General features: G+C 39.3%; 1 protein-coding gene across 8 annotated transcripts; it reads right to left on the reverse strand.

Moving 5' to 3' along the window:
- Positions 1-7,337: 7,337 nt before the first annotated feature.
- On the reverse strand, positions 7,338-91,897 carry mef2cb (myocyte enhancer factor 2cb). Of its 8 annotated transcripts, none has more exons than XM_088008939.1 (11): positions 91,490-91,896; positions 82,512-82,632; positions 54,269-54,518; positions 40,501-40,704; positions 24,889-25,032; positions 22,193-22,373; positions 21,371-21,418; positions 14,750-14,922; positions 12,895-13,024; positions 11,533-11,668; positions 7,338-11,239 (listed from the first exon to the last, which is right to left on the reverse strand). In XM_088008939.1, the coding sequence occupies exons 3-11, from the start codon at positions 54,320-54,322 to the stop codon at positions 10,891-10,893; spliced, it is 1,419 nt and encodes a 472-aa protein (XP_087865065.1). In that variant the 5' UTR covers positions 54,323-54,518; positions 82,512-82,632; positions 91,490-91,896; the 3' UTR covers positions 7,338-10,890. The 8 variants fall into 8 exon arrangements, with proteins under 8 accessions (XP_087865065.1, XP_087865071.1, XP_087865066.1 ...); XM_088008945.1 differs by lacking the exons at positions 82,512-82,632; positions 91,490-91,896 and adding exons at positions 24,564-24,701; positions 79,385-80,326; XM_088008940.1 differs by lacking the exon at positions 82,512-82,632 and having other exon boundaries at positions 91,490-91,897.
- Positions 91,898-144,179: the final 52,282 nt, after the last annotated feature.

Here is a 144,179-nt window from a genome sequence, read left to right on the forward strand (position 1 = left end):
ACTTGTTCACACATTCTTGTACGTTTTAACTTTTTGCGCACCAGAGTGTGCAAGCGCATCCCTCAAACCAGCCACTAAAAGTTCAACTTACTTCCTCACGGTCCAGCCAGATGACTGCCAGGGAATCAGAAAGTGTCCAAGGCGGCAGAAGCAGAAGAACAACGAGGTCCGTGTGTATCGTGGTATGATGTGTAGGTAAATGTTCCTCTTGGAGGTGGGAGGGGGGCGGGGGGAGCGACTAAAAATCCCAGGCGTTTAAACATGCTGGGTTGGTGGGTAGTTGGTCGGTTTGTTGGTTGCTTAAGGGGGTTGAGACTTTAAAACTGGTGCTGCCACTTTGTAACCCGCATTAGGCAGCGCGCTACGGCCGCTCTGTGCCAAAAGCATGAGCACATCCCAGGCACATGACAGACGCAGAGACGGGCAGGGGAAAAAAAAAAAAAAAGAGGGGAGGGATGAGGAGAGGGAGAGACACAACTTTCCCATAAAGCAGCAAATAGAAAAGTGTATGCACAGTTGAGCTCCCAGAGAGTGTGCAAGTTTTTTTTTTTTTTTTTTGGTCTTGTTCTCTCTCACCCTCTTACCAATCCCCCCACCACCACCCCTGTTGATAATGGGGTTCGGATGAGGAGGGAAGAGGAGGGGGGAGGGGGGGCGGTGGGTGGTGATGATGAAGGTGATGATGAGGAGGGGTGGGTGTAAAGTCCATCCTTCTCTGTGAGTAGAGGACGTGCTCTGAAATCCAAAACAAGTTCCCTCGGTTCTTTTGTTGCACGCACGAACTGAGGGAGCATTGTTCGGACCCCACTCCCCTATCCTCTCCCCCCCCGCCCCCCTCTGACCAGGTTGCGATCTGAGCCTCGCAGTCGGGGCGGTAATGAATTTGCTGCTGGCGCTCCTCTAACACGCTTTGACAAACGGAACGCATTTATTGCGGTTTTTGCAGACAAAATATGGGGGAATAATTTTGCAACGTGCAATTCCCCCTCTCCCCCCACCCTCCCATAAAAAAAAAAGAAAAATCTAAGTCTGTGACTAAAGTCAAAAGTAGAAAAGAAAGAAAATTGGGAAAGACACACTTTGACTTAAGTGTACCAGAAGTCACACTGCTGCAAGTGTCCTAATAGGAAGGATAACCAGAGTCCAGAAATTGGACACACACTCATACACACAGTTTGAGGAAAGAGTCGAATTTTTAAAAGCAATTTTTACTCAACAAAAGTTCAAATGAGGTCAGTACAATACATTGTCTTTCTGTCGATGTTTATCTTTATAGAAAAATACATGTTTACTTTTATTTATTTTTTTATTTCTAATACAACTTATCCCGACCTTCCTTGCAAAATATAATTTGTTAAATCCTCACATTTTATCCTGGAAAATAACCATGTAAATAATAATAATAATAATAATAATAATAATAATAATAATAATAAATACCAAAACAAAGAGCAAATATTCTCTCATTTTTCCTCCTCCCCCCTCTTTTTTTTTGCCTAATTGCAGGCGTATCCATTAGCATCCGCCGCGTGGATTCACGTTTTAGTTAAACTGCGAGGGCACGTTCAGTGACGTAGACGAGCATATCAGCTGCGTGCAGCCATATTTAAATACATCAAGGCAATTAGCCCATCAAAATATGCAAATCCCCCTCCTTACTACATTGCCAGTGCAGCCCGGCTGCAGTCGGAGGATAATTTGTACACCCACTGCAGCGTGCGTGTGTTTTTCAATGACTGCCGTTTTGAAAGAGCGACCACTGCGTTTGTTTTGTTCCAACAAGAAGGCATATAACGCGAGCGGGACGGAAAGAGGAAGGCATGAAGAAGAGGAGAAGAAGTGGAACCGGGAGATTGCTCCTGCTGCTGCGTGGGAAAAAACGCCCATGAGTAATGAGACCATCCGCGCCGACTATTCTATCTAAATTCCTCGACGCCGTTGGCTCTGGTGTGCGTATTGTTTTTCATATTGATGCATATTCAGTGCTTAGATTTGCATTGTATATAAATATATATATATAAATGGCTGACCTCTTTTGCATGAATATGACTATTCAATATTATGCAATGTGGCGGCGATTAGTTTAGTTTTAACCTTATTTCTGTTATTTATCCTGAAAAAGATGGTACAAATAGTGATGTGTGGTCTTCCAATCTAAAAAAAACTAAAATAAAAAAAAATAAAAAACGTCTCCGTGCAAATTGACGATGCATATGCAGCATGCATGAACAAAGAGCTCCCCGGTGGCTGGATAAACAATAGAAGGGGAGAAGAGGCAGCTCTGCTTTTTCTTTAGACAGACGCAGAAAACTGCACACTCTGTGCAAAAACTAATAACCCACAAAAAGTCCCGTGGTCAGACTGTAAAAAAAAAAAAAAAACAGCAGTGACGCAGCGTTGACATTTACGATCCAATTGCTCGGGCTGTCTAAAGCGTTGCCATGCACGCGCACACGGGCGTCAGGGGAAGAGCGCGCAAATGCAAGTGCGGCAATCTATGAGAGAGAAGATCCAAAATAATAACTGTGTGATCTTAACATTTAGTATAACTGTTATTATTATTATTATTATTATTATTATTATTATTATTATTATTATTATTATTATTATTATTATTATTATTATTATTATTAACTTTTAATTTTTGTTCTTCCCTCTTTAGTTTTTTTTCCCCCTTATCCAAATCGTATCTCATTTTGCATGTTTCCAGTCTTGTCTAAATTTACAAAACGCTCCAACTTACCTCCAGTTAACAAAAATCCGACGCTTCTTTAGCTCTGACTTGTCTGCTTTTAGCGACACCATAGATCAACTTGATATAGGCCGCTTTTGATGGATGGAGTGCAAACTTTTCCTCTTTCTGCCATAGGCAGAAGCAGTCCCCCTATAGGCTACTCCCCTTCGTCACTGAACCTTGCTCTTCAAATGCTCGAAAGCTCAGCACCAGTGGTCAGACAGACTGGCTCACGTAAACACCTCCAGAGCCACAGGAATCTGGATAACCCCACATGTGCAAGGAAAAATAAAGGCTTGTTTCTTGTTCTCAAATATTGTAGTAGCGGGCGATTCGAATGTCGCTCTATGGGAGTTCAAATTGAGAATATGCTGTTTAAAAACACAAATATTCCCAACTTCAGAGTTAGGCTCGAGGCGTTGTATTTTTTGTTCTCTTTCAAATTTTCTCCAATCGCCTAAATAAGTGGAAGAAAAAAAGCGTGAGAAAACCAATGATGGTGACAAATATAGGCAATTCAGAAAACCGAACAAAAGCAACAATGTCAATTTCATTCAGTTGTCTAGCATTGGCTTGATCATGTGAATCAGTTCAGGTGATTCAAACTTGACTATTTTGTTGTAACGAGTCATTATTTTCCCACTAAACCTCAAAAATTAGCGCTAACTTACATTTAAAGAAAATAAATGCGGATGTGAGCCTCCAATCTCTGCAATATGTGCTGACGTAAAGAGGCAGACGGTAGAAGGAACTAAATTCAAATATTTGTTGCGTTTTTGTTGCAAAGTTATTAGCACACCTATTGTTCGAACCGAGTTATTCCTTAAAGATGAGAGGGTGAATTTGAAAAAAAGAAAGAAAGATAAAATGACGCACTGCTTTACAGATGCTCTTCTGAGTTTGAGAGAAAGAAACAAGACGCTATAATTTGACATCTATATAAGGGCTCCTTTATAAATAATAATAGAAAAAGATAACAATTCGTGTGCGCACATTGAAGACGTTTTTTATGTCTCAGTACATGAGCCTTCGGAGCAATATGTGACACTGGGGAGAGCGTATAGGGCTCAGGATGTTGTTTTTCATTAAAATAAATGTTGTAGTAAAATAGTCTAACTTCTCAAATACAGTCAGCAGACTATATTTGAGAGGAATATCTGAGATTGAGGAAACAATGTACACGAATAACCTTCACTACCACCACAACACAACCACACACACCTTTAGGATAACAGTCCATGAGGAATTCCAAAAATCACATTATAATTATTATTATTATTATTATTATTATTATTATTATTATTATTATTATTATTATTATTATTATTATTATTTAGTAGAATGGAAAGTTGGCTTACAAATGTCTTTCAAATTATGTGGGACTCTTGCTCATATTTTGCTCTCACCTTCCTCTCTAAGCATGTCTTGCTTTTACGTCTACCGTATGAAGCGCCATAAAGGATTTTTTTTTCTTTTTTTTTTTTTTAAGTTGTTGGGAACATGCAACGCCTCCGGAGGATGAAGATGACGACCATGACGATTATTAAACAGGGTCGGCGTCGATGAAAATGACTTAATGGTGAATGGTGACATCTAGTGGTAAACTTGGAGAATGCGCACGGTGGAGGAAGAATAGTGGTTACCAGCTTCCACGACTCGTGCAGCTTGAATAATCCTGTCTGTTGATAGAAAAAAGAAGACATATTTAATACATTCGTGCATGCGTCGTCTTAGCTCCAATTAGTTCGTGATTTTTAGCTTTAAAAAGTTCACTCTGCTCTACCAATGAAGCAAGTAGGCGGATGGCTGTGCAAATTAATGCGATCTGGATCGAGATGGACTTTTTTTTAGGTGTGCGCACTTTGTTCTTTGTAACAGTTCATTTTTAATTTTCGTAGTCTTATTAGTCGATAGATGTTTTTTTGCTTGTTTGTTTTGTTTTTCCCTTTGCATGAGTGTTCTTCTTTGAAAGACCTCTAACTATTCAATCGAATCCACCTGGTCCACGAACGACTCGATTTCGTTAATCGCAGCAGCGAATTATACACAGCTCTGTGTATAATTAAATTAAGAGACCACTTAAAATGATCAGTTTATCTGATTTTACTTTTTATATGTGTTTGAGTAAAATGGACATTATTTTATTCTACAAACTACTGACAACGTGACTCCGAAATTCCAAGCAAAGAAATGTATTATTTATTTGCAGAAAATGAGAAATGGTCAAAATAACGAAAAAGATGCAGCGCTTTCATACATCAAATAATGCAAAGGAAACAAGTTTATATTCAATTAGAAACAACAACACTTGTGTTTTAACTCAGGAAGAGTTCAGAAATCAATATTTGGTGGAATAACCAGGAGGTTTTCAATGGGGTTCAGACTGTTGAGATTATTTCACATTGCATTCCATATTTACATGCAAATATGACGTAGAACAATAAACTATCCGTTAAAACTGCACTTGAAATTAATTAATGCAATCATTTTGTCAGTAATATTTGTTGTGATTACAATATTTAGCTTAGTGGATTTTTAGCGACTTACTTTTTGTTCATGTTTACATTATTTAGAGATTTTATTTTTTTTCTGTTTCTCATTTTGTTGCTTACATAATTTTAAGAGAAACTCAAATAGGCCACCAGCTAAATCTTTGCTGCGTTACATGCACTATGTAGGTCGATTTGAAGTTCGAACTATAATGCAAAGACTCGAAAAATCAAAATAAAACGCGCCACGACGTTATTTTTGAGAGCATTCCAGCGGTGTAATGTGACCAATGGAAACCGAGAAGGATTCACCAGCGATCAACACATAAAGTCAATGTGTAACGTTATGTATTATTATATTTACCTTTAAAAAAACAGATTCATAAGAGAATGTTAACGTTCTGCGCACCATTGAGCATTTAATAACACAACTGAGATAATTCCGATGAATTGCAATTTATTAGTTCACTTGACATCAAATAGGATGAATAGAAACTGAAACATTTTGTACTTTGCGTTTTGCCTTTATATGCAAAGAATGAAAAAAAAAAGACTTCGATAATGTTCAAAGCAAGTGTCGTGTTTCCTTGTAGCGTAGACGGAATTGAAGGTAAGGGATGAACAAACAGAGACAGGATCTAACATATCTTTGTCCTGTTTTTTGTCTTTATTCCTAATGTTTCACGTTTTCCCCTTTTTTTTTGGTCACTGATGTAGTTGTAAGGTCGTCACATCAATCTAATCAGTTGTCCTGATTGGCCCAAATGCATTGTAAGATCACAAATACGGCATGCAGTGACGTCAACATTGCAGGTTTCTCATAACGAAGCTACTTTTCAGCTAGGCTCATTATTTTTTTATTTACCTATTACGAAAAGATGACTATCGATTTAGCACGGGTCCTCCTTTGATGATTTATTTTTTTTTGTTCATCAAAAGAAAAGACACGTCTTTTCTTGTCTTTCGTTTGTTCTTTCATCGTCATCACAGCAGTTCTCTTTATTAGGCCTATTATAATGTAAGCTCAAAAAGCGCCATGCAATGACGTCAAAATGGCAAATTTTTCACAATAAAGCCGCAGCGCAGCGAAACCTGTGAATTTATTTAATTTGTACAAGTCAAAAAAAGAAAGAAAAAGAATAAACGTTTAAAAGAATACTGGCATTTTTATTTTTTCCCTATACTGTCTTATGACTATATTGAAGATCAAATGAGCTCTACCAGCTTGCTGTGAGTTTCCATGTGGTGATGAAGATTGAAATAAAATGTGCATTTTGCGTTTTACCACTATTTAATATTAACCATCCAAAGGTTCACCTAAAATATATTATATTATAGATTTTAGGGAATTGAGAGAAAAGTGAGAGCTGAAGGCTCAATGGCATCTTGTTTCCATTTGGTTTTCTTTCTTTAAACTTTATTTCTTGAAGGACTTCTTTGTAACGTCATCACATTATTATGAAGCAACTCTCCGGATTATGCCTACCATATTTCAAGCTCACAAATGAGCAATGCAGTGATGTGAAAATTATAGATATCCACAATAAGAACCCATTTGAGCTAACCTCATTGATTGCTTTATTTTCAACTATGTGTTAAAGCTGTGTTAATCATTTGCATGACCAAAAAACAATGGCAACAGATATTGAGATGACATATATTTTCCCTGTATAATTGGTTATCTTTTATGTTTTATTATTTTCAATATTTTTATTTAGAATCCAATGAGCCAATCGTGGCTTGAGCCAGCACAAACGTTTTTTTTTTTTTTTTTTCATGTACTGTTTCTTCTGCCTGATGAGGAACACGTGTATGTTCTCTGATTTGCAAGAAACCTTTTTCACTAATAAAATATATCACCGCTGTAATTACAAGTGTGAGAAAAAAATAAGATTTTCATTAAATTGTTTAATGTATGTTTAAATTTAAAAAAAGTGCAGTCTCTCTTTCCATTGTTGAGTGTTAAGCAGTCGACATTGTTATTCAGAAAATCCCAGAGAATACTATCATATTGATGTGGGTTTTTTTTTTTCTAAATGGAATGCATAACTGTTTAGACAAGCATGTATAGAAACAAATCCAACACAATAAAATCACACTGAGTCACATCAAGATAACTAAGAAAGCCAGTAACTTTACTGAAATCTCTGCAAAATACAAATAGCCTTTCCCTCAAGCAGAGGAGACTTGGACTCCATCCCCACACGTTTTTTTATTTTTTATTTTATTTTATTTTACTACATACAGCTGAAACAAGTCCCTTGAGTTACAGAGATGTGATTTAATTTAAAACCATCTTAGTCTCAAGTGGCGACAAAGGCCAGCTTATGCCGCTGAAAGCCGCTCTCTTGCGTTCCAGGAAAAAAAAAACGAAAACAAAACAAAACAAAACAAAAAAAACATTACTTCCAAACTTTCTCCCATTTTCTTCAGGTTTATACAAGCTACATTGATACTAAAGACTGACTTTGAAGTATTTTTTATTTTTATTTTTTTTATACCATATTACACTTTTTAAAAAATCTTCTTTTCATTTTTTTTTTTTTTTTTTACTTTTTGAGCACAACTTAAATAAACCACAAACACAGTGGAGCAACAAAGAGTCCTGTGTAAATGCCAGGACATTTAGCATTTGTAAGTTAATACACATGACTGTACAGCTGAATGGTCTCCCCTTTGCACTGCAGGTTACTTTATCAAAAATCAGCTGAGGTACTGCTTAGGTCAATTTTGAGGTACCAACACTTACACCAGACGTGTTTAAATAAAAAGGCAACACTACAAATTTTCTCTGTCTTTGGTAAAAAATCATTAAAACTAGAGCAGGGAGCGGTGACAGGTCTGGATGAATTTCTTGATTCTGAGCAAAAACCCAATTTTTTATTTTTTTTTTTGCTACTATGAACCTTTTGCAATGCAATACACAGGGAGATGAAAGAAAAGAAGAGCGATCAAACAGAGAAACTGTTCAAGCAGATTAAAAAAAAAAAAAAAAAAACCTGAAGCTACACCCGACTAACTGTTTGAAATGTGAAAAAAGCAATTGTACATTTGAGCAAATTCTTTTATTATCTTTTTTTCAATGCTTGCAAAAAAAAAAAAAAACATAATGGATGTGAAAATAAAAGTTGATTTTACAATACAGAAATGCCACTGGCTTTGGTTTCTCCACACTTTATGCTGCCTGAAACATCATATTTATTTATTTTTCCAACTGTATTTTTTTTTGTTTGCTTTTTATTTTTTTTTTGTATTGAAGTTTTGAAAAATAAAAGAAAGAACACCGTTACAGGGGCTCTGCCCCGTTTGACTACACAGACTGTATACAGTAACAACATTGTGAACCTGCATGAAATATGCACACAGAAATAGTATAACACTTAAGTGACAGCAGATACGGGAGTGGGAGGCAGAGAGAGATATGTGGCTAGTTTCATTGTTTAAAAACAAATGAAGAAAAAAAAAGTCCAAAACAACTATTTATCTAAAATTAACAAATTGTGCTTTTCCCATATACCAGCATGATCAGTTTCTTCCTTTTTTGCTGAACTGTCAGTGGCCTCAAGTGGAAATGCGTTTTGAAGACTGGAGCGGAGACCGCAAGGGGACGAATCAGCTTAGGTTGGTAAATAATAATGATGGTCAATGGGAATTCATCATGATGCATTTGCAAAGTTGCATTAGGTAAATATGATTCGAAAGGAAACAGTACAGTTCGGGTGAGCTTTGTCAAACATCTAGAAAACACATTAAAGATTGGAGAAGACCTGAGATTTTAGTATAATGTCAAAAAAAAACAAAAAAACAACTGCTTTATGAGATTATTGGGATTAAATTTGATCGTTTTTAAATCCCAGTGATTCATCTAAATTTATACAAATGCAACTATATTCCCATCATATTTCTTGGTGTGTGAGATGAGCAGAATACATCGAGCCTTTTATTTCTCTTCATCTCCAGTTTCAGTCTGCGGACGTTTTCCACAAGCACACTGTTTTTGTGATTTTTTTTTGTTTTGTTTTGTTTTGTCAGCATTCAGACCCCATCTCCTCTCTGTTGCACAAATCCAGCTGGCTTCTAAAGTTAGTCTAAATACAACCCCCTCCAACAGCACTGTTCAGAGTTCAAATGAAACAAAAACCAGACAACATGTGCAACTGCACATAGAAACTTCACTAAGAAACCAAAAAAAAAAAAAAAATCATTATATATATTCATATATTAGAAAGCTATACACAAGCATGTTAATTTCACAGATTTTTTTTTAAAGATTCTTAATATTACCGTTATTATATATAATAATTAGAAATACACGTTTAAAAACAAACCTCTACAAAGATAAAACAGTTCAGCAAAGCATTGGATCTCAATCTGTTTTTCATGGCTTAGGGCGTGAAAGCCCAGTCATCCCCCCGCTTCCCCCATCCCTCTCTGTTTCTCTGGGTGAACTATCCCTCTTTCATTAGCAAAGCTATCAAAAACACATTCTGGCTTATAGAAACTACAAAAAGCCACAAAATGCTTTGCATTGTATTCCTTTCATATGAAAATATAAGCAAGTGTATCGTACAATTGTTTTTTTTTTTTTTTTGTCATTTCTTTTTCTTTTTGTTCATCAATACTGAGAAGTTAATACTAGAACCCGAGTTTTCATGATTACACCAATGCAGCTCTTAGATCGAAGGATGGTCCTCACTCCGTCCTCTAACCGGAGACCAAAACAAAAAAAATCAACACCTAGCATTGGGTTCCTGCATGTTTACCTGTACAATCCTTCAAATGTTGCATAATAGCTTTTTCATTTATTGAGTTCATAAATCTTGAAATGTCTGGCAACTTTTTAACCCCTTGCCTGCAACAACCCCCCCTCACCCCCACACCTGTTAATCCACTATTTACATAAATACGTTGAACCTGCAACATGACATCATCTAATGTTAACACGTTTTTGCAAGGGAGGACTGCGGAGAAGGAATATAAGCAATGAAACTGATACTGTACAGACGTACTTTTTGTCCAACTCAAGTGCAAGGTGTTTTTTTGTTTTTTTTACCCCCCCCCTCCCTCTGGACACACTCACTGTCATGTTATTGTTTTTTTTTTTTTTTTTTTTTTTTTTAATTAATTTTTTTGTTTCTAGTTAATGATACATCACTGAGGCAAATTGTAAGTACGTTGTTTTATGAGACGGAGTACCTGACTACTTCTTTTTATATGATGATATGCATATATGTACACATAAATACGTGTAGAGATATATGCATGTGATTCTTTTATCCACACTCAATACATTTTATGCATAGTTCCCCAGCAAAAATCCCCCATCCAAACCAACGTCCGCCCCCCCAACCCCCCAAAAGCCCATTACAACACCCTCACTGGTTTATATAATGTCAATAAGTAAAGCACACACACACACACATACGCACACACTCAACAAAAAGAAGTAAATAATAATAATTAAAAAGAAAAAGGAAATTACAAAACATTTTTTGAAAAGGGTTGTCCCTTTTCTTTCCTTCATCTTTAAAGAGATAAAAGGAGAGAGGCTGTGGGATCGGGTGGTGCGTGACAAGGAGATGGGAGCTGACTTTGGGGGCATCAAAATGCTGCATTGTCAGGGTCTCCGGGCAACTTGGGGCACAGCCAGGAGTGTCGGCAGAGCTATCATGTCGCCCATCCCTCTGACAACCGCACCCGTTTGATGGAGGGGCTCTCTCGCTCGTCCAGGGCAGGCCGGGCCAGTCCTAGGGGCGAGTGGAACTCGTTCCTGTGCTCGTCGCGGTCACTGCCCTCGTGGGAGCTGCTACAACTGCTCAGGCTATCGACGGGGGAGCGTCCCGAGTCCTGGCGGGACTGGGGGTTCTGACTGGGTGGCACCCCGCCGCCGTAGCCCCCTGGTGTGCTGCTGGTGCGATCTCTAGGAGGAGAAACAGGTTCGGACTTGATGTGCAGGCTTTGAGCAGAGGGCAGGGATAGATTTGAACCCTGACATAAGTGAGAGCTAGAGCAATTTCTGTTGGAAGGAAAAAGGAAAGGCAAAGGGGTTACAGAATTACAGAGCAAGAGACGAGGTGATTGTAAAGTCAACTCTGTACACACAAGCATGCCGTCAGCTCTCCCGCGCGCGCACACACATGTGAAAACAGTGAGGTGTCATTTAGTGTTTGACCTAACAAGTGAAGATGTAGAACAGTGAAGAAGTCTTAGCGTGGCAACTCAACCAAACATCTCTGTTAATTATCTATGTGTTATCATGCATTTTCCCCAACAACACAAACACCTAAAGAGTAAGTCTCCTGTACTCACCCGAGCTGGCTGAGGGCCGAATGCTGCATGTTCTGAAGATGTTGCTGCTGCCAGCCACTCATGGAGCCGAGGTGCAGGGAGCTGCCACTGTTGAAGCCAGACAACGAGGACAGGTCTGCGCTGTTCAGGGAATACTCTGGACACAAACATACGAGGGAGAAAAGAAAGAGTAGGATGAAGACTACAAAAGCTTAAAGTTGTAAAAAGTGAATAGCTCCGGTACAATGCGTGAATCCTATTCCATGATGGTTAGTAGTGCTATAGCACCCTCTGCTGTTAAAAGGTTATATTACAACTGAACATTTGGAGAGCTTCGAAAGTGCAACTTAGTTCTGAAAATGCAAATATATTTTTTTTATTATGCAATTCTAAAAATAGGAATCACATGCCATATACATATACACATTAAACACATTGGTGCATTTCAGAATATTATTTCTGGTTATATTGGTAAATGTGGCTCATAACTTATGAAAACTTGCTTCCCAGAAAATGATAATATTACATAAAATGAACGAAAAATGCTTTTTTATTTTTAAAAGGTTATGTCTGCACAATCCTACTGACTGACAGCTGTCCAACAGGATTTCACTTATGCCATCCAGATGGAAGGTAAACTACAAACGGTCATTACTAATGAAGCTGGCTGTTCAAATAGTGTATCCAGGCATATGAAGAGGAGGTAGAATAGAAGGAATACGGCCAGAAAAAAGGTACACAAGCAACATACTGGACCAAAGTCCTTTCAAATTTGGGGGAGATTAACAAAGTGTGGACACAGGTGTATACATGGGCAACAGCACTCCTTAGCAAAGTTGTCAGAATCATTTTACTAGGGAGAAGAAGTGCTGGACTTTTGCTCAGTGGCTCTTTTCAGATGCAAGAAAATTCTTAATTTTATTTGGAAAATCACAGCAATGCACTCTGAAGGAACAGTGAAGAGACATACTGCTGCATGTCGGAGGTCAAAGGTTAAGTAATAATGATTTATAGAGATGTCAAATACTGCTATTGGTTCAGTGAGAACTTTATTGAGTTCTGTTGAGAATTGTTTAAGAGATGCTGATTTGACTTTCCGACACATGCCCACACTTCCTTGCTCTAATGATCATGGTACGACTGTACCCGATTCAGCACCAGATTCTGGACAGAAATTACACTTCATACATAAATACATATACACACTCCTGAGTTGTCCATTCTCAGGAGTTTTATATAAAACTTCTGTTGTTAAATTTGAGTCGTTTGACTAAAGTGTAAAGTAACTTAAGTTATGTTAATAATGTAAAATAAACATCATTAAATAATGTTAGTGGAAAAAAAAAAAACAGAAGAGGAGAAGGAACACGCTGAAGTACGTACCGGTACCATAAGAGGTAGAGATGGCAGATGGGTAGCCGCCCATGCCTTGTCCTGGTAGAGTGGGAGTTGCTACTGAAACCACAGGAGTGGCCAGCGACTGAGCAGACTGCGAGTTGTTAATTCTCTGGTTCTGTGAAAGAAAGAGAAAAAGAAACAAGACATAAGAGAAGCTTGAGAACATGAACCAAACTTCTGCGGGAAACAAAGGAGAAAAAAAGAAAAAAAGGTAGCCAACATTGTATCATGTGTAATTTCTTTCTTTATGCCAGCAGATGCTGAGAGATCAGATGTGGTACCAACTTCAGGGGAAATTAATCACTTGACAAGAGGCTCGGTTGAACTCTGCCAACCCCATCATTTACCTCTCTTTTTTTGATTTTACAAGGGGCTGCTGTCGCTATAGTAACACCATGGGTTTCCATAGCAACGTATGGTGCCAACTGCAAGGGAAAGCCTTTCATGGAGGGAGATGGAGAAAACAATAGAGGTTTGATGAAAAAAAAAAAAAACAGAAAGTGTCTGGTGTTTTTTGTGTGGACATTTAGAGGTTTAAGATCTGCATGGAAGGTGTTTTTAACCCTCTGGAAGCTAGAAAAAGAAACGCATGAAGAGTGAAGGGAGGAGGAGATGCAGCTGGGCTTGTGGCAGTCAAGTGGTTGGGTTGTTTTTACTTAGACACGCCACTGGATGGCACTATGCACCCTCGCAATATGTCATCAGCAGAAACAGGGGGGGAAAAGTTGGCCATTATAAGTTAGGAGTTGCTCTTCTTAAACAAAGAAAAGAAAAACATATCCCACAATAAAAAGGTACAGCTGTTGGGATTCTAAGGCACAATGTGCCCACTCAAACTACAGAGGTGGTTTGTTATAATAAAACAAAGGTTTTGACTACATTGAGGTTGTCTCGTTTTCTAAATTTGAGTGGCAGTCTGACTTACCAACAGCAGGTCAACATCCTCAGACTGATGGCATTGAAAGGGGAGGGTAATACATTAAAATTAGTGCATATGACTGAGCACATTAAGGGAGCTCGTAGGGATGTAACTAATTGAGGACTGAACCAATGAAACCAAAACTAATTGGAAAAAAATATATATATGTAAAAGCTAGTGAACCTGTACTAACTAAAACTAAAAACAGATTGAAAGTGGATGAGGCAAAACTGCCAGATCACACAGTTTAAATGCCAGCGCAGAGAGACACAGCAGAATCTATGGTGGGTCTCTGACAAAATATCAGCCTTGGGCCAAGACAAAGTTTTTGAAAAGATTTATCAAAAAGGAAAAGATATTGTTTTGAACAGGATTTCTGCAAACTTCAGGAGGTAAATTCCTTTTGAGACATTTTCTAGAGACTCATTATTTAAAATGAAGGTATATGAAAAACAAATTAAATTAATTATTTACTTTGTAAGAACAGATTCAACGAACTATGCAGACAGCAGTAATTTTCTGTGAAAAAGCACAAAAATAAAAAAAAGACAAATAAAAACAAGAAAAATACAAAAATCAATGGAAGAGACAAAAGAAAATACAAGCGTATATATAATTTTTTACAGATTTCCAAACGTATTTTAAGATTTTGTTCAGAAAATCTGGATGTATTTAGGACAGTTTAGGTCCTGAAGTGGTTTAAGACTTGTTTAGGACTTTTTTTTAGCTCTTTGCAGAAACCCTGTTCCCATAACAATGAATCAATCAACCCAAGTCTGATACAAAGAGATAAAAGCAGCAGTGAGAGAAAGAAAAAGAAAATAAACAATAAGAGACCCAGATACAGGTCATATCACATACAATGGGGAAAGCAGATGAGGAGAAAAAGGATGTCAAATGAAGGATGCAGAGATTACTCACAATGGAGGGCATGTTGTTCTTGGCCCCAGGGGGGATGAGCACGCGTAGGTCAGGTTTGCGGTTGTTCATGCCCAGGTTCATGGGTGGGGGGGACTTTGCCTGCATGTTCTTGTTCATTCCACCTGAGGAAACTAGCAGGCCAGGAGAGTTGCGGTGGTTCCCGTAGCCATTTCCTGACAGAACAAAACACACATGGAAAAACATTAAAAATGCTCCTTTTCTGACTTGATATGTAACAAAAACAATTGAGGTGTTGTTGTATTTTTTTTTATTTTTTTTTTTTAAAAACCTTTTTAGAAAAGTTTAGCTAAACTCTGTCCCCTGCTGACTCCAATATGCCTAATCAGGGAATAGATGAGATTATTTTCTCCCTTTGGACACTTGTAGGTGTTTGTGTCTCCTTTCCCCAACCCTGTGGTAGGAATTTTATTGGGACACTTATAGTAGATGGGGACTCATAGAAAAGCACACCCACAGACCCGCAGTCAAACAGATTATCACAACAGTAACAGTCATTTGTTAGGAAGTCATATGATGAACACACCCTTTACCTCAGTCACTGTCAACAAAGACTTTATGTCTCAGCCACAGTGAATTAACCTCGTAAAAACATCTAATTATGGGTCACAAGACCACAGAAGAATGAGGTCAATAAATAAATCAAAATAAAGCAGAACTAAGCCATCGTTCCACACAAAAAAATCTACTCTGTTGCTGGTCAAGATCCACTTTCCCCTACACAAGAAAAATGGTGGGGTGAAATCCTACCAACATCATTAAAAAAAGTCTGAGCGAAGACAAGACTGCCAGGCAACAAAGTCTTTGTTTCTAACTCCGTACCGTGGGCTGTTTTTCCCCTTACTTCCCCATCCGATCTTCCAAAGGGGTAGAACGCAGGGCGCAGTGTGGACGTTCCCACTTGAAAGACGGGCAGGAATTATACGTTAGACATAAATGAATTTCCTAATCATATACTCCAGGGGAAAAATGAGACGCAGATGTCTTCCTGGGCAATTTCCCTCGCTGATCTTTGTTTAATTTGAGAGCGAGGTTTTTTTTTTTTGTTGTTGTTGTTGTTGTTTGGAAATGAAAAGTCTCAAAAGCTCAATTTGAACAATTTGAAGAGTAAACGACCGCTGGCGGTGAGAGAAAATGAGGCCGGCAAGAAAACGAGAAAAACAGCATGTCGCGCTGTCATTGCTGAAAAGTGTGATTTATAAGCATGTTTAAGCTTTTGTTAGAATTGAGTTAGTATGTCATTTTGTGTATGTTTTATAATATATATATATTTTTTGTAGGCAGTTCGGCCTGTGTGTAAATCCGGAGATTTTCTTATAAGTGACACATGAAGTGTCTTGTAAAAGTTTTCACCCTCCTTGAATCTTTCCACATTTTGTCATGTTACACAACAAGATGAAATATTTTCTTGTGATTTTTCACAAATGCTTTAACAATGAAAAGTCTATAAATTATGGCATGAATTAATAATAAGCTCCAGTGAGTCACAACTAGAGCATAGAACCACCAAGTTTTTGGCTGTATTTCTCGACCAGCTTTGCACATACACACATTATTGCCCATTCCTAACAGCAGAATAGCTCTCAAGCTTAGTCGCATTGAATAGAGAGCATCTGTGAGCATCTTTAGTCTTGCCACAGATTAGATTTAGATCTGTGCTTCCAACGGGCAAGCATACAAATATGCTTTCATCTAAAGTATTCCCTTGCAGCACCTGCATTGATGTTTAGCGCTGTTGTCTTGCTGGAAAGAGAACATCCTCATCATCCTAAGGTTTTCTTGCAGGTTTGCCCTGTATTTAGTTCCATCCGTCTTCCAGTAACTTTTGCAAACTCTTCTGTTCCTACTGAATAAAAGCATTCCCACAATATGAGTTTGCCACCATCGCTTTCCTTAGCAGCGATGTTGTGTTCAGGCTGACGTGCAAAGATAGTTTTCCACCACAAAGTGGTTTGCATGAAGGTCACGAAGGTTACTATTTAGCTCTGATCTGAAGAGTGCACCGTCTTTTACATGTCAGCTGTATTCCACAAATGACCTGTGGAAAACTACAAGCAAGACGTCTTTTTGTCTTTCTGCTTTAGAATGACTACATGTGAGGACTGCATGACAAATACTTGCCCTGTTGACAGATTCTTCCACCTGAGGTGTGGCTCTCTGCAGCTCCACAAGGGGTAACAAAGGTCTCTTGGCTCCTTCTCTGAATAATGCTTTTCTCATCTGGCTCGCCAGTTGACGTGGACAGTAGTTGTGCCATAATCCTTTCATTTTCAGATGATGGATTGAACACTGCACTGTGAGATGTTGAAAGCTTGGAACATTTATAATCTAAAACTGCTTGAAAAACTCTCCACAAGGTCACCTCTGACCTGCTGTGTGCCTTAGTCTTTGTGATGCTGTCCGTTCATAGAATAGCTGGTTTCATGCTGACATTAAATTACAGACAGGTAGACTCACTTTACTAAATAGGTTACTTGTGGGACTTTATTTTGGCCAATTACTAAGGGCCTCACAGATACTACACACATCCGATAAAACAAATTGAAATTTGTGGGTAGAATGTGACAAATTGCGAAAAAAGTTCACGGGGGAATGAATACTTTTGCTTTACAAAGCGCTATAAGCACAGGTTGCCCAGCATGGCATATGGGTGCTTCCAAGCCTTGCATATGATTGCACATGTGTTTTTGTGTCGGACCCCTCTTAGCTCCAGTGTCTTTCTCACACTTGTAAAGAGGCAGCTGCCTCTTCAGCACTGCCGCTTTCTCATTCTCATGGCGGGTCCTTTATGAGACTGAGTGGGTGCATGTGGAGATGGATGAATGAGACCTCACTCACACACAAAGCACACCGCACAACACATGCACATATACTTTGGTAAATAACCCAGCAGGAAGTACATCAGTGTTTCTCTACAGATGAGTAAAATAGACGCCGCACTACAGAGAGACGTTAATACACACTTTGGTCAAGAAGACATGGATTTCATCACGGTGCCAGTTAATCAGACATCTGTGTGTTCCCGCCCTGTAGAGATGGCTCCCGTCCAGTCAATTATATGCTGGATGACTGTAATCATGAGTGGCAGAGGCCAGTCCTTAAGCACTTCAAAAGTAAAATCACCGACCAATTACACTAATGAAGCGAGAACTGCGACTCAAATCTCTCTATTCTGCAGCTGATTTGAGGGTGGTAGCATTCAACATGGACTGAATCCCCACATCAGCTGAAGACATGATACCCAGAGTTCATTTCTATCCTCCTCCTCCTACTCCTTTTATGCTGCTTTGCAAACCGGAGCTGCACGCAGGCTGGCGTCACCTATTTAGAGGAAGTACCAAAATTAAATACAGCTTATCAAGTAGCCCCTTTTTTTTTCTGTTGCTATGTTAGACATTCAGACTGCGAACAAAATCTGATCTGAGATTGAGATAAACAGCTTCATGCTATTTCTGCTATTTATAAGTGTGCATGTGTGGGGGGTCAACGTTAATTTAGCTCCATGGCTACATAGGACATGTGTTTGACAAGGCCCCTCCAGTGTCTTCATTCACCCTTTTCTTTCCCTCTTACACACGTCGCTCACGCTCACACACACACAGAAAAAGAGAGGTGTGGTTAAACTCTTGTACATTTAACTGTTACTGAACAAATTTCTGATGTCCTGTTGTGGTCTAACAGGCGTGCTCCATTCTATTCCCCATGCTCACACACTCTTCCGTTGCGGTTTGGCCAAATGTGCATTCAACCCCGAATTCTCCAACTGAACCAAGGTGTCACGTTCGAGCTCGCAATTTGCACAGTTGGTGCAGTTGGTGCTGCTCAGACCGAGGAAAGACATTGTTTAAGCAGTTGAAGGCCACTTTTTGCCAGTTACCATGCGCAGTCTACTACTCGTCCAGCTCCACGTGTAACAGACTTAAGGGAGTGAACGGTGTATGATAAAGCTGGGAGGTAAGAAGAGAGATTCTTGCAGAACTTTAGTGAGGCGGGTGCTGATTGGAATGTGGATCATGGGTAATTAGTTTTGCTCATGGCAGTCGCTAGGATCTCACAAGCTGGGGCCTTAAGCCGGAGTTCTGCTCGACGGGCCTCTTACTCTCCTGTTCTGTCCCTTTCACCACCTCGTACTCTCTCCCAGCCGGCTAAGGGAATGACAGATTGAAAATATACTGCATAAATAAGCAAACATGCACATGTGCACACACACCGCCTGCAATATTTCCATAGAAAAGACATGATGACTAAGCCTTTCAGTGACATGCCCCATTTACACTAGACTAGAATTATCTGGGGACCTTTAGTGATTTTGAATACACCCCCACATCTGGGTTTCATGTACCATATTTGCACAAGATGAGAAAAAAGGGTGTTTTGGTTAACATTGCAAGTCAATTCTCCAAAGAATTGGTCCCAGATATGATTGAAACACAGTGTTTTACAACTAGTCTCGCAAAGAAACTGAACTCTTGCAGAAAGTGCCACAAAATGGGTGTTTACATGCATATCTGAAAGACATCCATCCAAAAGGTTTTGGTTTCTTAGATCTGTCATAGACATATAGACATATCTAAGACAGGGCCACAAAGTGTGGATTTTGTTTATTTAAACACAGTGAAAAGATCATGGGCATCAGAAGGCTCTTTATGGAGCAACAGTATTTGAAACACCTTGACTGCCCTGCAAAAGTATTCATGCTCCCACGAAAGTGTTGACATTTTTCAACCACATGCAATTTTATTGGGATTTTTATGTGATAAACCAACACAGTTGCAAGTCTTTTGGGGTATGTCTCTACCAGCTTTAAGCAGCTAAAGATGGAAGACTTTGTCAGTTTTCTTGGTAAAATAGCTCAAACCCATGTAGGCTGGAAAGCTGGCATATGTGGTCATACATTTTCTTACCATATTCTCAAAAAAAAATTAGGTCTGGACTTTAACTGGTCCATTCTAACACACACTTTCTTCTAAATCACATAAGCTGTGGATCTCTGTAGACCCTCTGGAGTTAGCATGGGCCTCGTGTCTGCTTCTCTGAATAATTCTCTCCATGCCATTTTGCCAGGTTAGATGGAAAGTCACAACACAGTAATTTTGCAGCTGACCCATATTTTTTTTGTTTTTGAATAATCATTGGAACAGTGGTCTGTGAAATGTTTAAAACTTGGGATTTAGTTTACTAACCTAACACTGCTTTAAGCATTTTCATGACTTTATTCCTGGCCCGTCTCCCTTGATCTTCATGAAATTGTTTGTTCACTCATATTCTCTAGAAAAGTCGTATTTTTGCTGAGAATAAATTAAACAACCAGGCATTCCTTGTACAATTTTCTTATAGGCATACAAGTAAAGGAGTTAATTTTAATTGGAAACAATAAATTGTACAATCATTCTTCTGCTTCACAATCATGCACAAGTTTGTGTTGGTCTATCAAATAAAATCCCAATAAAAATACATTAAAGCTTCCGGTTGTAAGGTGACAAAAGGAGACAAAGATCAAGCGGCACGAAAACTTAAGAAAGGGACTGTAACTCTAATGAAGTTCGTAGCAACATCATTAAAACGGCTGACCAAGTTAGTAGAACACTTCCATCTGTGTTCCCCCACTGTTTTTCATTTGCACACATGCTTCCACCATCCGTGGATATTTATCACCGGGGTCTCCCCCCTACAACCCCACCAAGACACTCTTTCTACCCCCTTCACCCCCACTCAAATGAGATTTAAGAGAGTACTGAATGGAATCTTTCAGCTTCCACATGACCCTCTCTCTCCACGTTGTGTTTTTCACGGCTGCTGAGCGACGCAGAGCCCTTCACAGAGTGCCTCTGTTCCCCCCCAGTGAAGGGAACACAAAGGCTGCGTTTGAGGCACGCACTACGGAACGCCGTCAATGGAACGTACGCCACAACAAATGGCCCTGTTGTTGCACGCAGTCGTGTTTGTTGTGTGCGACGGGTGACCAGACAGAGAGCCAGGCGTTGACCCCTCATGTCAGGGCCTTGGGAGTGTGTGTGTGTGCGGGTGTGTGTTAGACAAGGCTACCCAGCTGTGCCCGACCAACGCCCCCAATTCCCCATTTTTACACTCCGCACTGCATGCCGTAAAATTTAACCATTAAAATGGGAGTCCCTTTGCTATAAACTCGAGCTGAACATGTCCTTGTGGGTACACTGGTGGACAAACAAAAGCTATCTCATAAGATTTCATCAACATGCTTCTCCACCAGCACCGCTTAATAAAAGAAGATGTTTTACAGAAATAATAAACTTCCCTCTTTTGAATATGTAAAACGTAGCCAGAGATTCAGAGCCTAGCTTCTGCATACGGTGCAATTTTTTAGCTTCTTCTGTTTCCCCCCCACTTGTTTTACCATTTTATAGCTGAAAGCGGGCAGGATGTGTCACAGCCGAGGCACTGAGCAAACATTCCCATATGAACTCCATGACCACTAACTTCAACACATCATGGACCAAATCTTCACTTGGGTTTGGGTTAGTGTTAGTCATGCGTTTTATGGCCCCAAGTGGGTGAGTGGGTGACATAGATGTGTGTTTGTGTGTCTGCAAGCAGACATGTGTGAGAAGACGAGGCCATTCTTACCAGCACTGGTGCCTGCACCAGTGGTGAGGTCAGCACCCATGAGGCCACCTGTAAGATGAAATAACGAGCAAAGCAGAGGAGAAAAAACCATTAGAGGATAGACACCCACACAGCATCCATTCCGCCTCCCTGTCTCTCCCACTTTAATCACAACGTGTGTCGGTGCGACGCGAGAAGCAAAGCTTCCTCCCACTTAAACCCTTAGCACACTGAGCAACTGGACGACACTGCGGATGCACGAAGGTGCTGTCCAAGAAAAATGACACATTATTATTTTTAAAACATGCGAGGTGGAAGAGTGGGAGGGTTGAGAATGTTTTTTGCCCTGGATGCGGTGAGCGCCAAAGCTCATATTTAGTTTGTGCTCTGCGTTTCAGACATCCAGTCGTAATGACAGGGTTGAGGGTGTGGGCAACAGCCTTTTGGGCTACAGGGACAGAAAAAGGACTTTGGACAACAATAACAAACCAACAGGCTCAACTGCTTATAAGTAGCACCAGAGTCTCACAATAAATAACTGTGGGCTGGGATTTAATATTGTTTTACATCATTTTGCTGTTACCTTTGACAAAACAGTGAAGCAGGGAATATGTGATTATATGTGGGAGGAAAAAAAAAAAAAAACTCCAGCTTCATTCACCGCCTTTAGGTGGAACATTGTGGGTAGCTGTCATGAATTAAATTACACGTTTTGATGTGTCTGGCTCTATTAGCATGACAGACAGGTTCACACGCTTGCTCGAAAAGACAGACAGATGGGATAACCGCATGCTTTGGGGCTGGGGGGGTGCATGGGGGCACATGGGGCACTACCTGCGTTACCTGCACTGGGGGGTCTATGTGTCACGCCTGGAGACATGCTGTTTCTCTGTAGACCATGGTGCGCTAGTGGCAACAGATTGTGGTTGCCTAGGGACCCACCGGGATGGCTGTAGATTAAATTGTTCTGGTTGCTTGTGGGGATAGAGACGGGCATGTCGTAGTTCGATGGGGGCACAGCCTGCTGGGAAAGAGATGAGAAATATATATAAATATATAAAAGACAAAGATTAGACTAAAGATAACAACCATTCAGGTGAGTAAATGAAAGATTAGGGCTTTTAGTAAAGGTGGATAAAAAGTGACAAAATGATGATTCAGAAACACTCCAGGAGTGCAGAATAAAGACAGAATTGCTGAAGAGTACAGATGAAAAGTGGATGAATGAATGTGAAAAAAAAACATGGACTGGACATGTACAGGAAATTTTAAAAATCCAAACAAGACAGTGGTAAAGAAAGAATAAGTAGGACAAGGAAAGATTGTCAACAAAAAACAAGGAATTATCTTGTTAGTAACTCTGGCCATGGCAACCCTTTAGCATTAGAGTTTGATTTAGCATGACTTAGCATGGAAACAAATAATTCCTAAGAATGGCATGACTGACAACTTTTTGTTTTACTTTCCTACATCTTGAGATCAGAAACAGACTCATGTCTGATCTGAGCTTTTTCTGGACTATTACAAAATAGCCAAAAATAAATTCTATGGGTTACTTGGATAAGGATTTGGCATTGTGTTTTCCTAAGAAGGCCAAAGTAAAATATAATAGATTTACCTTCTAAACAGTGTTTCCTGAATAAGTTTTTTCTAGATGAAATAAAGAATTATTTCCCCTTGTGCGTCACTAAGCCGACACCAGGTGTTTAAATGGTTGGCGCAGATCAGCCAGCAGCTCAATCAGGAACACGAGTCAAGCTAACCCGACAGCCCTGAGGCATCCAGTTTGTCATATTTATTGTGTCATTTGGCAGAAGGATTTAACCTTGGGAGTGCCCTGGAAGTGGTTGATCCTTTATGTTAGCTTTAGGAAGTAGAAAATAGGCCTCTAAATTACTGCCATGTGTCTTCAAGTTGCGGAGGGAGTGTATCGTGAGAGCATCGGCCTGCTGTACATGGAAACCAGCTTGGTGCCTTAGCATTGCCTCAACTTCTATGATTTTTTTTCCCTCTACATTGCTAAGGACAAATATTATTTCAACATACAAAAATGGTTGTTTCTACCATTTTTCATTGTGAGCTTTTGTACGCTTCACTGTAACTGCCAATCCAGTCACTCACCCAGTCCGCCATTTCTTCCATTTTAGATTCCTCACTGGACTTTCAGAGCTTATGATTGCCTTCTTTGTAGTGGGAGCTGTCTACGTCCCTCATTACTGGGAGCAAAGGGCCCCGTTTGTGAACTGTCTTCTAGCTGGTGCCATCCTTCCTGTTTTCACTCATCTTCCTCCCTTGCCTTTCCCCACAGCCCCCCCATCCCCTGCCAACAGTCCCCTGCAATCCAGAGGCCCAGTGTTTGGCAGGCGCCCTGACCACACGCTGAACTGCCACTTGTTGTGTACAGAGTCCACCCCTCAACTCAGCAACCCCTGCCTTTTTTCTAACCACATCGCCTCCTGCTCCACGTGGGCTAGATACTACTGTTCTCCTCTTACTAATATACTGTGGAATTATGTCTCTCTATGCAAGTGCCAGAGAGCTAACCATTCCAATATGGCACATTCTGGATGAGGAGCAGGGGTCAGTTTAAATGGAAAAGAAGTCCCTATTTTGTGGTTTGTGTCAGCTTACTTTGCAAAATTAACATCATAACTCTTGCAGACGCTACCTTGACATGTGTCCACTAAGAAGCCTTCAATAATTTCAGGTTTGCGAAGAACTTGGAACATCTGCTACAGTTTCTCTGCCATGCTGCCTGCCACCTCCCCCCCACCTCCCCTTTAGCCCCAAACCCCTGATGTTGCAGGTGACTGAGCGCTGTTTTGGTGCAGGCAGCAAAAGGACAAACACATGCACACCACACTCCCCCCGGGACACAGGCAACAGTAAAGCGGGCGGAATGAGTTCAAGGTGGGAAAGTCAGATATTTTTTTTTTTTTTTTCTTGAGAGAAAGTCTGCAATTAATAGAGGAAAACGCCTGTGAGCTGCGGTCACACTTCTGTCAGATTAGAGGGCTGTTCTTCAAATGTAAGCAAGCAAGTTTAAAGAACTGTAATTTCTTCATTGTAAATAAACACTGTAATCGCACTTTGAGCTTACTCTCACTCTCTTTGTGCAATTAGTCCAGTTAAAAACAACTGTGGTTAGCTGGGTTAGCTCAACAGTTGCCATTGAGAAGCTGCTGAGCGAAGGGGTTGCTCCCTCAGTACTTACAGGGATCTTATGAGTTTTTATCATGTGATCAAACTCCTCATTAATCTGTTTGTATTTCTCCTCAGTGCGTGGGGTGAGGATGAGAGCAGACTCGAGCTCCGGGCTCTCACTGCCCTTGTTCTCCTTCTTGTTCAATGCCTGGCCAGGTTCCACAACCACAGAAAAAGGAGGTGGGGGAAACGTGAAGACATGAAGGTAAGGAGTGATGGCAGGGACATGGAGATGAAGAGACAGACACAGGGGGAGTGGGGAGAAAAAAAAAAACAGGGACAGGGGAAGAGAGGAAAAGAAAGGTGAGAGCAAGGCTCTGGGGTTAAGTACTTACACACAGTCTCTGTCTGCTGATCATCAGATCAATGTCCTCGTTTATTTTCCTGTACTTGTCCTCGGACTCGGGGCTGTGGCCCACCGAGTCGTCTGCGTCTGGGTCTGGGCTGTCACAGCCGTTTAGGCCCTTCTTTCTCAACGTCTGAAAACAGAACAGTTGCACAACATAGTCGAAGGTGATTTTGGGTAGGTAGCCAAGAATCCCAATTAAAATACCTTAGTCTTTATTTTATTTTATTTTTTTAAATGAACTGTTAAAGTACATTTGTTGTTCCATGACAAGTGTATTCTTTTTTTTTTATCTTTTTGGCATTTTGGAAATCTCTAACCTGTTAACATTGAGTAAATGAGCATTAGTTGTTTTTTTTTTTAAACACGCTTACATTCAACTTATCATTTAGAATGGCACAGACATTTTAATCACAACCAACAGCACAATGCCACATGATCATAGACTTGAAGAATTAAAAATAGTACAAGACTTTGAAAAAAACAATAAAAGAGGAGGTGTGGTATTCAATGCCTTGTAAATGCAGAGCTCTTTTACTGCAATTACAGCTGCAACTACTTTATGGTATGTCTCTTTGAACTTGACACTAACATTTTTGTCCTTTCTTCTTCACAGCACAGCTCAGTCATAACTTTGATTTATTTCCCCTAGGATTATCCTGTATTTATCTACATACATGGAAACCGGCTTGGTGCCTTAGGATTGCCTCAACTTCTTTTTTTCCTTCTACATTCTCTTTCCTTTGTGAAGACAAAAATCCACATAGCATAATGCTGCCACCACCATGTATCACCGATGGGGATGTTGTGGAAACCCGACTGCCTAGAGCTTTCTTTCAGCAGTAATAGATCAATAGCTTGTACTTCTATAACACTTTATCAAGTGCAGAGGACCCCAAAGTGTTTTACACGCAATCAGTCATTCAGCCATTCACGCACACATGGGTGAATTACAAGCGGATGGTGGAAAGACACATTGAGGCCCCAGCTGTGCTGGGGCCAGTCTGACATGACAGGTTGTCATGCACCGGTGCCACCAGGCCCACCAGCAAACTCAAGAACACGAGTGAGACAGACAGCGCCGGGATTGAACCAGCAACCCACCGGTTATAGGACCGACTCCACCACCGGCCCATCAAACAACAACAATAGCCTTATTCTCATAATTTTCCATAAAGAACAGATTTGTGGAATGCACAACTATAATAATTGCATGATTAATGTACACTGGGGTATGGGTGCTGCAATAAATATTACAATTAAGCACTTCACTTTATTAGACTGTTACAAAAATAAAAATGTAACGTCACAAAAATGCTACTTCAAGGCACTATATATGTGCTACAAGGAAGGCAGTTTCTTGTTTTGGCCACCTGATGGCCACCTGCCCCTATTAGAGTGGGCAGCAAAACAGCAGAAAACCACTGACTGGCTTACCACTCCCTCTAACTGGAGGAGCGACTAAGACAAAGAAAGCTTTAAGGGGGGCGAGGGAGAGCCACATCTGTCCTTTTTTTTTTTCTTTTAAAGAAATTGTTGACATCCTTAACAACAAGGATGAGTTTCACAGTACATTACTTTGCGTGATAGCATGAGAGCCTGCCTGCCTTGCAACGATAGGTGCTGTGTTCATTTGCCTCGCAAAGTGGGGAGACAAAGACAGAGCAGGAGAGCAGAAAAGTACAGTAGCTGACAGTTACAGATCTCATCAAAGACACCCCCCTCCTTCCACTCTTCTCCATCCACCCCTCCACCCCTTTCCATTCCCTCTCTCCTTCTGGCTTTAATAAAGGGAGATTAGTCTACAGGAGGAATATCATGGGCCTGCTCCTGTCTGTGCAGTCGTTGCTTCGCACCGCGCTCTCCTACTTTCATCTGAAGCTCCATATCAGACAGACGTAATTAAATTTACTTTAGCACACCCTGTATTTGATGCTGATCAAGTGTGTGTATGTATGTGGGAGGGGAAAGAAGGGGAATGAATCTGTGTTTGCGTGTGCACGTGTGGGTGTGTGAGAGTAGGTGTTCGAGCCAAGCACAAAAAAAAAGAAAGAAAGACAGAAAGAAAGAAAGCAGGAGAGAGGAAAGGAGATGGATGCTAAGATAAGTTAATCCCTGTGAACTTCTTCCTCTCATTTGTTTCTCTCCGCCAGTTCTCACTCACAGAAGCGATACAAGTGCGAGCAACTCCATCACAAGCAGCTGCAGAAATGACAGGAGCGATCTGCCTGCTTAGAAAACAAATAACAATCCAGTTATCTCTTATGTCAGCACAACAAAGGCCTGTTTAGAGTGTGGTTTTAGTGAACTTAGAGGGCCGCTTTTGTGTGTGTGTGTGTGTGTGAGAGATAACTGTTTGATTCTTGAAGCGTCTCGTGGCTGAGGCATCTACTGTAAGTGTGTCAACATTTGCTGGCTCTCCGAATCCTCCCTCGGCCCCTAGAGTGGAAATCTGGAATTCTGAATTTAAAAGCGTCTCTCATATCTTTTGACAGTCTTCAGGAAATCGCACCAAACAAATCAGCTGAGGCGTTACAGAAAACCTGCAGTGAATCAGGCCCTCTTGCTCTATTAGAGCACTCTACGCGGAAAGAACAAAGGGGTGAAAGAGGTTCAGCACGCTGCATTCTTGTTTATAAGAAAAGGCGTCAGATGTAAAAAAGTTTCGATTTCTCCTGCCGAGCTTCCTCCATGATCTTGGCGATGCATCACATCATGCTGACAAGAGCTGAACCGCCGGCCTTTCCTTGGTTCACACGAGAACACACGCAAGAACCAGTAACTTTTCTTCCCACCAGCACAGATTTCCACCTACTGCCACCAGCGAGGAGAGCACTAGGGATTCAATTCCATTCTCGGAGAAACAGCAGTGTAGCTATGCGGGAGGACGAGAGCAAAGGCTGGGCCAAAAGTGTCACCCATATGGGGTAACTGAGCTGGCTGTCCTGCAGGGGGTTGGGCAATGGTTGCGCTGGGCGTCGATGAAGTGCAGGCAGTCAGGACAGGAGTGACTATGAAGCATGTGGCCTAGGCTTAGCTCTCCAGCAGGACTCGACATATTTAGGGTCGGGTTCAAGGATGCTATGTCACCTACCCCAGTTATGCCCACCTGTTCAGTGACATCACATCTGTTGCCAAAGACTGACAATCAGCCCAGCAACCAATAGGATCATCTGTAGCCATAAATGGACCCCTCACTCTTGTAGTCTACTTTTGCCACCCTATGCTTCTTAATGTTGTTTTATAACTTGTTGATATGTTTTTTATTTATTTATTTTTATTTTAAGGAAACATCAATTCTTGCTAGGGGGTAGGAGATGCTTATTAATTTTACAAGGCAACAAAGAAAAATAACTTATTAGGTATAAGTGTAAGGTCGGACAACCTCTCACTAAAATGGAGTCCTTGGGGAATGTTGGGCCAGTATTAGATTTTACAAGTGATAACAATTTTATGATACTATAGTTGCGTAGTATCAAATAATTTACCCACTTCATTTTTATTCCAAACAGAAATGCAGCAATAGTTCCAATTGCTGCTACAGCAATATAAAGAAAGTATTCTTATAATTACAATAGTTAAGGAAGTCACTATCAACTGGATGTTTTGCTTTGCCTCTGTTAGGATTGACTGGTTAAATAATGACACATCAGATTTTTTTTTTCCCCCCGGTCATTAAACGCTTGAAAACTGGAAACTTCCAACCAAAAGAAAGCTCTCTTATTGGCTATCCAGTAAACCAAAGTCAAGAAGTGAACCAATGAGAGAGGCAACATGTTGAACTTATTGTTTTCCAAATACATTTGTGTCACTAAGTATTCCTCCTATCTGCCCTCTTTTCACACCTTCTCTGCTACGTTCTCAAAAGGACAGAACGATAAGACCAAATTTGACCAAAGTGTGAAATGAGAAGTAGGTGAGTAAGAAGTGAGTAGGAGAGGATGATGACTTCAGACACCAAACAAAAACCACAGAATGTGTCTAAGAATACACTGATCATGCACATTGCTGTGTATTATATGGACAAAGTCCAGTAAATGTGCAAGATAGGGGACTGGAAATGAGGGTGGTATGGTTAAAAAAATGGCAGAAAAGCTGTTTCCTCTTGCTTCGCTCAGTGTCTTTCTCTATGGCCCCTTTGGAGGCTTGCTCCTAATTAAACTCCTTCTTCATGACGCTCCCTTATGACTCCACTCACAGGGCTTGTGTGAAGCAGGCACAGCATAGACAAGGTGTCCTACATACTTGAGACGCAGCGTCTCAGTGGTATCCCGTAGCTTTGCACCTTCAGCCAAGCTGGCCTAGACTGTGATGGTAGAAGAGGAACCATCGGACAGCACTGAGAAAACTGAGTGAGGTGACCAGAGCTAGAAAGAATCAGAAGCATTCTTGTTCAGTAAACACACATATTCGCAACGTCATGTGCTTTGAGTTCTGTAATGTTTTAATAACAGGAAAAGGAGCTAAATTTCATAGTTTGGGTTGTGGGTGCCAACTTAGAGTCGCTCTCAAGCAAAACAGCGTAGGGTATTTGGGTGTGAATTCTGAGTGGCCCCAGGGGGTCTGCTAGGGACAGATGACGCCTGCCCAGAGCTCCCGCCATACCAGGATCCGTCTGCTCGGCAGTCTGCCACCCTGCTCACCCTCTCTGTCCCCCTATCCGTCTTTCTGCCCCCATGTCTCAGTCTCAGTCTGCTCCTCAGTCTGTCTTGGTCTCGCCTTCGCTGTCCTGCTCCTCATATTTTCTGCACTTCAACCATATCTCGAACAGAGTCAAAACACTGATGGCTCAATGGGTACGTCTTTATTTCTGATCTACTCTGGCTAGTTGATGGGCTGTTTGGAAAGAGCTCCAGTACTGACCATTTCCCCTCTGCAGTTATCTTGGCAGTGGCTGAAGGGTCTGACATGCTCAATATTGTGTTTATGGCTATTGGTGACAGCCAGGCCAGTGAATGTTTTTCAATGTCCTCAACCCATTGACTGACATTACCAGTGCAAAAACATGTTAGAAAAAACAACCCATTGATAGAAACTCTTTTCACATGTGGTAAATGGTACGATAGTTCCTGGAGACACTTTTGAAAAGAAACCAAGACAGAGGATAAGAACTAATTACCCATGTAATGGAGTTATTGAAAGTTTTAATGGCAGGTTCAATTTAAAACCATTAAACCTGGGCAAATTTTCACAGAACAGATGTAGGAAAGACAAGAATGGCTCTGTCTGTAGTTGGTTGTGGTCCAATTAGCCAACAACCAATGACTGAAATTCATCATTATTAAGGTTGAGTTGGGAAGCTGTTGTTTTGAGAAATACAGTAATTAATTCTTTAGCAAATGTGTGATGACCTAGAGGTATTTAAATAACATGAACAATGTAGTCACGTTGTTTATGTCAAATTGCTAGTCAGTTAACAACTTACTCTCTTTTGAAACAGTGAAATTCAAGCAGTAACAAAAAGGTAATGAAGAGCTTCAGGGTAAAAAAAATAATTTATACTTATTTTCTTTACAACAAAAAAAACATAGGGAGCGTACAGTAAAGTTCAGCTGAAATATATTATAAACTCAAGATTAAATTTTGATTAAAATCAAGGGAAAAGTTTTGAAAGACCACACGGACCATGCTTTATTTAACCATCTGACAAACTTCATTGAGTAAGGGCATGCTGGTAAGGTGTAATGTGGTTTAATGTTTGTAAGGTTGAGGCAAGTAAAAGAAACACTGTCTCTTCCCATTACAAATGCAATGGAGGTGAGTCTGAAGTGGAAAAACTGTGGATTAAGAGCTTCCAGCACCGGCGTACCATAAGCACAATCAGGGTGGCCTTACCGTCAGCAGGGAAGAAGTAATAATATGTTTGAGATGTGCTTTTATTCCCTATATTTCTATTTCATTTTGGGCTTGTTTGGTCTTATTCTTACTTGCTCTATTTTTTTGTGTCTCTCTCTCTCGCTGTCTCACACTCTTTCTCTCTCTGGCTCACTCTTTCGGTTCTGCGCTTTTCAAAGCAAAGGGAACATCAGAGGAATCAGGCTGGCTTAGTTTATTGGAAGCAGATGGCAGACCAAAGGGAAGAGGGCCACAGTTTCATGAAGCGTAGTTTGAACATGCCAGGACCATGTCGAGGGGCATGCCCATGGATGGCGGCGGCATGGTGTGTGTATCTGCATGAGCGATTTCGGGCTAGATAGCTGATTTAGTAGGTTACCAGTCTGAGAAGTGGGACCCCTAATCACAGTGTGTCCCTGTGTGTGGGTGTGTGTGTTTTATTTTTATTATTCATCAGTGCACCCAGTAGTCACTGGTTAAGGCCACTATTGGTTTATCTACTTTTGAGAGATTCTGTGCCTTTGAAGTTCCTATTTATTGTGTCTTGCTGTATTTTAATCAGAAATCTAAGGCTATTTTCTGAGTTTCCTCATGCTTGAGCAAATTTTTGATATTTCTAGTAATTAACAACTGAGTGTATGTTCTTTCTGTCTGTAGAGAGGACTCTTAGACTGTCCTAAAAATGGAGTGAAGAAAGTAATAAATAAAATGTTTGTAGAGGTGGGAGAAGTGGAAGGTTATTCACATTTCCTCAAACTATGTCTATGCTAAAACTGCTACTAAGATGAGCACACTCAAACACACAGACACACACAGTTTTAGCTAGCCAGTACACAGCAGAATACCAGATGGTGCAGTGTTTCCCATATGGAAGACACACACACTTAGCACATGTCAGAATCCAACACTGTTTGCTGCAGCAGCATCCCGGCCTCAGGAACAAAGTGGTCATTCAGACTTGTCACTACACTGTATAATTAGCCAGATAGACATTATGACACACAATGCCAGCTCAGTGGAACTGCATAAAGAGGGCACTTGTGTGTTCACCCTTAGCCTGGCCATCTTTCATCCCCATCTACACTCCAGCTGTAAAATACTTCTCTATTCAAATGAGAATGAATCTATATGAGCTTCTGATGAGAAGCAGAAAATCGATGGGCCAAGGCTAAAACTGTGTGTTTTCCTCCCAAGTGTAGATTTACACACTTTGTATAGGTAGTAATGGGATATGAGGAGTTTAAGTCAGAGATGCTACTCCAGATGTGATACAATCATATCAATACAGCTCTAAATGACAGACTCAAAAGTGATATGTAGTGACAGTGTAGCCAAGTAACTCCAGCTGACTTCGGATGAAGAGTCACGTTCGAGCCGCTCTTTGTTCCTACTTTGTGGTTCCCTCCAGCATCACTAATCTTCACTTAGCGTCTTTTGTCTCTCCGTCTCTTATCGCGTGGCAACATAGCAGGAAAAGGGAGCTGGAGGGGGGCCTCGAGTAACAATGACCGGCCTGCTGACCTCTATACCGTGACCTTGAGTTTCCACACTCAAGAGGGGAGGAAAAAAGGGGGAGGGGTGGGAGGGTACTCCAGGCAGGGCAGGGAATGCCATCTTTAAAAATAGATCTTCATTATTCTAAAAAGATTTTCCATAAATAGTTTCAAAGCACAGGGCATCATTTCATCTTAATGACTGGCGTGAATTGTTTTAGGCTGTGCAGTGGAAAAGCCTTGCCTTTTTGGCAGCGTGGCCTCAGAAGTGGCCTGCCTTTTGCGCTGCTGCCTCACCACAGGGACCACATATTGGCACATTTCAAACAGTCTATTTTTAAAACCTCCTTTTTGTTGTTGTGTGAGTACCTCAGACTTCCGCTTTGGTATTGACCCTAAAAAACACCTCTCACAGAGATCCAAGTGGTATAATTTCTTGACTGAGGTTCTGCTTTTCTGGTCAGCGGGCATCTGATGTGGAAAAAAGTGCTGAGGCTGTATGTCTTATATATTATCTAACATCTTGTTTAACTTTTCTGAAGGCATACAGGCAATAAAACAGGAACTCAGTAAACGTCTGACGCCAACGCCTCCGTTTTTGTCACTTTTTATCTTAACGAATGCTTGAACGTACTGACAAAGATGAAATAACATTCTACAAATGAATCTTCTCTGTAACAAGAAGACTTTGGAAAATAACTAGTCAGGGACAGTCTGTTTGGTGAAGTATGGGAGAGAGAGACCACGAGAGGGAGAGAGAGAGAGAGAAGGAGAAAGAGAGAGAGAGGGCAACATTGGAGACAAATAATAGACTTATTTATTCAGGGGATCAAATGTTTCAAGGCACCACAAGGTCTCACACCAACGGCCTTCTGGATGCGGTCGCCGAGGGGCAAATCTTCTCTGTTGATCTTTGAAAAGTGAAGGGGGGAGTGAGAGGGAGAAAGGCGCTGAGACAGAGGGCTGTATGAATACCCTCACAATTTGCTTACTCACTCCTCTGCCTAAACACCCCCAACCTACCCAGCCTAAAACACAGGGAGGGGGCAATTAAAGAGAAAGAAAGAGAGAGAGCGACAGAGAGAGAGAGGGAGAGAATGAAAGCAACCCAAGTTCTATTCTTCTATCCCTTCCTGACAAAACACAGACAGCTATATTTAGCTTCATCACATTCTATTTTTAGGCTGCTTCCACTTTTTTAACGTTTATTAGAAGGAGAACGCTTCAAATGAGATGGCGCTGTTCTGGGGGTGGTAAGTTTTGTGGTCATATCAATTTGCGTTGTCAGTTCTGTGACCGTGAAGCACACATATAGGGGAGCAAACACATCTGCATTTAAAGGATCTAATTTAAAAGTTGAAATGAGCTGGAACAGAGAGGGTTGTACAACTCAATACCTGCACATTGTGTTCTTAAAAGTGAAATCTCATAACGTTTAGTTTGTGGTGTATTTTAGCTTTGGGGTGACTTGGATAAATGTCAGTACCTTAGAGAGTCTTGAAAAAGTATTTGTACACCTTGAACTTCATCACATTTTGTCATGTTCCAACCACAAACACTTCTGTTTGCAGAAACTTCAAGAAAGGGTAGAGTGTAGTGCATTATTCCAGGTGTTGTTCAATTTCTCATTTGAAAAATGAAATATGGAACAACTTTAACTCCCCCCACCAATAGCGAACCTGTGGCAGAACTTGAAATGTTATGTTTACAGATGCTCTCCATTCAACCTTATTAACTCTGAGTTATTTTGCAAAAGTGAATGGAAAATGTTGCTCTTCAGATGTGCATGGCACTGGTTTACCTCAGAAAATGTGCACATACTTAAAGCGAAAGGTGGTTTAACAAACTACTGACTCAGGATGGCTGACTGCAAATCCACAACACACATCAAATTTTAATTTGTAAACAAAAGTTGAAGAGCTATTTTCTTAGTTGCAGTGTGTTTAGAATTGTAATGACAATGCATTCAACCTGATACAGCAGTTAGTGACTATCTACCCCCTTCTTTTAATCACTCTGTGATGCCATGTGCAAAATCTGCCGTCCAAATCTTTGTTTTAGCGAACTGCGATACTCTTAGCTTGCCAATGCCACAAGGTTAATTTACTTAGTCCGTCAAAGCAGCTTCAGCTCTTAATCCTCGTCTCACCAGCAAAAACAAGCCGTGTTGTCGATTGCTAGTAAACACTGAGGCACTGTGAATGCTGGGACAACCCCACCCCTCACCTCCACCCCATTTTACGCCACATGTGCCCTATTCTGAAACCGCAGAATGGCTGCACACAAAATTACAGTGGACAACTGAAAAGGACTGAAGATATGATACGACCCCCGCTGTTTCTCTTGGATGCTGACACATGTAAAAGTAATGGAGGATAAATTACATTCAAGTCCAAGTAATTATACAGTCTTTGAGAGCCATGAGAAGCAGCCATTCAGTGAAGCCGATCAACACAGAAAACTCCCCAAGGCTAATGTTCTCCACGCTGTTTAGAAACTAAATAAGCACACAGAATAGCATACACGCTGGAAAATATTTTCACAAGAGTGCGGCAGAACACGAGCACACTGGCAGCTCAGATGAGGAGATCACATGTCGTGTTGACTTGCAGGAATTTTATGAGAAAATAGAGAAAAGGGGACAGAATTAACAAAAAAGACATTTTTGAGGTTACCAAGTCGATCCAAATGAGACTTTGTGCTATTTTGAAAGCGTTAAAAAACCACCGCCTGTTGCAAAGCGAACTGAGCTGGTGTAGATGCGCTGTCTCCTAGAAATACCTGGCTTGATGGGCTTTCTCTTTATGTTTCTTCATTTGCACTCCCCCACAGCACCGCCCCCTTCCTCACACTCTTCCCCCTTCTCCGGTGGACTGTCACTGGGATGAAATCACACCTGTGCTTCTCACACGTCTTGGTACACGGGTGAAACATACGCAGGGTGAAACATGGTGAGGGAGCTTTGCTGAATCTCATTAGCCAAGCAGGTAGTCATTAACAGAATGACCTTTGGAAATAATTACCAGCCTTTCTCCCTCCATCCCTCTTTCCCTCCCTCCCTCCTTCTCTTCTAGCACTCATCTATCCCTCTGTCCCTTTCCGTTTCCATCCCTCATTCAGTAGTTCCTTCTGAGAGAAAATGTAGGCAGAAGAAATGTGGGGGGAAAAAAGCTGAGGTTAGGGTGCAGGAGTCAAATTCGTGCTGCTGCTGCTGTTTAAGATTACAGGGTGATCTGAACTTTCAGATTAGGTTAATCTGCTGGGAATGGGATTGGCCAGTGGCCCTCCTCTGGCAGGCAGGTCGCCTAAGTTCCAAGCTCCATGTGCTGCTCCATGTGATACTTCAGCAATGACAGGAGTGTGCAGGTTCTGCTGGAGGTCACCACAGCACCCAGCGCAAGGTATCCATGTAGCAGACATGCAGTCAAATGCACGATCTCCAACACACTAAGAGGACAATGGCTCACACTGTACAGCTGAATACAACTGATACCAGCATTACATCCATTGAGGTTGTTTTCGCAGCATAGAGGACACATGGCCCCATTTACCACAACAGGAACTAACCCTTCAGTTGCGTCACAAACCTGCATTCTTTGTTTCAGCAGTAGGAAGGACAAGCACATTGTGGTGCAGGGATTTGGCAAAGCCCATCAGAGTTGTTGGATTTGGGGGTCTTTCAATCTCAGCATGAACCAGCCAACTCTGCTTTGGTTTGGGCTATGGCAGCTATCATCAGTAGAGGAAACAGAAAGGACTCTTTCAATGTGCTATGGCAATTACTCCCAAACATCCTCTTCTACCCCAGAAAAATAAATCACCAACAACGATGGGAAGAGTGATTGTTCTTAAGTGTGAATTACATAAGACTAAAAAAAAAGAGAAATGGCATTTTTACCTCATCTTTTCCAAGTACAGCTCTAATGCTCTTCACATGTCCAGGAAGCCAGTCTGGCGAACAGTGAGTATGGGAAATCTATCTATGTGTATATCTGTTTTATCTGCAGCCAGACTCAGAGTGAGGCGTGGACCTGCCAGCAGGACACACTTGAACCCTCCGCCGACATCCAGAGATGATGGATCAGTGTCTGTGTTTGCTTTTATCAAGCTGTGAGAGCCGAGATGAGCTCAGATGTCTCTTTGAACACTTATCGTTAATTAAGAAGGCCTCCCCTCTTGTTTAGCCAAGGTGTGATAGCTGTGCATTGCAAAGTTTAGTACCGTCACGAGAGGAGTATCAGGGAGTTAGAATATCATGGTGAAAAAATGTAAGCAAACAGAGTTATTAAAATATAGATCTCAGTTTGTTTAAAATTGCAGCAAAACCTTTCAAACTGTTTTTTTTTTTTTTGTGACCTGCTTTCCAATTTCCAAGGAGAATCAGCAATGCCAGAGTTGCACCCAAGGTGCGCCCCTCTTTCTCCAAACAACCATATTCTAAAGGGAGGGTTTTATGTAAAATCAATATTTTTGAGTTTTGCATCATGTTATAATGTTATTCTCTCACCAAAAACATGCCTTAGGTATTGTTTTGATTCTTTAATTTATGCTTGAGAAATCCTTGAATTTCCCATGACATCTATTTTGGGGTGCCTAAGCACTTGATCATACAAAGTGCCACCTATTTCCACAGAAATAGGTGCAGTTTCCAGCTGGGGGGGGGGGGGGGGCTTAAAGATCGCCCCTCCCCCACTCTGCTCCTCCAGACTAGTGTCAGTAGCAATTAGCAAGCACCTCTTGGAACTGTGCAACTGCTGAGCTTATCATACAAACTACTTCTCAGTAGTTTCTACTTTGCAACCATTCCTAGGAATGGTATTGGAAAAGAGTGTTGGAAAGGACAGGAGCTTCTTAAAGAGACAGGTCAATTTCAAGGTGTCAAATTTCTTTTAAGTTAAGTTTGATATATATACAACCTTTTTTATGACATCTGAAAGTAACATACTTACTTGATTGTGCGATAAAATTGCCCTGTGGCTAGAACATAAACAATAATGCCCCTTTAAGCTTTGAGAAAACTAACACATGCATTTTTTTTACTGAGTTTGCAAACAGCGTATCATAATATCATTGTAATATGTACTTTTTTTGTCTGTTTAAATATGAAAGACACTCCCATCAAAAATATAACCTGTGTGGTGAGCAATATGTCCAATTTTAAAACTCACAACTGTTCTATGGTTAGTTAGTTGTTGCTTCCACATGCAGCTATAGAAGTGTTCTTCAAGGTGAAAATGTTTTCAAAAAGAGTCAGCAAGACAGTTTGTCCTGTTTCTTTTTTTTCTTCCATTCTAAACCCGCCATTGGTTTCAAACATATATATATATATATATATATATATATATATATATATATATATATATATATATATATATATATATATGTGTGTGTGTGTGTGCTGACCCTTAGAATAAAGTAATAAAAAACACACCTAGAGAAGATGTATGGTCAATAGAAAACTGAACTCAAAAGAAAAAGAATAAAAGGAGGAAGAGAGATCAGCCCTCGAGCCTCTTGTAAACATGCTGTTGCTAGAGAGGCAGTGCAACGTTCTTAGTGCCACTCTCTCAACAACGCTAATTATCAACCAAAGACATGCTAATTACATAGAGCTTTATTGCTAATGTAGCAGGTCTCTATGCCAGCCGCCCACACTGTGAGCTCCGTTCCCCTACCTCTGCCTCTCCTCCCACTACAACTTCAGGCACAGCAGTAATACAGGGAGAATGATGCATGCAGTTCAGCATGCTGCTGAAGACAAGAGCTTGTGCAGTTCCACGTAAGAAATGACACACATTCTTATGAGGGAACGTTAGTTAATCTACAGCTCTGAATCCAGCTTTCCAGTTTGTTCTTGAACTCCTCCTCATCGTCCATTCATCTCAACAGGAAGTCTGCTTTGCTCTTTCCTCCCTGCAAACTCAACAAGCCTCCCACGTTCCCACATCTGTGACGTTGCTAAACAGCATCACAAACAGCTTCCAGGGAAAAATCTTGACCCTTGCTCAGACACCCCCCCCCACCCCCAACCCCCGCCTTCCTCCTAACCACAATAAACGTGCTAGTGTCTGCCCTGTGGCCAATCCCTTTAGCTCACCGCAGCTCAGGCTGGAGGCCTCTTCAGATCGATTTCTCCCGCAGTGAGTTGCTCAAAAAGCACACAGTCCTCTGGGGATCAAATTGTAGGTAGTGCTCCGTAGCGCTCTCCCCCACTAGGCTCTTTAGCGTCTTTCCCCTGACACGGCTGTTTACACGTTAGCCATCCTGTGCTCCCTAATGGAGACACAGTTGAGGAAAGAGCTACAAAGAACTCTCGTCACAGGCACTTGCTGAAACATGTGACAGCTCTGTTCATGGGTTCAGCAGGGGCAGCTTTATACACCGACTACACCGGCAGCGAAGAGCTGGGTGCATTAAAAACACTGCTGCTCAAATGGACTCTAGCTTTTTAAAAGTATATCCTAAATTGATTAGTGTGATTTATAGAATCCATAAGGCCCTAAGCAGATTAAAATTTCAAAAGAGCTTGCTAGCATGAATTATAGGCAGGTAATAAAGCATGTCCTGCAAAAGCAAATAAATTGTCATGCTTTTCAGTACAGTCCATGATAATGCACCGCGTTCATTCCCTTTGTTTTCATCATTGAGGTTAGTCATATGTTGAGTGCTTAATGTAGGAACTGCATCAACACTCTTCACATTTGACTCTACCAAATGGAAATGGCTATGAAACAATGCACTACTGAAATCAGTAACCGTTTTTGAAGTTTCAGTGTATTGCGACATGTTTGTTTATGCTGGTTTTAGACTTTAAACATGACAACGCCTGATCACACGAAGAATGGTATTAGCATAAGACAAAAATCTTCAGTGCCAAAGTACTTTTGTACACATATGTAAGCTGATTAATTTTTGTAGCTGGAGTGCTATCTGTAACAGCAAACAACTAGTCTGTCACTTACTAACTGGGCAATAAGCCTAGCAGCAGCTATATGGGAAGAAAAATATGTCCCATGCTTTTTGATCACATAGCCATCTGGATTGAGGCACTGGACCATGTGTGATATTCATTCATTACAAATCACGAATATCTATGTTCCCTCTGATGTGTTCTGTGTTTTTTAAGTGCTTGTCTTAAAAAAAAAAAAAAAAAACAGATTTAGATAAGTATGCATGTGCTGCACATGAATTATGAACATAGCATTATGCTGCTATATATTATTAATTAAAAACAGCCACACAGCTTCCAAAATTCCTCCACCACAAGGGAAAAATCGGGATTCATAAAATTAATTTAACAAAAGTCAAAATTTAGCTTGAATAACAAAAAATAAATAAATAAATAGAACAAAATTGTCCGTGTGTATAACTGTCTTTAACTTTGCATTGAAAAGGATATTTTGAAACTAACAGAATCTAGATGTGCTTACATAAAAAAATAAATAAAAATCATTAGTCATTATCGCTTTAAGGACTGCCTTGTATAGGAGACGTTCATAAGAAAAAGAACTTACTTTACATGACTTTATATGCCTACTCCATTAGATCAAGACACTGCAAGGGCAAATTAGCAGACAGGGCAAAGGGCAGAAGGAGATGAACTCTGTGTGTATTCATTCAGGTCTTTTGCCCACCAGGTCTGATGGCGCTCCAGAAGCAGTTGTTGCATAACAGGTTCACGTTGGGAGCTTAAAGCTTCAGGAGCCTGACAATGTAATTTCCTGCTTGATCCACCTGCGTTGTGGTGCCTGGGCCAACAGCTCTGTTTAACGTTGCTTTGAGCCACTTTGGTGACAAGTGTCCAGAGGAAGTCAGATCAACATCCTCCTCTTAGAGGCACATCAATGCTGACAAGACACCAAGGGCAGGGTGCAGTGATTATACACCACAGGGGACAGGCTGAGAAGTCCAGATCAATAACAGACAACCTCTTGTTTGCAGGGAAGCTTAAACAGTAAGAGGAGGCCATTTAAAGAAAAATATTTTCTTGAAATTAATGACATATTGCAGAGCTTAAAGTGCCTTTTCTGAAAAAAAAAAAACATGATTGATATTGCTACCGAGCCCCTTGGGGAAGACCAACAAGCTATGGGAGCAATTATTTCTTGCACTCTGTTAGGTGTGAAGTCTAAAAGAGAGAAGTAAGGGTTGCTGAATGAGTCACAAGCGCAGTTACCATCTGTCTGCTTGTGCGTTTGCGTGAGCTTGCATGTCAGGGAATGTGTTTACGTGTGCGCGCGTGTGTGTGTGTATGTGTTTTTCTTGTAACATACCTCCACAATATCAGAGTTGGTTCTGCTCTCGTGGGGCTCGTTGTACTCAGTGTATTTAAGGAGGACCTTGTCCATGTCTGTGCTGGCATACTGGAACAGCTTGTTAGTGCTGTTGAAGATGATCAGGGCAATCTCGCAGTCACACAGCACGCTCAGCTCATATGCCTTCTTCATCAGGCCAAACTTTCGCTTTGTAAATGTCACCTGGGTGAGAGAGAAGAGGGAAAACAAAATTAGCAAGATTAAAAGAAAGCCGAGAAGATGCAAAGACTTAAAGAAATGCAGACAGAAAAAATAAAAAAAATCTTGCAATGAAAAAAATAACGATCAAATGTATTGAGCTTCTTTTTTTTTTTTTACATAGAAAAAAAAATCACAGATTATGTACCAATCCTGCTGTAAAAAGGAAGTGACCCTGAAAAATGTCATTAGAACATCTCTTCTTCAAAAACTATCACTCTAAGGGAAACATCACTAAAGTCAAAGTGAAGTCTGCTGAGAGTTCAACATACCCTGACTGTAACAGTCCATCCACCATACCAGGAAAAAAAGAAAAAAAAAAAAGGAGGAACTGAAAATACTCTGTCTCAGTCAGATAACGGTAAAGAGGATCAGTTATTGCTTGTACATCAAAGATCACAGAGGTTTATTGTGGAACATATGGCGAGTTAAAGTTTCCACTGCCAACAAATTAAGCGTCTGGTAGAAAGAAAAAAAAAAAAGCTTTTCTAACTATTTTACTCAATGCGTTATTGATGCATCACAGTGAACTAAGTTTTATAAATGTCTGGCCAAAGTATTAATTCCATTGTTTCACATTGTCATATGTTTAATTCTTTTGTGACAGACCAAAGCAAAGTGGAAGAAAAATGAAACAGAAGCTAGAGTTTTTCTTTTCTTTTTTCTTTTCACAAATACAAATCTGAAAATGTATTTCGCAAGAGTTCTATTACAATTTCAGCTACAGTTGTGTCGGGATAGATTTCTGCAACTTTCTCCAACTTTCTCCAATTTACAAACTAAATTGTATTACTCAATCATCCTTTGCAAATTACATACACAGAGAGATCAGAATGTTGGTTTTCCACCAAGCATTTTTCAAGATGAAGTTTGGTCTTCTCTGACCAGAGCACCTACTCTCACATGTTGCCTCACCTACAGGACTTATGGCAAATTGTGTTCTTCTGTTGACATTGACTTTTTTTGTCACTCTCAAGTCTCACTTTCTTTATTTGAATGATGGATGAAGCATTGCATTAAATAGATTTTATTTTATAACGGTAAGGACATGCAGTCAGGTAAGGCAGTGCCTCCACCTGTCACCATGACCAGTAAGAAGGATTTTGGTTTTTTTTATATCTTGGATTTATACACCTGATAACTCTGTCGGTTTGTAGAACATTTGTAAAACATATTTTTATATGTAAAAAGTTTTAAAACTACATATTTTTTTCCCTTCACAGTGCCTTGTATTCATCTTTCAGGTACAATTCTAATAAAGAAAATTGAAGTGTGTGGTTGAAACATGATGTTAAACTCTTCAGTGGCAAACACTTGTGCAAGTTGCTGTATGAGAAAACTAGCTAGACGGATAGAATGAGCTTGCTACTGAGAAAATTATTGTCTGCTTAAAGACGTTTGCGTATGCTGCAAAAGTGGTAATCTACTCAAGACAAACAACAAGGATTGTCTCATGCAACACAACCTCCCCCTCCTCCTGTCTCTGTCTCTTTATGTGGGTATGCAGCCACATCTGTGTATGTCTGTGTAAGCCCTTAAGATTAGTAGCCTTTGCTACAAAGGCATACAAAGTGGCCACATTGTGAAAATAGAACAGCCTCTATTCCTCCTATTGTTTGGATCAAAACTAGAGCAGTGAAAGTGAGTTAATTCCAGTGAGCTGCACCTGCTTTCTTTTCCAAACCATGTGTGCAAGCTCTTTAGTGGTACGGGGAAGAGGAAAAAAAAAATGCCACTGCCAGCTTCCCTGAGCAACACTGCTTGTTGTTATTGGAATTTCTTTTTTATTTTCCTATGCGACCGTGTGTGTATTAATTACACTGGAGATCTGTCTTGACAAAGCTTTTTTACAGCGAGGAAAATGCTGCCAGAGCCGTGCCCAGCTGGTAACTAACCATCTGAGTTTGTTGATTAACTGCGTGTTTGTCTATTCTCTTCTGACGTTTAAGTGGGCCAAAAAATACAAAATATACAGCGAATGAATACATGCTCTGAATACAATAAAGAGCCTATCACTGTGAGCATAAAGACCCTTTCAAGCCTTTAAAGAAAAGGTCTCTGTTTGTGGTGAATATGCGCCATGAATGGCTTTCTGAAGTTTATCTGTAAGGCACCGCCGTTTACAGTTTGTCTTTATAACTGTAAAATGAGACAGGCTTGAAAAGATATTGACAATTTTGAATTTCCTGAAATCATATCTCCCAAGAAGCACAACGGAAACTCAATATCAAAATCTTCCTCTCGCTCCATCCTGTTTTCCTTTCCTTCCCTCCTTCTTTCTCTCTCTCTCTCTCTTTCCATTAAGAGTGGGTATAATGCTGATATTTCTGGACCCCCCTTTGCCTCTAAGGTTCTCCCCGAGATGCCAAAGCATCATGCTGAGAAAGCTGTCAGGCAACAGGTTGAAGCCGCAGACTCGGAGAGCGTTCCAGCTCCTGACAAACTTGTGTGAGCAGCATCAGGTCACGTACCTCGGAAAACTCGCCTGATTCAGTGACGACAGGAGGAGAAAATGCTCCCCTGTGCTCTAAATACCATGCTGACATTTACAGTCAGAAAGAAATGTGAAAAACACAAACCTTATCCTCATGGCTTTAGATTAACTCACAAGTTCAGACAATGTGATTAATTGTCATATCCACTATAACTTGTATCATCCACAGCTGAAACCTAAACTCCCCCAGAGGGGCCTGGGAGCCTTGCAGGGACTGAATTGCACTGCAAACTGTGCATGAGCGTGTTAGTAAGATGACAAGTCTTGCAGAACATAAGGTCAAAACAGGCTGTTGGGGTACATGGCATGTAGAGTGTTGTCTTCCTCTGGTGTTTTAATACAAGGGGCAGATGTAGGACACGACTATCTGCTATCACAGCTCCATTATCAACTGTTCACTCTGTCACTTACTCTACTGGCGCCATAAAGCTTCAAAAGTTGGCATGTCGCACAATCCGAAAGGCCATGAGGACCTAGTCTCAAAACAAAACCGACATGCTCGTTCTGTGGCTGGCAACTAATTCATCGACATAATTCTGGAGACGCAGGTTTAAAAAGTAATCTGAGCAACATTTACGCAAGTGATTCTTCAAGTCTGAAACTGGATCCATGTCCATGCGCAATCCAGACACAGTCTTCACTTTAATTTTGGAGCATGTTTAGCTGAGATTCAACCTATAGCGCTATGGGATGCTGCTTTAAATCTTGTGATTAATCTTTACAAAGTTCACGGCAAACTACTTATATTAAACAGAACATCCCTCTATCTTTTTTTTTTTGCACATGATTAAACTGAACTGCAAAGAGAACATGCTATGTGATGAATGATCAACATGGCATATCAAAACCGAGAGGAAGAAAGCTAGGATTATTGTAATTTCTCAGCAAAAATCTACCTGGGCAAACATCCTCAAAGATGTATTTTTATTGAAAGATTTTGTACCCAGTTGAGTCAAGCTAAAGCTAGTTTTTAATTAAAGTGGGATTTTTTTAGAACCTTTGGTGGGTATACAAACATTAATTAGGTATTACAAAAATACAAAAAATACATAGGTATATTCTAGAAGCATTAAAGAAATAAAATATTTCCATTAAAGTTAGGTTTGTTTTTTTTGTGACTGAATGCTTAAACTTCATATACTACATTTACACTTTCACATTAAAGAATGTCTTTACTTTGCACATTGCAAAAAAGAAAAATATAATTAAAAAAGGTAATATTGAAAGAGATAAAACAAATTTTATTGAGCTCTAGGCAGCTAACTTAATGCAGGTAGTATCATTTTTAACTTTAGATTGTTGGACAGTTTTTTTCTTTTCATTTTTTTCATTTTTTTAAAGTTTACTTGCTTAATTAGTACAGTGTCCTGTTGCAGTTTAAGTTGGGTTCATTTAATTTGCTTATACTTCAGTGCCTTGTTATCTGTTGAAGTGTCAAAAGTCATTAAATTGATGAAAAATAGTTTAAAATGTCTTGTAAATCTCATTAAGTTTAACGTTTACAAATCAGACGAACTTAGCTTCATAAACAAGTGTAGGTATAAAGTGACATTTTGTTTCTTGTAGGCAGAGAGCAAATTTTTAAATGCCACCTGGCTTTTCTCATCAGTACAAAACTTTTGTGGGAAACATATTTTAAACCTCTGACTTTATCATCATGCCATTTTTACAGCTAAAAGAAGGAAAGAATCAAATCAAAATTGTTTTGAGTCTTGAATCTTGAATGCGGAACTGCATGCATGCTTTTCCCACATATCATAATTCACACGTACGCTGACTTTAACAGCGCCGCGCGAAGAGAATGAGTGCGATAATGAAAAGCCTAAACTGACCAAACAATAACAGCCGCATAAATATCACACCACACCCACATATCTCAACCTGACACATACAACCTGCTACCTCCAACACACGTATGTAACAAAAAAAAAACCCATATCCGCAAACACACACGGTGCACGGTGGTCTGATTACACAATTTAAAAATAAAGCTACTTGGCATGTATATGAATGTTGGCGAGATGACAAGTGGTCGGTTAAATACTCAATGTGGGATGTGCTAATTTGTGATGAATCTCATCAACAGAGGTTTTCTGTTCTGATCTTTGCTGTCATGGCTTGAGGACACTTTCCAACATGTGTGGCCTCATGTGACCTTTTTGTTTTCCATGGCTATCTGAGAAATCCTTTATTTGCAATTTCAAGAACACATCAGTACCCCAAGCAGCTGCTGTAAGCTGTTGCTCTGACCTGTTTTTTTCAGCAGCTGGTAGAGACATGCAGACGTAGGTGCACTTTAAATTTGCTGTTTTTTGACACGTTTTCAGTGGTAGAAATAATAATAAACCAAGATGATAGAATTAAAAAAAAAAAAAAAAAAAAAGACATTCCCAGATGGAAACCACCCGTATGTGGTCACAACCTTTTCCTCCTCGGCTCATCAATACTATTAGACACAACACTTTATTATCATCAGATGACATGACAGTGTTTTGGGTGGTGAGAAAATGGACGGGTTTAAGTGTGAGTGTAAACATAATTGTTTCTGTTCACAGCACTCTGGCAACTGGGGTGTGGTGCTTGTCGTCACATAGTACACAAAACATTACAAGTTATCAAAGCTTTTTACATCCCCATGAGCAAACGTTTTGAGCTAATGGCTCATAAAACGAAAGGTTTTAGTGGGATATTTAAATATGTATTTTTGTATGTACAACAAGCACTAATCAGAGATTGTTGTAGGCTAAACATCAAATACTCTTATTTAGTGTATTCTTATATCTAAATCCTCTCACATTCCAAAACTGATCAGTAATATACGGTGGAGATTATTTAGCACAACCTTAAAGAAGTACACATCTATTTGTTCACCCATATCCTCCTCCTCAGCCATCTTCCCAGGGGAGATTGCGACATATGCAGTTTAACACACATGCCCACGCAAATTCATTCACACACACAGACACACAAACACGACTTGGTAATCACTGAACCATGTTACCTTTACCTGCTGTCACCTCCCGCTTATGCTATTTTTTTTTTCCAATTATTTTTTTATTATATCTATAATTATTAAGAGATATTGTCAGAAGAGACATGGACCAACATATCTAATAATATTTAGTGATGAAAAATGCCCTGTTTTACCTTACTGACCGGGTCACTTTTTCCAGGAAGTCTTAAGAGAATCAAAGAAAAGGAGGGATATATTCTGATTCTGCACCACAAAAAGAGTGAGAAAAAGACAGGAGGGACAAGGAGAGAGAGAGAAAAAGTGGGGGTGGATGCACAGGAAGCACATTTGTATGCATTTCCTCTCATAACAGGAAGAGGCCAGTGGCTTCCCCTTCACAATGGCTTCGCTTCTGCTTCCCGCCTCCTGCCTTCTTCCCTGGGGGAGGAGGAGGTGAAGGGAGAGGAGGAGTGGATAGACAGGCACCCGAAAACTGCTGGTTAATAAACCAAACAGACACACAAAACAAACTCACACACACACACAAACACAGAAATGTCAGTCACCTATGAAGAATTTGTCTCAAGACAAACACTTATCCTATTGTCACAGTAGAGCAGGAAGCCAGGGGCTTACGCAAAAGGAATAAGAGGAGTCGGGGACCTTGGCCTGAACTCTGCATCACAGCCAGAGAAGCTGCTAAGAGAGGCATTATGACAAAAGAGGCTTTGTCCCACCTCTAATATATTCTATGCTCCTTTTTCTCTTCAAAACCACACTTATCATCCTCGTGTGTGCTTTCGTTGTACCATATGAACTGAGGGCAGTAGCCTCCTAAGAGTTTTTGATTCGGTTTCTAAAATGGAAAGACGAGTTCACCTTAATGACTACCTGTTAACCAGAGAAAATGATCAAAATTTAATTTAGCCAGTTTAAGCTGGAGGTCCCAAATTGCACACCAGTTCAAATTGTTTTAACCGGTAATTTGGTTTCGTTGAAGATGTGACTTGGCTATGTCCGTCTGCATGTTCCTGTTTGTGCTGGAAAACTACAGCTAGAGAAGAATGATTAAAAATAAGTGGAAGCTGCATCTCTGGGTCCAAGTTAGTGGTTGGAATGACAGAAATAACTTTGCTGCTGTTTGTCTGAGGTAGGCCAACTTTCAGAGCAGAAGGAGAGCTGACACTTCTGCATGGCACGGTGCATTTTATTCACTTTATTTCAATTAGTTCAAGCTAATAAAAATTAATCCTAAAGTTGACTTTCACACATTAGACATTAGTCGCTTTATTGCTCCAACAAAGTTACATTTTTAATATTTAAGCAACAACAACAAAAAAAAAGAATTAAACTGATTGAGAAAAGAAAATTATTTAATTTGTAGTTTCTACATAAATGGAGTGACTGTTTTTTATTCAAACTTTTAGACAACATATATGAGAATCTTTTCATTGTTAAATTATCTTTAAAACATCTCCAATGAAAATCCCACAATGAACATGTGCTCTGAAGGTCTAATGAATCTGCTTTTTTGATCAGAAAAGCAAAGGGGAAAAAGGATGCAAACTTGATATTTTTTCTAATGTGAACATGGAAACAACCTAAGTGCAAAATGTACAAAATTGCTGTTTTCACCGATTTACAGCAACTTCACATCAAACCAACAGCTTTAAATTACTTTATAGTTCATGAATGTCCTGCCAATTTTACTGTTTATCACTGTTAAATATACAGATTTTATTTGATTTTTTACAGTGTGGGTCAGACCGCTCTTTAGGTTCACAAAACCGAGGATAAGACAATGAAGGATTTGAACAACAGTTTTGAACTAAGACGTTGTTTGTTTCTTCCAGTTAGGGGTAGCAATTCCAAGCTGGTAACAAATGTTTAAAATGTTCTCAAAATAATACTGAAGTTTTATGTTTGACTCAATTTTCAGTTTACTTTAAAAAATATATATATAATTTTTTTATGATTTGGAAAATAAAACTAGGATTCTTACGTCTTAAGTTACGTTTTAAATAATTTCTGTTTAGCACAAAATTATTCTGGTTTCACAAGTCAAGGTATTTTGGACAATAAAATAGAGCTGATCAAACACAGTGAGGATTTAACGTAGCACAGATAATCAGATGCTACTTTCAGCTGCGTTGTATGTCCATATTTTCTTATGATGCTTACATTGTAACCCAGAAGCAATTCCAAACTCCCTATTAATTGTAAACGACAACGAGAAACAACATGGGGCTGCCTTGGACACAATGGCGCCCGAGGTGGAGAGCCGTATTGTCCAGATCAAAATCCCCCAATAATGGTGGATAATGTAATTAATGTGCAGGAATGAAACAAACAAAAATGATTTGCAGACATACAATTTAAAAGAGATTGTGCGATCTTTGTGGGCCTCTCTCAGGTGAGATCCTGTAGTGGCGAGCAGATGACAGCGAAGGAGTGCCACTCGCCGTGGTAGGAGAGGGAGACGACTGAAGGTGGGAAACAGGGAATTAGAGGAGGAGGAGTTCAGGGGTGAGGAGTTACCCTGTGGGCCTCATTATTTTCCTGCTGTTAATTTTTCTCACACGTTTTCTCGCCCCAGCGCTGTTGATTGGGAGGGAAGAATGCATTGCTGGCTGAAACAAAAAGACCCCTTCTTTTGTCTTTGCTGCTGCAGTTCACATAGCGAGAAGTAGATAAGAGGAAAACAGACACAGAAGGACATGAAAACATTTTTTTTTTAATTCTCCTCCCCAACTAAGTGTGAGCGACTTATTTTGAGGGAGCTGAGAAACCCAGTTGTTTTACTTCCTGTTGCTGATGACCTGATCCATGTTTAACCTTTGGCCCCTGGGTCCCTTCCCTTTGGAGACCACATGTCCCACACAAGGACAAACAGAGACATACACACATACACACACACACACACACACACCCACACACACACACACACGTTCACGCAAACAAGTCATCCTAAATTAAGCCCACTGAGTGTACTGGCTGGAGAGGTAACACTAATTAGGGCCAATTGCAGTAAATTAGTTGATCCCCATGACGGGCTAGACAGAGAAAGATGTGTTGTAGATGTTTGCATATAAATGAAAGCGTGTGTTTGTGAATTCAGCGTACACAAAGCCAGTAAATGTAGCATGTAAAATATGCATGTGATAGAATAATCAGCTACCTCTATGTGTATGCGCACCCACACCTGTACTTGTATCTTCTACCATAGGAGCATTTGCCTGCCTATGTGTGTGCAGATCAAGAGAGTCTGCTCTCTGTTTGCAGCCCATGAGTTTATGACACAGGGGCCTCTTTCATGTGCCCGAGGCTGGGAGAGGGTATGAGTGGTCGGGCGGCTTGGAGCCAGGGTTCACACACTGCTGCCCACTGTCCGGAGCTCCGGGCAGCCAGTCAACACCAGGGAGGCCTAGCCCTTCTGCCACCGCTCTCGGGAAGTGTTTCAGGGCCCGGGGGTGGCAGTCCAAAGTGGCCGCCCAGAGAGAGCCAGGCGCCGTGCCCACTGTGATCCTGCCGCTGTGAGGAGTGCAGGAGGGGAAGGAAAGGGAGGCAGCACCGCTCTGTAGGTGGCAAGGTAGCGCTGACAGCTCCACAGAGTGGTGCCACTCCAAAGACGGTAGCGTTATGGAGTGTGTAAGAATCCAGGATGAACTGCAGTAAATTTCAAAATAAGGCATGACGCACACTTTTGCAGCTTTTTTAAAACTTAAAGCTCATATTTTTTTCTCCCCTATAGCTGAAGTTGTATTTTTCTTTTTTTTGTATTGCAGGTAAAATAAGCTTTGATATGTTTGGAGGGATAGCTAAGGATGTTTTTTAAATGATGCTCTGTTAAAAGGTTACGTAGAGTTAATAACTTAACTGGGCCAAATAACCCTAGTGTTATTGTTATCTAAGGTAAATCCACATTAGTTGGTTCAATGTCATGGCAACCTGTAAATCCTGTAAATTTGTGTTGGAGGATTATTTCGCTACCAGATCATTTATTTTCAGTAGTGTTAGCATCCATTGCTATGGTACAATGATAGCCAGGGCAGTGAGACACTGACTTTAAGCTGAGAAGGTTGTTGATTCTTTTGGGTTCTCATCAGAGTTTCTAAGAAAAGTGTAATGCATTGTTAAATGTTTTACATTTAATCACAATTATGTTTTTTTTTCATAATTAGAGTTCTTTTAAATTGGTAAATGTCCACTTTGGTCTTGGCCACTCTTGCACTAGCCATTAGCTTCAGCCAATGGGATCAACTTATCTGGATTTATGCTAAATGAAGACGTCAAGAGAGTCACCGACTGAATGTTAGATATTTTGGATTGTAACCTTTTAACATAATCTCACTTCACAATTCTGAACTATCCTTTTAAGTAGACAGGCAAGGTTTCAGGGATACAAAAACTGAAATATGTTATGAATGTGAGGTAGAGAGCAGTCATCTGGTGTTTATTTGGCTTAGACGTGGGACATTTCCTCAAAAAGGAAGTGAAAATATGCAAAAGCAAGGCTTCTGTTTTTTTTTTTTGTTGTTTTTTTTTTCGCAAAGGAAGAAAATTTTAGTTTCTGTGTCTGTCTCAGTCTTGTGATGTCCTCCTCCCCTAAACAAAATGACATCACCTATTTAAGCTCATGGTTCAATAAGAGAGCGGTGCTTTCCAAATAACTTGGTGTGGTCATGTCAGGAGGAGTTATTATTTCCATAAAACAGCAGGTATTAATGATTATTATCACTTTAAAGATCAAAACAAGAAAAATGCAGCGATTTATTGATTTTCCTTTCCGTGAACCCTTTTCTCTCCGCTCAGTTTCCTTCTCCTTCCTCCTCTCCCTGTAAATAAAGCCAAGATATCTGAGGCATCGATTCCCCTCAGGTGTCCTTCCTGTCTCTCTCTTTCCCTCCTTATTCTCAGGAGTCAGAGAGCTTGGTGCAGCTTGCAGGCATAGGCTAAGGCGGAGGTGAGGGAGAGGGCCTGAGATAACACTGAGGGAGAGTGGGTGCTGCAACACGATAGTTATAGTCCTCATGTAACATTCCTGTGACCTCCCCCTTGCTCTTGCTCTGTCTCTTGGTCCGCCTGCCTGTCTCTTTCAGTAACAGAAAACTGGCATAAGAGCAAATGCTTTTACATATTTTTCCCAGTCAAACTTCATTTACCTAGATTTTTTTTGTTTGTTTTTTCTTAAAGGGACATTTTTATTTATTTATTTATTTATTAAAACACAATTTTGTAAAGTTTTTATCAGTACTGTAATGGATGTCATAATATGATAAGCTTTTAGAAAACAAAATGGACTGACTTATTTCTGCCACCAATTTATTAAGATATAATATGTCAAAAATGCTTAAAAATGCTAATAGTTGCTACTATAAATATGTTTAACCTGTATGACAGCTATGATGGACCCTTAACTTCTCCCAGTCAGTCTTCTAACCTAACGGGGTGTTCTTGCTGTTTTTCTAACTGGGAACGCTAAAATGGTCACCATCCAACTGCAAATAAAACACGCCATACATCCCGAGAAGGCTTAACAGCTAACCAGACAAGTTTTAGCTTATTTTAGCGATTTTTAAACAGCTAAAATGAAAATGATCTGTATAAGTAACAGCATATTAACCGTCTTTATTTTCACAAAAGACCATTGTTAGTTTTTTGCTGTTTTCTAAGCTTGAAATCTGTGTTACAACAATGCTAAACTTCCCATGTGTGAAGCTGCAGGCTGTCACTGTATGTCAAGTCTGTCTGATAAACTGGTTCTGAGTCATTCAGCATAATTTCCAAATAGCTACTAGATCTGAAAAATGTTAATATTTACTCCACTCTTGACAAACTTAGAGCAGAGATTCAGCTTGAAGTTGGTCAGGCGTATTGACATGGAGATTTCTTAGCTTAAACTACATTGACAACATTAACATTGGTCTCTTGTGAAAGAATAGGCAGTGAGTACTGAGTTTTTCCACACAGATATAAATAAACTCAATTTGAGATGTTTTAGAATTGAACAGGAAACTAAAATGATGACTAATTGTGAGATAGTGCTCTGGCACACTCATTGCAAAATAACATATTTTTACTTCAGGTAAAGGAACTAATCCTGATAAAAACTTAAAACTTAAAACAATCCAAACTATCCCTTGAGATATCCTTGACTGTCCTCAAATTATGTCCTCAAGATCACTAATTCTGGCCTGAAGCAACATGGGAGCATGCCTGTATAAACCCAAGAATAAAGATGCCTCAGCAGCGACAGAAATGGGTCTGTGTATGTGTTTGACCTGTGATCCAGAGGCCACCTTAGCAGCGTATGGATCCAATTGGAGCTGCCAGGAAGCTGACAAAGTGTCAGTGGTCAGCCATGCCACAGGAAGTGATCGATTGTGGGCCTCAAGGGCAGAGAGAGAGCTCTGTCTCTGTCTATTTCCTGCCACAGACTATAGTGTCTACTTCTAACTCTCTGTCCACTATTAGCTCATTTTATATATATCTCTCAAGTGATGCCAGCTGTTGTCGCAAAGTGTTTTGTACATCAATATGTCCCTTATTAGGACTGTTGTTTAGCTTAAACTGGTTGATTTTAAATGCTCTGCGACTTGGTACCGATTCTAATCAAAACAAAAATGGAGCTGCAGCATTTGTTTTCCAGCGTGTCACTTTAACTATTCCATCTCTGTTTGGTTGTTTATTTGTGTTTTACTCCACCCAGACACTCGTGAGCTGCTGCCCTCTTCCCGGTAATATTCCACTGGCAGTGAGCTAAAATGTGCATTGTGACAGGTTGGTTGGGTAAAGGACACTTCAGCTGCAGCTGTGTGGTAGTGATGTGGAATTAATTTTAAAATGTACAAATGTAAAGCCCCAATTATTTTTTTTTACACTTAAGAGAAATATACAGCAACTCCTCCACCAAAAATGTAAAGCCCCAGACATCATGTCACAGCCATCAGTATATTGTTTTAGATTTTTTTTTTTTTGCACAAGTCAGCACAACACTATGAAATGGAAGGCAAAGATTTCTTTCAAAGTTTTTCATTAATGAAAATCTGAAAAGTATAGTGTGCTTTTATACGTCTGTATAAGCTTTACACTGCTAAGGACTAAAACATTTTGATATACACCCCAAGCTCAATCAGATGGGATGATGAATGTCTGTCTACATGAATTTCTAAGTTCAAGTCAATGATTCTCAATTGGACCTAGGTCTCGACTTTCATTGGGGCATTCGATCAAATCAATATGTTTTGAGCTAAACTCTTCCATTGCAGCTTTGACTGTATTTTGAACACAATTGTTCTGTAGAAGTAAGTTGAACCTCTTCCTCTAAGATGTGTTATTAAAAGATTGCTCTGTGTTTATCTGTCAATCGTCCCATCACCTCTGAACAGCTACCTATTTCCTGCTTAAGCATCCCCACAGAATTATGTTGCCATGGACATGTCTTCAAAGAAGACAATATGTTCTGCTTAATGTCAAACGTTCATTTTTCTGCCACACGTAGCTTTTGTATGCAAACTAAAAAAAAAAAAAAGTCGCTCTTTTTTCAAATGTTTTGTTCAGTCCTGCACATTACTTTCTACAATGCCTTTCCAAATGTTTGAAATTCACATTTGCAATTCTGCATTATATTTTCTTCTTGCAGAACTTCCTTGAGCAGTCTATAGTGTATTTCTTGGTCTTAATGATGGTATGTGTTCACTAATGTTTAAAGGCTTTTCACGAAATAACTTAAAAAAAAAAACAATCAGTTGAGATCGCTTCCATCACCTTCACAATTACATTCCAGTTTGTGGTGGTCTAGCACATACATTCCTAATGAAATAAACTAAAGTTTTTGGTTTGCGATCTAAGAAAAGGTAAAAGTTTAAGATATATGGATACTTCTGAAAGGCATTAAATAAGTAGATTTCCTGCATACACCTTTCCTTTCCCCAGTTCACATATTGCCCAGACTCCCAGAAGACCTTCATTGTTGAGGGCTACTGGGGGTGTAGGGTGTTTCTCCTTTCTTCCTCCCTCCTCCAGCCTCTTCTCTCCCCCATTCTCGTACTCATCCATCCTCCCACCCCCTCGGGACTTACCTGTCTGTTGCGTTCATCCATAATCCGCGTGATCTGAATCTTTTTCCTCCCCATCGTCCCCGTCTCTTTCTTTTTCTTCTCTTTCTGAATAACTCAAAGCTTTCTTCTTTCTTTTCTCTCACTCTCTGTCTCTCCTCTATTCTTCTTTTTGCTCCTCTTTCTCTTCACTCTTGCACTCCTGCTATCTCTTATCTAGCTTTTTTCTTCTTTCTATTTGTTCCAATCACCTCAAAGATTCCAGCATCTGTACCTGCAAGACAGAGAGGGAGGGATAAGCAGAGAATAAGCATTAAATGAAATGAAATATGGCAAAATAGTGAGAGGGGAAAAAATATATAAAAGTAGCATCACGGCAGCCACAAGGGAGGGTGAAGAAAGACAAAGAATCTGTCAACAATGTTGTGAGAAATGCTGTGTTTTTCTCTGTCGATATCATGCAAATCAGTTTTTGCATTTTTTTTTTTTTTTTTTTACCGAGGCACCCACTATGAGAGAAGACAGCGCTGTCAGGATCTCGCCTCGTTCTTTGACAGTGTTTTGGATGTGCCACTAACTTAAATGCTCTAATCACCAACACTATTACATTACCTCGGCTCTGAGAAACACGTTTTATGTCTCTCCCTTGAAACAGCACTGTATATTGACAGTAGAACTTGCCAGCCATGTACTTTTACTACTCTATCTGCAGTCCATATCACATCTGCCGGCGAGGCAGATGTGAGCTACAGGATAAGTGGCAGACGTAAAAGCGGAGCCCGGGTCTCGCCACGTTCTGGCAAAACAAAGCCACAAGGAGAACACGAAAACATGCTCCCTTTCTCTGAAAGTCGCACTAGGATCGAACGCAGCTCCTGCTTGCACTTAATCCAGCTGGAGAAACTGCAAGTCAGTGACACCACTAGTGATTAATAGTAAAAAACTGTACTTTTGTGTGAACAGCTGAGGGTGTAGAAACCCTCACTCAGGTGGAGCGCTGCAGCTTTATGTGCAGGACTGCACCCACGAGGAAAAGAGAACCGCGCTCCAAAAACTTTGAACGGCTGTCCGTGTGCATGCGTGTGCATAGGTGTGCATGCACGCACACACACACACACACACACACACACACACACACACACACGTGTACGTGTGTGTGTGTGTGTGCACTCTTGTATGAGCCTGGCTAAGCCCGAGCTCCAGAGCATCTCTCTGGAGTGCTAAAGTAGGCCAACCCAATCTATCTCGGGGAGGAGCAGAAGAACTGTTGTTGTGTTTTCTTTTGACAGTAGAGGTGATAACGTCCCTCGTTATGCAAATGAGCATCCCATTATTTAAGCTCAGTGCAATGCAGGGGAGCTGTCAGCGCCGTCACATAAGAAAAAAAAAAATCTTCCATCTACCCTGCCTTTTTTTCTCTACTTTCCCCTTCTTCTCTCTTCTCTCCTTTCTGAACCACATTTCCGGCACCTGGCAGCACAAGCATCAGACATTGATGTGGAAGACGACACCACTTCACCAAAAGACATGTCAGTCTCAGTCTCTCTCTCTATCACTCTCTGTCTCTCTTTTCTCAAACACCCTTGCTCTTTTTCCTCACTCTCTCATATTCTCTCCTTTTGCATACTCCCATACATATATTCGAACATTGTAATGTGCTCTTCTTCCTTTTTTTTTTTTTTTTTTTACTCTTCCCTAACCCGAATCCATGTATTTATTGAGTAACATGCCCAAAGGAGTACAAGGAAGATCCAAACCCCTTAGATGTAGTGCAGGACACTGCTATGCACTTGACCTTTTGGTGCTTGTGAGTAGGACGTTGATAATGAAAGCTTGTAATGGAGACAACCAGCGATACTTTGGCTCTTAGTGACAGACCAAGGCCTTTGGCAACAGCACACAACTTTGTTCCATGTTCAACAGAAAATGAAGACGATAAAAGGACACTACGAAAACTCTAATAAACTAATATTTGCCATTTTGCATTTTTAAAGTTATTTTTTTTATAAATATTCATGTAATATAAAATTGTTTTATTTAATCGTGAATGTTTTTTGATAGGAAAAGAGGCAACCATCTATCAAAAGACAATAAACTATTCTCAAATGCGTCTGTTACGTTTATATTTTTATTTAAATTGGCACATCAAAAATTATTTATCTACTTCTCAGTAATCAGAGGAAAAACTATCAAACATTTCTTATACTTGCTGATCAGCTCTTTGAATGTTTCCACTGGGATTTAACTTTTTATCTTTGGTGATATGATTCATGTCCACTGAAAACCTTCCTTGCCATTATCATTTAAATACATATTTTCATTTTTTTTAACTATACCTAGTCAAAATAAATGAATGTATGCTTAAAACACAAAAGCAATTATTATTTACCTTCTGTTTTAAATAAGTCAGATCATGGCAATCATTTTTGCTTCTAAAGAAACACCATCACCATAATTGTTCTATATTTTACAGATCAGTCAACCAAAAACTGCCATTACATGAAAAACGAATACAATGTGGGACAATGGAGTCTAAAGAATAAAGAAATGATAGACAAAAAAAAAACTTTTAGAGATTTGGAATACACCCACCCATGGAAGTATTGAAATGCTGCGTTCGTCAGCTAACACAACGATCAGACTGAACCATTATAACAATAAAACGAAGATCCTAAATAATACTGTGGCAGCTCTAAAGAGGCTATCCAAAACATCTTAGCATTGCTCTGCGCAAACACACCCATCCATAGACAGGAAAACAAAGAGCTGCCCTCTGGTACTCAACAAAAAAGGATGTTGTCAGACAAACTAGGATTACAAGCCAGCACTAAGGCGCTTGGCACAAGACAGCCAGACAAGGATATCAATCAAGCCGGAGTACCTCAATCACAGGCTGACAGCATCATCCCCTCCCAAGTCTTTGTACTCAACATTACCCAGCCTGGGCATCACTCCAAACAAGGGAGGCATTACCTCCGTGATCCCTGCCTCCTGGCCTCCACCTCCTCCCTCTAGTTCCTCGTGCAGCTCGCTAAGCAGAGCTGAAACTCTCAATGTCAACACCCGCTGGGGCAACACCTTAGGCCTTACGTAACGTTAACACTAAGATTAAGCCTGTGTCCTGAACATTTAATCCCCGATTCTGGCTCTCGGCACCAACTAGCACTCCCCTGAGGTGAGGTTCTGCTGCCACTTAGCCCCGTATTGATGCCTCCTCGGCTCAGCCAGCTTCCCCTATGCCTTTTCATCTGTGCTTCGTCTACCTCCTCCTACACAACAGGGCAACTTGCCTCCCCCCTCCCCCCCACACCACCCCATCTCTCTTGCCACCAAACCCCCCACTTTTCCTCACACCCGCCCCCGTCCCATATGAGAGCCAGACAGCTTCTGGTTAAGAAGTGAGTGCCCACCTCCTCATCGGGCTCCTTTCCCTTTTTCTTCCCTTGTGGTGGATGGAGCATCATTTAACTTAACAGATTACCACTGACTCACTAAATCCAATTTAGCCTCATAACGCCAAGATAAAAAAAAAAAAAAACTAAAGGGAATTACAGCAAACAAGCAGTTCTTTTTGAACTTGCTCAAGAGGAACAACACTTTAGTCCCCAGCTAGATTGTTGTTGCAGGCCCCTGACACTGATACCTGACCAAAAGTGGGCCAATAAGATGAGAAAGTAACAAATGAAATATAAACCTAAATGGTCTAACACTTTAAGCCAATTTACTAATCCCAAAGTAGAGAAAAAGGGAACATGAAGAAGACACAAAAGAGACCGTGCACTATGTAGAGTCTAGTCTCTTTCACAACATACTTAAAGCCACAAATTAGACGTCTTGTCGTCACTGTAGCCTCTTTCACAAAACAGTTCTGTCATAAACCCATAAAGATAAGCCCCACTTTGAGCTGCCTCTGGCTGGTCCTATATGACAAATCAAGCCAGTGAATTTTTTTTGCATGTCAGATAAAATCAACCTGACATTCCAAGACCAAAGAGGAATAAAGTTTAACTCATCAAGGTCAAACATATCCCATTGTTCCAAGAAAACAAATGGGTGGTGTCTCCCACCTGCACTGAAGAAACCGAACTTTACGGATCTGTTTTGTTTTTGGTGCACCTCAATGCACCTCACAGTGTTTGTTAATGTCTAGAATTTATTTGCATTATTCACCAATCTGCTCTGGCCCTACCATTAAATATCCTGGTCAGGTTATAGCTATGTCACCGTTTGGAGCAAGGAAGCAGGTTCACCACTAAAGAGGTCAGCTGACTTTGGGTGGTGACTACCTGGCTTGGTGTCTGAGACATTATATTCAGAAAGCACACCAAGGGGATGAAATAGGTGTCTAAATCCATCCAAAACCATAAAATAATCCCAAACCTAGGCGGAGTGTTGCATTACACCAATATTTTATTTTATTTTGGGTTTTTTTTTGCCATTAACACACAGATAAATAGACAGATAAACAGACTTCTGTCAAGGGTTGAATCTTCAGTAGCAGTTTTGCTAAAAAGTAGAATAAAACATGAAACGTTATCACAAGCCACTTGTGCGACATCTCCCACTCTTTAGAATGGGAGACGTCTGACACAATTTATGTGCACCGCTCTATATCGATCCTGCTGAGATCCACTTCAGTCCTGGGTTATGGGCAGAGTTGTTGGTTTGATTTTTACAAACTCACTTATTTGTAAGATGTCAGTGATTTGATCAGTGATTTATGAACGGCCAAAGGCAGCAAGGCAGAGGGAGGTCCGGAGGCTTCCAACTAATGGTATTCCTCTATTAACACAAGCCAGAAGTAGACAATCGGAGGGAGGCCGGTGCAGCCAGTTGCTGAGGTCAGAGAGCGCAGTGGCATCAAGCAGACAGAAGGACAACAGTTGCTCCTCTGCTTGTTTAACATCTTTGTTCTTTGAGTTGGAGGGGTGACAATGAAAAGCTAGAAGAGTGGTGAGAGGAAAACATAGAAATTGAGTGAAGAAAGGAAAATGGAGAGAAGCATAAAGAGGGATCTTTTGAACAGGCACCATGTCTCTCCAGGGGGAGGGGAAGAGCTGTGCCCACGACCCTCCCATCTGTTAAGCAGACGGATGGAGAGATAGAGAGAGAGATGACTGGGGGAGGATAGGAGAGATAGAGAGAGAGCGGAGATTCAGCACGTAGATCTAATGAGCATTTTCTCTCTGTGTCTCAGAAGTGAAGCTGAGAGGACAATGAGAACATACATACTCAGAGCACCACAAGGCTTGATTCTAGGTCGCCTCTCTCCCAAGTGTTTAGTCACTAAAAACTAATATACAGCACATGGCGCTTTTTCACTATCTAATAGACGTGTGTAGACTGGTTTTTAATGTGGCTCCGTCATTTAGGACGTACAGTAAGAACGTCTCCTTTAAATTTTATGGACAGCGAGAAGAGAAAGAGGAACTCTTAGCTTGACTCATCCGGAAGACTAATTCATCATTTTGAAAGACAGCTGTTTTGTTTGTGAATGAGGAGAGTGGGCATGACAAGAAATGTTCAAGAGCCCCAGTTTCAAGAAAAAAAAAAAAAAAACAAAAACAAAAAAAAAAAGCTAAAGAGATAATCTCAGCATTTAGAGAATCACGAAGCAAAATGTTGAGAACGAAACCAGCGCTCTACACTTAGACATGCACTCTGTGCCCATTTCTGCTTAGGCTGCTGTTCTTAGACTCTAATTCCACATGTTATAGCAAATTGGGGAAGGTCATTTATCATGACAGAATTGGAGATGTTGTTCCAAGAAGCTACCTCTCTATGCCAGGTACATCTGCAACACATTTGGTTATGTAGTGCGGCGCACAAATCTGGTTCATGCGTCTAGAAAAAGAGAAATAAAGCACTTAACAGTGTTGCAAAATATTCACAGTGTTTGGCTGTGTTATGCACAGATTGCTGGTATGGTTTCAGTCAACGTACACCTCTCCAAATAATAACTAAAAATAATAATATATATAAATGTTCTGATGACAATAGAATAGATTGGCTAAAGTTCTTATCTGCTATAATTTAAGTTGCTCTAAAATTTGAAATTACACCTCTGACTGAAGATATGGGCAAATTAAGGAACATAACTATATCCTTGAAGTCATTTCCAAACTCCTAAAGGTCAATATACGTTGGCCCAGGCATCTTTCAGTTATTGAAGAGCATATATATAAATAGTGTTAAATATAAACTGGAGTTTCCGCAAAAATAAGCATTTCTGAGTAAGCTGGAGGTGTATGGGAGAGCCCCTTCCTTGAAATAAACTCCTTTTGTTATCTTAAGGAGGAGAATGAAAGAAAGTGTGGAACAGTTTCCCAATACGGCCTGACTTTCTGTAGATGCGCCGCACAACAGCCTTTACATTTTCGCATTTTAAACATTCGTGTTTGACACGCATTTTCCTCAAGAACCCTTTTTTATCGGTGGCACAGCTTTTTTTTAGAGTTTTGTTCTTTGTTTTTTCGTGTAAGAGCATACTTGTTTTGCTTTTCTTTTTTTTATTTATTTCTTTTTAGAAGCGTGGATGTGTTTGCAAGTGCATTGACGTGCTTATGCTTTCAAGCTGTTACACAGCAGGGCTTTATCTCCAGTAAGGTTGGATGGACATGTACTGTAACAGCACAAACGAGAGGAAGGGAAGAATCAGGCAGAGGAGCGAGTCAATGGTCGGGCCATATGAACAGAAAAACGTGTGCTGGGTCTCATTGTGTCTCTAATGTCATTACAGGCAGTGACTCCTCTATGTGGCACGCTATACTCCCCATCTGTCAGAGCGAGATAGGCAGGGTGACGAATGGCTATCACTGTTACTTCTCTCAACCTCCTCCACCCCCATCCCACTTCAGTGTCTGTATCTTTTTTGAAACACAAGGGGTGGGGGGGGGGGCAGAGTGACCTGAACCTGGGCGGTTGCCCAAACGTAGGTGGACATCTATGAATCTGAATCTCAGCAGATATTAGGGCTAATTTAACATGTTAGCAGCTAAAGAGATTAGCAACATGTACATCTGGGGATTAGAGCGTTTGTGGTGGATCATCTTATAATGTGTTCATTCTCTTCCTTTTTTTAACCAGTGTGTTTCTAGCACCACTTGAATTTCAGATGCTGCCGCTCGTGTGCATCTGTGTCTATGTGTGTGTGTATTTGAGGATATGTCTTCACCTGTCTCTCTCTATTAGATCACGGTTTAGTTGGATCATTAGTGAGACAGAGAAGGTTTCACATATATTCTATTTTCAATCTCCATGTGACAGAACTGAGACACCTGTCTATTGATAAGGAGAAAAGTGAGCCAATAGCCTATGGTTGGCACACGTTTCAAACATTCTGTCAAGGCCTCGTAAATGTGACTGACGTTATGGTAGGAAATTTACTGCTACAGGCAGCATCTCGAGCAACACTCAAATTCTCATTAATGCCTGATTGTCTTGTTTCTAAAGTCAACTTTAAATTTAGGTGGATTTTATCCTGATGTAGTTTTAGTAGCATAGCTTCCCTATTAGTTCTACGGTCTAATCACTCCTTTCCATGATCTTGGAGGACAGGACAGGAAACACACACACAAACAGCTCAGTGGAAGGATGTGACAGGCAGCCAAATACAATCAGAGGTGCTAAAGGTGTTTCCTTCCTTGAATTAGTCTGATCGCAAAATAGGGAATATCTCCAGTAGCAGAAAAAAGAAATAAACAAAAAGAAACGCACTTCCAGAATATGAAATACTTTAAGCTGTAAACATTTCTTATCAGGTGTGTGAGTTACATGATAGCTTTACTCAAACTCGATTCCAAATCATTCAAATTTTAACATTGTCTGAAGATATATTTTTATTATTATACCAAGAACAAGACAAGAACTACCAAGTTTGTCGGCCGAACCTCAATAATCCCTTTATCAAACTTCTGATTTTGTTTGAATTTTTCAGAGAATGGCTAAAATATATGTGCATGATCACAATAGCAAAATAATAATAAATATATTTAACTTCCAGCTAAGTATAGATAAAATGTAATTTACAACAAAACTCAAAATACAGTGAACAGTGCTAAACTGAATCATATTAACACTGTGAGAAATTACGCTACTTTTGTAGGTCTTACTGCCGTTATTTCATGAGTGTATCTGATAAAATAAAGACGTGTTTCTATGAAGATTAAAATTTCACAATGGCATACTTTTAAATTCTTAACATTTTTATACTAGTGAAAGACTATTTTAATAGAAAGTGTGGCTACACTTTCAAAACACAGCTTAATTTTAACATGTTAAGATATTCTGCAATTCACAGAGCATGTGCTAGTTTCAATTGTGGATCTTTGTAAGAGGTGATAAAAAACACAATTGAGACCAGAGGTGTGTTGTTCGTTTGGCCAGCTGTATGTTTCACTCAGCACCAGGAAAGGCAGGCCTTGGGCCGTCACAGCAGCAACACAGACAGGTAGCCATCCGTCAGAGCCAGTACAGAGACAGGTGAAAGCCATCTTTCCATAACCCGGCGCTGACTTCCCCAAGGACAAAATGACTTGACATAATGCGTCAAGCCCCCCCTCCTCGTTTGAAAGGAGGCCAAGAGCTGTGAAGCTGCAGCTGCCGGACCAAAGGCAAATCGAGCAGGAGGCCACACATGAAAGCAAGGAGAAGCCAAACAAACCGGGAAATGGAGAACTAGTAGCTATGCCAGTTCAAAAGGCATTCTGTCTCAACTGTCAGCAGCCGTCTGCTGCGACGGTGGCTCACAAGCAGGAGTGACAAACAAATAAGCGTAGATGACCGCAGCTACATTAATAGCCATGAGCCAAACTGGAACAAAATGGAAGTAAAGAAAAAGAAGAAGAGGTTAAAAGGAGGAAGCAAATGCAAGCCACAATGTGGAAAGGCCCAGGAAGGCGGGAATGAATCACCCTTTGGTATATTCAGTCTTTCCATTCCAGTTGCTTTGGAGGGGACAGCAGTTAGACAACACGTAGGGATACAGCAGAGATAAAAATGAAAATAATCTTAATATTTAACTAATGTGATTGGCGCTATTGAAATATCGAAGGGGTCTTGAATATGGAAGTGGTGCTGATTGTGGTAATGATCACATCTGATCTATAAACACAAATAGTTTCACCAAGTTTCACTTTTTCAACACCACAGCAGTTTCTGTCACTTCTTCCTCTCTGTCACTCCCTTTTTTTAATGTCACTTTACAGTCAGTAGGAACCACTCACTTACTTTAAATGTTAGCCTGAGCAGCACCATAGCACCCAGGTGTAACCCGGCTGCCGAAGGAACAGGAACAGAAAATGTACACCATTAGCTTCTATGCCAGAAAGATTTGGATGCAGTAGTGAGAAAATTTCCACTCCTCTAAAAAGAACAAAATCAGACCAATGCAGTGAAATTACAGCAAACTTTTCACTAATTTTACCCAGCCCCCAAAAGAACAGCCGGGAGTCATGTTGCTAAGAACACAAAGCGCTGACATATTCACCCAATTATGTACTCTGCCGAGTATGACAATGTCTCAGGATGTTACCAATGTTCTACGCTGATGGAGAGTGTGTGTATGCACATGTTTTTGTCTGAGGTTTAAAAATGAAGCCAAGGCCTCGTTGCTCATAGGCCGTTAGACACATCTCCAACAACTTCTGTTTATACAAAAATATTCTATAACCAAATACATTCTGACGCCATGTAAAGACATTTCTAAGAACATCTTGTTTATTAGTAAAAAAAATACATAAACAGAATTCTTAATATTAATTCTGACATCTTTTCTACATCACAATGATATACCTGAATCCAGAAAGAAGCTTCTCCAAGTAAAGTTTATATATTTATACTGCTGTGATACTTTCCATCTGATTTACTTTATTTGGTTAAAGCTGTTGTTCGTTTGTGACCTCTCTCAAGAACGACCTAGTGCTAAAAGTTCTTGATGATGACAAAATGTATCCAAGCAGCTGTCCACAGATTCGTTAAGTCAAATAGGAGTGTAAGAAGGTCACATGGGCCACACAGTATTAAAACTTCAGTATATTTCTTATCTAAGTGAACGCTGTCCACAAATTGCTACCCTGTTGACTTCCTCTGGTAAAGGAAGTCTGTGCTATTATTATGAACCGCAGATATGAAGTTGAGAGCTTTAAGCTTGACACCTGTATGTTTAAGATTCTTATTTTGAAAAAGTAAAGGAAGAATCCTTGAGTTACCCTGCTGTGTTAATGGAAATGAGTAATAAAAATGTTCGTCAGACTGGTTGACAACACTCCATTATGAAACATAAGCTTGCCTCCAGGATGATTTATAAGATATATAAGCAGTGTGAGAATACAACCACTGACTAACCATTAGCCACTAACAAAAGGGCTAGAGGGTTAACACACCTGGGGTGTTGCTTTGATTTTTTGTCATGCCTCTTTAAGAAATCCTTGAATGTCCTATGGTCACCATTCAGGGGCGTCTAAACGCTTTCACTCACCCAAAAGCTCTGGAGCTGGAGTCCAAAGCTCAGCCTCTGCCCCACAGTGTACCAACACCTTGCACCTCCACCACACAGCTCCTTCAGACTAGTGACCGCAGCAATTAGCAAACACCGGGTGGAACTGTGCAGCTGAATTTATCATGCAAACTACTTCTCAGTCCAATACTCCTAAGAGCGATTGTAAACAACATCATGGAGGAGCATTGTTGTGATGATGTCCTAAAAGGGAGCATCTGAAAGAGTGGGAGCTTCTTAAAGAGACAGAGGCCAATTTCAAGGCGTCAAATTATGAAGTAAAATGTCTTTTAAGTTGTTTGATATATGCAGCATTTTTATAACAACTGAAGGTAAAATCTAGAAAGTTTATGTTAAATCATTGTTTATGTATAAATATAATTACCTATGTACACATACATAAATATAATTGTTCATATAAATGTATATAATTGTTTTGTAACGCTTACTCAATTTAGATTATTCTGAACTTCTTTAAGATTATTAAAAATAGAACGTGTTATTTTTAAAAACCTTTTTTAAGAAAAACGTTTTAAGTGTTCTCCTTTAAAAGGGTCCTATTGTACTTATTTGTACTAGATGGCATAGGTCTACCTGCTATAAAATATGCTTATAACATTTTTTGCAGAAAATCATTCTCAGATAATGAGATTGCACTTGCTCGGTTCTGTGGAGCCTCCTAAACCATCAAGGATGCTGCAAGTGGTTTCTGAACAGTAAGTCATGTTCAATCTGCAGGTCTGCAATGAACAGTAGGGGTCGTTTTCTTCAGTCAAGGTCTGTTGAAAAATATCGCCAGGCACTATTGGTAGTTTTCAAAAGAGTTTCCTGTCATTTGTGCAAACTAAAATTTTCTTTGGCGTCATCTTTGATGTGGATGTTGTTGATCATTAGAAAGCAAAAACAAAAGTTCCTAATAGTTTGGAGTTTGCATTTGGCTACTCTGATATGTACATTATATAACCTCAAATTAAACAGTAAACCTACTTGAAAACAAACCAATATATTTTCCTGATGCCTAAACCAAACAAAACTTTATTCTTCTATTTGCAACTTTCTGTCCACCAAAGAACTTTTCAACCATTTATTCAAAAGCTACTTCTAAACAGCTGATTATCACTAAAATGTAACTGAGCAACAGTTTAGCTAAACATGATGTAACACATGCCTGCTTGCTTGGGGTTCAGCACCCCACCTCTTCACCCTGAACCGTATCACCATCAGACATCAGAGTTGAGACAATCCACTGATGATTTCATCACACCCCCACCCTTTACTCTTTTTTTTTCCTTGCCACAGTATTCTAATCACCCTAATTAAAAGCTTTGTTCATTTAGAAATCTCTGATGACAATTTGTTTCACTCTACCCTACAGCAGTAGTAGCAGTGAGGAGAGGAGAATTAAATTTGATCTTGTGACAGCAATTATTAAATGTTCCCTCCTGGCCTCAATTAGGGCCCCCAGGCTAATGCTAACATGGCTAACCCTCAAGCAACCACTTGCAGCCTTGTTCGCCGTCTCTCCACCACCGTCTTTTAGTGTACATGAGGAAGGAGTCTTTCTGGTTTTTGGTTTTGGGAGTATGGAATATCTTGTGGGCTGTTATCTGATTTGCATGCTTGCTAAAAGAAGAAGGGCATATTTCCTGTTTTTGGGTTGACTAGTTAAATATCAGCTAGTGTAGACTAGCAGATCTATGAGGAAGTTGTGGAATTTACTAATCTTTCTTGCTGGGCTGCATCAGCAAGTTTGGTTTCTACCGTGAATCTATGATGTAAATTGATTACTTCTGAAGTTATGACCATCTTAATGTAGCAGTGAAATCAAGTGATACCTCTTTCTGCCACTGGGACACCATTACAGCTTTGCCTGGAGCCGATCGGTCGCAGCCTTGCCGAGTTGAAAAGAGTGCCGCCACTCGGCTTTCAGTCTATGCACAGTGTGTGGGTAATTTGCAGAGAAGTAGAAGGTTGCACACTTCAACAAGGATGTCCTTCATAGATTCGACCTTCTGATTTTCCTTTTTTTCCCCTCCTCTGGTCCCTGTGCTCCACTAGGAAACCAAGTAACCTAGATCGCAGAGTAGGCAGAGAGGGGATTGTGAGGCAGAGGAAGAGCAAAGGAACCAGTTGGGAGGGTTTGTTTTTTTCAACAGCAAATGATTGAGCTGATTATTGTGAACATTGTTTCCCTGTTGACGATGAGCATCATTAAAAAGAAATTGGTCCACTGAAATTGTTTGTTTAAGAAATGCTGGTTTAATGCTTCCAGGCAATGTCCCCTCACCACAGACACACATGCACGCACACACACACACACTAACCAGCGTAAGCTCAAGATGTAAGGTGGGAGCATTATGTCTACAAATTGTGTTATTCTCAAGGGTTATTTCAGATCAATTTGGCCACAAACCCAAAATAAGGCAATAAAATAATTGCGTTAAAAATCTTTGCTGTAGATAATGTCAAACTGAGTCTGCTAAAAGAAAGCATGGTGCTTTTAGAGTGTTACAGTTCCCTGAGGAGAGTCAGTGGCGAACTGCATGAGGCGAAAGGTTGTGCATGCCGTGCGGAGGGCGTGTGGCGGCATACGGTACCTACAGATCAGCCTCTGTTTAGGGGAGTGGCCCCCACTAAGGCTCGAGCCAGGCCAGACCGAGTCCAAGCCTATCATTACTCATCGGCTGGGTGCCGCGCTCCTTTTTGGAGTGGTTATGGAGGGAGGGCACGGGGGGTGGGGGCGACTGGTGAACTGGTGAGGGTCTGGCAGCTCCACTGTACTCCACTCCCAGCGCCATCACAACCCGACCTCATCAAAGTGAGCGCTCGTAATTTGTCACAGAAAGCAGCCAATTAACATATGTTAGGGGAGGGAGGGAGGACAAGAAGAAGGGAGGAGAAGGAGGAGAGGGTGAGTGAAAAAAGATAGCGTGTGATTAAAGAGTCTGCACAGCTGCACAACATCAAGATGGCAAAGAGGTTTAAAAGAGACCTCAGACCCAGTAATCTGATAAAGCGCGCTGTTACTCACCCCCCCTCACCTCCCACCCTTTAGGAAAGAGAGAGTTGGGGAAGGAGAAAGGGGAAGATTGAAATAATAGAGACAAACAAATATTAAATTACTGCTTTGAATCTACAAGCTCTGGCAGAGTGCCTTTACTCTAAAGATGTGGCTACAATGAAGGCTGCTGTATCAACCCCCCCTCATGCCAAAGCTACTACTGTTTCACCACACTCTATTTTTAGCCCAACACTTACCATTTCTACAGGAATACGCCAACAACCTCTACTTTTTTTTTTGCTCTAAACTATAGTTTCATCTCAAAATGTAAACGTGTGGTTGCACCCCTGCATTTAAACTCCTTTCTCATGAAACAAAAGGTTTTTTTTCCCCTTTTTTTGTGTTTTTGCATTTATTTTTCTGTCACAACGTCGTAGACAAGTTCCTTACATTGTGACTTGTTTGTTTGCTTTCAAATCGTGTTCCTCATGGTTGGTTTTTAAAACGCGCGCACGCGCGCGTGTGTGTGTGTGTGTGTGCGTGCCTCTACGAGCGCGCAATCTTTTACGTGTCTGTTGCTGTTGTTGTTGTTGTAGGAACATCTTGTGAAGTGAGTCGTGTGATATTTTGCCTTGTTGTTGGATACGGTGGCAGGCTGAATGCATTAGCATCGCGCACCGATGCCATTCTGTGTTCTGTCGTCTCTCAGCCACCTCTGCCTTGTCTCTCTCTCTTTCTATCTCTCTCTCTCTCTCTCCCCCTGTCTCTACAGCGACTGATCACATGGACTGACAAGCGAGTTTTGGGTTTTTCGTATGCCCCACCATCCTTCGCTATGTGGTGGATCCGGCTTCTTGGGCGAAGAAATCGTTCACTGGCAGGGAGGGATCTTTCAACAAATTTGAGAGATTTCAAAATCTCACTCAAACACTAGCGTTGCGGGGAAATCCCCTTTGCTAAAAGACGACAAAATCTAAATTATAATCATGATTATTACAGAGGAAAAGCTCCTTTGGCTGATGAGCGCTGTATATAAATCATAACTGTTTCTTTTTTCCTCCTCTTTCTTTCTCTGGCACTCTTATCCTTGCCATCGAGCATCCATCATCATTTATTTATTTTTTCCTATTTGGGATAGGAAGGCCCAAAGTGGCGGAGCAAAGGAGGAATGGAATATCAGTGCACGGAGGGGGCAGCGGCAAGTTGCTGCAATGTTGAATTTTTCTTTTCTCATCTGCTTCACAATCTAGTGGTTCAGTGAAGGACCTGGGTGCCTCGATTCCACCCCCCCAGCTCCCGCCCTCGCCTCAACTCTCCACTCAAATCCCTCTGCTGCGAGCACAGCTGCACTGTTCACATAACCTCGCCTGCAACCCCCCTCCACCCCCGACACCCCCCACTCAATGATAGCAGAGCACGTCCCATCCACTAAGCAACACAGTTTTTCCCAGTTCATGTACGTATGCAAGAGCAACAGACAGAAGCAGAGGCTGGTGGGCACACAACATATCCCCCTTTCCTCCTTTTGGTTCTTTTCCCTCCTAATTTTTTTTTTCTCATATCATTCAATTCCTTCCCCTTCTCCTCACCCTAAGAAAAATTCCCCGGCCTTTTGACCCCCAGAAGGCCTGAGAACATCCATGAGCGCTCGCACACAGGAATACTTATACACACACCCCTTTAACTCAGTCCTCCAAATACAAACTGCCCATTTTTCTCCTTACCAAGTGACCTGCATCACAGCTGTCTGTGGGAATTTGTAAGGGTTGGTGTATTAGTGGACATCAGGGGTGTTGCTGAATATAAACCAAGTCCAAACTGAAATGTTTGTTTTGCTCCAAACATACAAATATAGTTTACGCATGGAAATCAATAGAAGAAAACAACCACCATTTTTCTGTTTTTTGTTTAAGTTTTACTTAGAAACAGCCTAAGTAAAAGAAAATGGATTTTTGATCTAAATTGCAGATCATAATTTTTTTTTTTTTTTTTTTTTTCCAAAACTGGATTACAAACAAAAATGGATTTTGTCTACCCTAAGTCTGAACCCAGTCTGGGCATGAATCTGCATGCAATATTTATGGCACATTTCAAAACTATACATGGGGCTACTGTGCATATGTTTATATCTCTTTTGCTGTCATTTTACTTTGAAAGAGTCTGACTTTCTTGTAATCATTTAAAGTAGAACTTTGAACACGTTGCTGAATTTTTATTTCTTTTGTTGGAAGTTGATTTTACCGGGGCTCAAAAGAATGATCATGTGTGAATTATTATTTAAAGTTGGTCCATGTCTGTACGCATCACAATTCACACCAGGTACATTTCTGGTTTACACAATGCATGTGTGCCCCATGCGTGTGCATGCCAATACGTGTGTGTTTGCACGCTTGAGTGTGTATGTGTGAAACGGAGAGTAGGGAGGTGAGCGGCACTGGGCTTCTGTTGCACCTACTGAGCATTATCCCAAATAAACAACTCATTACACGTGTACTTAACCGAGGGGGAACCGGCGAGCTGTGCAAGCTAATCCCCATTATCGTTCCCAGCGTTTCTCTTCCGATTAGGCTACAGGGAAGAGGAGACCCACAAGGCAGGTCGCTCAGTTTAAGAGGAAGCAAGAAGGAGATAGAAGAAAGAAAAGCACCTGAGTTAACTTCCCAAGAGTACCTCCTTCCCCTACCTCTCTTCCTTCTCCCTGTGCTATTTGCTTTTTTGCTCTTACTTGTTTTCGACCACCTCTTCAGAACTGGGTCATCGACAGTTTGTGGAGTAGCATTTTGAAGAACATGGGAAAGGGACAAAAAAAAACAAAAAAAACATGTTCTTGCTATGAGAATAATCTAAGGTTTCTTTAACAAGTAGCCTGGTTATCATATTAAGCTGTCAAAAAACACATTAAAAGGAGGAGGCACAATTCCCTGCACAGAGAAAATGGGGGGCTGGGGGTGGGGGGTAGCACTCTTCATTTCCAGTGTAAAGAGACAGTCCACCAAGGGCAGCATAGTGCTTTGCAAAGACTCGCTCTCTCTTTCTGGCCCACTCATAACATGATTATGAAGCCCCTATTATGAGGGCCAAGATGCAGAGTGTCAGTCATTTAGTTGGAGAATAATATCTTGGGCTAGGATGCAGAAAAGATGACACTCGTTTCTTTTTTTTTGTTAAAAAAAGAGCTGCAGAGGGTGATAATGTGGCTTCAACAATTAGATGGCATGGTCGAGAAGTGGTGCTCTTTGAAGAATAACGGGATTAACCAAGAAGACTGCCATTTGCCCGCATAATAAAGACAGAAAAGTCAGTTTGACTAAGAATAATCCCTTTAAAAAATAAATGTTAGATAGTAAAGAATAGAGAGTAACGTGTTTTATGGCCGTTCTACTCCAATAGCATAAAATGGCTTTTTGTTGTTTCCTTGTACCCCCATTTAGCTGATTGTATGAAATTTTAATATCTTAAAATCAGGTAAGACACTATTGAGGAAAATTAACCGACTGGTATTTCATAGAAGACTGTTTAGTTTAATGTTTTCTCAGGTGAAAAACATCCTTCTTACTATGGTAAAGCTGTTATAGGAGTTTACTGGCTGTATCAATCCAGCCTTACCATGCCAGTTCCACACCAGTATGAGACCTGGAAAACCACAGTCTCTTCTGGAAGTATGGTTAATAGCTGTGAATATAACATATAGCAACTTTAGTTGTTTTGAGTTGAAAAAACAAAAACGTAATTAAAATGGGGTTCCATCTGGCTAGTTGTTAGCATGCTACAGCGCTGAGCTTTTTTTTTTTTCCCTTTTTCTTCAAGTTTACAGCAACATGGGCTTTTTCTAATTTACAAAACCTACCTTCAATTTTCTAAACTTTATAGTTTAGAATATTTAGTTTAGAAGTTTTTAGTTTCTATGTTATATCAGAGCGCTAACTAAGGCTTTTCAGGCCTAACTTCAAGTCCTTCAATGTTTTTCGGTACTTTCTCACACTCCCAATCGGCATGCCATCCTGTTTGCTTGGCCCCTGAGAGGAGATGGGATGGGGTGGGGTTGGAGGGGACTGCTCAAAGTGGGCCGGCAGTGGATGGATGTGACGTGGGGGAACTGGGTCTCGACTGGAAGGGGAGGCTGGAGCCACGACAGGTATCCCCCCGCACTTCCTCGGCTATTTATAAAACCGTGAGTCCAGCGCCTGGCCAAAAATAAAGACAGAGGCCATTTTTATCAGCAACGATGACAGAGGGGACAAATAAAGACTCCCTTTATGCTTTCCGAACACAAACACACAGGAAGCTGAAAAATACCCATGCATGTAAACAGCTGAAAGCGAAAAAGTCCTCACAAGACAATGAAACCATCTATGTTGTCCTATTCAGCAAACGTGCACACGCAAACACACACACACACACACACACACACACACACACACAAACATAGGGGAGAAAAGTCAATACCAAGGCTGAACTATTTTAGTAGCAGGACTGTTTAGGAAGTGTGGGCCAGGTGCCAGTATTCTCCTCAGGATCGTCTGGCCTGTCACTGCAAATGGCGCTCTTACACGAATTCATCTCTTTCCTTCTCCCTCACCCTGTCCTCACCCTTTTTCAGTCAATCCCCTGCTCCATTGTCACTACTCTGTGCATATCTCTCTCCGCCAAATAAACAAGGCTGTTTGTTTTTCCACCAGGTCCAACCGCAGTGCCAGGTGAAAGCATCTGCTGGCAGGATAAAGAAAGTGGCTGTTGTGAGACCACAAGCGCCCCCCACCACCTACCGACCCACCCTGCTCTGGCCCGGCAAACCTTGAAGCAAAGCACTCGGACTGGAGTTTCAAACAAAGTGCCCCCCTCATTTATTATACATGCAACTGCACTGAAAATCTCCTTCTCCAACGCCATCTCCTCTCCTCTCTCTTTCAGTTTCTCTCTCTCCATCTTCTTCACTCTCTTCTCGCCTCGTCCCTCTTCGTTTTCTATCTTTTTTCTTTCTTTTTTTTTTTTTTTTTTTTCCCAGACAGAGCATCTATAAAGTATGAATAAAATTAATGACATCACGAGCTGCACTTTGGAAGAGCCACTGTAAGGAAAAAGCCATACATCAAGGGGCAGAGGGAGTCAGGCAAAAAAAAAAAAGAAGAAAAAAGAAAGTTTTTAGAAAAAGGAAGAAGAAAAAAGAAACAGGAGTGGGCGGTAGGCGTCGCTTAGCTCTTCCCCACCCTCAGGGTACTTCCACATCGCTGTATGCTGTTGTGCTTATAAAGTTTGAATTCTAATATGCTTTTGTTCATCTTTTAATTCTCTTTTTTTATATATATATATTTCATCTTGCTCACTTCTTTTCCTACATTTCTTTGCCTTTTTTCCCTGCTAGCTCAGTGATGTATGTAGTCTCGACGGGTCTGTGCTGCACATCATTACATAGGCTGGCCTTTGGTTGGGAATGTCACAGATGACAGTGGAAAGGAACAGTTCTGTGGACTTTGGCCGTACACCGTCTGGTTAAGCTGTGTGCTCTGAAAAAAAGTGGGAACTCTGTGTGTGAGCTGTTGAATATTGTTTTTTCTTTCTCCCAATGAGCCTCCCCCCCCTAACTCCCCCTGCCACCAGGGAAAGTGTTAAGAGATTTATAAGAGAGTTCCCTTGGATCAGAATCGTAAATTTCCTGATATGATTTCCCAAGTATCTAAAAGAGAAAGGAACGTGATTAATATTCTGTCCTGGCGCACGGAGAAACATACGTGCAAACCTGTGCCGATGGCCGAAATTTTGGTGGTGCATTGTTTGATGACAAGAGGGCAGATTCACACCAAAGAATGACTTAGTAAATTTCCTGTGAATTCAGTGTGCACACAAGAGCTGCTAAAAATACTCTGTATTGCAACTCAAAGCTCTCAAGCAGCATGGGGAGAAGTGGTGGCAGAAGCAGCAGCAGCAGTAGCAGTGCCGCGGATTGTGGCAGCCGACCGAGCGTGGGCTTCAGATGGATGTGAGCGTATGTGAGGCCGCGACACAGAGCTACCTCTGTGCGTCTCGCCGGACTCTCGCAGAATGACTCGGCTATGTTGCAGTTGTGACAAAGATAAATTACAGTCGTTGGAAGACGTCTCTGTTTTTTTTTGTTTTTTTTTCCACCCTCCTTACTTTCTCTCTCTCTCTGTCTTTCCAGCTCTTTTAATTTTGTTGGTACTGGCTCTATTCCAAATGTGTCCCACACCAAAAGAGGTAAAAATATCTTAGGTGTACAAGTTTGGCCCTTTAATACTTAAAGGTCAGGTACAGTTCTTTGAAATACGATATACTTTCTTTCTCTTCACCCCCATATTAATTAACCCCCTGGAAATTCTCTCAACTTATTCTCAAAAAAATCTGTGTGGTCAAAGAAATAACACTTAGTTGCACTGATTAAGTCTTTAGTTCTACTTACTCAATTAGCAGCAATTAGATGGATTAGGATTGAAATCAGCCAATTTTCCCCTGATTGGCCCGAGGCATGAACCTGATTATTAGTATTGTGGTATACTGAAGATTTGAAAGAAACTGGTTTCAAATCACAAACTTTTCCATTACACAAATTCTGCCTGGTGAAGTCCACTCAATCAGACCCAAAAGACCTTTCTTTCTTCAATGACTAACGCGGCTCTGCTCCTCCATAACCTGCTACTTTGCACCGTTGGTTAGCCGGCTGAAAGACGACTTCTATGCTTTTCCTTTGCTTTCAAATTTTTGGGGGGCATTAAATATTTAATATATGGTATGGAAACTAGTGCCACCCATCACTGCTACGAAGATATAATTTTAGCAAAAGTTTATCTTCTTTCTTTAAAATATTCTATCTATTATGCTTCTTTTAAATCTATTAATTAACTAGGGTATTATTAGATGAGTTTAGCTTGCCATAAGAATTTAATATCGGACCATAACTAAACGGCTGCAAACAAAAGACCTGAAGGGCAGGTAAAGAGAAATTGTTTTTTTTTCTACCATATGAACCAACCGCATGTACTTTTATGCATTTTTGCTTAGGAAAAACGAGATAAAGATTAGTTATTTATTCATGATCGGTTGAACTCAAAACTACTATAGCAACAGAAAAAAAACAAAAAAAAAAACATCCTGCTGCACATTTTATTTTCTTTAATTGTGATCCTTAAAAAACTGGAATTAAAACCAATAAATCGATTAAGGACAAAAAATATCTTATCGGTGAAATCGGTAAAATTGTTCCCAACAGAAAACTGCAGGATTTTCATGCTCAAGAACCATATGAACTAACTTATAAACAGTTTTGTTCTTATTTACATTTGACTTTATCATTTGAGTATTGATATCGAGGCTTTCAGTAAGATGTGTTTAAACAAAGAAACCCTACATCTCCTCTACTCTAAATATTTCTCTATAACTTATCATTCACTCCCACTATTTTTGATTTTTTTTTTTTTTTTTTTACCTCCCAAGATTCTCACTGTCCAAATATTTCAGGGAGCTGGCCTCAAGTATGGTGAGGTGTCTCGAGCGTCTCGTTAGGTGGGCTGCAGCTGACGATATGATTGTGTGGTCAGCACTGCCGAGCGCAGACCACCCAGCAGGCAGCTGCTTTAATAATGACCAACAGTGCAGGCAGGAAACAGGAAACAGGATGAAGAAGGCAGGACATCCTGTTCATCTAGATCGGGGTGCTAAGGATGACATCACGAAGGCATCGCTCTTTCACGACGTGCACCTGAGCGGAGGCCGAAGGTTTTGTTGCTCAACTCCTAACTAACCTCAAACGCGTCTGTTTGTGTCTGTTTTCATCAGCATCAGTCTTCTCAGTCTGCCTTATCAGCCCCTCGCACTGACACTGTTTTCCAGACTGCTCCATCATCCCAGACATCAAATCATTTTCTCTTCAGCGTGAGAAGAAAGGGGAGAAAGAAAAAACAACAACACGCTTTTTGATTTGAATATACACCAACAACAACCTCGCAAAACTAAGACAAAAAAAAAAAAAAAGGGCACAAACATTCTGATGCATAAACACGCGGAGACAAGACGCAAAGTCTAACACGCGCTTGCGCAGACACCCATACACACATACAGACAGACAAACACACAAAACACAGAACAACAAACACAAAGCACAGCACAGCCAGAAGTCTACTTTATGCAGAAATATTCTAAAGTGTGTTTTACAATACAATTAAACATCAAAGGCTGATATATTCCTCTGTGATCTTTAACACCCCAGCGAACACACCCATACACCCCCACCACCCCCACCCCATCCATCCACTCACAACATACAGAGAAAGTTGCTGAACGTCACTGCTAATTACTAGATAGAGACAGAAGAATGCTTTGGATTATTATGCAAAAACCAGGACATATTCAAATGTATGCATTCAACACATCCAAGAAGTGAATTGTTTATTTAGATTACTGACACTTCTTTAAGTTCTTTTTTGTGTGGCGTGATTTTAGGCTCCTATGAAGAAACGACGATGAGGTTTGTGTGAGGCAAGGATCCATGTGGGGAGAGATTCTGAACATTCGCGACATTTGAGACAAGGAGAGGAGAGTGTGTTGAAAATTAACAAATAAACACATGCTGAAGTTCAGTCGGACACTTTTCCGCGCAATTATAAAACAATACAAAAACAAATGGAAACTGCAGAAGAAGAAGAACCGTGTCTTGAGCATATGAAGAGAAAAAAAAACACACATATGGTTGTAAGAACTTTCACTTGCTGACAAACAAAAATTAAAGACTTCCATTAAAAATTTAATTCAAGATATATATATATATATATATATATATATATATATATATATATATATATATATATATATATATATATATATATATATATATATATATATAAAGAGACAATTCTCAGTTGTTTCAGGTATTTTTCTCATGATCTAGAGTAAATATAATTCTCCACAATTGACTCTCATATTACCTTTTCATTTGAGCCAAAGGGCATGAAGTCCAATTACAGTTTCTCAATATCTCCCTCTAGATCTTGCCAGCCGGCAATCTGCAAATGAATGTTTAACTGTGCAAACTGTGCAAACTCCTTCCAAAATATTTGAAACCATTAGTGAAAAAAAAAAAAAAAAAAAACTTTGAAGCACACCAAAAAGGGCGCTATTAAACTATTTGCTTTAACATAAATACATTTGATGTTTTCATTAAGAATGTTTTCACAGATCTGGTTTTCCATGATGAGGGAATCTTGAACTGAGCCTTTTGTGCTATATTAAATGTCTCTGCTCAGAGCAGCATACGTAGAGGGACTTCTAAAAATGGCTAACATGTTATAGTATTTACAAGATAACTTTCTCGTTATATTTCACTTCTCATAGACAGCAAATTAAACTAATGAAGATCTGTCCGGTCACTGCAGACTTTGCCAAAGTTTTTTTTTTTTTTTAAACACATGGCAAAACCTTTCAAAAGCTGGAAATACAATGTGTCCCTTCCCCTCACTTAACTAAAGCTCCGCTGAGCCCCTGGTGTACAGCAAAGTGCCCTAACAATCGGCTCAATGCCCCAGCCAATCAGAGGGACACGTGACCTTCTAATCCCTCTCTGTGAGAAGGGTAAGAGTGTATTGTCACTGTTGGTTTTGTGAATCGGCGTTCAAAATCCCAAATGATTTGTCAGGAGGTGGAAGGACTTAAGCTAAACAGGAGAAGCAACTACAGCGCGGGCCAGATAGTGTGGGTGTCGATGCGTCCTCTGATGCAGAAAAGGGCGAGTGTGTGTGTGTGTGTGTGTGTGCGTGTGTGTGCGCGTGTATGTCTGTGTGTGTAAGGGAAGGACAGACAGAGAACCTGGTTTCGTCTTTGCACTCGCGCGTGCTTGTTCGCAGCAGACGTCTATGTGTGTGTGTGTGTGTGTGTGTGTGCGTGTGTGTGTGTGTGTGTGAAGGGTCTCTGAGATTACAGAGCTTGGATGACAGGAGTCCTCTGTGTGTAATCGTAGGTCCACATGCGAGTGCTCACCTTCCTCTGAGCGGATTAACCTAACGCTTAATCCCAAGAGAGCAACAGGCCAGAGAGGCCACACAGAACAGCTTCATTGACAATGGTCAGGGGAGGGAAGGCCACGTGTAAGATCTTTGTGACTAAAGAGTGTATATTTTTTATAAGATTACAATTCACTAAAAAAGATGACAAACTTTGGTGGGACAAAATAAAAAAAAATGAGCAACTTAAGCTGACCTTTTAAAATAGTATCTCTCTTAAATGCAGGATACTTTAAACAGAGAGTAAGTGCCTCTTCTGTTTTTGAATTCACGGCAAGAAACAACTGTGCACTGACTGAAGGTATGTAGAGCGCATTAGAAGGAACCAATAAGCCGCTCCGACATGCTGCAAAATTTGTCAACTTAGAATATTCCCTTTCAGGGGTGAGGTTTTACATTTCTTTAAGTTTGTAAGTCAGAGTAAAAACAAATTCTAAACTTCTGTAAAAATTTTTTTTTTTTTGAAGAACAGTTTTCCTTTACTTTAAGTATTTATTAAATTATATTGAGTATAAAATTGCAGGTAAAATTCCCACCGTATTTTCACACGACGTTAAAATATAAGAAAATGTACTTAGATATCAACTTTTCTCACAGTCTTAGATTTAGACTTAGCATGACATATTTCTGCATGGAGCCCGTACACTTCTAAAATGAAACAAACAGTGCAGGGGGTTTAATTCCACTCTGAGGTGTCAACCTGTGAAAGTTGCCACAAGTTAATTATATTGTCCTTATTAATCCTCTCACTGCAACAGGTTCAGTTGTGCCACAGGAGACTCAACTGTGTTCACCTTGTAAATATATCACACTCCTTGTAGTGGTTACAGTAAGTCAGTCTCAATCACAAAGTCACAGAAAAGGAATTGTTAGCTCAGCCTGAACATCAGTAACACTCTCCAAAAGGACTGATTTACAAAACTGTTCTCTGTAGCTCTGCATAAATTAACACCCAAGTAAGTCTATCAAACTGTGTCCTGCTGCAATACGAAAATCCTTTTGTTGTATTAAAATTATTTAAGGACAGTTTCTAGCTCCATCATATTTGCACTTTTATCCATGAATTGTGGCGTGGCATGCTTACACGTGTATAAAAAGATAGACATATGCACAATACGCTGAAAATTTCAAGCCTACTTGGCAATTTTTCCACTTGGTCTAAAAGTTTATTTAATATTTTGTGACTTTCATATATATATATATATATATATATATATATATATATATATATATATATATATATATATATATATATAGACTATAGAATCTGTTATCTATATTATATAGTTGTATATAATATTTTTAGGAACGCGCTTCATTTCACTTTATGTGGTTTTGTGCATGTGGACTCTACAAAGCTGCACAAGGTCACCACAACAGTAACATTAACAATGACATGAAACTCATTTGGCCTCTTTCTAATAGAACATAACCAGCTATTTGATGTCACCTTGTAACGGTAGTACAGAGTTGACACCGGCGGAGGTCACAACCAATCGATACGCGCAGTTAATGCACTTTGTTGACGAGCTGCGCGCGTCAAAATAGAGCCGCTAACTTTCCCCTTAGAAATAAAGATATCTAGATGTAAATGACGCTGCACTTCTTGGGTGCCAAGTGTTAACGCGGCGGGTACTTACTTTTGTTTGGTATGAAATCTTCTTCGGGGTGAGGAGAAAGAAACAACAAGCGGGTCCGCCGGTTGTTTGGCCCGGCTGTTTGACAGGAAGAGTGAAGCCGCTGCCTGATGGGGGGGACGGAGTTCGCTGAGACGCACTTAAAATCCAGGAGCGCAACTTAGCAGAAGACGGCGCCGGGTAAGAAAAAAAAGTAACGTACAGTACGTGGTAGGAGTCTGTATAATATCAAACCAAACTACTCTCTCTCTCTCTCTCGCTCGCTCGCTCGCGCGCTCTCTCTCTCTCTCTCTCTCTCTCTCTCTCACACTCTTACTCTGTGCTCTGTGTGTGCGTCTCCCCCCCACCCTCTCTGTGATCGGACAGTATCTTCTCTGGAGGCGGTGAGGACGCTTCGCCTGTTCCCTCCAAGAGGTGCCGGTGAGAGGAGCGGGACTCGGTGTTAGAGGTGGAGGGAGGTGCCGGTGAAGTGCGGGATGTCTGGGAGCCTGACACTGGTGCTGAGAGCGCTGTTTCTGTCTTTCCCTCAAATCCAGACCGAATGTTTGCCTGAAACCTTTCTACTCTCCCACCCTGTGCGAGAAGCAATAATCATTTTCCCCCCCTTCTCCTTTTTTTTTTTTTTTTGACTCCTGAAAGGGGGCGGTCTCACATTTCCCCACTCTACTTTAATGAACGAGGCATGGTTTCTTAATACTTTATTATCACGGAAGTCCCGATAGAGTGGACACACAATTAACTGCTCCGAGAGGACCACTAGAGGAAGATGATGGGCTGATGTCTAGTTTAACTAATGAACCAACAGAGAGAGCGTCTGCAGTCTATTTTTAAAAAGCCGCCGAAGTTGTAGTGCTCATTGTGGGAAACTTAGTTTTTTACTCCTTTCATTGGAAATCAACCATGATTTGTTAAACAGCGAGAAAAAAAAAAGGTTTCTGGACTTGTATATGCCTATTAAATTAAAAGAATACTATAAAAGTATGTTTTTAATTATATTAGCCGTTATTTAAAATCAAACAATTGTTTACATTACAGCATTACTTTGTAAATCCAGTAATACTCATTAATTATATCAATAGATCCATCTGAAGTAAGTTTATAGTTTTTATGATACATCCTTCCTACATGTTTTATTTGTACGCAGACGTCAGTTTAGTCAAATTCTCATTTATTATGCACTGTAAAAATAAGTTTCGGAGGGTATTAAACCTTACCCACGAAAATCACCAGAAACTTTAATCAAGTGTGTTTTTTTATAAATGCAATGTTCAATAATGCTTTAGATAGGCTCTGTGTTGAAACAAGAATTTAATTGGGTATCCAGATAGTTTAGTGATGGCGCTAAATCTGAAGTCAAAATTGTAATCCAACCAACCTCAACCTGGAAATAGTTGTTGCCTATCTTATCCATTGGTTTTCCGATAAAACATGTACATCTCTTCTCTTAAGAATAGGTTTTAGAAGCTTATAGCAATTCAATAATACCATCAGATTTTACTAGTTAGGCAACAGTTATAATTCCTGAACAAACAAGATGAATATATTAATCTCAATAAATGTTAGAAGTTTTGAGCATGTACATTTCAAAAATTGAAATTTGACAACTTTATCGGCAAACTTACATAACTTGAACCCTAAAATGCTGATGAAAATCTACCCAAAGACAATATTTGCCAACAGCTGGTTTTGTTAGTGCAGGGGAAAAAAAACAAAAACATTTCTTTCTGGGACTTCATAAGGATTCTCTTTGGATATAGAAAGACCGTCTACATTCTCAGATTTTCTTTCCATCTATACAAGTCCTAGCTATTTCATGCAGATAAGCCCTCACAGACAGTGAGTAAGCATCGTGGAAAATATGAGCTCTTTAACCACCCAGCCAAATGATTACCAAACATCCACTCTATTAGTGTCAATTAGAGCAGTAAGTTCGCCACTGGAGATAAGACAGACAGTGCAGTGGCTTTGTCCAGAAATATGTAGAATAGAATTTGTTAAATATCTAGATTTATTATAATAATAGTTTTATTATTTTCATTCAGTGGCGGTTGTATATGTGAGGAAACAATAATACATTTTGACCATATTTTTGGGTGAGAATGTCAATTTTTGTTTGTTGCCACATAGAGGCTTTACACATCCAAACTGCATTAAAAAATAAATAAATAACATACATCATGACACAATACAGTTAAAGTTTCTGGTGATGTTTGACAAAAACATGCATTGTGCTGTGTTTCTCACACGTCTTGATTTTAGGTTGTCATAATGCCAAAAACAAACACTGTCTGTCCGGTATAGAATTATTCAGTGTCGCGTTGTCCAGTCTAGGTATAGATGTTGAACTAGAGCTGATCCAAGGCTGAGTTTAGCCTTCATCATTGATTGTCTGCTGCAGTGTTCAGCAATAATATATTACATGGTGTATTCTTTGCCCACCTCCTGACAACTGGAGATGACCATAAACAGACTACAAGTTTTTATGGTGACCCCCACACACATGTTTATAATATGAATATCCACTATATTTATGGTTGCTGGTTGGTTCAGTGTGTAATGTCGCCTGTAAAATATATCTGTGATACCCTGGTTTTGCTTGAGTTTAGTATTGTATTTTGCTGTATCAATTCACACTCTGAAATCTACACCAAACAGGTAAGTCCTTCCCCATGAGGCTAATGCACAAAATGTGAGTCCCTCTTTGCCTTTCTGTGGACTAGGCTGCAATCTTGCCACCTAGTTAGTCAAGTTAGGAAATGTGGGGAGCAAGGGTTAATAAATAAATCAAGCCGGCTAATCTGTTTGACGGATGGACATTACAGCATGTAACTGAACCCTCTGGTGTCTGATAACTCTGTGTGCCACCTTCACATCACATGACCCTTTAATCTTTAATAGCATTTCCTCTGGACCCTGGTCCTCTATGATAATCAATAAGGAGTAGTCTGTTAGACACCCTGAGTTCATAATGTGAACATGTCAGATATCAATAGCAAGGGAAACAATGAGTACACAGTTTTCACAACCTCCGCAGACACTTTTTCTCCCCCTTCAGACCTCTGTTTTGACTAGACACGATAAGGGATACATCAACGTTCATAGGTGTTTTTGTTTTTTTTTTTGGTTATACCACATTCAGCGTTCCTTCGTCTTCTGTCTTGCGTCCCCCTTGCTCTCTATGCTGTCTGCCAGCAGCTCATTGGAGGGGTCCTTTCTGCACCGCAATGCTCGAGGTTGTCATTTAACGGCACCTGGAGAGAGAAACAAAGTGCAGAGACACGACGAGAGGAAGTATGAACCTTCCAGCGAATCTGTGAATATACTTTAAAATCTTTCTCCCTTGAAATATATATGTGTGCGTGTATGTATAATGACCACATGCAGGCGTCTGAATAAATTGGAGCCTATGGATTGAATACATTTGAATGGTGTAAAATCATTAAAACAATGTGATCGTTAGCTCATGCATATTCATATAGGGGCGCATAACTGTAAAACTACAATGAAGGCATACATCCAGCTTTATCAGTGCTCTTACTCTTAATGCAAAGCAGGGAAGACCCACTGCATATTTAAAATTCAAGAACACTGTAGATCCATGACCAAATCAAAATCTTATCGTACTGTGTATTTCAGTATGTATTACATTTGCTATTGAGCTGAGATATCTGTAAAACTTGTGACACATATGTGAATACAAACAGTTGTGGATTAAAGGGATAGTTCGATTTATTATTATTTTTTTTAAGTGAGATTCTGCTAAATAGTTATAAGGACTTAAAATCAATCCTGCTGTATGACGTCTTCATACAGCACACATCAAGATTAGTTAGAAGTTACCAGCCTGCCCAAAAGGAGCCAAAACCAATTAAATATTTATTGTCCAGGATCAAGTCAAGTCTCAAACATGTCATTGTGGTTTATGCAAATGTTTTTTTTCTGAAAAATTTGTTCCGTTGTCACATTTGATTTGCATTGAGCAGTTATTTACAGATAAGCCAATGATTATTTACATTAGAAATGGAGTTTGATTTCCTTTGTGAAACACGTACTAAAAGGGGACATTCAAAACATTTCTGATTAATGTAACAGTCTGATAGAAAAGTAAAGCAGTGCGGGATCAAGATGAAATAGCAGATTAACTCAGAGATATTTTATTGATCTTTATACTATGTTGCCTTTCAGTCAAATAGTTACTCTCATGGGTTTGGGGGAAAACTTTATTTGTTCAGTTGCTAGTAAGTGTTTCATAAAAAGGGATCAGTGATAGCATACAGACTCCCGGCTCCATTTCCCATGTCAGTAAACAATTCAAACATAACAGTAGTTTACAGGTTAATGAGAAAGCATTTGCATAAACCTCCACGACGTTTTTAAGATTGAAGCTGGTTCAAGAGCTGTTTTAAGAAGTTTGCACTGGTCCTGGCCCCTCTCCAACTCTGTGGTGACTTTTGCCTCAATCTCCATATAATCAGGATTCATATGAAATGACCACAATTAGAGAGGCATCTACTCCAAGTGAGATATTGATTCCTTATAATGTGCTAACAAAACCTTGCCGAAAAAGTTCTGAATTATCCCTTTGAATGTTGTATACTATGTCAAACTATTTTTAATATTTTTTTATTTTTTTTTCCACCTGAAACTTTCTTGGCCCAGATCATCCTTCCCTCCTACTCCTATAAGGCTGCGCTTAACATACAGAGGAGGGAGTGTGAGAGTGTGTTCAAGTGTGGGTTTGACAGTCGCATCAAAGCCCGATGGGGGGAAAATAAAATTTGTTTTACAGTTTGCCAACACAATTATGCAATTACAATATGTCACAGCATGTACACGCACTCCTCAGGCCATCAGCTAAATGTAGTTTACTGTGAGGTTTGGCATGTAAAGAGAACAGGGGAAACTGCAACTGGATGTTAAGTCAAACACATAAGTGCGGTTTGCTGATATTGATCTTGCTTGAATTGTTTCTTAAGCCTCTCCTGGCAGTCACTTTACAGCCTGTGTCACACACAGATGCTCTGACACACACACGCACACGCACACACACACACACACACACACACACGCAAACACGCGCGGAGTGGTTCATCTAAAAATGCGTGTTTTTGGTAACAGAGAAACAGGGAGAGAGGGAGGAGGAGAGAGGGAAAGGAATGCCTCTCTTCAAGCAAAAGATAAACACAAACACATTTCCAGGGCAAACAGGAACAGCCCGGGCTCAGTGCAATCTGTTGTCGATCACGCTCACGTGAAAATACAATCTGCCTGTCACAGTCGATGATGTTGTCAAGCACTCTGCCTCGCCGCTCCTGAGAATTAGCCGGCTATTACAGAGGCTCTGGGAGACGAGCGGAGTATTTGTTGTATGTCGGATATGTCTGAGGATGCTCCCAGCTTCACTTGGTATTTACAGGTTTCAGTCGCTGTTTCCTGCGCTCGTTTCCCTAATGAATTTTGGAGACGTTTGGTGTTTTGACAGTAGATTGATGCTACATGACGTGACGACCAAAGCCTTCTCGGTGGGGACAAAAAGACCTGCAGGCCATTTTAACTCACAGGCTCTGCTGAGAAGCTATAGATTTCCCTTTTGCACATGGGTTTGAATTTCGTTGCATGCTTTCTTTCTTGCTTTTAGAAGATATCGGTGTCTGATAATATTTTTACAGTCAAGCGTCTGCATATTATTCAGTGTAAAAGCATGTGTAAAACAAATTGTTACTCCTAAAATTTTATTCTTGAGTTTTATGAAAATGTATCATTTTTTGCTTTAGTATTTTCAATTTAATTATGTAGTTCTTGATTTTGTGCAGGGATGAAACACTTTTTAATTGAATTGTCTTTTACCCATCCTGTTAAATTTAGCATACATATTCAGGACATGCTCAACCCAAACATCTGGAGAGATATCCCCACTTTAGGAGTCACGTCACACTTTGCAGAGGAGAGAGAATTCCTTTTCTCTGCTTTTTCTAATTTTGTTAGCTTGCAAAGCCTTGCATTTAATACGATTTCAAGCTCCTTATTAATAAGATTGATAAGAAAACTCAGAGGTTAACATCACCAGTAATTGTGCTGCTAGAAATTCTACCACTGTAAATTACAATTAGAGGAGTAAAGGTGATAAAAATGTATTTTGATTCACTCAAGTCATGGAGCTAATCACTTTCTAATATAAAATGTAAGAAACAACAACATTTGTGATCAAATGATTTTCTTTTTTCTTCCTATTAAAAAAAAAGCTAAAGATATATTTTTCTATGAATGTGGGATTTATATCTAAATAAACTATGAATTTAATGTTCTATATCAATTTTTCTTTTAAAACAAAGAAGCAATATAGCTATGTTGTTTGTTAATTTGTTGGGAGTTTTTTAACCACATAATTTACCTAACCAAATGTGTATTAAGTAATTTTTTTTGGTAAACAATTAGACATAATTGTTACCATGACTCCAGGATAAATAACAATAACTGATTGTTATCTATTTTCATAGAAAGCTGAAGGCATGTCATACTTTCAGAGCATGATAACCTTTAGCAAAAAACACCATGATTTTAATACTGTCACAAACAAAAATGCATAACATGCATTCTTGATTAAAAAAAAAGACTTTATTAAAAATGTACAATAAATTCTGGCTAATTTTAGTCGCAGTCCTGAGGTGATAATTACATAGAATATTACACCGTTTTGCCTTTCTGCTCTTTATACAGTAACATTGGGGAAGAAATTAGCTAATTTTAGGTGGTCATTTAGTTGTGCTTTCTGTTCCTGTAGCCAACCTGAAGTGAGCTGCATTACACGTTGCACATCTGCTACCAGGTACGGTTTTAAAACAGTAACATAACATCATAATAAGTGAGATAGCCAGTGCTCCATGACTGTCCATGATTTAAACATTTCCAAAATATGTAAATTGTTTTCGTTATAAGCAATAGAAAACTGTAGTTGTTGCCTTCATTCAGCCAGGTGACCACCAGTGCACAACAACATGAGAAAAAGAGGTTCGGCTCTGCAGGATCTAAAGCTCCTGAAGGTCTGGGAAACCTCTGGTTACTCTTGCAGTTTCTCTGGCTTCTCATTAAAAGGACCTAACCAAAGGAACAGCATATCAAAAAATCTCGATGGCATCAAAACCTTAACTTATCTTAAATATAGTCCATGCTTACTTTCCAAACAGACACAAACAACTAACTGCATTACTCCAAGATGAATATATATTACAACTTTAACTTAAAAACAACCCATTTAGATAATTTTAGGTGTTTCTTATTTAGATTATGCAAAAAAAAAGAACCCCTAAAACAACTCACCCCAAAAGTATTTTTTTTTTCTATTTTGATATTTGTCAGCAGAACCATAGACAGCCACGCCAAACGTCGTAAAACCAAATGATGACAGATCCTGTAAAGAGTTCAAGTATAAACTTGAACACACTAACAACAAGGTCAGGAGGACTCCTAAACTGCAATGGCCACAAGGTAAGCTCTCTCCAAGCTGTGTCACGTGGGATTTGCATGTGTTGTATTTAACAAACAGTGTTCTGTCTGTACACCTTTTCTGCATTATGGATGAATCACAAGCTCAACAACAAGCTCTGCTTTTGTTGCGCCCGGGGCTCCAGTTACAACATCAGAACAGCTCTTTGGTCCTGTGACCATGCAGACAGCCTCAGATGAAGCTCTGCCGGGTAAACTGTTGGTCAGGCCTGTTGCTTCCTCGCTTTTTTTTTTTTTTTTCACACCGTCATATGAATGCGTGTTTGTACATTCACACACCAAAACATCATTCTTACTTGACTCAAATAGTAGGACATTTTCCTCTTAATCTTCTTAATTTTATTGAAATCTTAATGATTTCAATAAAATAAACACTTAACATCTGGATATTTTGAAGAAAACTGAACAAAATTAAAAAAAAAGGTTGGAATTCATGTTTCATTAAACACCTGCAGAGTGACTTCATATTGATTTGGTTTCTAATCAAGGCTCTTTAATTTCATATATATGGCATTAATGTGCCTACTGTATGACAGGTGCATTCGCTGAACCATCTGCTGCAGATTAAATACACACTCACACTGCAGTTAAGTGTGCAGCCTGTAGGGGAGGTCTGCTCCCTTCTCTAACATAATGAAATATCTCAGTTTGGTGTTAACTTGGAGGTATCCCTCATGCAAAAATAAATCAGTAACTTAAACCATGCATCAATAGCTTTGTAGCAATGCAATTTAGTAGAATTATCATCTCTAAAAATAAAGGTCATTTTAAATAGAGATTAAATACTTGTTGAAATTATCCTTCGTACTGCATTCTAATTATTTTCATTTTAATTTACTTGAAATGTTTTCATTCTAATCCCTGACACTGTTGTTTCTCTAACCTCTCTTTCTGTTCCTAAATCTTCTAACTGTCATGCTTTCAGTCTGCACATATCAAGGGCTAAGCACTCTTTTTGTCTCCTCTAGATTGCTTTGAGAGGGAAAAAAAAAACTTACTTTCTGTTAATGATTTTTCCTCCGCTTTGAATGGTTGGGAAATAATTCGGTATGAGCTGCTCCGGAGCAGGCACAGTTATTTCATTGTTCTTGCTGCCCTTTCTCTAATTGTGCTTAGCAAGGGGAGATGCTGGCATTCCTTTTGTTTTTTTGGTCTCAGTTCAAGGAGTGCCCACTAGTATTTCCTGATGGTGTGTAAAAAAAACTGCACGTCAAAGTGTAGGGAGTACAGAAATGGGAGCGAGATTATATTTGCACAGATAGACGATGAGTTAAGATGCATAGTTATCCTATTGAAGTTTGTTTCAAAGTCACACACACACTAGTCACTGACGATGTTCATTGTCCCTCACTCTTGTTCACATTGTGCTTTGAGACTTTATCAATAATGTAGTTCCTTATCTATTGACAAATGTCCAAGAAACATTGGTTTCCATTGCATTCTTTACCAAGTACAACATTTGGCAGAGAGAATTTAGGGTTATTTATTGTATGGGTTTGCCTTCTGTGGATTGGATATGCTCTGACTGCATATGATTGATGTAATTTGGGACAGTGGGAGTTTCAGAGTGCCTCGTTTTTAACGTTGGTCAGTCATAATATAACACGTAAATGCCAAGATCTAAGTTTACTCGGCTGAACGTTCGCATTTCGACACTGTTGAAATGGTTCAAACTAACCCAGTGTACGTTTCAGTTTAACTGGTAAGAGTTTAATTGGTAAGAACAAAAATAACCCATCACTAGGGGACAGTCTGTTTTTTGATCAACACAACTACAAATGTGAACGTATGGGATTAGAGTAAAGTGCTCTTGGGGGCCCCTGCTAGCATGGAGGACACAACCTCAATTATATCTTTGGCTAGCTCCGGACAAGAGCACTGCAACTGCGGATTTACCCAGCATCTACCTCAGCTTTTTCTGTTGGAGTGGTGTGATCTTTGAAGATTGACTCTGCACTTGCTTCTGTGTCCATCAAAAACAGGATTGGTTCTAATTTTGATGGTTGGCAATGCAGAGGCGATGCGCACAACGCCGCCATGCAGATGCAGTGTAAATGCTCCCATTGGCTATAGTAGGTGCACATTTGCTGCACAGTCTGTTCTGTGGCAGAGCGGAGACGCAGGCAGTGTAAATTCAGGGTTAGACTCTTGTTGCTAAAACGGCAGAACTGGCAGTTTTGTGATATTATTTCCTAGTAACTATTAAATGTAGTCTGTTTTAACCACACCTAAAACTGCTACCTTGCGCTAGGCATATATGCACTACTTCAGATTTTTTAACAGATTTCAGTATATGTGTATGTTATGTTGTCCTATAAAACTCAGTCTATTGAACCAAAGAAACATTCTGGCCACATTAAGCTAGTAATTAGGTAGAAGTTGTGCACTGAGTAACATTTTCACAATGGACAACAGTGTTCAGAAATCTGCCTGGCATAGCAAGCAGTAAGGCTCTCTAGTGAGAACTTTCCTGTTTGTAAAAATGACGCAGGTAACATTCATGGCACTACAAATAAACTTAAGAAAATCAGATTTATCACTTTGAGAAACTTTTCAAAAATTTGTCCTGCAAACTAGAACACAGGCATGAAAAGGAGACAACTTGTTTAAGTATTCATTTTTCACGATTCATGGAGTGTCTCTCCTCCTTTTATTATTCCTCTGTGCCACAGAAAGGTTTCTAGTTCTCACTGTTTCAAAATCCTTTACTCACAATGACTTGGCATATGTTCTTCCTGCAGCTGTTGACCTCTGCCAATTCTACGGACAATTAAAGATCATTTGGTGTGGATACGCAATTTCTCCCACACTCCTAACAAGCACCCGATAACATCTCGCAGTGAAGAAAAGGGAGCGCAGAGGAATAAATGTGTCTAAATGAGGAATCCTCAGCTCATGTGTGCGATTGTGGGGCCTATAGCGGCCACGGGCTCCGGCTTGTGCTACATGGTGGAGCTTGGCAGACGAGCGGCACCGTCTAAAGCTCTTTGTGCCTTCAGGATCACCCTCGACTCATTCTTATTCATACATGATCAGAGGGGAAGCAGGCAGTTGAGATTAGCCGCAGATCAAAAGAGCCGCCTAGCTCCAGCGCTTGTGTTTTGTAGATCCAGGCGGCCCCAGCACACAAGCAATGCATCGCGGCAGCGGAGCATCATACTGTTTTCTGGCCCTCAGCACCGCTCAGCGGGGCTAGAAGGAAAAGGAGTTATCATACAGGAGGACATAACGCTGCTGGAAATCTCCCAGAGTTAAATAACAAAGGGAAGAGCAAATAAAAAAAAAAGGCATAATGTGAGCAAAATTACTCACCGTTTCTGTAAGCCATTAAGGCATCATAACACCGTGCTTTCCATGCCACTGCTATCAAAACTGCTCCCATATGTGCAATAGGTCATGGTACAGTTGTAATTTGTTTAAAATTGAATGACTGACTGAATTAAATGAAATACACTTTTTCCAGTGGCGAAAACATTGTAACCACAAAGCGTCTGCATTAACTTCATCTATAACATAATCATCTGAAACAGCAAATTAAACAACTATTCACGCATTCACTTTCTTGCAATTAAATTAGTGTGAGTAGAAAACAGATATAACATCAAATTTCTTTAGGAATTTAACTGAACTACATTTGGTGAGCATATCAACTAATAATAATCGGATGCACACTTTATATCACCCGTCCGCGACCAGTAAAAATAAATCGGCAGCCTGGCTCAAGTTTCCATCTCGCTACATCAACAACTAAAAACAAGAATTAAACCAATTGCAGAGCTTGAAAGCGAGCTGACAGGATGAGGTGACTTTCAAAGGCAAAAAGGCAACAGTGTGAGAGCATACACCACCCTACAGAGAAAGAAAACAACGGGTTTCCTCAACTCTGGTGACCATCAAAGCCAGGGAATTCAGAGCCGGTAAAGCTAATATGTGAGGGCTAAGCAGTTCCCGTAAACTGGGTCAACGTTTCTAAGGTTCTAAATTTTGGGGAATTAGTGGTTCTCCACGAGGAAAGCAAATGAGACAGTAATATACTGCGAGTTCTACTTGTATGATTTGGCAAAATTGGTTTGGTTTGGTGAAATAAGGAGAATGAAACTGTTTTAAAGCTGACAAAACTCTAAGTGAATTAATGTTTTTGTTCCTCTCACTAACTTTTCAAAGTCTCATGCAAAAAATATATTTGGCACAAAACAAAAAAAAAAAAAAGAAAAAGATTGTAGATTTCTGTTTTGTGTGGTCATTTGCGAAACAAACTACATATAAAAGTAGCTTAAAGTTCATAAGTGAAGCTTTCTCCAAATTACTGTTTCCACCTGAGTTGAAACCAACTGTTATTCTTCTCTGTCAGTCTGGTGAGATAAAATCTACTTTAGTTTTGGAATAAAATGAAAGAAAAACATCTTAAGAAATTATAGAACTTTTTGAACAGAGTTGAACCAATATCAAAATCACAGCTTAATCGGTTACACATGTTTTGAACCGGTCTGCCATGTATGGCCTAACATCCTGGAGGGTACAGGCTTTTCCACTGACAGAATGACATTCGGACAAGATGGGGGGGGGGAGGAAAGGGAAGGAATAGGTTGTTCTGTGAAAACTCACCCGTGCCTTTTCTCTGCTTCCCCAGGAAGTTACACCCTGCAGAACCAGCTGAGGCCCAAATGTTTAAAAATAAAAAGGAGAGAAAACCTCTTAAAAAACCTAAACAACAAAAAAGATAGTAAAAAATATAATTACAAAAAAAAAAGAGAGAGAATTAGTTTAAGTTCGATGTCCTGCATGAATTAAAGCCAGACCAGCTGGCTTTGAAAAGAAACCCCTATTTGGGTTGTGTGTTTGCCCTCGATCTCTGCCTGGACTGAAATCAGGTCTGCTTCTTTCCGACCACCCTGTGCCACTGTCCCAGCTAAGAGCACCTGCCCCTATCAGTCTTGCATAAATTTAGCCTTCCGACGGATCAGTGTCACTTGTCGGCATTGGCATATGTGCCCTCCCAAGAATGCTGCAACCTTCACAGTGGCAAAAAAAAGACTACCTTTGTCCCTTCATATGCAAAAACTCATGCCTGCGTGTGCGACTCTGTAAACAAAGCTCCTAATTTTAAAGATAAGTATGCGTGCTTCATGCATCTTATAGAAAATCTCTGCATCCTGTGAGCAAGCATTTTACATAGATTCTCTACTATAATAAGTAAAATAACTTGTCTGAATGTGAGTAAATATTTAAGTAAACATTTTATTTGTGTGTCAAATATGATGATCTAGGATGTTCAAGCTCCAGAACAGGATAAAAATAAATACGTTTGGATGCGACAAATAATCCTGCCCCTTTCATAACCGGAGTCAATGTACTCTACGTGAATCATAAATAAATTAACCACTGGAAGAAATTACTGAGCATTGATAGCATCTTGACAAATATCAAAATACCAGGTGCACTGGTATACACCTATAATTTAGTAATTATAAGCTCATTTATCTGAGTATATCCATGACTAAAATCCGCCCACACTCCTGCTTTTTCTAAGCACCATAATGCTCATAAAATGTTGTTTTGTCATTACTGCCAGATAAAAATCGTGTTTCCTTCCAAAGAAAAACTTTGGTTTCCCTAAGCTGCTGGCATCGTGACTTTAAGCCATTTTTCCCTCCTAATGACACATTCAGTACAGTGCAAGAATCAGCAGGCTTAAATCATAACATCTTCTGTGCACATTTGTGTGCTAGCTAAAATTCTTGTGGGGGTGGCACGGAGGTAATTGTAATTTTATCAAATAATTTCCAGTCACGCTCAAGTTATCTGTTGCCAAAATCTCATGTATAAAATGACACAGTACAACTAAATTAGCATGTCATATGTCCCTCTTAAATAGGTTGACTGTCTTAAGTGGAGATTGATGATATTAAGGAAAGATGAGCAGAATATAGATTAGTATTTTCCCAGAACATATCCAAAAGTGTTGATCTAGAATGAGAGCGAACCAAGCAATGGCCACAGGATGATCGGTATTCACACTTGACAGTGGAATATTGTTTGTATTGATCCACTTGTATTGCTTACATGTTTCTGGGCAAAGATAATAAACTAATCAGTTTTTTTAGGTCAATTTCTATTACCATTACTACCTTTACTCCTGCAGCATGCACTAGCCAGTTCATGTTTGCCCTTTCTGGTATTTTTGTGACCTCATGCTGGACAGGAATTGAGTAATTTTTTGGACAGGAATTGGGTGGGAAGTGGATCGATGGTCACAGTTTATTTAATCTTGCTAGGCGTAAAAAAAAAAAGGAGGAATTTGGTGTGCTGATGAGACAAAGTAACAGAAATGTTGTGTGTGTAGTGGTTAAAAACTTTGAGGAATAACAATGGGTAACCTGAAACAAAATGAGAGATCTATGCCAGATGAGAATCAACTTTAATAACACGTATGAAAGATAACATGTTGTGTCGATGTGATTGGCTGATTTCTAAAGAAGCAGCTGACTGGACTGACCGAGTGAGGATGCACAGAGTTCAGTGGGCAAAAACATCAAACCTTGTTGCTACATGGTTATGGAGTAATGTCATGGATGACAGACCTCTGTTTGAATCTTTTAACATTTGAGAGAAGAAAGTGATTCATCAAAACCCTTTTGTCGAGAGCAGCATATTTCTGTTTCATTGTAAATTTCTTCACAGCATCTCCCTTATTCCTAAAGCCCTGGTGCTTTGCATGGGTTGCGTGCGTTCTTTTATCAAAATCAGATGACCTCTAAGAGACAAAATAATAATAATAATAAAATTATAGGAACTTCAGCCTTTGGACCTTAATTTAATACTACCAGTTCATTCATCTTTCAAAGATTGGGAGGATGACCTGAAAAAATGACCTCCAATGACATTCACTAGCATATTCAGCAACATCATCAACTTCATTGCTGCTGAAGGAGAGGCTATAAATAGTCACAAATGCTTACTATTTTCTGAGAACTAAGGGTGGTTGTGTTGTTTTATAGGAGGTCAGGAACAACCTCATGTACCTCAAGCCACAAGCAGAGCCTGATCAGAGGTTTAAAACCACATGTCACCGGTCTTAGATAATTATCAAGGGAAATACAGAGTCAAATATTTCAAACAACAATAGCCAAACAAAACAAAATTAGCTCGTTAAAATTTTTCATAATTACATTAATCATAAAAACAACATATTCAAAATAAAGTATGTAAAGCATGTTAATAGATTCAATAAACATAACTTTCTAGTACTCCAAAAAGCCAAGCTTCATTATTTCAACTTTTAATTCATAAGGAGTTTTAGGTGTGAACAGAATGTGAGTCACTGCTTAGTTTGTATGCATGTCGGTTAATTTCCATTATTTGTTCGTTTTACTTGAAATAAATGCTACTGGAACAAAATGTGAACACCGTATGGCAGTTTTAAAGGTCTGAAATGATCTTATGTATTTTTATTTTTTTTGTTTTGTTTTTTTCATATATTTTACCAAACAATTCAATTGCCCCGTTTTGGGGGTTAACAAAATAGCTAAGCACAATTTTCAATGAAAGAGTAAAGAAGAACATTTTTGTCCACTGTCTATAAATGCTTCTGAAAATGATTGGTTTATTGGTTGCATGTGTAAATATATGTTCATAATAGTGGTGCAACCTCTTTGATATTCTAAATCCAAAATCTCAATTAGACAATGTTATACTGAACATATTCAGAAGTCTATCTGCTGCGGCTGCATGTTCAGCAACAACTGTGATTTACATCTGGCCTTGACACTCGCTCTGAGAAAAATGTTGCCACATTTGTCCACGCATGATTGCCGCATGACGTCATATCCTTTGTGAACAACCAGAGGCAGCTTAGAAAAGCTGAAACACAAGTGTTCATGACAAAACTGTTTAAGCCAGACTTACCATCCAACATTCATCTTTTCGGTGGTCAACATCTAGTACAATCATTTGTTCTGAAAGCAACTAGCAAACTATTAAATACTAATTATTTTTACATACTGTTGTTTGTTACAGAGGGTGAGATTTGCTGCTATTGCTCACAAATGTGGGCTATGCCAACTGCAAAACATAAAATGTTCTGTCACCTGAATAGGTGACAAGCACTCAAGCACAAACATGGCATATCTTCTAAAAAAAAAAACAATAAATAGACACTTCTATTTATTTCTCCCCATTGCTTTATTACATTTACAGAAAATTAGAATAATTATTGTAATGAATCCAGTGACTGGTTTATGCAATTATGGGCGTAGTTAGGTGTGTTTAACATCTTACAGTAGCCTGGGAGAACCCCAAGAACTGGCTTGAAACAATGCTGACTATGTATAATTATCCATGACTGTATATTCATGTATATTTAGGTCTGTTTAGGATAAATCCTAATACTGTGACACAACTGATGTGTTTTGGTAAAAGGTCAACACTGGATGGAAATATTTTAAAGACTAAAGACGTGAAATTCCTATCACTGGTGTTCTCATCAGGAGCAGAACTGGGGTAAACATGATATCTGCAAATACTGCATGCTGAAATCTTTTGAAAAAGATAAGGAGAGCATTGGGATATTGCTGATCAGTTTATTATATCTTGCAATAATTTGAAAGACACATTTCACAGACCTTTCAGTATGTCTTAAACCCAGTAATGAAACTTAATGTTCATGCATGGTGGGCTGATGCAAAAAGGACAGCAAGAAAAGGATAAAAAAAAGACTGTCTGGACCTAGATTTGTGTAGGGATAAGGATGACTTGATGCAGTTCCAGATTGGGTGTAGAAGTGAAAATCATGTCAAGCTGATAGCTCTTATTCTCTGTTTTTACTGCCAACTTTGGCAGCAACTTTCTTTCACCCAAGTCTCTCTGGCTGATCCAGTCACAGAACAATAACAGACCTAGTTGAGATCGCTGGGAGTAAACGTTTACTCTTTATGGTTTGTGTTTGGTATATCACCATAGCAAAGCATCTCTTCTTATTAATTGCAATGTGAGGTGATTACTCTTTCAATCGATAGTTGTGCAGAGTTAAACAGCCAATAAAATTGTGTATGGGACACTTAAAAGTTGATTGTACAATGAACACAAATTTAGCAAATCATACATTCCTATAGAGGCCTTTTTCTGCTCACCACTGTGTCATAAACTCCTGTGTACATCATCGTTAAATTGACCCTGAATGTGTGCACTTTGCATATAAAGAAGAGGTTTTATGTAAAATATATTTATTATGTAGATTTACAGCACTGTGCCACGATTGTACTAGCAACATAATGCTGCTGTGCTCTCATTGCCTGCAGTCAACATGGATTGCAGGTAAACTGAGTTTTTGTGGAAACTTAAAATATAGTCTTAATAAAATATTGCGTTTTGGAATTTAAAAACACAAAAAATGTTTACTTTTAAAGTTACACTAATAATAAAATACATAGAACATAAAAACAAATAAAAGGCCCACAGTATGTTTGTAAGACAGAAAAAAAAAGTTTTAGATAGATGGAAATTGGAAAAAAATAAATAAATCCTAGACACAAATCAATATAGAAGCTTGGTAAAAAAGAAGTGCTTGGTATGCCATAAGGTTTCAATAATCTTTATCATAGTAGAACCTGTTTTTTCATTGTGTCCAAACAGAACAATGAATGGTTTTAGCAGACTTCAGTATCTCTGCCCACCTCTCTTCTCCATACAAGGTCGCTCTGTGTGTGTCCAGCTTCAGAGAATGATGAGAGGCTGCGGCACACAATCACCACCAAGCACATACCTTTCTACCCCACAGTCCAGACACAGACCTATGGGCTGAATGTTTATCAGACATCTCGAGGTGAGATAGCTGATTTATGACGCCTGCTTATAAGGCTCTAAACTGAGTGTCCATCATCAAGTGATGGAAAAGTACTAACCTCAATACACAACTAAAAAAATCTATGTTTATGGATAAATAGAGTTTCTGGTCCTATCATCATGTCCTCATCAAATTAAGAATCTTTGACCCAAAAGGTCCTGGGGTGCTTCATCTCGATGAGCTTGGTCAGTTTTCAGTGACAGGAATGGATGAAGCAGAGCAGAAGGAGGGTTTGAAAGACACTGAAACAAGAACAGAGAGCATGAGAGAGCTCGAGTCTAGCAGAGCGAGCTACACACCTCCATCCAAAAACAATATTTTAAGTGAAACCTTACCCTTTCCATCTGGCTCTTTTGAAGGGTGGATTATGACTAGTGGCATGGCCGGGTTTTTAGCCTACACTGTTCCTTCTGTAAGAACAGAATGACATTTTTCCATAAGGATAATTGTAAAGGTCATAATTGTGATAACTGTCACTACTGCTGACAATTCCAAATATTTATATAATACAAGCCGTGTAAAAGTAAAAATAAGTTAAAGACATTTTCAAATGGAAAGGAAATATATGTCCTTACATTTTGTCAAATTTTGTATTTTCGAAGAAAATTAGCTGCCACTCCTATAAAAAGCACATCTTTTGTCCTGAGGTTCCCTGTATGGTCATTCTCTCTTGAACAGGAGAAAGACAGAAAGCATTTTCAGGTGGCCATGGTAACAAAATGAAACAATTTCCTTTGCTCTTTCTTCTCTGTATTTGCCCTAACTTCCACATAAATCTCCTTCACCTTCTCTTCACTTAGTTTCCTGTGGACTGAGTGCAAATTGGGATATATAGTATGTTTCCCTCCTTTAGATGTGGCAAATAAATATATGTGGTGCAAAGAAAGTTACTGAAGCAATAAACCCTTTGGTGCTGTCTTTGCGTAATATCAAGAATGGCAACAGAGGATCTCCTCACTTCTCTTCCTTTATGTCCATCCTGAGAATCAATAAAGCCAAAGGTGTCATCTTTAATGTGGGCAGTTCAATTGAAATGTCAGTCACATATCTGCAAATTAGGAGACCCGTCAAAGCCATTCAAAAGCACAAAAGCAGAGAAAAGTGGGGAACAGAATGACGTCTTGATTAACAACATTTCAAAGGCTTTAGCTAGCAGTTTGGACCAAACTCAAAGTATCACAAGTGAGCACTTGATTAATATTCACGCTTTACGTACTATTAATCATTGACACGGTGCAATCGTATCATTCAGTTAAATCTTAGAAGTGTCATCTTGCTTCTCCTACTGTCCCTTGAGTGTTTTCACTCCTCTGTAAATCCCTGTGACTGGTGTTGCAACTTTAAAGCCAAACAGAATGAGTTTCTGATGATGTTTGAAACCAGCTTAGCTCTAGTTCACAATGTACCAATTCAATAACAACCATACTATCAGAGCCTATCGTCCTTATAATGCAGTAAGGACAATTTTGCTTTTAATATTTTTTAATGTTATTTTAATCTTTATGTGAACCTAGATGCCTCAATCCTGCTGCTGCACCTGAATTTTCCCACTGTAGGAGAATAAAGGAGATTTCAGTCATTATGAAATGCTCCGAGAAGGTCATCCTAAATCACATCAAGTATCACCTTCCTGCTGGTCTGGACAAGCACCAATTTGCCTATAAACGGAATCGGTCCACAGAGGATCCTGTCTCCTTTGCTTTGCACACAGCCCTGACACACCTGCACCATCCTGACACTTATGTCAGGATGTTATTTGTCAACTTTAATTCAGCATTTAATACCGTCTTCCAGGAGAAGCTGATGGTGAAGCTCCACAACCTGAGACTTTCATCTTTAGTGTGTCTTTGGATCAGCGACTTTCTCAATAACGGACCTCTGATGGTGAGAATAGGGGACTGAACATTATCCACCGTGGTCCGTAATAGAGGCACACCGCAGGGCTTTGTGCTTAGTACTGTTCTTTTTAGTCAATTAATCAATCAATCAATCAATCAATCAATCAATCAATCAAGTTTATTTGTATAGCACATTTCAGCAATAAGGCAAATCAACTTTATATCATAAAAACACAAAAACTATATAGTCACATATAAAGTCAAAAACAATAAAGTCCATCAAGTCCAAATGGAAATAGATAACTAGGCAAACACCTCACGGCGTGACCAGTCGACTGTCCTCACTGTAATACGGCGCATTCCTGCGCCGTACAATTACTCTGTTCACCCACAACTGTGCAGCCATTCAGTCCTCTAACAGGGTTTTAAAGTTTGCAGGTGATACCAAAACCTCTACCTCCCTGAACAGGAAGTCTCAGAGGACAGCGCACCCAACTATCACAACTCATGGAGAGGTAATGAAGTGGTGAAGTGCATGGACAACGTCAGATTCCTGAGCATCCACCTCATCTCAAACCTGGGAAGAGGTGGTCGCTGAACACCTCTTTTCTAACGAGAAAGACTGAAACTAAAAACTGAAAAGAGCTGGACTTCCCGTTCAGTTGCTCAAAAACATCTATGGAGCCATGACTGAGAGCATCCGCTGCCTTGGTATGACTGTATGGTTGCACAGTCCAGGCCATAAAGGGTTTGGCCCGGATGGTGAAAACTGCCCAGTGGATCTTGGAGAGTAGGTTACCCAACCTGAACCAGATTGCAAAGAGAGGCCAGTCGTATTGCTGCTGATCCCACTCATCTAGGACAGAAACTGTTTGTACTGCTGCTGTCTGGGAAACAGTACAGGTACACAGGGAGCACAACCACATGGCTAAGAGAGCTTTTTCCCAGGAGCTGTGAAATCCATCTGTCCACCTTCCATCCGCTCTGCAGACCCATTTGCTTCACCATAAGGACTGATTGAGACTTTACTTATTTATCTACGTATTGATTTATCATTGAGGATGCTGCTCCAATTTTCGTATGTTCTAGAAATGTAGTGAGAAATAAAAAAATCTTATATCTTAAGTCTTTGGTTTTGGGGTGAACAACAAATTATGTGTGGATTATTTTTTTTAGTGAACTTTAAGAATGAAAACATTTTTATTATTTCAAGAATGATTATGTGGAATAAAATGATGCAAAAGATATTTTATTTCAAGCAATTAAAAAACAAACCTGACTGATGTGAGCAGCTATGTTCTTATAAGCCAAAAGTCATGCAAGCAGATTAGTTTTCATTTGTAAAGCAATCTTCAAAGTCAGTTACCCTGGATACGGAAGCTTATTATTTCTTATTCAGTTCAGTGATTAGGAAACAGAAGCAATAACTTCAAAGTTTTAATATGATATTTCTAGTAGTTGACACAGAAATTTAATCACAAACAAAGCAAAATAAGGTTTGGTCTGAATTTTCAGTCCCTTTCTTCAAAATATGTTTCATTAATTTGAATGTGTGTGTAGATTTAAAGAAGATACTGTTCGTGTTTGCACTTGGTAAATTAATCTAGCTGAGATAGTTCAGTGCTAGATGAAAGCCTTCCCTGCTCATGTCGAATGTATGGCATGAGAGAGTAGAGTTAAGCAGCCACAGACAGCAGCTCATAGACCAATGCCTGGGGGACTACAGTGCTATGGTGCCCAGGGAAAACAAAGTCTCAGGCCAGAGGTTTAGGGTGTTGCCCAGGCTCCCCTGTCAACTGCACTTACTCTGACAGAACACAACTCAGACTCAGACCGCAGAGATAGAAAACGTCTCACTGTGTAATGGAAAAAAAAAGTGATATGTCAGTTGTTTCACTGTGGCCATGGTGTTCTAGGTTTGCCACGCAAGCATCGCGGCTGAAGTCATTACTTTGCTAAAGACAACACAGTGTCAAGAAACCCAGTTTAGAATATTATTTGATGAGGAAACACACAAAAACGACAAAAATGTTTAAATACTTGAATAATGTTGTGTTGTATATATATATATATATATATATATATATATATATATATATATATATATATATATATATATATATAAAATGGTTACATTATTTTCATTTGCTAGCGCTCTTTAAATTTCCCTGCTTTACACAGGCAGGAAATTCAAAACTGTTTTGTATAAATCTTACTAAAAATAAAGTGAAAATCAAACGATATTACATTCACTGTACATTTTTGATACTTTTTCCTGAAGGAAAAATAAAGACTGAGTTTGAAACAGCATCTATTCCAGTAAAACTATTATCTCACACATTATATAGATTTGCTTTAATTAGCTGTACTCAACAAATTAAAAGAAGTAAATACTAATAGAAATTATGTCTCTCTGCAATTAATTTATACAACTGGTTTTAGTAGGTAAATGGAGTGACTGACAAAAATGAATATTTTAATAATATTCTAATTTACTGAGTAACTAATGTAAATGGAGCCTGACCACGTGTTGTAAACAAGATGTTAAGATTAACTAATTGACACATGAAAACCTGAAACAAACAAAGGAGATGATTGCTGATTTCAAAGAAAAATGCACATCTCTCTTTCTCACTGTTTATTCAATGTCACATGCTGTTTTTATTTTAATTATGTAAATCACTTTGAAATGCCTTGCTGCTGAAATGTGCTATACAAATAAAATGTGATTGATTGATTGATTGAAGTGTTGGAGCAGCTGTGAAAATATGCAGCAGTGAAGGATCAAATCTGGATGGATTACTTTTTTACTTCCTGTACTATTTGGTCTACATATTGATGTGATGCTCGATACTTTTTTTAATCATTATCTGATTTTGTAGTTTGTTTTTTTTCTATTGTGATATACTCTTTGTTAGAAAGCCGACCACACACAGCAGTAAACTATACATTATTATGACTAACCTCATTTCACATAATAAGGTTAGTTACAGTATGTGGCGGACCGCCACACACACACATGCTGTAAATGTGGCAGTCCACCAGGGTCCCACCTTCACTTACATCAGATTCAGACTTCCAAAAAGAGTGAGCAAAGTGTTGTAACTTTTTTGATGCGTGTGAACAGCTCCTCTAGTTCAAAGGCATTTGCAGATGCTGTGAACTTTTTTTATTTGCAAGAATATCCAGTCTTGCAGTATTACAACAGTCTCCTTCTCAATAGAGAAGGGTGCTTGTCCTTGTCTATGTTTTGGGGTCTATGTATAACATTCTCAGCCACATTGACATGATAATTAACTTTTATGAGTTAAACCTGTGTTAATTTACAGCAGTATGGATTATTTAGGAAGTTAAGGAGTAGTTAAAGAGAAAACTTTTTCAAACCTAATTGTTGTGTTTTTGTCATACCATAGAAAATACATTTTTGCTCACCCCTCAATTACTGAATACATTCAAGCTTACTCCCACCTTCCCCCCACAGTCTCCAGTAATCCAAGTGTTCTTATTAAATGAAGCCATTTAACCCTTCGCTATAGAGGAATAAGTATTGCAGCCAGTGAAGGGCATTAAAATACATTAAAGAATGTTTCTTTTCTCGTATGTACTTGATTACTAAGTTAGTATTTCTGTAAATATGTCTGCACAAGCATCTTTACAGAAGTAAGCTGCAGATACTGGGGAAGAGTGAAGAGCCTCCCCATGTCAATAATGAGAGGCCCACTGCAGAAGGTCCCACTATATACATAGACGGTTGTGCACAAATTCACGTGAACCACACTGCACTGCACACGGTGTGCACGATTAAGCATCAAGGAACAATCTTTGTACAAGTTCAGAGAAAGAAACGGTCCGAGCGAGACTCGTCATCCACCTGTCAGGGGCAGTGATAATTTCAAAGTGTTCCCTCCGTGGCCTCTTCCACACGCCCTCCGTGTTCAACGCTGTTGAATAATCATTTAAATGTCTCCTAATCAGCCCCTTTGCCATTTTCAATTACACCTTTCTAACCTTACATTTGTGTAATTTTCTAATCTAGATGAGGCGTGGGGCTGTCAAATGTGCCAGAAGAATGCAGCAAGGTACCAGCAAAGACGGATAAATGAATCCACACAGAGGGCTGTGTATGGTCCATATAGCATGCCGCTGCTGATGGAATATGGTGGCTTCCGGTACTTTGAAGTATAAGCAGCTAAAATTTCCACTGTACATGAGTGCATTAATGATTTGCCATGAGATTTAACGTTGCTCTGGACGAGACAAGCTGACTTGCTGTTCTAATCTTACATGTTATTTGTGCCGCAGCAGTTCTAATTCACTCCAGTATTGATTTTCGCAAGTCCAGAACTCTCTACCTTTGTGTAGAGCCACCAAGGGGGTAAAAGCATTTTCAAAGAGCAGCTTTTGGTTGAGCCATGTTTCTGGTAGTGCTGCTCTGAGCAGATGGATGTGGAGTGCAAGTATAACCCGAGTCGTCACCCATTACAGTGTTTTAGGTCAAAGTGCCCAACTGCCCACCACTCTCCTAACTGAAAAAAGCACCTAAAAGGCCAGTGAATGATGCAAGGTACCCCCTGCTACTTTTTTTTTTTCATTTTCCTCTTTTTTGTACTCATTTATTTATTTTATTTTTGGCACAGCAATTCAAGAGCTTCATGTGTTCACACTTTATGTTCATGTTTTCTTTTTCCTTACTTTGTTGCCTGAATTCAGTTTGCAAGGGATTTTGTTGTAGCTAAATGTTACAATAAATTTGAACATAAATTGCAACCCCAGGTTTTAGTTTTGGTTTCCAGGAAAAAGGTGTATGCATTATTTATAATAGTCTTTCACAATTTCTTTTTTTTTTTAAATTACAAACCATTTATTTATTTTGTTATACTGTTTTGCTTATTTTTAAAACTGGTTGGAAAATAACAAAGCAAAATAGCTTTGTGTCTGTTATCTGTTAATTATTTGGTACTTTTCCACTTGGAAATGCTAATTACTGTAAAAGCTGTTGAAATAAAATGCATGCAAACTGTTTTACCATTGAAACTAATAATAAATCACTAATCACCACCATAAATCATGTTTCAAATTATATTATGGTGCTGACCATCTACCATTATTGGTCAAACCATCAGCAGTTTCACCATAATTTGTGTAAATTGAAATTTGACTGATGCTATCTGAGAGTTGTGATGTGTGAGTTTGAGGCTAAATCAAAATGCAGACAGAAGCTGTGAGAGTGGATCATGTTAACAATTTAATGGAGAAATAAAGACAGAGAGAGAGAGAGAAAGATGGCACTGGGGGAGAGAGAGAGTAAACAAGGGGTCTAGGACATAAATTTAACACTAAAAAATAACTAGATCTAAGAAACTTAATTAAACTACAGTAACATTGAGTAAGTAGAGACAAGAAATAACCTATAATCACCAAGAAGAACTTAACTAAACAAAACAGAAACAAGACTGATCAAAGAAAGAGACTAAGGAGTACAAAAAAAATAAAATAAATAATAATAATAATAATAATAATAATAATAATAATAGTAATAAAAACTCAGGGACACTGAGAAACAAGTTTTAAAGTGACAAAGAACCTGTTTCTTTGTCATTTCAAAGTAAACATGACTGAGTCAGTAGATGTTTCCTGTGGAAAACTTACCCATATTTGTACAGTTCACTGATGACGAAAATCCCTCCATGACATTCAGGTTTGACTCATAGATATGACAAGTTCTGTTTTATTCTATAGAAGTCCAATTCAATAAAATAAAATACTAATAGCAACATTAGTCATGTTTCATTACATAGAGATATACCTCATGTGTTTCTGCTGGTTTTGATGATTAAACTTTACAACAACAAAAAATCCCTAAATTCAGTTTCCCTAAAATTTAACATGGGAAATAAGGAGAATTAAAAAGTTGTTTTAGGACTTGACACACTGTGGACCGACAACAACACATAACATAAGTCTTACCATGCTAACGCCACAAGCAGGAATAACTGATAAAAACGGAACAGGGATATAACTCAGGGTAATAACTCTGCTATATATGCTTGCCATCTGAACTTTTACAGCTGTGACATGAGTACTTATATCTTGTCAAAACGGAAATACTCAAAAAAGAAATTAATGATACTGAATAAATCCCTACAATTTATTTGTTTTAGAATGATTTTAGCATTTTGAGGACACTTCACTCTTCTTAAAGTAACATGAACCTGAACCAAAACCAGAACAAATCAGAAAATCTGCCTGTTGTAAGCCTACTTATTGTATTTTTTTTTCTTTTAGTCAGTGTCTGTGTATTCCTTTTAAGGTGGTTACATCTTTTTCCATCGTCTGACATCCATTTCCTCATGAGTTTGATTAAATTCCAAGGAAGAGGGTTGGCTTCAGCTCAGCAACACAGATGTGACAATTTAATAAGGCAAAAATACTGAAAGCAGCAGTTGTTTTCTAGCCATCTGCTTGTTTTTTTAAAGAAATGCTTGATATAATATGCATTCACATTTTTGTTATCTCTTGGAATTGTGATATTTTTGAAGCAGAAGTGTTTCAAATTCAAGCAGTAGAGTTAAGGATTTGATTATTAAAAACATGTCCTTTTTATTGCCATTTTTCATCAGTCTCGTCAGAAAATCCTCAAAGATTATGCTGCAGCTAAAATGCTTTTCTTTCTTTGCCTCTACTCAGATAATGTCTACATGCACACATAGGTGTTTTGATGAATAGTCCTTCCTTTCATCAGATCCCCATGTAAAACAACTTTTTGATTGAGGACAAGTATAGCTTTCCAACTGGACCTCTGACAGACGCTTAAACAAATAGAAATTCAACACCTCGGCATCAGATTCCTCACCACAGCAGCGGGAAACGGTATGGGACAGAGAGTCACTGAGTGCACTATATACGGAGGCTTCACTATTGTGAAGATCTTTTGTATCGCAATGCAATGAAAATGATCAAATAGCCGCTGTGTTGGGAGCTGATGAAAAATTACGAGGTCCGCATGATTTTCTTTATTAAATATACAGAACTACATTCTGCTTGAGGGTTCAAACATTTTCTTTGTTCCAGAACTGGAACACGGCTAAAGTCAAACTATATTTTTATTTTCTTTCTTCTCTCACTCTTTCTTTCTGAACAGTACATAACTTTGTACCTGTTCTGATATAGAGGTCATTCACATGAAAAAAAAAGAAACATTTTCTCTCTTTCTTTATTCTTGTGCTAAAATGCTGTTTCTGGTTTTCACTTAACATCATCCTGCCCAAAATAACGTTTTCACTTCAGTCACATTCGTCCAAAACACATTGCTCCAAAAGTCCTGTGACTTATTCAAATGCAACTAAATAAATGCTGACCATGCTTTCAGGTTGGTTTCTAGATTAATTTCTTGTCAATCCTTTGAAATAAGCTGTACTTGTACTTAGTTTTACTTTCTACTGCTGTGTGTAATAACTTTTATTGTTTGAATATAATTTTTGACTTTTTCACAGTTTCTCCAAATGCTGCGTCCTCTTAACTCTGAACGAACTTGCTGTGACATCTAATCCTGAGATGATTAGTGAACTGCTGTTAGAAATGACTTTCTAACAGCTGAAAGGTGGACTCCAAATTGCTTAAAATTGCTTAACAACCACTGATAGACTGACATGGCAGAAAAGAACGGTTCTCTAAATTGATTGCTTTTCTTTTCACATTCAAATTGTGCTAAGGGACACGTTTTATGAAGGCAGACACACTTTCAGATGGTTATCTAATCAAATGCATTATAAGAAAAACACTTGACTTTGACCTATGCTCACTTCCAGTTAAAGGAGTTTGTAATACAGTTTTGTCACCTGCTTGATTTTGGGTCAGAAATTTGGACATAAGACTTTAGGGGATAAACAGATTTAAAGATCTGTGCAGGGGATATGCAAAATTATTATTGCTGTCTTAGCCACTAACTAAAATTCACTGATAATATCACAGTCACATGACTAAATACAACATGACCAATTTAATAAAACTGTACAGGATTGAGATCCTGCACAGCACATATAAGATAGCTCTATGTGTGGTCATTAGAATATCAGGTTGCATGAAAGAAGTCAAGTAAGCAAAGACATCCATTAATATAAAATATGTTATCCATTTATCCTCTGCACTTGATGCTATACTTGCAGGTTTGCGGCAGGATGTGATCGTCATAAAGCGAAGTTAATCGATGCACAAAAGGGGAGAACATGCAAAGTACATGCAGAAAGACCCCATGCTGGGTTTTGAACCCGAGACCTTTTTTCTGGAAGGCAATAGTTCATTCAACTGTGTCACTTTGCAGCCAAAAATCAAAGCATCAAGACAAATTGCCACATAGTCACACTGGCTACGGGTGTGCGTGTGTGTGTGTGTGTGTGTGTGTGTGTTTGTCAAAATAACAAGCAATATTTTTGGAGAGACTTTTCTTTGAGTATCAAAACTAAACTGAGCCCTCTGAAATACCGGGAGAGGAAGCCGCCACAAATCACACAATATAATCTTTATGTCTGAAGACAGCTGTACTAAATCCTTAATTGAAAGTGGGATTCAGATGTACCATGAATGATCAGCTTTACAAGTTTACAGGGACACAGAAACGGGAAGTAATCCACTGGAGCTGTTTTATGTGCTCAAGCATAGCAGGACACTTTTATGCTTTTCCAGTAATTTAAAATGACACTAAAACAGCAAAACTAATGTTTAACACTGACATGTGGAGGCTGAATATTGTTCCTTACATAAATTTTCCTTTGCCGAGTAGTCATAGTGACTCATCAAGCAACTCAGTCTCCTGCTGCTACAAACAAAACCTGTCAAATGGGGAGTTTTTCTTTTGAATCCATATGTTCTTATGGGTTACATGCATTTCTATTCATTGGCAATATAATGTTTAGTATTTCATTCAGTCAAAGAAAAAATTACGAATTTATGTGCAAAGTCTCTAATGTGTTTGAATTATGGATTTTCAGTTTCTGGTTTCTTTTTTTTTTTTTTTTTTTTTTTTTTTATGAACCATGCCATGCATGTGGACTGATGACGTTTTTCCAAAGCTGCTATTGCAGCAAAAGGTGACTGGGAAAAAAAACTGTTTGTTATCATGTTTAATCTTTTTGGTTGTCTACTTTTTTATTTTGTGTTATTTCATAGAGTATCATGAAAAAAGTCAAAAAAAATAAATAAATAAAATAAAATAAAAACGAGATTATGCAGCTGAGGATTTCATGCTACGTGTTTATATTTATCACAACAAACACATGGAAATTACATATAACATGGATGATGATCAGTTATTTTTGTACATTATCTCTTCATAGAAATTACAACAACACACTGCCAATAGCACTCTTCAGTGTAGAAGTTGATACAAAATGAAAAAGACCCAAGCTTATTTCACTATCACTTAGTTATTTTCAAAAATGATGTAAAAGAAAGAGCAGACGTGTGAGTATTTTAAATAAAACTGTATTATCTGAGATATCTTTTGCCACGCCAGGGTTTTCATTTGTCGAGCCTTTGAGTGAATGAAATTTAAAGCAAACAACAGGATCATTAAAATGGCTACTCAACCTCTTTGCTATGAAAGATATTAAATTTGGAAATGTTGGAACTTTAAGAACTGACAGAGTTAAAGATAAGTTGCTAAAGAGACATCAGTGAGCACTGCTTATACTTTGCTTTATTATAGTTACATCAGTAAAATATAAATCAGCAAGTTAAAGTAAAATGCAAAGCTTTTTAACTACATTATATATTTAAAACGTAATTAAATTTGCTCCAAAAGCCTTCCAAATGTGTGTCTTGAATGTTTTATATCTGAAATCATTTCAGTTGTGTTGTAAGGGATGACTTTAAAATTAGTGTCTATCATGGTTGCCAAATTTGTTTAAAACTTATCCAAATGGAATTTAGACAAATGAAAATGTTGAAACCATGATCACTGTGAGTTTTATATTACTCTTCGATACGATTTGTAAAATGATTGTTCACATTTATAAAAGGGCCAAACATCTGAAGGATTTTATTTGAAGAAATGTAGGCTTTAGTGGAGTTTTAGTTTTAGGCTTCAGTGTTGCATGTAAACACACACACACACACACACACACACACACACACACACACAAACCTTCAACATGGAAAAAAAAAAACCTAAAGGACGTAGTTAAACTCATCTGTCTCTAATTGCTTCAGTAAAACTTCATTTTTGAGCGTAGAGTGGTGGTTCGGATTGGCACTGCAGCTGATAAGGCTTTGTGTTGCATTATTTTTCTAGGGGACTGGTACAACCCAACTAAGAGACTTTATTGATTCAAATTAATTAATCCACTTACAGAGGAAGGGGATTCTGCAGCTCTGGCGTGACTTAAATAGTCCACACAAATTAAACTGCATATTTGTTGCCTTTAATGATATTCCACAAGTAATTGAATCGCAGGAATTTCTTTTTCAAAATATGTTACATTAGCATGCAAAAACCTGGTGTTTTAGTAGTGGATAACCCAAATAAATTTGATATTAATTAATTTTTGATACAGTACAAGCCTGTTTAGTGTGATTGTAATTACCATTTCTGCGGTGAAGTAATAGGGACCGGATATTAAGGGGGAAGAGAAGATAAAGCCAATACATATTTATATGTGAGATCTCAGCAAGCAATGCACAGGGAAATAAAGTTAAAATACACACATTTTTCTTCAATCTACACAATAGTTAGCATTAAAACAATCTTCCAAGATACATTCTGTGTATTGAACATTTTTTTTTTTTTGAAGTGGCAGAAAATTTGTATGACACAGAAGGTGCATATTGCTGCCGTTTCCTGTTTTTTCCCCCTTCCTAATACTTTGTGATAGGCATACCACAACATTCCTCACTAATCCCAGCAGGAAAAGCATAGATTACACATTCTGTGTTTGGGCAGATGCTTTTACATGCATGCAATTAAGAATGCTACCTCTCATGTCAAAACTAAATATGTTAAAATAGTAGACATGTTAGAACAGTTGGAATGACATAATGATGCATTTCTTGTTTGGAAAGTGAAGTTGGAGGTATATTTGATTAAGCATGCGTAATGGAAATTAATAATTTTATTTGTGCTGCACATGCTAAAGAGGGTAGTTGAGTGTAAGTGCTGTGTGTGTGTGTAAATGTGTTTCAAGTCTCTAACTTTTGAAATCTGCTCATTCTTATATTACAGCAGCAGCTTTGTCACTCACAGAAACACTTATATTTTAATGTCCTCAACAAATAAGCAATAGCACACAGTTCGTATTATGACATGTTTACATTTAGATGTTGAATCTCTTTTTTTTAAAATCTCTGGAAAAGAAATGGATTTGACTGTAGTTAAAAAAAAAGTGACTTTTAACTGAAGAAAAGTCTTATCGCCTTTTGCTCAGTAAGCCGCTTCTTGTAGCCATCAACTAGCCTCTCACATAGTTCAGAGGAAAGTTCGTCCCACTCCTCACCTCACTTTCAGCAGTGAGATGTTTGAAAATTTTCTATCACAAACAGCCTGCTTAAAGTCACCACGCAGAATGTCAGTGAGATCAGACTGAGGGCTTTGACCCGGCCTAGGACTTCCACTGTTTCCTCTCAGCTGGGCCTATGTTGAATTACTGATGTCTTTTGGGTCACTGTCGTGTTGCAGGATAGAGTTCTGCTTTGGCTTTTATTGGCTTTACAGATGGTCTAGTATTTTCTAGAAGCACCCTATCATACATGGTAGAATTCATGCTGATTTCTATGATGATGAGCTGGATAGGTCAAAGCAAAGAGTCTCCGAACTTTAACCTCTATGTGACATAGTTGGTATGATGTTCTTTTCCTGAAATGCTGCATTTGGTCAATGCAATGTCCTCTGTTACGGTGTTCACAAAATTCAGTTTTAGACTCCTCTGTCCAAAACTGTGGTCTGTGTCTTTGTTCTCGACGTCCAATTTCAGTCTGGCCTTTGGATTTTTCTTAGAGAGCCTACCATGCCTACCATGAAAGCTGACTCTTTGTAAATCTACAGGCATGTGCTTTCACATCAACAGTAGCAAGAGTTTTCTGTGTGTCCCTTGTTGACATTTTAAGCATTTTCAAGACTATTTTTGGCATGTTGCAGTTGGCTCTCAAGATCAGCTTACTTGGATGGTGAGACCTGGGAATGTTGGCAGTTGTTGCCCCTCCACTTGTTGACTATTTCCCAGACAGTTGATTGGCTGGTTTTAAGTTGATTTGTGGCCTCTTAATTCATTACCAGACTCATATACTACATCAATCTTCTTTCTGAAGACTTGAGAATATTCTTTGGATCTTACCATGATGTTCACTCTTGTACAGAAAGTAAGGAGCACCCCAAACTGAATGTGAATGGCCAAGACAAAACCAGGAACAAGAATCACTGGGGACCTTTAGAGATTATGAAAAGTTTGGATTCTAAGCTTTTTAATGACGTCAAACAAACACATGGAAATCAAAAATAAAATGAGAATGATAAGGCTATTTGAATGATGTCTCTCTGGAAACCAGATTAGCTGGATGCAGTTGGTCGGAGTGGCTTGTGCTACTGCTCACCGCCTCGTTACCATCATAGCAAACTCAGCACAGTCGCAGCAGTTCAACTTGAGGCCGGGCAGACCTAGATCTGCCTGCCAGTTGCACGAAATGTAACATAATAGTGTTCTGAAACCAAAAAGAAGTTCTGAGACTCACCCTGAGAAAATTGAAAATATTCTTGCAAACACGAATGCCTCTCATCATATAAGTAGTCTTTTTTTTCAGATGTATCTTTTTGGTGGATGCTGTTATGTTTTACTGATGTCAGTGAGCCATGTGGTTACTTCAAGCTTTTGGAGTGGATACATTTCAGAATGCTGGTTTGTTGTTTCCATGTGGCCATTTTTTAAACAATGGTGTCGAAGCTCCATTTCTTTTTCATTTCCTAATACGCTTCACTCTCTGACAAATAACAGTGTTACTGTCAGTGTTACAGTGCCACCGGTTGGCCTGGCATTCCTGCTACTTAATTGTCTGAGGTGCTGCATCATGTTGTGTGCACAAACATTTTTTTCTTAGTATTTTACAAAAATATACCGAGCCCATTTCTGTGTGCACAGAGCCTTACTCTGTAAAGAAGCGCAATTCAAATACAAAGCTTATCTTTCAAACCTTTATGCTATTTAAAGCATAGATGGTTTCTTCATAATATATTTAGTATATTTAGCAATTTTTTTTTCTCAGAAATTAGAGATTTTATTTTTAGTGTCTGTTTTTGCTTTGCTGACTTGTTCCTATTTTTCTAATGATTCGTTACAAATGTTCGAGGTTTAAAATAGACAAACCTTCCTGAAATTGCTGAATAATGATGTTATTGCTCAAAGTCACTGGCGTGGTTTTTCATCTGTTCTTAAAAATCCTTTGATATTGTGTTTTGAGATCTTTTAGCCTACTTTATGCTGTCATAAAGGTTCTGTACAAGCAGTTTCTTAATTCTTTATGTGTGGAGGTAATCACACTTGTTAGTGAAATTGAACCAAAATGTTGAGCTAAACACAATTAATTCAGGGGAGGAAGTTACGGTTTAGGTTGTTTTGGGTATATATATATATATATATATATATATATATATATATATATATATATATATATATATATATATATATATATATTATGAAAAGAACATAGATTTTTCATTCACTCTGTATATTTTTAGTTAATTTGCATGTTGATCTGGAACAATGAACAATGGCAAAAATGTTTCACAAGAGAAAGATTTTTTCTCAGCAGTGCTGCTTTTTCATTATATACGTTTCTTTTTTTTTTTTTAGCAAAAACGTAAGATAGTAATGACATCACAGGAGAGGCAACAGGAGCGTCTCTCCACTCAAAGATCAACTACCCTCCCTATCCTTTTCGCCTTTTAAAAGGAAGACTAATGAAAGACAACTTTTTTCAGCTCCCTAGAGAGTGAAAGAACATTTTTCAGATTGAAAACTTCCTGGTGATGTCTTGCTTGGCTTGTGAAACGTTATAATTACTGCTGGGGGTCTCCTCCTGCTCTGTTTGCAGGGGGGCTGAGCAGCGTTTGCCTGCGCTCCAGGGTTCTCCCCCAGTTCAGCACACTTGGGCCCATCTAATTAGAGTCTCTGCCACATCTCCTCACTGCTGTCTCCACGCACAGCTGGGGACAACCCCCAAATCAAGCTGCGGTGCACAAACACTCACCAACCCATATTCTGTGAGCAACAACAGGCAACCGCTGTCGCTACAATCTGAACATTAGCTCCTCCACTCTCTTTCTTATCCATCCCCAACCACTTTCTGTTCTTTAACACCACCTCCGTTCTCTCTTCGCCATCCGTCTTCTGTGCTCTGCTTTGTTCTCCCTGTTCTCCTCACCAAGCTCAGGCACAACATCTACAAAGAGCCCCACATAGGAAGATGAGAGGGAGCGGAGTGAAGAGGGTTCAGATGTTGCACAGGGCTTGTGTGTTCGCATGTGCGCTTGTGTTTCCGTGTTTGTGAAACTCTGAAAAAGTGTGAGGCGGCAGGAGATCGCCAGGGTAGTGAGAGTCGGTAGTACACCCAGAGGCGCATGGAAAGAACAGAGAGAACACTTGCCCCCCCATCAAGAGCAGTTGTTCAAACCCCCGAGGCAAGGTGATGCAGGAATGGGGGAAGCAACAAAGGGCAGAGAAGGTGGCAGGAAAAGCTGCACTCCTTTGCTTTTCTGTTTCACCTGTTTCACCCTCACAGTCTCTTCAAACTCTCCCCCAACAATTTCTTTATACCCAGTGGGGTCACGAAGACTGGTGGAGAGGATTTATTTATTTTTTTTATTTATTTTATATATTTTTTTTCTGCACATCCTCGTCTCAGATAAAGTTTCGAAAACAGGAGTTCTCTCAACTCTCTGAGATACTTGTAAATATAACATGTTAGGCATCTGTCTCAAAATATATCACATTTTCTAGATAGATAGATAGATAGATAGATAGATAGATAGATAGATAGATAGATAGATAGATAGATAGATAGATAGATAGATAGATAGATAGATAGATAGATAGATAGATAGATAGATAGATAGATAGATAGATAGATAGATAGATAGATAGATAGATAGATAGATAGATAGATAGATAGATAGATAGATAGATAGAGAGACTGGGGACATGGTTGTTTCTCCATATGATCTTGCACCTGGAAATTTGAGGGAAGTGATCGTATTTACCTGGTATTTTCTCAGTTCTGCTCTGGTTTTCCCTCCATTCCGCTCTCACTCTTTTGCACGTGTTGAGGACACACACCTGCAGTCAGCCTCTAACCACATGCCACGCTTCAGTAATCTGCTGACTCCCTCTGATTTACAGCTATATGTCTGGTGAGTAGCCAAAGACCTTTGACAGCCTACTAACTTTACACTGAACACCATTTATTAAACTTACTCGCCTACACTTTGCAGCAGTTCCAAATGGAAAGAGGCTAACAGCTTGTGTTATGACTTGGTTTTCAAGCTGAAATGCTGTTTTTTGGTGAAGTGTGAATTAGGGACAGGAATGCTGCAAAATACCACACCTAAATACATATGGTATAGAATATCTCTATACACACATTTCTACATGTCTTCCTGAATTCACTTTCCATACCCCAGTCATCCTGTCCAGCTGTGCAGCCAGCACTAACCTGTCATAGAGCAACAGAATGATTATCGGTGATGTACAGCTCATTTGGTAGGAAATCCAGATTGGACAGTTTTCCATTGATTGGCTGGTCAAATACTGAAAAATAGTAAATCAAACAATCAAAAAACAGACATTCATTTTCTCTTTTTTTAATTAATTAGATGCATAAAATCTAAGGGACATTTTCATCAGTATGGATTATATTACAAATCAAGACATTTGTCTCTTTATTGTAATTCAATTTTCACAACTATGTTTGAAAAATACTAACAAACAAAAATCTGAGAAGAACACTTTCTGTCAAAAATAAATTACTCCGTCTGAATAATATAATGAGAAAAGGGAGAGCATAGGTTTTACTCCAGCCTTATAGGGAACAGTGTATCTATGGTAGTTCTTTTAGAAACTGAGTCGTGAAACTCTGGTGACATCCCTGACCAAAGGTTTGCTTTCTTGGTTACTCAGTACAGCCAGACAGGCTCTTCTATAAATAAATCCTTGTGGTCTAAAACCATTTCCATTTCACAAATAGTGAGGCTAAGATCACTCTAGGGAGCCATTGAAAATGCTGGAAAATGTTCAATGACATTCCGCAGTTTTATTTCAGTCAGCAATGGGGTTGCTTGGATTTTGTATTTATGTGAACATCATCACAACTTAAATTTCCCAGCTGTGGGGCTAATAAAGAATTTTTTAATCTTATCTTGACATAAGGACCTTATTGCCCTTATTTTCTTTTAGGTTTCCAGTCCCTTTAGTTTGTGGCAGAAGTGTTTCAATCAGAATTTCTGTATATTTCATAGATTATGTAATGCAAACACCACAATCTAGATCATCAGTCTAAAAAAAAAAAAAAAAAAAAAAAAAAAAAAAAAGTGTAAATGTTAATTTCTGAAATAAAGCTTAGGCGAAATCTGCACCACCAATCACCTCACATATATACAGGACAGGTTCTGTTCAATGGCACTGTAAAAAGTTTGAAAAGAAATGTGTGTGCAATTGTTGAATCATTTAAAAACACAGAAACACGTTGTGCTTTTAGAATCATATGTACAGTCTTATAATTATCAGTAACTCAAAAAAGGGAAAATTAAAAAAAAAAAAGTAATATATGAGCTGAAATTCAACCATGTTGCCATAGCTGAAAACGGCAAAGTCTTGTTGTTTGCAAACTGTCAAGCAGCACAAAGCACGGCTGTGTTTCTGTGCCTATAACACATTGGAGTCATAGAATTAAAGAAATCCATGCATTCAGCACATTTTAGTCTTGACTCTTATTAAAGGAGATCTCTGCTGCTAGTTTGCGCATTTCCTCCCCCTAAACTTGCGTTTTGGCAGAATGACCTCCTGAGAGCAAATCCTCAGCCAGTTGAGCTGCGTTCACAAGCTCCTAGAAGTGCGTTCAAAAATCCCTCTCCTGGTTTCACCTCTGGAGGCTTCAGAATAGGTAGAGGTGCATTTTATGGTCTCTTATTATGAGAAAAGGTGGAAAGAAAAGTCATAGTGACTTTTTCAATCCTTTTGAAGTTTAAATTAATCACTGTCTTAAAATTAGCATATTTTTTTCTTATAAGGAAAATGGGCATAAACAGCAGATGTATGTGTTACAACACACAATCTTGAATGTGCTCTTGAGCACTTCATATTTAAATGTGTGAACGCATTAAGCAGAGCGGCAAAATCTGTGTTTTTCATCCGTGTGCACGTTGGAAAGTGAGACCAGACAAAACAAGACCGACATGGCCTCCCATCTAAAAGAGAGCGAGAGTAATAACTGCGAAAGCAGGAGGATGTGGGAGGCGAGCGGGTGGGTGAGGGGTTAAAAGGAGCCCATCTAAACTAATTTTGAAAATCTGAACTTCTTTTCTTAAGTCAGCATTTCAAATCAGAGCGTGTCCTCTCTCATTTAATGCATCATTTTGCAAAGTGATAAATTTGTGAATTAGACATACATCCTTTTGCTTTTAAGATACTGGGGCCTCATAAGTGAGCAAGCAGCTAAGTGTGGAGGATTTAAGAGTGTTTTGCCGTGTCAAACATTAAAACCCACAGGGAGAGCATCAGCACAATTAGTCTAGGGTGAAGGCAAGAGAGAGCGGGAGGGAGAAAAAAAAGTCACAGACAAAATCGGGATCTTAAGAGCAGCAGCGTTATTCGTCTGTACAGTAACGTGGTTATCTGTCGCGGGTGATCCTTTTAAACGCTTCGTTTGCAGGGATAAAAGCAGAGCTGAGGAAATAAACTTAGTTCTGCTTCCAATCTGCAAATCCTTGGTGGTCATGGAAGATGATCCCAATTTGGTTCTGAGCAGCACTGTCAGATCTCACAATAATAAATAATTTAAGACTTTAAGCAGCAATTATGCTTGATAAATGTGGAAAGCCTGTCGACCACTGCTCACTAAAGCTAAACAATGCTAAGGTTCCTGCAGAAATACACCCGTCACCGCAAATGTCATAAGCAGTGCATCATGCGGAAAGGTTAGTCATAAAAATTCCAATTTATCAACAGATTTCGTCTCTTACTCAAGTGCAGTTGGCCTTAACATTAGGTACAGTTTAAAGACGTTTTTATTTATTTGCCCTTCTGTGTCGCGATTTGGCCAAAAGACTCCAAAGCAAAAACGATTTGCAACAATGATCACAACTCTAGAAAGATCTTTGAATTACTATTGAAAAATCGCACAATTTCCTAAACGTTTATTGAAATATGATTTTTGAGTAGACAATTTTTTTGAAGTTGTGCTTCAGATAAAAACAACAAAAAAAACGGATCCATCTGGAAATAGGGTTAGATGAAATTCATCAAAAAAAATAAACTGACAAACTGCTATGCCCATCCCTGGTATTGAATAAACCACTATGGATCACTGTTTGTAGCTGTTTGTTTAGAATAATTTTAGGTCTGAATAACTTTGTAGCTTATAACTAATAAAACAACTGATGACTAATTACTAATTCATGCAAGACAAATCAGCTGTCCACTGTCTTCTCCTACAGCTCACAATATACACAAACATTGATATACTGATGGATAAAAAGGGTTAACATAAAGTCACTGTTCTGTAGTTACATAATCTCACTTTCTTTTGCTGCTCTATTCTTTGCAGTTCAGTTTTTTTTATTTTTTATTACTTTAACGTCATCATCATTGTGCATCGTGGAAAACATGGGACTTCTTCCATCCTTGGTTGTCACAGTCCCAGCTGTTCTATACTTTCTATATATTGCTACCACTGTAGGCTTGAAGAGGTTTAGGTGAGAATGTATATATCCTAAAATCCATTTCTATATTGTCACCTTCCTACAATAATGGTCTAATTATTGTTTTTGCTGAAAGTAATTTTGTCAAAAATAAACAAAAATATACATCACTATCTCTTATTTTCCAAAGGATGTTTTTAGACAAAAAAAAACTCACTTTGGTCAAAAGAGAACTTTGGCCACTATTTTAGAAAGATGACAATATGAAAACAGATGTCAAACATCTCTTTTATCGTCTATTATTTTCTACACTCCATTTTCTAGATTTTTCCATCCATCAGTTTTTGTTTTTTTATGCCACTATGGACATCTGTGTAAGATGGGATCACCTTGCTAGGTTTTCTCTGGTATTTCCACAAATCATGCAACACACCGATGAGGCTAACTTTGGAATCATTAAAAGGTTGTGAAACCATTTTTGCCATCTGGATCAATTTACATCAGTTCCAATCTATAATTCTTAGAAATGTCCGGAATGTGTAGTGCGAGACATATAATCCAGAATGTAATCATTAACACTTTAACGATGCTCATGTTTGGGTCAAAACCAAATCCAGCTCAAGAATCTTCAGTTGCTTTAAAAACAGGAAGTAATGTTTTACTTATAAGAGTCAGTTTGGGTTCGATGGTTGCGTGGCCCCTGCAGTCCAATTAAAGAATGCTCCCTTGCCTGTCCCACTTTGAAGAGGCTTATCCATACATTTCACACTAAAAAAAAAACCCTTGGAATTTTGATCAACTTGGAAAAAAAAAACGTTAAGTATAAATACGGACATTTATTTAAAAGGAAATGTCAGAAGCACAGATAATTTTGGTGCCTGTGATTTTGTAAAAATAAAAGAAATATATTCCCCACAAATAATATTTTATTATTAAAAAAGATATGATTGTTATGCTTTGTTCAAAGATATTTTGCACATATTTACCAAAGCATCTCTGTAAATGTGGAAATGGATGTTAAGGGATTTACATGTCAGGGGATGCATACAGTCAATTCAATAGAACAAAACTACTTAAAAACAAAAACATCACTAGGATAACTAAGATTAAACCTTAGCATTCAGGGAGATAGGGCCGTCTGACTTTAGAAAGTATTCTTTCTGTGATGTGGTTTGCTCTCCCAGGAGCTGTTTGCCTGTTTTATAGACTATTGTTTGGCCTCAGTTTTGACCAAGTGTACATGCCAAGTCTCCTCCACGGCAAAGCAACTACTGAAATGGGGCTCCTAATGTTGAACAATTACACAATTCAGTCATGAAGGATAGGAAATTACTCTCTACTGTTTAAAATGTTTGTTGCTTTCACTTCTTTGTGTAATCAGAATAATGTTTCTTTGAACGCATGATTTGTAAACCTCCCTCCAGATCACCGTTAATGGCTTTTTTTTTTTTTTTCTAAAGAAAATACTGACTGCATGGCCTCACCATTTCTTACAGAGTGGTAATATTTAGTTCCAAAACATAAGCTATTAAGCCTGTTAAAAACAGCACACCCGCGCTTATTTTTAGATGGGTAAAATCTGCTCGGGGGGGGGACAATGCCAAAGAGCACCATTCACAGACTCAGCTACACTCATGAAAAGAAGCTGACTTGTTTGTTTGTTGGCACAAGTAGCTATTTACCTAGAAGAGTCGCCGTGTCCATTTGGGCTAGATGGTTCTGCGGCCACCGGAATCCAGTTTGTGAATACCTGCATTCAACCACTGGTGCGGAAGGCAAGGCTGTGAGGCCACGGACAAGCAGGAGCCACTGGTCACCGCAGGTTGAAAACGGTGGCCTCACGCTGTTTGCTCCTCGGCCGCCTCCTCTCCTGTATGACCACCGCTGTGTTTTCTCATGTGTGGATCAGAAACAGGAGCAAACACGAAGTGATGTGTGCCATCTTGGAGGAACTTAGGTGCATGTTTATCTTATTTTATTAAGTTTTTCCAGCTTGTATATGTTTGCCAAACTTCTGACAAACTCAATTTAAAAGATATGTTCTTATTTTTACTTTTGCCTTTTTTCATTATTATTATGTATGAGGCATATTCTGATACAATAAAAGAAACTGTCTACATGTTTATGAAGTTAAAAGCAACTTAAGTAAATTTTGAATAGTTTATTTTTCTCCTGAGATTTAAAATAATATATTTTATTTGGTTTAATAATAAATAAGAAATAAAAGAAAACATTAAATATGAAAAATAAGATCTGTCAAGAGAAGCAGTTTTAAATGCTAAGTGTCCCTCTCATAAATCTTTCAGGCAAATTAATTTTTGTGAAATGTACAATATTCAAAAGCAAGACTGAGTTTATTTTTTAGAAAGACATTTTATTATAATTAATTACTGATTGCCTTGTGAAGGTGGGTGGCAAGTCTGTGACGTGAGCTTTTTTTCTTCATACAGTCAACTCTTAATATCACAATTTCCTTACATGAATACAGAGCTTGTGAATAAAAACAGACATAGCAGAGGATTTCCCCTTTAACTTGGAAGAAACCTAAGCAATAAACCACTTGTTATTTTTAAAACCTGTTCCACCTGCTTCACTGTTGCTTCCTCCTTTTCACCAGCTGAGTAAAAAGGCCTAATAGCAACTCGTTGAAATCATTCAGTACAAATTCATAAAATCGCACAAAGACACACTCTTGTCTGCCTTAAGTAAAAAAGCCCAATTGTTTTGGCTGCCCTGTTGAATATAAGTACACCTTCAACTACACTGCTAACATTAACCTAAACACAATACGTCTGCAATAAGGTAATTAGTTGGTTGCTAGAGGCAGAGAACTACTCGTGTCTCAAACATGACTGAAAAGAAGTTTGACTTTCCAGTTTAACATTTTGAAGTTAGGCCTTTCTGACACTCTGTCTACGGCCCAAGATCACAAGAATGTTTCTCCTTTAAACCATTTACAACGTTCTCTTGCGCGTTGCACTACCAAGTCATTTCTATGATGAGTTCAGCAGATGTGCTGTTCCACCAACTGTCCACTTATTGCTGCTGCCGCTAGTCTGAAGGAGATGAGAGGTGGAGTAGTGAGGACGGTTGCTCTGTGAGGTAGAAGCCCGTCTTGGAGACCGGCAGCTCCAAGAAGGAGCTTTGCAGAAAAGGCAGAGCTTAGTGAGAGCAAACATTTATGGACCCTAAATGACTGACACGATAGATTAAAAACATTATCAGACATACATTGAGAATCAAAACAATACTCCAGGTTTTTTTTTTTTTTGCTTACTTCAAAATTGTGTTTAAGGTTTGAGAATGATATGAAACTGACCTACCAGCACAGATGCTTGATGTGGATGGAGACTTTGTGTACTGATAAATTAAAATCCCTTTAAATTGGTAAATGTCAAGAGTGTTACATAAAGCATGAGTGTCTTAATAGCCACTGTTTAGTCTTTCTTATTGGTCTGATAGTAATCAGGACTACATAAATCCAGTCTGTTTTATTCCAAAGCAGGCTTTGGTTCACCCAAACGTTTTTTGTTGTTGTTGTTGTTGTTGTTGTTGTTGTTGTTTTAAATTGAACTTTGCCAAAAGTAAAACGCGTCTTCAAAGAGCTTGACCCAAATCCTGGTTTTAATTGCTGAGAATAGAAAAGAATATATTTCACAGGCCAAGAAAACAGAAATCAGTCTACATCCATAATATTTATTTACTGTAGATTTTCGTTTAACAAGGAAAATGTTAAAAGAAAACATTTTCCTTGTCTTCTTTGAAATGTAAATGTACTTACACATTTACATTTCATACAAGTTCCATATCCCTTTAATTATTATTGCATTCTTAGTTTGTTACTGAGCACACAGAAAAAAATCACAATCACAAAAAAATTTGCTTTATTGCTGTTTTGAAAAATTTATTTGTATTTGAAAAATGTACTCAAGACATTTGACTCGTGTAACAAAACAAATTGTACGCAAATGCTTTGCTCTTCCTATGTTTGCAGCTTTCTGGCACTTTTAATCCTTCACGATCTTTTCCTGTCAGATTGCCAGGAATTTAATGTATTTTTGCAGAAACTAATGCAAAAATATAAAACAGTACATACTTACAGTAAGCGTTTGCATCATCAGTTTGAATAAAAACTAATACTAACAAAGGCAGTGTCTGGAAGATGCTCATGTCTTACAACTGTACCACAGAAATCCCAACATAAAACAACTTGGTAGAGAGTAGAAAGTCATACATAGATAGTACATAGCGTCATACTCACACCATAGATCCGTTGAAATAATCTTTTAAACTTAAGGGCATGTATTTCATTCTCTGTTACTCCTTTTCCCAAATGCTAGAGTTCGTCTGAGCTGGAAAGAAAATTTTGTTGTTTTTTCTTGGTGGCTGTAATAAGCTTATAACAGATATTATATATATATATATATATATATATATATATATAATTTTTATTTTTCTTTGAAAGTGGATGGTTCATTTCTCAGATGCATACAATTTCCTGTCTCCTCTGTGAGGATGGCTAGTAATGCTGAATGACAGATACTGCAGGACAGCGCCAGAGCCCACTCTGTCACCAAGGAGATGACGTTATGGGTAAGCAGCTGTCAGACCACTGGATAGCCACCATTGTGGACAAAAAAACGCTCACCATAACCAGACGCTGCTAGCATTTCCACCAATTAAGAGTTGGGAGCTGGGTGCCTGTCGTAGGAGGACAGCAGTGAACGGAGCAACAGAACCCATCAGTGTCAGACATGGGGCTATGACCACTGAGGAACACCAGAGTTTGTGAAAAAGAAGTGGAGTAGAGAGAGAAGTAACAACAGGAAAAGAGAAAATGAAAAAAAAAAAAAAGCTTTAACATCCCACACAACTGATAGAATCGGAAACTTTATTAACTTGTCTTAAGATGTGATGGAGGTGAAAAAGAGGAAATGTTTAAAAGTTGTACCATAAAGCTGTGTGAATTCTCTTTTGTAGTAATTACTGACAAAGAAAACTTACTGCATAATTATGACAATAACAAAAATAATTGAACAAAACCTCCACTCTGATGTCTGCAATTTTATAAATTGGTGTGTTGCTAGTAGGTTTTATACCAAGGTAAATGTTTGAAAAATACTCTTAATGGAAAATGCTTTTGTCTGCTTTGTAGTGTTACTTGTATTTTGCCAAAACCCTGTAGCAAAGGAAGGCTGTTGTCTTTGTGCGTGTTGTTGCAGTAATATCCTAAAAATGCTTTTGTCTTTTTGGACCAAAGAGGCTGACGCTGGTTCTACTCTGGTCATGCCATCTTGCCGTTTCAAACTTTCAGCACCAGCTCACAATTTTGATACTCAGCCATGATTGTTCAGGTAATTCAGTGCAAGGAAGGGAATGGACTAAAATCTGGAGCTTTGGAGGAGGAAAACGCACGAGTCTGGACTGATTTTGACACAACTGAATATATTTAAAAAATTAGATTTTGGATTATATTGAAATATCAGTGGGGATTCATTTTTAATATCCAATAATCATTAAAGACTCCATTAGACATTTTGTTTTTTGAAACTAGACAGACAGACACTTTAAACACAAAGAGACGTGTTTGTCTTATGAACTGTGCGTCAATGGAAAGTAATGTGTGTACCCTTGTGTAAGTGTATACCCTATTGTTTGACAATTAAGCACAGCGCACGGGCCTGTAATTATACCTCCACAATAGCGGGTTTTCAGAAAAGAGCTTGAAATAGCGTTGGAGGGTTCCGGTCTGAGCTTTCAAACGACCAACAGCCTAGCAGACTATAAAATGGCAAAGAGCAGAGAATAGATTCAGAGAGACTGCTATCATTTTACTGCTTGTGGATTGGCGGGGGCCACTGCCATTGTCCGGTAACTTCCTGATTAGCACTGTGGTGCATGGTTTATGAATCCAGCATGCCGTGCTAAGAAGCCTATTGTTCAAGGCATGTCTGTCGTAAAGAATGATTAGAAGCGAGAAGAGTACGAGACAAAGAAAATAAGATAAAAGTAGTCTAAAAGTGACACAACAGAAAAAATAAAAAGAAAGAAATATCCGAAGCAAAGTGAGACTCCGTATCTAAGGTCCCAATGTATAGCAATTTCACAACCGCAAATATACCCATAATGGTATCCTAATTTCCTAAGTAAGCCACTTGGCTAGGTGACTAACTAGCCAGCAAATAGAAGAAATAATATCATTATATCATATGCAATATGATGAAATCCCAGAGGTGAGCAGACTGCCTGAGCAGCTGGCTGAGGAGGATGGTATGTCTGCACACACATATGCGTGTGTCTGTAAGTGTGTGTGTGTGTGTGTGAAGATTATGTTTAAAAAAAAAAAAAAGCGGGGGGGAAAGGCATAAGAAAGGTGTACAATGGTCGTGCGTGTTCTTGTGAGCGTCATCATTGACTTTGGCTCTGTAGCAAGCTCCCGGGCAAGGCTTTACCTGGGACCTAATCAGTCAGTGAGCTTCACCACCTCCTGGGACCTCCCAGCTGGAGGGCTGTGATCGCGCATAAGTGTGTGTGTGTGTGTGTGTATGCTTGAGTTAGATAGACTCAGAGAGAGGAACAGAAAAGGAACGAAAGCAAGACAGAAGGAGAGGGAGTCTAAAGGGACTCAGAGGATGGCTCTGCCGAACAGAACGACCCTCTGGGAAGCAGATGAACCTGCCTTCTCAATTTCAGTGCCCAGGGCTCTCTCTGACTGGCCATTGTCAAGGTGATCTCCTGTCCTGTAATACACACCCAAACAGGTACACACACATGCATAGAAAACGTAGTTGTCCATGAATGTTAGACTATCATAAAAAAAGATTACTTTTTTTTTTTTTTTTTTTTACCATATTGATGTCAAGGAGACAGTCGTCATGCTTTTGCGCAAGCTTGCAGAAACATCACAGCTGTGGTGGGACACGGCAAAAAATGGAATTTGATTTGTTTTCGTTGGTATATCGCCAAAATTTTGCAAGAAATGACTTGCACAAATTAACCAGCAACCACTGCTTCGTTATTGCTTGTGATAAAATACAAAGCACTTTCCTTCAGTGGGCTTAGCGAACCCAGATGTAAGTTCTTTGCAATAAAAAGAGCCTGGCCTTTTGCCATGTTGAACTGCGACAGCCTGCTGGGTTTCTGTCTGTGGGGGTGAGCGTGGGTTCAGGGAGAAACCAGGCACACGATCTATCTGCCAGTCCACAAATCTCTGAATGACCAACATCCACCAGGAGAATCACTTTACACAGTGAAAAAGAGGTGATGAGGTGGAGAAAAGGGAGACCATAACGAAAAAAAAAAAAAAAAGAATGGTGAGCAGCAGAGAAACCAGAGCAGGTTGCCATGACAAGAAAAGCACGGAAATAAAACACAAACAAAGTCTGGTGGCACCAGGGCTGTGATCTGTGAGAGCAGTGACAGCTTCCCTGGCAAACCTGGCACACTTTGCTTGAACATGTCTTCTGGACAGAAAAAATTCGTTTGCTTTTCTCATTTTACTTTTTTTGTGGGATGAGTGTGACTGGACTTTAACGTGGTGGGAAGGATGAGATGTAAAATGTTTGGAATTAGGGTTTTCTTCTACTCATTGTGCATGAGCTGCTTATTGTCCATAATTATTGTCCCTGGCAGAAGATGGCTGCCTGCTTTTTCAGCAAACACAACTTCTTCTCAGTGATAATGAAACTAGTGGCAACAGCAAAGCTCTATAACTCAGCTTTGAATGAAGTTAGCTCAGAAGGAAAACCTCAACATCCATTTGGCAACTGACTGACTGGCCGGCCCACGTGTCTCTGCGTTGCCCAATGACGGACAAGTGAACTGTCCAGGGTGCACCCAGCAGCCACTTCCCCATTGGCTGCTGGAGACAGGCACATGGACGGATGCTCTGTAAAGGCCCCATTAGTAAAAGATTCAGACTGAAAATTCACCCTGTGAACAATTTTATTATTAGAAGCATGGTGACTTACAACATGACTCCTTGCATGATTAGTCCTGAAAGCCGCACTATCTCCTCATACGATCACTGCTAGCTATTGCAGAGCACGTAGGACATGGTAGCCTTACTGCATTAAAGGTGATTAAACTGATTATCACATTTCCAGAAGAGGTGATGAAGGTAAGTGATCCAACAGTGATAGGGGTTCTCAAATATTTTAAGATTCCACCTTTCAAACCTTTGCTAATAGGGCATTAATGTGAAACATTAATTCTGCTACCAGCTGATAAGTTTCTTTATAAAAAATGTATTTGCATTTTGATTTTTTTTTATTTGTGCCCTGACTTAATTATTAGTTGTTTTCTAATGATCTAGATCAGTCTTCTCTATTTATTGTGCAATTAATCATGGTTAGTCCTCACTTTTATTTCTGTTAGATTATTTGTCAACTCCCTTGCTCCTCCCTGTCATTTCTCTCTCTCTCTCTCTCTCTCTCTCTCTTGCTCTCTCTCTCTCTCTTCCTCTCTCTGTGTCTCTCTCTTCAATCCATCTGTCTCTCCTCACAGCTGCACCCTGTTCCAATCAGCCACCTGTTTTTCGTTCAGTAATCAAGCTCCCCAGTATTTAAGCTACTTACCTTCAGTCATTCCTTGTTGGATCCTTCTCTTGATCACCTCAGTTTTGTATGTTTGTTGTTGTTCCCTGTAACATGCTCTGGCCACCAACTGTCTTCTCTATAAGTAGATTTGTCCGTTCTTTCTTTTTATTGAATATTCACTTCAACAAAGATCTCTGTGCCTGGGTCCTTTGCAAACCAAACATGACATACGTCCCATCAACGTCATATTTGGGATACTGGGGTTCACACTATAGAGGATAGAGACTGTTTTAGGTCTTAAATATGCAGTGGTTGGAGACACCACATACACACTTGTGAGAGGTTGCAGAACTAGGCTACAATAAAACAAGAGCTTCTTTTTGAATAATAAAGTTCAGATTTTACAACTTTTTCACCATTTTGCACTCCAATCCTGGAAAGATGGTGAGAGGTAAAGATTAGTAGATAGTACACTTTCTCTCAACGGTTGTGGATATTTGTCTCTGCAAACAGAATTAGCAATGACTTTGTCCAGCAGACATTTATATGAATTTAAACAGCAAAAATGTACTAGGAAACATAATTAGCACGTCAAAGTTCTCTGAAGAGAACTGATTCATGCATTATCTATATTCACACATGTCGATGAGGTTTAATGCTTATTCAAAGCATTGCTGCATATTTTCTCATATGTACATTAGATTAGCACTGTAGATCCCGTGCTTCAATCAGATCTCGTCCTCCAACTCACAGATGGGCCTGCTGGATAATGCTGGGAAGGCAGTAACTGCTCAGGAGGACCAGACAGGCTGTGGAGGTCCTGGCAAAGGAAAGCTGGCTGTTTGTAATGGGGGGAAAACAAAGATGATATAAGATTTATTGAACCAACACAGCAGAGCAAATGAACAACAAATGAACAGAGCTCAGCGAAGGATAAAATAACACAGTGGAGAGAAGGCGTCCACAAACAGCAGTAAAAGCAATCCTTTATCGATCTGAAGCAGTAAGCCTGCCAGCTACGCTACCTTCCTCTTTCCAGGAAGACTCGGCACATACAGGATTGACCTTAAGGCATCCTGCTCTACTTTGTTTGTGTAGTGTGTGTGTGTGCTTGCATGTGTACATAAAGACTAATACATGTGAATACATGTCATGTAACACATAGATCATGCTGGATAAGTCATTCTACTTTAAATTGGTGTGTTACATCAAAATATGAGAAAAGCCAGCATGACTCTTGGTTTTACGAAATCTGCTGTATTACTGAAATGAGCAATCTTCATAACTTATTATATGGAGAAGACACTTGCAAGCTATTTTTAAGTACATTGAATAGCCATCATTGGGCAGGCATGCACATGTGTTGGTTTACACTCAGCGTAATCCTGATTGCATATGAATTAAGTGGAGGAGGTTTGAAATGTCACAGTGCACACTGTGACTCAGTTAACCACCTGGAATACATGACACCATGTCTCATTTGGTAGAGACAGGACATCCCAGCACTGGGAACTGGGTTAAGGCTGAAATATTCATGCTCCAGACTATGCATCACACAACCATAGACTCATATGCATCATCACAATTGCACATGATCATACTGGAACAGAACGAGACACTGGAAGTCGGTTGGAGCAGGTAAGCTTGCTTGTTTACTTGAGAGCAAAGGTTTCTTCATGTGTATGTGCCATAATCTGTTTTCAGGAGTCGACGTAGCAGAAAACTGGATTGAATGACATATGGATTTTAAGTGTGGTGCATAGTTTTAATGTACAATTTCCAAATTTGCCCTGAGCAATTACTGTTTTTCAACCAAATGTAACATTTTTTTGTGACTTTTTTTTTCCAGAAGACACAAAAAACATAGCTAAAAATATTAAAAACACATTTTCTCTTCTCACTTTTCAATTTAGTTAATATAAAAGGAAAAATTGTTGACGTGAGAAATGTTTCTGGAACAACTTCACTGACGCCTAAGGAGCATGGAGAGGGTCAAAAATTTAAGGCAAAGACTCCAGCAATACCTGCAACAAACAACTTTATTAGTTGACCAAAAAATGTTTCCTTGTGATACTGATTAAGGAAGACGAATCCTAGAATCTGGCCTTTTTAAATCTTCTATTTATTTTATTTTCTACTTGAAAGAGAGCCAAAAGTTGAGTTGTTTCGTAGAACCATTACTTTGGCGTAAAATATGCTGTTTGTAACAATTTTTTTGACTTAATTCTTTTAGATATGTGTTAGATGTGTAAATAAATCCAATAAAGCACAGCCGCTTAAGAACATCCTTATACTTTTATGGTTCGTCCTAAAAATTTACCAGATCGTTGGCCTAATTTATTTATTTTCACATAAAACTTTTTAGAGTGTTGATGATGTGGCTTGCTTCTTATTTTTAGTCATAATTAGACCATCTCGTTTCGTTTGCTGCATGTCAGTCTCCACTTTCACTAATGCCTTCACCTATAATAAGAAAGTGGGTTTACAACAAAGTTTGAATAGCACCATCGACTGTACCGCCACATGCTTACATTATGCAGAAAGACTTTTTAAACATCTTGTTGTTTCACCTCGCCAGCCGCTCAGCATGTTCAACACTGTAAACAGATGTTATTGTTGTACAGGAATAAAGTTTTCTGCTTCCCGAACGCCACGGTGGAACAGAAAGAATCAGACTCAGCACTGTTCCTACGTCTGCTTTACACCCACCGCGCACACATCCCACACGCATGCACAGGCACACACACGACGAACACAGCCGCGGCGCAGCGACACAAACAAACACACTAAAAATACAAACTACGCATATCCAAACACTCGCACTCCTTAATGAGCTAGCACTTTTAAGAAAAGACTCCACCACAACTCTGTACCACACACTGATACCTTGAGGAGAACTTGCGATCGGAAGAGACGAACAGAAGAAAGAGGCACTCTGGGATATGAAAGGGGGAGAGAGAAAGAGGAGGTGAGAGGAGAAATCAAAAAACGCCTGGAGAGAGGGAGGAGAGCAGGAAGAGGAAAGTGTTGCACCTCGCTCCATATATCTCTAAGGAAGATGATAGAGAGGATAGAAAGAAAGGGGGTGGGGGAGTTGGGGGAGTTGGAGCAGAGGGTGTCTAGGTTGGCACTGTTGGTGGAGGAGGGGTGGTTCGCTGTCGCTCTTGGCAAACAAACAGGTGAGTAAATAGACTCATGGGCAAAAAAAAAAAGAGTGGTGAAGGTAGCGGAGTTATGGGGGGCTAAGGAGTGCTACCCAGATGCTGCAAAGCTGGGGGAAACTCAGCTGTTAGGGTTCCATCTAGAAACTCAGGCCCTACATGATGAGGAGAATGTAGCTGTCTTGTTTACACGCAGATATCTCGTACCCTGCCCCCCACCTTCAATCCTTGCTTCGCTCTCCCATCAGCGGCACTTCCCCCCGCTGTCTTCAAACATCCATAACAACCGTCTTTTCCATCCTCCTACCCTCGCTCACCCACTCCCATCTTCCTGAGCCCCGCAGGCCCCTAACCTAGCTCACATCTCCCTTTTTCCTTGCACCCTCCCTCCTCTCCTCCAGCCTTCTTCACCACCCTCAAACCCCATTCTATGTCTATCTGTCTCGCTTTCGCTCGTTCACTCCCTCTTTTCACTCCCATCCGCTGATCATATCCCTTGGGTATATGCGGTGCTGTTTGGCTGATGAGGGGGAGGATATCGCTGCCAGTGCTTTGATCCTATGAAAGCTGATATCCAGAACGGAGCTACAGATCCCGCCACTGGGCACCCTGGTATTTGAACGACATGACTCTGTGTAAAGGCTCAGTGAGGAGGCCGTTTCCCTACAGCCTGCCAGCTGGGAACGCAAAGTCTAGACAGGTGAAGCTGCCTGGGATGGGGCTGACCATATGTAGAAAATACCTCAGCCTCGCAAACACACAGTTCATTGGCATCGAACTGGATGTTCACAGTGTGTAGATGAGACTTCAACTTTCTGCCTGTAATAACATTTATTGTTGGTTATATAAGGTCAAACCGCCGCAAGTTGAATTTGAACATTAAACTTAATGAAATGACGCTTAATGAAAATATGTTTAATTTGAATGATTAAGAAAAAATGAACTGCATTTCAAATGAAAGGAATGGGCTTCCACGGTTATTAGGCTTCTCAGTTTATTAACGTTATGGAAAATATCACAGTTTTCTAGTGTCAAACCATTAGCACAAACACGACAAATAAAAGTTTTACCACCTGATCGAAATACTCGATCTAAAACAGAGAAGCAACCGTTTCCACACTATGCAATTTTAACTCATCCGCTAAAACAGCAACGGGGAAACACTGACAGGTTTCTTTTAGCTAACCAGTACTGTGCAGCATCATGTGGAGGGTGTGAAAGGTGGTGCTGTGCTAAGTTTTAAACCCTGGGAATACCTTCATTTTGGAAACCAGCCTGTGCTTATTGATGACACAGCCTGGGGGACAGAGACAACCAACAAACACTGAGCAAGTAAACCCCTTCAAAAGACATTACTCAGCTCAATAACACATCGTTTTCTATATTAGATTAAAAAAAGGAAAAAATACATATATTTGCAAAGAACTAACATGTCCATAGAATGAATACAATTTTAAATAATTTTGCTTTAGGAAGAAAAAAAAAAAAAACAAGAAAGCATGATGGCACATTTTAATGCAGGACTTGGGGTTTATAGTTTATTTACTAAAACTCACTGCTCTAAAATAAACTTTAGCGCAATGACACACAATAATTATATATTAAGGGAGTCTAATGGAAAAAAATCATCTGTCGACAGACTTCTATAAGTATCTAGCTGGTTACATCAAAGCAATTGTGAAGAAAATAAACAATTAGCAATGGCCTGGGAATTAGTTCATAAATAATGTATTTCTCTTTTCTCTTAGAAAATAAGTTCTGCAATGAGTAACCTTATATAGATCTTAAAGTTTCATGCTGTGAATTGACACAGAACATATTAGCCTTTCCCCCACAGGCCATCACAAAGAGAGAATAAAAGAATGCCAATGACATTTTTGCAAAAAAAAAAAAAAAGCCACTCAAAGCTTATGTTTCAAGATATATGCTCGCATTAGAAGTTGTGTTATAACTGAGAAAAGAAAGACAGATAATTGAAAGAAAAACAAGAAAAAAAACTAAGGAAATACAGTTTGCTTTTAGTATTTTTCCCTTTGGAAATATACTCTTAGAAAAAAAACTTTTTGCTTATTCAAAACAAAAAAAAAAAAAGAAAAAAAAAAGCAAATGTATGTTTTGTGTGGTGTTAAGAGGGGGGATGGTAAGAAAAAAGAGGAGAAAGGAAAAAAGTTTCCCGGCTGTCCATCAGTAAGTTATCAGAGTGTTATCTGTGCCAGACGCCCACCATCCTTAGCGGCGATACTGAGACAGCGTCCAGGACCTCAGGATGCCGCGGGAAACTCAGCAGGACACCGGGAGAGGTGTGACAACGTCACTGGATGCAGCAGGCATGGAACGCTGAACACACATGTGCACAGGCTCACACAAGTACTTAAACACACAGTGGATACAGACACATCCACAAACGCTGCAAAGACACAAAGACGACATACTGACACCATCTGATATTGTTATACTATGCGCCCACACAAAACAGACACTTGAAATACTGTAAAAAAAAAAAAAAAAAAAAGATATCTGTGAACTCTTTTACATATGGCCATTAATTAAAGTTTCTTAAAAAACATTTCTAAAAAGGAGCATATCAAAGATTAAATGTGTACATTGTGAAAGCTATATGGCTCTGAAAGATTTCAGAACCATATTATGATGATTAAATTAAAATAAAAAGCAAACAATCTGAATTTCATAAGATCCTTTATATTAAAATAAAGTTAAAATGATATTCTTTGTTATCCAACAGGCAGAAAGCTGGACAGAAAAAGGACAAGGAGGAAGAAGGGGTGAGGAGAGACTTGTTCAAGCTACCCACAGGCAGTATTACGCCACAAGAAGACGATCAAGAAGCAAACAGAGAGAGCCGGTCCAAAACCCGCTTGGAAAAAAAACAGATACAGCATGTTGTTCAATATTTGGAAGACTTGCTGACTGTCTGCTCAAATATTGCCCCGTGGCTGTTGGGCATGAGTGAGGAACAGTGTGGCAGTGAGACTGACAGTGAGATCTCTGTCCGGAGCCAACACTCTGTTTATCCGTCTGTCTGTCTGTCTGTTTATCTGACTGTCAAATTATCCCTCTCAGCAAACACCTCACCATGAGCCGAATGTAAATACCATCGTCAATGTTGGTCACATGAGCCAGCTCGTTGGGCTGCTCCCGGAAAATCAGAGCCAAACCACTTTTAAAGGGAGCATGCTTGGTTGTAGCTATAACAGTCCTTTTGTGCGCAAGTGTTGGGAGAATTTGTTATTTTGTCAGTGATTTGTTGAGTGAATTACGTATTTTGGACTAATGTGCAATGCCGGTACGCTGTTTGGAAACTTTGGGTTCCAAACAGCTCAAGCACCAATGTTTCGACCGTTCCTACCTCCGTTTTGTACCTGCAAATAAAAACGTGTACTAATGTAAACCACGGCGCATCTGTTAGCTTTTCATTGTGGTTAAGTATTTTCATGAATTATGGAGATAGCCATAATGCAGACTTACTCCCGTTAAAAGCATAATATATCCACTTTAACACAAAGTTTATATTTTTGTCAATTACCTAGGCTTTGTGTTACGCTGTATTTGCTTGACTAGTCCAATTAATTAAGTTGTTTTCACTTAGTAAAGGATTGACGCATCACATAGATATTCATTTTGTGCACAGTCAGTAAATTAAATTTTAATGCCTTTTTTACTTGATAATTGATGTACAGCTTAGAGGCATGCAACATGTAAAAGAGGGGTGTAAGTTATTTATCATCAAGGATTTTATAATCCTAAATCATTTTTTAGAGATTGGAGACAATCTACTAATGCCTGCAAACCCAAAAACAAAAATATTTGTCTATGATTTTGTTTGATATAGTTTCAACAATGACCTAAAGTTTTAGCAAACTTGTAAAACTACAGAACTATTTGTTGCACCACCTTACAACAAATACAGTACTGCAGTGGGTCAGTGAACTACTAAACCAAGGTCCTTATAACTACAGGTTCACAAGTGTGTTTGAGCGTGTCTGTGTGTTTGCTTCATGTTAGTCTTACCTGCAAATGTGCCTTGAACCATTTCCCACCCCAGGACACGGTGTATGGCATACAAAAAATTACGCAGGTTTGTCCTGTGAGTGACAGAAGCTTTCATTAAAATCAGATCATCCTCGATGAAAATATCCTCTGTTGAAAATCTGATTCCATGCGGATTATGCAGCAAATTTACAGCTCGACATAAACAGCTGCACATCAGAGCACCGGCGCAGGAACACCCGCATCGTTGTCAAAATGATCTCTCTTTAAGTCAAGAAACCTACCCCGGTGCCGCTCTCTTTTCAGCTTTAGACATGAATCTTTTATTTTAATTTACAGCATGCCACAATCCATTTTAAATGGCTTTAAAAGGGACTGCCATGCATTTAACACGTGTTCAAGGAATGTTAAAGGGCCTGGCAGCATATGTGTAGTTGGGCGAGATTTTTAGTGCCTAAAGAATCAGGAGAGCGCACCAACAAAGTATTTATACCCCTCAAAGCTTTTCACTTCTGTCATATTGTAATCAGAAACTTTTGTGTGTTTTATTACTGTCACATTTTACAAACAAGCACGACAATTTCCAAAATTTTGAATGTCATAAAAAGCAGAGCTCAGTCCACCAATATCGAAGGCAAGGAGACATTTAAGCACTGAAGCTGCCAAAACGTCCACGGTTACTCTGGAGGATCAGCAGTGATCCAAAATAAAGGTGGGATAATCTGTCAAGAGAACAGCTAAGTTGTGAACTCCACAAGCCTGGCCTCCATGTAGAAAAGCACTTGTTAATAGAAAGCAGTTAAAGGTTGGATTCGATGTTCACTACTAACCAAATCATGGACCCACTGAACATGTAGAAGAAATTTCTTTGGTCTGATGAGAGTTCAATGAAACGTTTCTCTCTTATGCAAAATACTATATGTGGTGCAAAACCAAAAGCGCATTGCTGTGGTTATGCCTTTCTTTAGCAGGGATATGAAAGCCGATCCGAACTAATGGGAAGATTAATGGAGATAAATGCAGAGCAATGTTGCCAAGAAACCTGTTAGAAACCACAAAAAAATTAAGGCTGGAGTAGAGGTCCACCTTTAAGAAGGACGACTCTAAACACGGACCCAGAGCTACGCTGACAATTGTTTCGATGCATGTGGTGGAATGGTACTTTAAAAGTTCAAATTTAAAAGGGGATAAGTCAACTTTTGCTATATTTATATCATGTTATGTTATTCCCTCATCAAAAACATACCAGGAGTGTTGTTTGGATTAATTCAGACATGTTTGAGTAATCCGTCAATCTCCCAGGAGAGGCATTCAGGGGTGCCTAAATGCTTGCTCCCACACAGATGCCTATTTCCACAAAGCATCCATAAAGATGGTGGACAGGCAGTGGTAGGTGGTAGGTGAGGATCTGACATTAAAAAAAAAAAAAAAAAAAAGCCCATATTTTGTACAATTTATAGCTTCAAGACTGTTTGATGGTCTTTTGTCTGCTGTTTGGTATAACAGGAGGTTTAAAGGACCAGATAGTTTTTGATGTCAACAGCCTTGATTGTTGGCAAATATTTCAGTTCTTTCAAACTCTTTCTGACAAACAAGTCATGTCCAACATTTTTCGTGTTGAAGCTGGATCTAAAGTGCTGCAATATGGAATCTCTGCAACACTTGCCTTCATTGACATTTCACTTCCTGTCCACCATCTGAAATCAAACCACATGCACACAGCGTAAGAGCAATGTGACTGAAACCAAACTATTGAGAATCTGTGGCAAATTCTGAAATTGCTGTTCACATGGGCATCAATTTGTGTCTCCAGATGAGCAAAGCTTGTCGAGACTTAACCCAAACGATTTGCTGGTGTAATGACGGTACAAAGTGATTCTACAATTACTGGATTCGTAAAAGTTTTTGAAAACCGTGTTGTCTAATTTTTCCTCAGTTTCTCACTGTTTTGTGTTAGTTTCTCATACGAGACTCCAAATGAAACACACAGAGGTTTCTGCCTGTAAAATGTCAAAATTGGTCAAAGTTCAAGGTGTGAATATTTTTGCAAGACTTTATGACATTGTGTACAGTGGCTTTAAAATTGTGTTTTTATATTGCAAAAGCAAAAGCCTTTCAACCAAATATATTGTTATTCTTCAATCTGGCTTGCTAGGCTCTCTCTATTTATTTTGCTTAGGAAGCGTAGCATTTAATATATGTAAGTAAAGATTTCTCCTTTATTGTTTCACTCACTAAAAATAACAACAGATTTCCATGGCTGCTTTAATATAGTGTGTAAACCAAACTGGTGGAAGCTTAAAACATTCTCCATGCAGCAAGAAGTACATGCTGTGCAGATTTCAGTCCTCGTCATTTAAGTAATTGATAATTTTCCTTTGTTAAAACCTAAATTCATGTAAAAGTATCTCCGAATTTTGGATTGAGCACAGTTCAAGTGACGCAGGACAATGTAGTTTTTCAGAGGATGCCAATATCCAACTGGGATGATGATTGAGATATCGCTAGTGGAAATCTCTTGGAATTACTGCTGAACGCTAACTACGGGAATTATAATTTCAACAGCACAAAGCATGCTTTTGTGCATAAAAAAACACGGTCTTAGAATACACTTGACATATCGACAAAAGACAAAAGTCAGCATTCTTACAGTAGGGGAAGTAGATTTCCATTCAAATTGAGGAAGATGACACATTTGTTACATAGCTGTGTTATCAACTCACAGGATCCACTGAAAGAACACATTTCTGCCGTCTGCTCTCAGTACGGGACTGACAGCAAGACGATCACAGAAGGTAAACAGAGAAAAAAAGGAAGACTAGCATGAGCCACGGAGACAGACCTTTGACTCAGACTTGAGGCCCCATGCCACCCAGACTGTATGCCAGCGTGCTGAAAACTGGCAGAGAGAGAGAGGACCAGTGTGCGACCACTTCATAGGAATGAGCAGGATGTTTGGACACAGCGCTGTACTTAACAAACACCACTGGAGCCTCAATCCTTCACTGCTACCATGTCTACACTATTGGTTCAGACAAAATATATGGATGTGTACGAGTGTGCATGTGCACTGGGCTCCTAGTATGTACATCAACAGACTCTATTTACTGGTGAGCCCAACGGCAGGGCTTGTCTGTCAGTATCTGTGCATGATCATGTTTGACTATGTGTCTGAATGTGTAAATATATAAAAAAGAATATATAGATTTGGTCATGCAAATGTGTGTCTGCATATGTTTATTTATGTGCATGCGTATGTGTGTGTGCAAATGATTGAAGAGGAGAAAGATGCCGTGTGGAAAACTGGTCCTGCTCAGAGCTGCTGTAGTCTCGACCTGTGCGGCTGCCAAAGAAAACTGTGGTCGGAAGAGTCTGCTAATAGAGCATGAGGCATGTCACCTGAAACTAGAATCATCTAAAACCCAGAAACCACAGCAGGCAGGCATCTCTGCGGTCCCCTATTGAAGGGCCGCCAGAGGCCCTGGGTGTGTGCCACCCTCCCACCGAAGTTCTCCTATTAGCTAGGCCTCTTCCGTTCGCGTGCCTAGCTGCACCACGGGACATCTAGTCATGTTAGATCCACTATTAACGCCTTTTCCAGTGTCTGAGCTCACCTCACCGCAATTTCCTTGGGGCCAGACCTGGCAAGGTGCTGGTGAGGCACATATCTCCTCATTCATACCACAGATTACCACATTTACAACTTCTTTGTATAGTATACTTCTTTTGTTCAGACTTCTAGCTTCCAGCTCAGGACATCGCTTTTGTTGTAAAACATGTGAAAACTTGGTTAAAGTGCAGAATACATTCACCAAGTCCTTTATTAGGGACGCCTGCACGAATGGTTGCTAAAACAAAAACCAAATCTGTCAATGATATGGAATCAACTCAAGGCACATCGATTACTTGCTGAAGTCTAAAATGAGCCAGAGTGGGGAATAAAGTTCAAAGTGCCTTTGAACATTGCACGACTGCTGGTGTCAGATAGGCTGATCTGAGTATTGTAAAACTTGCTGATCTACTGAAATTCATCTAGATTTCATGCACAGCCCTTTTTCATATTTAGAGATAATTGTTTGAAAAAGATCAGCTGATTGGTTGTTGTGTGTATGCAAATACCTGGTTGATGTCAGAAATAAAAGGGAAAAAAAGCCTAGTTTGAGTTGATAGGTGGATAACACCACCACACTTACAGGGGATACAAATAAATGTTCTGAATACACACTTCTGTTTGCTAAAAGCAGGAAAGTGAGCTTACAATTTAGACAGGTTCATCCATCTTTGATTTCAAAAATGTTGCTTGTTCTGATAAATCTTCACTTCATCTGGAATAGCTGGATGGTAGGACAAAAAAATTGGCATAAACAATATTAGATGCTAACTCTATAACGAAATAAAATGGGAATATTTTATTAACACACTTTGGATGACTAGTTACCAAGTGAGCATCATTTAGGCATCACAGCAAAAACTATTATAGTTGCCAACCATGCCCAACTCTCTGTGACCACATTGTAACTATCTCCTATTGGTAACTTCCAGCAGGGTAATGCACCATGTCATATAACTTAAATCATCTCAAACTGATTCTTTGAACATGACAATAACTATCTGGACTCCAGCGGCCTCCACAGTTTTTGGATATTAATCCAAGAGCTCTGGTTTTGGATGTGATCAAACAGCAGATTTCCATCATGGATGGCTAGCCAACAAATGTGCAAAAGATACAATCATCACAATATGGACTAAAATCTTGTTGAACCCATGCCATGAGGACTTAGGGCAGTTCTGAAGGCATTGGGGGGTGGGGCAATATGGTAGTAGTGCCATATGGTAGTAGTAAGCTTTACCTAATAAAGTGGCCAATGAATACACTTATCAAATCAAGTGCTTATGTTTCAGCTTCATTCCGCAGCGTCACTGAAACTTCAAGTTCTTCTTTTCTGTCACGCTCAGAGTTGATCTGTTGAGGAATGCCCAAGTTTCCTGGGTTTTGACAATAGAAATTGCCACTTTCCTTACCTTCTATCAACGCACAGAAATCACACTTTCCTTGGCGATCCTTTCTCAGAGCCAGAAATGCACACATCTCATCTTAGCACAGGTGCAATAAAATGTATCCCCGCTGCAACAGTAGCAATTTGGTGACAGGCTGTGGGTGGCGGGGAAGACGAATCGTGTCAATGGCAACCATTAAAAAGGACCACACACTCTCCAGTCACTGGCAAGACATGATGGATGATTATCTCAAGGTGTGACAGGTGCTGCGATGGTGGGGGAGCGCTTGCTTTATCCGTCCCGTCTTGCCCCCCTCTCTCTCTCTCTCTCTCTTCGTCTTTCCCCACCTCTCTCACTGTATCTTGGTCAATGCTTTAACACCCCACTAACATGACTCTATTGACACACTCCAGATAGCGTCTGGAGCCTAATGAGTGTCTGAGTGCCTCTCCTTCTTTCCCTCTCTCTCTGTTTCTTTTTCCTCTGTGCTACTCATCTCCCTGTTATCCTCTTTTCACTGTCAGAGCCATACAGTCAATTCTATCTCGCACACAAAGCCATTAGAGCTTGGTTGGCTGCTCACACAAAAGCATACATACGTATACAATTCAAAACACGCTACCCACCAATAGAACAATATTAATCCCCATATTTCTCATGGTTACGTACTCAGGCAAACATATATGCACAAATAAGGCATAAAATTATGACCGCTGAATAACACAGATCAAGGTCCCTCTTATCAAGTAGTATATGTCAGAAACCAGTTTTGTCTACACCGCAGATGTATAAGAAGCTAGAAAAGTAGGCAGTGGTAAATATCTGAGTAACTTTGACATACGTTCAAATTACGACGGCTAAAACAAAAAAAAGTAATTTCTAAAACTGCAGCTCTTGTGTGGCGTTCCAGGTATGCAGTCATTAAATAATGACTTAATTTTGTTAAATAATTATTTAACAAATTATTTAGCAGTTATTTTGTTGAATAAACAAAATTAAATAATATTTTGTTTAATTTTTTATCACATATCATTTACAGTTTTTTCATCTCTGTCTTTGCGATGGCAATAGTGATTGTTGCCAGGAGACACCTGCATTTGAATTTTATTCATTCAAATATGGAGTGTAAAACTGAGCCTTGGACAACTGTGATGCGATTTGTCTATTTGGATTTTGTATGACGCAATATTAAATCAAGCCACCACGTCTAAAAATTAAGGAGAGTATTAAATATCAATTCCCTCATTTTAAATTTACATTTTATAATTCAAACTGCTCTAAGATCTATTCATCCACTCAGCCCTCGTAGGAGATTGGAAGGCAGCCATCCCCTCGGAAGCTGCCAACAGTGGTCTCACAGTCTTCGGCCATGTGGCAGCGTGCCTTGCCCGATTTCTCTGCCAGTGTTCTAGACACGTTCTCTTCACTCGGTGAAAGGACTGAAAATCTTGTCATACGTGTAAAACTATCCAACATACAATCTCACACCTTTAGTTTGAACAGCGGAGGTCTCTGTTAGGGAAATTTAAACTGGACATATTTTGCCAGGGCAGAGTTAGCATCTTGCCTCCACCTCCTGTTTCTGAAATTGATTGAAAAAAACAACAACAACAACAACAAAAAAGACAAAGTAAGTGTTTGATATTTAAAACTTTTGGATTAATTAATACAGATAATCAAAGTTTAAGTTGTTGCAAAGAACTTCTTTTTGGCCAGTTGGACACATAATTTGGTTCATGTACAAATCGAAACATGGAAGATGAGCTAAAAAAAATTCTTACGGTTTCTGTTGTTCCTCTTGTTTTATCCTTTTTGCAGGGCAGCACATTTGTAATAGTTTTGCTGTTAAACTGATGGTTCCAATTTTTATAAGACCAATGTAGCCAATCACAGAGCAGCATTTTACGCGGCCATGGATCAACAACACATTAATCAGCAAGAGGAAAGTGAGTAATTCTAGGTAACTGGTGCACCACGTATGTACGTAGTAATCTTTTAAATTAATTTCAGTGAAACCTGATTCTGTCTCTACCTTTAATTATTTACTGTAAATCAGGGTAAAAGTGCTACAAGTGTATGTGAGTTCCCCCAAAACATATTACACGTAATGCGCACATGCAAACCATTATTTACATGTATCTATACCTTACGCTTTCTGATATGTCTAAATATACATCTGTTTAACACAGTGTTTTGTAAGGGCATAAAAATGCAAAATAAGTAATAACCAAACCAGCTATGCATCTGTCTCCCTCTTCTGTCAGTCTCAAGTTTAAAGTTGGGCTGAAATAAACAAATGTTCATAACCTCCAACTCCACGGCAACAGCTGAAGTAATTGAAATGCCCTGTTTTGAAAAAAAAAGAAAGAAAGAAAGAAAGAAAACAGACATTAATAAATAAATAAAAAGCAGAAATATGAGAACAGCCAATTAACATGAAGAGAATACCAAAAATAACACAAATAAATACAATACGTTCATTAGTCAATGTTGAATAATGGCTTTTAAGAAAAAGAAAGTGTTAATCCCCAGACAATAAGATTCTTCTGATACCTTCATTAAAGACTTCTTCCCTGCACTGCATGCTAATGAGATGTCTTAGTCATATTATTATTTGGGGAGAGAATATTTCAGATTCAGAATCTCAAGAGCAGCGAGTGTTTTACAGCACAGACACAGATGCATGGCTGAAGTGCAAGTGGCAAATGACCCCTTCTTATGAACATGTCTATGCCATTTTTTTTTCATTTTGAGAATATATGTTTTTAATTTAACTTAATCTTTTTGATGACTGATATTTCACCCATTGTGTTTTAATTGAGTAAAATGTAAAATCAAAAAATAAAAATGACTTAGTGAACAGAAAGTCCTTCACTGCTACTCGCAAGCTGGATTTAAACCATAAGGACAGACTGTGAAATAAGCAGGGCCCCCCGTCTACCCACTACACATCCGACCCTTCCCTCTAGGCTGATGGTATCTCCTGCACTGTATCAATTTCACTGTTACTGCCCAAATTTCCAGGCTCTGTGAAATGGCCCAAATAGCGTTACAAATGGTGAGAGATAAAAGGGTTAAACTAATTGCAGTTAGATAGTAATAAAAAGTGATTCTTTTTATTCTTTGTCTACTATGCAAAGACGGCTGCACTGTATCCCCAGTAACGCTTAGGCTGATTAAACTTTTCTCTTGTCTGTTTCATTATTAAATAAAAAGTACAGCCATGTAATTCCCAGTGCTGTTGCCTATCTCAGAAGGCAGAGAATCTGACACGCTAAATCTGAATTATCACACTTACAGTATTGACTTGAATTCAAAAAGATACAGACCTATAAAGGCAGGATTAATAAATACTGCAGTGTTTTGGTCATTTTTTTTTTTTTTTTTTTACTGATAAATTTACACTATCAAAACTTTGTCCTAGGACATGTACATTGCCTCGCAAAGAGAGTTTTCATATACCTTGCACGTATTCATAGTGAATTCATGTAGTTGCAATAATTTAATTTCTCTTTGTGTGAATTTAGATTCAAGGTTTACAGTTAGCAGAATTTAGATGGATAATCCTCTAAATTATTGCGTCAAAATGCATCATTTCCAAAAATGACAAAATTTTAGTTTGTTATAAATTAAATATAAAAATTGAATACCGTGTGTAAATTGCTTACAGCCATTTCTAAATTAAAGTAAGGCTGGCTTTTCTGTGGATAAATAAAGCCAGGAAAGCCTTTGCAACCTCTGCTGCACACTGTGCCAGTGCTGTCGGTGTTTTTGTAATGCCAAAGCAAAAAAAAAAAAAAAAATCCATTATGTCAAAACTCATTTCCTGCATGAGAAAACTAAACAGGACCTGTATAAAGAGGGAAGAAAAGCATGGTTAGAAAAATTGGTTCAGCTTCTGTCATTGTGCAGTAATAAGTCTAAGACATGAACAGGAGTTGTTTAGATAAACATCTTGGTATCTGATGTCTGACTCATACTCATTAGTGTCTGTAGGAGCAAAATGTAGATGGAACAGCGTACTGGTTCAAATCTGGACAACTTATGTTTATGTTTATTATATAAGACAAAAATATTTTATAATATTTATTAGTTTACATTTTCATATACACCCCAGCCTTGTTCTGACATAAAAAGTAATTCTGTTCAGAGATTGTAAAAGTTCCTTCATTATGTCTTACAACGTACCACCAATAAATCTTTTGGAAGCCTGTTGCAAAATGCAAAAGTTTGATCCGTCTAAGAAAACAGTTGAATACTTCTTGTGTATGTGTGGAGTTAAAATCGACTATAAAAACACTGTAGCCCACATTTCCAGTTTGATTTCTTTCACGTTGCTAGTATCAGCTAAAACAAGGGATATATCGGTTCAACTGTGAGCAATTCCACCACCAGGATTTATTATAGAGTGTAAGAAATTTCTCTCCAATAATTTCAAATAACCTCTCTTCAAAAAAATCCAAAAAATCCCTTTAAATTTTCTAAGTGTTGCTCTGGCTAGAAAGGCAGTTCTGTTTTCAGCGCACACTTCACACAGGCCATTGGTGCCATGCCGGCTTTTGCAAACAGTTCAGATGAAAAACGCCTCGGCACTGGCTTGAATTAGCAACCTAATGCCGATGTGATCATTAAAAGTTTATGTGGCAACGTTTGCATAAACCTCTAGGGAATTTGTGAATTTGGAGTTGTCTTATAATACAGAGGTTAACTTTGGTCTCTGACCACCTTTAGCATCAGTTTCTGGAACAAACTACTAAAGCTTCATACTGAAAAGGGCCTTTAAGGTGTTCAGACAGATAAGCATTACTAATTGTGTCTTAATACCTTCAACCGTAAACTATAAAACTACATTACTCATTTTGATCATACTAACGCTGGATATTTTCTACGTTTGTCAAAAGGTACTCTTACTAGACTAGCGATGATTTTCATAGGAAGTTATTTAAACTGCTGCTGTTAATAGATAATCCGGGAAAGTGAAAATGCTATAAAACATTGTTTCTGATCATATTTTGTGATATACTTTGAAGATCTGCATTTTTTTTTTTTATTTTCTTTTTCATTTATTTACTTCAGGATAGCAATAAGAAAGAATGAACTCTGCTTTCATTCTCAATGTGAATCAAAAGATTCTGCAGCTGAATTCAATCTCTGGAAAGTAACTGATTATATCGAACTGGAGAAACTACTTTTGTTAAGTTAAAGCTGCTAAGAAAAAAAAAAAAAACTCAGAGAAAAAAATAGGAGTCTGTCTTGAACCAGTGATCACAATGATACTTTTGGCCTTGGGATAAATAGAGGAAGAGGGTTTGGGTAGAGGGGGAGGTGGAGCAGTGGGAAATTTGGGCTTTCTTGGAGCTTAAAACTTTTTTTACTGATTGTTACTTCAAAAATCCTGAACTGTTCCTTTAATGATGCTGAAGTCTTAATTCCAGGCAGACATAAAAAAGGAGCTGTCACATTATAAGCATTTTAAGAACTTACCCACCTCAAATAAACTTTTCGATAGTTCTCCAAACAGAACTAATGACCTTGAAAGGAGAGCAAATTAGCAAACATACAGAGCCATCTGTGTGCCCCGCAGGCAGGCAAATTATTCCGTCTTTGCCAAGGTAGTCTAATGAAGCTCGTACATTTTACATGCAAATCTCTGCCTAATCTTACTCTTCTCCCTGCCAATGTCTCCAGCAAATAAATATATAAAACCCAATTATGATTTAATTAATAGAAATCTACCGTTCCATGGAATTGCTACTTTGGCTCGGCCGACTTCAGGAAATGGCCGTATTAGTTGCACCGTTAAACCACCGCGTGGCTTCTCAGTGAAGCCTCATCAGCTCTTGCTCTTCAAACAGCCCCCCTGGGCAGGAGGAAAGGCATCCTGAGGTATAAGCACCACAAACTCACCGACCCTTAAAGTCAGAGCAGGAAAAACCACAGAGACGCCGCTGTCATTTGCGCTCTCCCCCCCCCTCCCCCGGTCTTGCTTTTTATTGTCAATGTGAAAAGACGCTTTAAGT

Source organism: Poecilia mexicana, unplaced genomic scaffold (genome assembly GCF_051168715.1).
Source record: "Poecilia mexicana isolate PSO_F unplaced genomic scaffold, ASM5116871v1 scaffold_9, whole genome shotgun sequence".
Taxonomy (NCBI): Eukaryota; Metazoa; Chordata; class Actinopteri; order Cyprinodontiformes; family Poeciliidae; genus Poecilia; species Poecilia mexicana.

Excerpts from the sequence above, each read along its gene's own strand:
- mef2cb (XM_088008945.1), bottom strand. The coding sequence starts at position 54,322 with ATGGGGAGGAAAAAGATTCAGATCACGCGGATTATGGATGAACGCAAC. Across the intron at positions 22,374-24,563 it reads TAAAAACTCATAAGATCCCT|CAGGCTGTGCCCCCATCGAA; the intron begins GTAAGTACTGAG and ends TCTCTTTCCCAG. Across the intron at positions 14,923-21,370 it reads TGGTGCAGGCACCAGTGCTG|GAAATGGCTACGGGAACCAC; the intron begins GTAAGAATGGCC and ends TTGTTCTGTCAG.